Below are 141,498 nucleotides of genomic sequence, written 5' to 3'. Positions count from 1 at the left end.
ATGAACCCTTGCATGTTGACAAAAGTCCAAGACTAAAGAAATTTATGTTAAATGAAAGACATATATATCACTTATAGGATATAAACTACATCGAAGAATTTGATCATAGTGATGTGGCCATAAGTCCACCAATGGACTGATCGACAACCAGTGGTTAAGGTAAATTTATGATTTGTATAAGAATTGGATTTTACGTATGTTTTCGGAGGAAATGTCGAGGTAGTAACATGTCTTCAATGTAGTTTACCTACATACGTACAAGTTCATGCAAGGTTTTTTCTTTCATCAATGTGAGATTTATTCTCAATATGTCTCCTCGCGTGTGATGGATTTTCAAGTCAAACACTTAAACAACACAAATTGGATGAAGTGTAGTGTGTGTGCCTGTTGGACTTTATACACGAGATAGCTGACTTTGATAACATAAAAAGGTCGAGTTTTACCATAAAATCAATTGACTATATAAAGAGTAGCTCAACTATTTATACAAAGTTCATTTTTTCATCAAGGTCGGATTCATTTCTAACATGTAAAATGTGGGACCATGATAGGACACGTATATTCCTCATCCATGTACCAGATCCATTTTTATGCAGAAAATTGAGATTAGAGTGTTTTCATTCATCTTTCTAGTTCTTCTTCACACATTTGTTTGATTATCTTTGGGGTAGTGAATTGTGTTGCACTATTTGCTGGTATTTACAATATTTTCTGCTTTGGTTTTCTTTGTTCTTGATATTTTTTTATTTGTAAATCATGTTTTTTTTTTTTTTCAGTTTTAATACTATTAATTATATTTATCGTATTTTCTGTCATATCATAGTCGCACCAGTGGCTCTGACGAGAGAATTTGCCGCACATTGCATGTGAACAAGGGAGCACACCCCACTGGATGAGTCGGCAATGTCATAGAAACTGAATGGAGTGTATGTTGCAGAAACAATTAGGGCAAATACCAAATAACGATATAGTATTGAAACTAAATTCAACATGCAATTCTTAAGCAAACAAATAAACTGAAACAACGGATTTTTTAATGAAAGAATGAATCGCAAATTGGGTAGACGAGAGAGAGAGAGAGAGAGAGAGAGAGAGAGAGAGAGAGAGAGAGAGATAGACAGACAGAGACAGAGACAGAGACAGAGATGGGTTATGGCGTGAGATGCCATGGGTATGGATATGGGTGGTGGCTGGTTGGGTGAACTTACTAAAATAGAGGCAAATTAAGAAATATGATGACAAAAATTTTTAGTTGGGTAAACTTAATTAAGAGTGGGTGCCAAAAAAGGTATCATATTTGCCATTTATCGTATTCAGGTCTTACTTGTATTGGGAGCCTAGTCACTTATGAATATGGCACGCATCTAATATTGTATACAACGATATATAATTATTGGTGTGAGAAAAACACTAAAATATCATACATTAGAAACTAAAGAAATCTCATAAATTATGTCATATAACTTAATTCCATATCTGATTAATTTTGGACACCATTTTATTTAAAGTATGAAATAGAACTAATAAGTTGGCAATCGGATTTGGCCGATTTCTTTCTCATTATGGTTCGGTAGATTATATTGTTTGAACTATATATAATCTTAGACTTGGAAAAAACTAGTATCTTAGAATCAAGTTTTATAGCGCACTGCAAGTCCACAACGATCATAAATTTTCCCTTTAGCTATCAACAAATTTAATAGATATGGCGAAAGGTTCACTAAAGCTAGCATTTCTCATTGTGCTCTTGATCGTTGCATTTGCTGCTAAAATGTAAATCCTGAAAATTTAAACATATGAATTAGATATTCATAATTATGAATATTGGAGGAAATCGAAAATAAATCGATTTATGGTTATGAAAATAGAATTGGGAAGTTTGAAGTTCGGAAATTTATTATTTAAAATCCGTAGACTTTTTGAGGTCACAATTTATATTTTTGAATTGAGCTCAACCTCATGAACACGTAGGCGTAAACCGTTCGTGAAACAGAGTTATAACGAAGAAGTTATTAATGTTTGAAGTTAGGGATATTTTTGTAATTTTGGCTTTCAAGTCTAGAAGGCTCCAGTTTTTCTTGAGCAGGGATGGCTGTGATGGGAAAGCAAGGAGGAAAAGGAGAGAAAAGAAAAAGAAAAATAAAGGGGGGGGGGTGGAAACGGGAGTTCTTCCCAACCCGACCCGTGACAGCAATCCGGTGCTAAATTGCGGCGTTCCACGACGGAATTTCCGCCGTCCCTCATTTGGAAATACCTACCTAACCTCTCCTCTACCCTTTTCACCCAAAATTAGGAAAAAATTAGTTGAAATTTGGGGGAAAACCCACCATGGGTGCCGCGGGTATCCTTGGCCGAAATCCATCAATTGTGAAATGTTTTCCTCTAATTACCACAATTACTAGACTTCTCTTGAGGCCCAGAACAAAGCCCAAACAGCTGTAGGGGCGGCGGAGCACCGGAGGTGATGATTTGAGGCCACCCTTTTATAGGGTTTCCGGCGGGTTTGAGGCAAATTGGAGCATTTCAAAGCCAAATTGGACTTAGCCTAGTTATCAGCTAAAATTCAATTAACAACAATAATTTCAAAAGCAATCAGACCACTATAACACCCAATTTAAGCTCAAAAGAGCCGCTACTCGAGTTGCTAGCTGCTGGAATTTCATGTCTCCTCCTAATAAGCTGCTGTCACTCCGCTGTCTTGTATGAATATGAATACCAACAGAGACATTTATGGGCGAGGAGCCTGAAAAGAAAAAGTTTGAAATATGACACACTAGTACCGCTCCAAAACTATATGGGAAATGAAACAAGAAAAGAATTTAGAACATAATTTAGCTTACAATTGAAGTTTGCCCAACCCAACCGCTGACCAACTATATCATAAACGACAATCTTATCTTTTAGAAGAAGATCTGCATTCGAAGAGACATGAGAAGTCATATTAAATCATTTTACATGTTAACTAGTGTTTTGTAAATTCACTAAAGAATTGAACACCATATGCACAGGTTAAATTACCTCCGAGCATGTTGAGCCTTTTGTGAGCTTTAACGAAACCCATGCACCACGAAGGAAGGCCATTCTGTAACACTTCCATTACATCAGTCAATGAATATTATTTTAAACAAGAATTATTTTACAGAATGAGGTTGAGGATAAACTTACATAATAACCGCCATCAATAAGATACTCTCGTGGTTTCAACACCATCGAGATGCTGTTGGAGCAATATTAGAAAATATGAAAATAACAGAAGAATTCCAATGATAATAATCATAAAGAAAATAACAACATCGATAGTATATGAGATTAATATAAATAACTAGAGATATAAAGTTAGAAAAACTGACAAACTTGGAGATTGAGGCTTGCATAAATGCAATGTCCTAAAGATAGAATTTCGCCCCTACTCTTGTGCTTGTAGTTCGGTAGGCGTCCATCTCCCAGGATTCAACAATCTATAATCCGAAGTCAAAGCACTTCAATCTTCGGACTCTGGCGAACTTTATATATTCCGTACTCTCAAGACACGACTCGGAATTTGACACACGAAGCATCATGAGAAACAAAGTGGGGAAACCCTATTTCTCAAAAGTAAAAATTAACTCTAATTTTCTCTATATTTAATATCAATGGTTTCATGGGTTTAAATAGAATCCAATTTCTACTTATTAAAGAGATGTAACTTTTCATTTATAAGTATACATCACTTATCAAGGAATACACCTAAGCAACATAACCTTTCCAAGAAATTGGTTAACAATATTTTTCATTCAATTATTAAAATTATATATTACAATATATAATTTCCAACAGATGCCGCCAGCAAAATTCAGACTGACTGACGGAAATGCCTCAGCTAAACTGAAAAATAACGGACATAAATGTCATTCGGTTCTTTTGAAGACAGAGAGGGGGTTTTAATAGGAATGGTAGGAAATTTTATTTTTTAAGTTATTAACTTTTTAGCACACATATTCCACTTTATTTAGTGACACGTGATGTACCACTCCTTGTACCGATCACACTGAAAAATCTCTCCTTGGTTGGGACCCAATTTCCAGAAACACCTCATTCAGCTTTTGAGTTTCTTTTGCCCAATTACAAAAAGAAAACAGGCCTCATAATTATTTTTCAATGAGTAACATTTACTCCCTTTCCCTATCCGGTTAGAAGCTTACTTGCAGCCACCCCTCCCTTTCTACCATAGCGTGTGCTTGTTTGCTTGACGCTAGCTACCAGAAGCTGAAGGACAGTCGTGCTAGTTTGCATCAACAAAAACTCAGAAAATCCACAGAGATACGAAACAAATAAAAACACGATCTTATTATTTGATTGTTTTTTTATTCCCTCTTACGTTGCCTTCATTGTGTTGCAATTTGTTCTATTGGATTAGCACATTCCTGCCGTGCAATGCATTAGTTTGTAGGAATACTTTTTTCTTTTTTCAGGTTCTACTAGAGGCAATTGAAGCGTACGAGTCATCAACACGTGCATGCATGCGTTTAGGGTTCAGCAGAACCAAACTAGGGGTCCATGTACAAGTTAAAACAGAGGGCTATAAGTTAACACGTGTATTACAACAGAAACTTACACTAATTAAGATTCTTTCATGTTTTAAACTTATAATATATTCAAATTACTGATCTTTCAAAAAAAAAAAAAAATTATATATACAATTATGGAATATATTTCTGAAAATATTTATATGTATTACATACGCGCACGCACTAAGTCAAACCGAATTATGTCATATCCAATTGGCCATAATTTATATCTTAAATGAATTATGGGATTGAAATCTCAAATTCACATCCTATTAATTACACCAGAGTTGAAATAAGAGTATATTGGGACTCACATCACACTTTCGTACACTGGTAGAAAAATTATTAAGGGTACAAGTTAGAAATACAGTTAGAAATATAGTTAGTAAATTTGTTAGTATTTGGTTAGAGTTGTTAGACTTATTAGTATAAAAACAAAGTGTGTAATCTTCATTCTTTCAGTTAATACAAATCATATTTCTCTCTCTAAACTCTTTCTTTCTCTCTCTAATATCTCTGTGTTCATCCTTCTGTTCATCCTTTCTTCTTAATTTTCCCTTCAATTCCCAAATATTGCAATGTAGTTAACATAGTATCAGAGCCACCAAGCTCACGGCATAGATTATGGTGGTTCCATTTCTCATTATTGTTCATCTGTTTCTAGCTTAGTTTCTTTCCAAATTTCCATTAGATTTTCGGTGCTTCTGTGAGCTTGGGTTAATTTCTGCGATTGTTGGATTTGGAGATTTCACCACTGATGCCTTCACCACCTCTAAGAACTGAAGTCTCCGCTGCCATCCATTCAATGTGATGAAGAGGAGCTGCTATTGACTTGCAGGATCTCAAACACCTTTGAATTTGCAAAGCATCTTGGCAAGACCGACCTTCATTGAATATGAGTTATGCTTGTTTTTTTCCATCGGTAATTGCGCTGCTATTGTAGATTGTGATCGTGCCGTCCTCTACCGCCATCAAGGTCTTTGTGAAAATGCATGAACGAAACTAAATGCCGCGAGTAGATCGGAGACTTGGAGATTTGGTTCTTTCTTCTTGGTGGTCTGCTCAAATCACTTTCTGAATTCTTTGGTGGTGTTTGTTTGTTCAAGACTGCAAATTTTGGGAGCTCTTTAGGTTCTGATTCTGTGCTCTCTAACTGTTTGAAGAAATGTGTCACTAAATTCCTTGATCTGTACAATGTTCTTTGCTATGGAAGAAAGATTAGACCTATGTGTAGTTTAGATGTTTGCCGAAAAACCCAGCTCAGAATTTTTCATGTGAAGATCGGTGCAAAATTTGTTTCAAATCGGAGTTGGGTGTTGTCGGTGCTGGAGATTCTTTCTTCTTAGTTAGTTTCTTGGGGCTTTGGGATTTTTTTTTCAACATGGGTATTTGAAAATTTTGGTTCAGAGGCCTCATTTCTTTCCCCTAAGATGTTCTTTCTTGAAGCAGCAATGGCTATGCATTTGGAAGCTGCAGACAATCGTGAAATCATGTCATTTCTTTCAGTAAAATTGATCAGTTCTTGAGGTTAAAATTTGGGCACAAAGCCATATATGTTTTTTGCCTATGAAAATTGTTGATATGTGGAGTCATTCAATTGATATGGAGTCATTCATTTTCTAGGTTCTTCCAGTTATTTGTGATATTTTCTTTCAAGATTCTTCATTTCAAGATCAATGTTTGTGATATTTCGGATTCAAGAATATTGGTTATTGCTGGATTGTGCGATTTGTATGGTGGTGTCTAGTTCTTTCTCTACTTCACTGATATTCTGCAAATTTAATGGGTTTGATCTTTCTGCAACTCTTGATATATTTGGAGAAATGGGTGTGAATTCTTGTATTCTGGCATGTATAATTTTGTGGTTGTTCGGATTATGGTTTGTGCCAAAAAAAAGAGAGAAGTGTAATGTCTGAGAAGTGCTTATTGAGGAGTTTGTGCAATATGTTTTCCTATCACAACCTATAATGTCGAGTCTAACCAACTCAGTTGTTAGCATGAATTTACAGTAAGTTCAGTTATACGTTGAAGTTTGAAGAAGTTGTTAACGGTATATCCCACGAAGGGTAATTTCATGATGTGAATAGGTAAATCCCATGAAGGGTAGAAGAAGTTGTTAACGGTAAATCCCATGAAGGGTAATCTCTTGTTTTGAGTAGGTAAATCCCACGAAGAGTAATCCTACATAGATGTTGATTTTCAATTGTTGAAATTGTGAAGGTCGATGCCATTGTTCAACAAAGTTATTTTTTGGTAAAATTCACAAAAGGCGATCCCGTGGTGCCATAGTTAAGGCCGATGCCACACTATAATTTGTTAATTTTCTGTTTTTGTGAATATTAAAGGCCAAAGCCAATTTGAATGAGATTGTTGATGGTAAATACCACGAAGGGTAAACTCGCAAGAAATGTTATAATCGGCATGAGGGTGTGTTACAACTTTATAAAAGGTTATTCGTTGATTGAAGCTCCTGTTAAGGTTTTGTGTTCCCAGAAACTATAGAGAAGATATGTTGTTCATTCCGCTGTTTGTTTAAAAGATTTTGAAATTTGACAAAGTATCATCTGCAACGAGTGGATGCTCAGATTCTACTTCTGAATTTGATTTGGGTTCTTCTGATATTACATCATTCGATGGGAAACTTGAGGTATCATCCACAGCTGGCTGATTCTCAGATTCAACTTCTGCTTTTGAAATAAGTTCTGATATTGCATCATTGGTTGGGAAACAAGGCAGATTATCATCTACAATGGGCCTAATCTCCAATTCAATTTTTGTTTTGAATTGTGTTTTACCAAGTTGTTGCAGGACATGTTCTAGCTTTTCCATATCATTGCAGCTATAAAGATCAAGTAGATGTCTCAAATTGCAAGACTCAACAGTCTATTTTATACTCACATTACTGCAATTGTGTTCTGTTTTATGGTTTGTGGACATATAGGAAGAAAAACAGATGATCCATTGCAACATTGAATGTATGGTAGAGATTGAAGGACTTATGGTTGTAGTGTGGGTGCCTTAATAACTCTGCAGCTGTTGGTCTATGTTCTGGACTTTTCCTGAGCATGCTTTTGATGACTTGTTTCAATGTGGAAGAATACATAATTGAAAGAAGAGAAGTGATGGATCTGTTGATTTTTGTTGATTGGTTTAATGCCTAACTAAGAAGTGATTCCATCAAGAACAGCTTTTGAAGTTTCAAATGATTGCAAGATTGCAGATTGTTTAACTCTGTGTTTTGTTTTCTGGTTTCGTAGTAGTAATTGCAGATATGTTCTTCCAATCTCAAACTGGGTTTCCCTAGTTGAGATTGAGGGGGAATATTAAGGGTACAAGTTAGAAATACAGTTAGAAATATAGTTAGCAAGTTTGTTAGTATTTGGTTAGAGTTGTTAGGCTTACTAGTATAAAAACAAAGTGTGTAATCTTTATTCTTTCAATTAATACAAATCCTTTTTTTTTCTCTCTCTCTCTCTCTCTCTCTCTCTCTAATATCTATGTGTTCATCCTTTCTTCTTAATTTTCCCTTCAATTCCCAAATATTGCAATGTAGTTAACAAAAATTAGCATTACTTTAATGTTGAAAATTATGAATTCTTATTTAGCCACAAATCAATTAAAACAAATCTACTATTTAATCATTTATCAATGCCTTTATTTTATTTTATTTTTTGTGTTGGACCTAATCAATTATATATTTTTATTAATTAGGCACATGTCAATAATGAATGCAATATGATTTTAGGCAAGGTTATAAACCATCTAGGCGTTAGTCGGGTGGCAGGTTGGAGCCTAGCGCCTAGTCGGCTAGGCGGGGTAGGCGGATTTAAATAAAATTATTATATTGTATAAATAAGTGTCTATATTACTTAAAAAACACATAATTGTATTATGATACATAAATTGCAAACTAAAATGACATATAGATTATAAAGTATTAGAATATATTGAATACATGGGGAACAAGCAAAGAAGGAGTGTTTATCCAAGTATTCAACAAGTCTCTTATATTTTATTAAAAAAATCAAATGCATAATGAAAGTTATTGATTTTCTGTCTAAGTGAGAGTCGCGATCTAGGCAGGTGCCTATGCGAGTTTAGGTGGGTTGGGCGGACGCCTAAGCGGGTCTAACCGTACTTTCTTAACTTTCAAACGCCTAGGGACTAATTGGGGCGGTGGCCTGATGCCCAATGCTTAGGCAAGGCTTAGACGGCGCTAGGTGGGGTTTCTTAGAACAATGGTTTTAGGCTATTATAAATAGTTAGAACCTGAATCTTTTATCTTTCTCTCTCTTTCTCCACTTTGGAGGAATGAATGTGAGATTGTTGGGACCCTAGCAACGATGAGTTAATGGAAAAAGGGGGTTCAAGTTTAACTTACTGGTTTTGCTATCAATTTAGACATTGTATTGTAGTGTATGTTTGACTAGTCACATCTAATGTTGGAATTTTCATATACCGTTTGAATATTAGATTTCTCTAATGTGATTATAATAAATCAAAAACTGTAACACATAGTCTGAACTTTTAGATTTTGTGTAACATAAACTACAATGCAGTATCTGAATTCGTATTGACTTATTCTACAATATATAAAAAAAAAAAAAAAGAGAAAGTGAGTGAACTATAGTAGTAGATATTTGTAATTTTTGTTTATGTTAAATGCATATAAGTACTACAATACATGAATAACTTATTATAATTAACATAATATTGTTGATATGTTATTAATATTGTAACTTTTTATTGACCCAAATAGACCGGATTGTCCAAATATTGGTGCCTTGGCATATTTTGAATTTTGTCATTTACGCCTCTCAGTTCTACCTCTGTATATCAAGTATTGTTGATTATCAAATTACATATATTTTTCATCTATGTAGCACAACTGGGTGATGATTGATTGCGATGAAATTACTAGCTAGTCTTCAATTAGAATGTGATGTAAATGTGCTCATCTTGAACTGTTAATTGAGTTCGGCATACAAAGCATGTACGAACAATGTTCTTCAGTTTAATGGCCATGGCATTTGATTATCAGTAAGTAGTTCTCATTATCAATCTTGCATCAAAAGTTTCTTTACACTAACTCTTTATGACAAAGTTCAAACCCAGATAGAGAGCAGCTGTTATGTAAGCGAGTTGACAATATTCAACTTTAGTACTATAGAGAGGGACACCACGTTGTTTTTAGAACTCTAAGATGTTAAATTTTTGCCAAGACAAATAAAGTAATATCTAAGAAATAAAATACAGTAACCTATGGTGAAATGATGATTATCGAGAACGTTAACATAATCGGCATCTGCCTGGGCAGTGAGCTGAAGTGAGCTGAAGAGAGCTGTAACGATAAACAATATCATAATATGGAGTATCTTTGAGATACCACTAGTGCGATTAATGGCAAACAAATGTGTAGTCATTGTAGGCGTATGCATAACACTATGGTCTCCTAGATGATGAAATTCAAGAAAACTAAGATATAAAATTTAGAGTGATAGATTTTAATGTTTCTTCTTATTTGGACAACCTAAAGTATAAGAGCATCTTCAAAGGATATATCAAATATAGTACATCAAAATTTTATTTGATGGCTAATGTGGCAAATTGAATACAAGTGCTAAATTCTCTTCTTTTCCAATGGATGTGTCAAATATTTATTTTATTATTTTATTGGGCCTAGAGTTACATTAACTATTAAAAAATAATCAAAATTAGTTTTAGCTTTTATTCTATTGGCTGTTAATGGGACACATGCATTAAAAATTAAATTAAATATATTTGACTCCTTTGTTTGCTATAAAAAAAGGCAGCTAGAAAGTAAGGAGTCAAATGACACACATGCCACATCATATATGGTATATTCATTGGAGAACACTTAAATGTCTTTTAATCTTATTTGGCATCTTGGAGAACACTTAAATGTCTTTTAATCCTATTTGGCATATTTGACATCTCCTTTGGAGATGATCTAATGTGACTTACACACCTAATTAATATATCATTTAAAAACTTCAATCTTCAAATGAAGTGAGTGATATAGGAGTTGATAAATGTGTTAGTGATAGGGTTCATAAACGCACTCCCATTTTTCCTCTTCACTGATTCACTTGTAGATTTATCTTTTTGCAAGTAACCCTTTGATAACTTCCAAATTCAACCAGATTCATCGCACGTGTCACTCTCCATTGGTATATTTTAGAGAGAGAAAAAAAAGAAGATAAACTTGGGTACTCATTTTCTAATTTGGTTCAATAGAAAAATGTCACGTGTTCTTTGTTTTTTAAGTCCAAGAAACATTAAAAAACATGTCTATTATTTTTTAACACAATAAAATAAGTGTTGAAATATTATCAAATAAAAAAAAAAGTGAGTATTTGCTAGTGAGGATTCAAGTATTATGCAAAAAAAGTTCTACACATGTGAGAAGTGATTTGAGAAACTAGGTGAGTGAAAAAGTAGGCGGGGCGAAGAATCTAGGTCTGCATGAAGGGGACGAAAAGGAAGATGAGAGTTCATGGTAATATACATATTTGGATCGAGATTGCGGGACACTCGTATTTTGACAGACATTTTGAAACCTATTTTGTAGGGTTATCTTTGTAATGGATTTCAACACTTCATACTGTCTATCTTTTAGTTTTTCTCTCAAGTATCACGTAAATCATCCAAATCTGAAATTATATGACCATTAGATTAAATGATAGTCCATTTTTTAACTACAAATTAATGTCTTAATGATTTTAAATTTATGTAATTTTTTGTAGGATGATCTATTATTGATGAATTGATTTTAGATGATTTGGATTAATGAAATACATTACGAAATGAGTCCTACAAAATATGTGTCAATATATGTGCCAAAAAATGAATGTCTCCGAATCCTAAACCTATATCTTCTAGATCGTGACCAAATAAATTCCTTTATATATGGGCTTTCCAAGTACAAACATTCATATTTGAGCTAATATGCATTTAGTGCCTTAATATTTATGATAATTAACTTTAAAAGAGTTCAAATATTTTTTTAATACTAAAAGAGAACTTAAGTTTAGTGAGCCGAAGTTAGCCCATTTAGTGATCCGGCCTATGCACGACCCAAACATAAATGTGCTATGGTAGGCTTAATGGTTTATCTAATTGAGTTGGCTTGGCCTATTTTGCTTAATAAGTGAGCGGATTCAAGCACAACATGAGCCTGAGTGGGCCGAATTTAAACCCAATTTGATACCTCTAGTTATATATTGTGTGCTCTGGTATGATTAGATTAATTTTTTTTAAGGTAAATTACACAGAACTGCCTCAATTATTGGGTCATTAACAATTTCATACCTCGTCTTTAAAAAGTTTCCATGTCATACCTTGTTTACGAATTTGTTGCAATGTTCTACCTCCGTTACATTATTTGTCAAATCCTCCGCTATATGCTGACTTGGCTTATGTTGGGTCCCATCCTCTCCACATTATAGTGATGGATCCAGGATTTCAAGATCGAGGAGTCCCAAGATAAAAGTTCAAAAAAAATGTATATTAGACTAGTTTAGTTCCATAGCACTATTTTTTATTGAATTTGGTTAATTGAATAATCAAAATTAATCAACCACATTAAGTGGTCAAGTGGTAAGGATGCGGATTTTGGCTCTTAAAATACAAAAAACAGGGAGGTCCCGGGTTCGAGGCTCCAAGCTAGTGAGTCTACTTGACTGTGGCCAGGAGAAAGCTGAAATGCCTCTGTGAGTCTTCTAGGCCCCTAAAAGGGGTGGATAATCGTGACTTACCACTAGTTGTCCCGCTTTAAAATAATAATAATAATAATAATAATAATAATAATAATAATAATAATAATAATAATCAAGATTAATATTAAAGGTAATAAAACCAACAAATTCTCCTCAGCAACATAACGCATCAATTAATGACTTTACAAAGATGAAATTTGTTTATGTAACATATATATTACAATTGGGAGTTGAGACTAGAGTCTAGGATTCAAAAACTTAAATGAATTTGGAAGAAATAAAATTAGGCAGCTAGAGGTGGTGGAACGGCAAATGGTGCTCGGGGATGGGGTAACTTGAGTTTAAAGTTGGGAGGTTGCAACGATTTGGAGGATTAAAACAAAAATTAGAAACATTTTCTTCTTCTTTATAAGCACTATTGCATGCACATCCATGGAGGCAACTAGCCTCTCTGCAGCACCTGCCCAAATTGTTGGAGGGTCCCATAGGTCGATCACAAGTGTTTCTTCGGGCTTCCAGAGGGTCCCAGGACCTCCCGGGTCCCTATATGGATCCGTCCATGTCCACATATGAACTTCCATGTGGTTTGCCACGTAGATTTCCTGCCAAAATTAATTTCCATGTCAGTTTTGAATTATTTTTTCCAACTAAATTTTTTTCCCGCTAAAAAAAATATTTTAAAAAATTAAAATTTTAAAGGGTCCAATTTTGGAAGATAATACAACCTAAAAAACCAAATGGAAATTCTACATAAACACATGATGTAAGCTAGAGATGAACACAAATCCTACATAAACACATGATATAACCAAAAGATGAACACAAATTCCACTTCAAACATTTAATCCATCCAACATTTACAAAGATATCCATCCAACATTTACAAAGATATCCATTTGACATCCTTAAATATCCCAAAATGCACAGTGCACTGATTCAAAATACCTACTGTCAAATCCATCTAGCAAAACAATGCATTTTCAAGGTTCCAAATTAGTTCAAAAAACCAAAAGAATTTCAATGTTTGTGATGTCTAATTCCAGAACTCATGTACCATAATTTTAGTTCCTATTGCACATAAAACATGAACTAAAAAACAGTAATTTGTTACAATTTGTAGCATCTTTAGGTCTTGGTTTGCCTTGTCTTTCTCTACTTGGTGGGCCTCGGTGCATGAGCTTCATGATTTGTAGATGAACCATCCCCTGTTTGTAATGCCTAATATCAATGTTCATTACAAAAGGTCAGATGCAAAGCAAAGTTCTAAACTAAACTTGCTGTTGTAAACAAAGGAAAGGATTAAGTTTTTACCTTAGATTTCCTTGTCCTCTTTCTAGCTGCAGCTTCGGCTGATGATGATGCTCTCCCTTGTGCTAATGTGGATGCCTATAACAAAGTATAAAATCATTCGAGCACATGGATTAAGGGATTAAGGATTAAAGAAAGTACAAAATGTTACCTGTTTGTCCCTTGGAAGAAGATGTTGATAATGGGTCCTTGAATTATGTCATTCTTGCTTGCATATAGTACACTTCAAAGGACCTTGCCCTTTCCTTCCTAGCTTAAGTGGCTTAGGAGGACCTTTAGAATTATTTGGTGGGTTGGCGGGAGTTTGTTCACCATCTTTCTCCAATTCAGTAGCTTCTTTGTTTCTCTTCTTCCTTGATCTTCCAGGTTACCTTGTATATAATGGAGGCAAGATTGGTGGGTTTTCAGTATCCACCCACAATGACACACCATTCATTGGCATTATTAAGTGAGAATAAACTTCCAAGTACCATGCCTTTGAATAGTAAGCATCCACATAATCCTCAGGTTTTTCTCTCTTGAAATAGATGGCAGATATTGCATGGTTGCAAGGTATTCCCGTCAAGTCATACTTCCTACAAGAGCACGTCTTGTCAACCAAGTCCACCATATATTGTTCCCCACCTCCAGCATCCACTTGAAATTTGGCCTCCTGACCATTGTGCAATGCACCTGCCACTTAAGAGTTTGGCTTCCTCCAACTTCTTAATCTTAGCTTAGAGATCTCATACTCGCTTCATCATTATACCTCACCTTATTTGAATTTTCCTCATCAACATAGTGTGAATCATTTACAGCTTAGTTATAATAGGCTTTTGCCTTGGCACTAGTATGACTGCATTGAATGATTCACACAAATTATTCAGCAACATGTCACACTTTAGATAGGTATCAAAGTGGGACTTGCTCCATTGAGTTGTAGGCTTCTTCACTAACCATTTATAGGCCTCATCATCTAGCTTCTTAACCTCCTCCATTGCCTTTTTGAAGTGTGGAACCGTTGTTGTTTTGGCAATTGCCCATAGAGCATCCTTCAAAGTTTTCCCCCTGAAAAAATTCTTATAGTTTGTGTACAAATGCCTCACACAGAATCTGTGGTGGCATCTGGGAGAACCTTTTGAAATGCTGGAATTAGCCCATTTTGCTTGTCACTAATAAATGTCCATCCATTTTGGTTTTCTATACCCACATCATCAGCTAACAGTTGTAAGAACCAAATCCAAGCTGCCTTATTTTCCATTTCCACCACTACATAAGCAATAACCCATGCCTCATCGTTTGGATTAATGCTAACAACACATAACTGCCCTCCATGTAAAACCTTTAAGTGGCACCCATCTAAACCTATCAAAGGTTTACATTCTGCCTTAAAGCCTTCTTTGCATGCCCCTAAGCAAACATATATCCTTTAAAACCTTCCCCCATCCAACTTCAACTTCACAATGCTTCCAGGATTAGTCCTTCTTACTTCCTCAGCAAAATCCCACATTTTTGTATATTGCTCTACATGTTTCTCTTCAATAATCTTGAAAGCTTTATTCAATGCCCTATAAGCCTTCATCTTTGTACAGCCATGATTCCACTCAGATTCCACAACGGTACAAAGGATTCGACATGCCATGTGGAATTGAGCTTTATCCGATCCAAGTACAAATCTGTGAGTAAAGAAGTAGTCATATTCTTATTTTCCCAAGTCCTCCCACAAGTGTGGTCATCAAGGATTGTCTTGATTTGGATGCTGTTTAATCCATACATCTTGCCAGCATAACACATCCAAGGGCAGTCCTTTGCATATTTGGCAATAATCTTCAACTTCTCATTCTGATGAAAATGAATTTCCCCATATCCATTCACCAAGGAATACATCATCACGGCTCTCTTGAATTGCACATTGTCTTTGAAAATAAGCTCTAGAGTAAATTTTGGATTCTTCATGTCCGTTTTCTCATTAAACTCTGGATAATGCTCTATTTATTTGCCTCCTTTGTCATCTTTAGAATGTACACTTTCCAGATCATTAGAATTATAATATGGATCATGAACCAGATTCACCTCCCCATCTCCAGCTTATTCAACCTCTTGTTGTCCTTCCTCTTCTTGTTTCTCTCCTTCTTCTTCATTGACTTACTTTTCTTCTCCTTCATTGTTCTTCTCAGTTTGCCTTTTTTCCTTTTTTGAGATTGCCTTCGTGTTCTTTGCTCATATTGCACCTCATGTGCTTCCTGAATCACATCATACTTAGCAAAATTTGGGTTATCTTCATCATTCCCATAATCACTCTCTACAAAGTCACTGTCTTCTTCAGGATCTTCTTTATCACTTCCTTCTTGGTCTCCTTCAAAATCGAGAGGTACATCAAAGAAGGTATCACCTTGTTCCCCTTCACCTTATTCCCCAACTTGTACATCTTCATCCTCAACTTGTTCATCAACTTGTACACCTTGTCCTTCAACTTGTTCACCAACTTGTACAACTTGCTCACCAACTTGTTCAACAACTTGTACATCTTCAATCTTAGCTACACTTGTACCTGCCACCTCTTCTTGGTGAAAACCATCATCTGAGCACATAACCGTCACCTCTTCTTCAACAGACACCCCCTTGTTATCGGAGGGTCCTTCAATAGCTAGCAACCCTTTTCTTTTTCTTGGTTTACAAGTCCTTGCCATAACATCCCTTTCCTCATCACTTAAATCCTCAATAACCATTGTGCTTGGACTGGTGCACTCCATAGACTCCATAAAATGTTGTTCCTTAGTAAGGGCTTATTCTGTAGACAATTCTTCAATGTACATGTCTATTAGTCGAGCCCTTGGAACAAAGTTGCACATCTTCTATACATCGACATCACTCTGAATGGGCTTCAAACCATTACTAATGTCCATATTGGGAATCTTCTAGTAGTAGTTCATGAACATGTCACTATATCCTAGAGCTTTCATCGTATCATTTATCACAGGGAGTGACATTAAGTCCTTATCGCAATAATCAATATAATCAACTTACCCCCTATGGTAGTATTCATGATCGAGCTCCCCACTATGATGCAAACGAATTGAAAATAGTTCTGGATAACCTGAAATTCATAATAAAAAAGAAAAAAAAGAAGAAGTTAAAACCCTAAAAACATAGCCCGCCTGAAATGTAAACAAAGCAAAGTCCAAAGCACATCACTGAGAAAAGCCTTAAGCCCTAACCCCTGACCCCTGACCCCTGACCCCTAACCTTCAAGCCCTAAACCTTAAGCCTTGAGCCCTAAACCCTAAACCCTAAACCCTAAACCCCTAACCCCTAACCCCTAAGCCTTAAACCCTAACCCCTAACCCCTAACCCCTAAACCCTAAACCCTAAGCCCCAACCCCTAAGCCCTTCTAAGCCCAAACCCCTAAGCCCTAAGCCCTAACCCCTAACACCTAACCCTTAAGCCCTAAGCCCGAAACCCTAAACCCTAAAGCCCTAACCCCTAAGCCCAAACCCTTAACCCCTAAGCCCTCCTAAACCCTAAGCCCTAACCCTTAGGCCTTAAGCCCTAAACCCAAATAAAACACTACATCTTCTTCACCAACAAAAAAAAACACCAAAATGACCCTCGTTAATGTAGGCAACAAACCTTAGGACCACACCCACCCCAAATGCAAGCAATTGCAATTTAACATATTCAACAAACCTTAGGACCACACCTACCCTAAACCACAAGAGGACCCCATAATCCAACAAATCAGTAAGCATTTTGAATAAATTTGATTTTGAAAACAACCTACCCATCTCCAACAAACAAAACACCAAAAAGACCTTTCATTATTCCACTTGGCAGAATAAACAAAACAAAAGCATCCAAATTTGAACTTTTGTTTGTTAAACAATTATCCAAAGGACCCCCAGGACCACCAACACCCATACCTTTTCCCCGACAATAAAATACAAAGCACCTACCGGACCCCTGGACCACTAGCACCCAAACAACCTTTTTCTCAACAAGAATAAACAAAGCACCCACAAGACCCCCCTTCTACAACATATCAGTAAGCATTTCCAATAAACAATCAATGAAACCCACAGATTGCCAACGAAGATTTTGGAATCAACAAACCCAGAATAACGGCAATACAATAGTAGGTAGGCGTCGTTTGCTGGGGATCTTCGTGCACATTCCATCCCATTTCGATTCCTTCGAAATACTGTCAAATCCTTCGAAAACCAGAAGAACTTAGGGTTTTCAACAAAAACGAACAAAACGAAGGTAGGCGACGACAAGCCCTAAACAAAGGGATTTCGCTGAATGAACTAATGATCGCGATTTGGCTGGCAATTTGGGGCGAATGATATGAAATTAGGGTTAGGGTTCTTTGATTTGGGAATTGGAACGATGAAATGGAATGGAATTGCATGGTTGGGGTTTTAGGCTTCAACTCGAATTGCACGGTTCACGAGGCACATTTTTAATTTACACGTGTCTTTAATATACACATGTCATGCTATTAGACGATCCACGTGTATCAGGAACCAACGTGGAAGTTCATATGTAGAGAGGATGAGACCCAACATAAACCATGTCAACATATAACAGAGGAATTGACAGATAATGTAACAGAGGTAGAACATTGCAACAAATTCGTAAATAAGGTATGACATTGAAACTTTTTAAAGACGAGGTATGAAACTGTTCATTACCAATAGTTGAGGTAGTTCTGTGTAATTTACCCTTTGTTTTTAATACCTAAGCTTCTGATTACCTCTCAAGGCTATATTTCCTTCATTAACAATTAACCGAATACACAAAGTTGATATTCTCAGTTTTCTTCATTTTCTCTCTAGCTTGTTCTTTATTTCTCTACAAAAGAATTATGTTGGCTTAGAAGATTGTTATCAAAATAACTTTGTAGAAGATATATTATTCTCCTTTTGGGGGAAAAGAGAGAGCGCAAACCTGGTGTAAACTAGATAACACTATGTTCCTGATGATGAAAAGAGCAGACTTTTAAGCCAAAGTTATCCATATACACATAAAAATTCAAATTTTACTAAGGAGAAGATATTTCTGACTCAACAAATTAGCACTAACAACTGACATTTGAAAACAATGACATGTATTAGTATGACTAATGACAAAGTGGATTAATCAATAGGCAATTCACACAAATCAGCATCCTATCACAAAATATTCAATTACATAAAACAAGGGACAAAGACATACTTTGTCAAGACATTATAAACAATTCTTAGCTATAAAATTTGATCAAGAATGAGTATACCCCCGCCATTGCCATCTCCCTTCAAAAAATGGGAGAACATATTGGTAGTTGTCCCTCATGAGGACATCTGTGATATAACAGACATTCTCCCTCGGTTGATCTTAAATAAATTATTAACTAAAGTTGCAGTCCAACCAAAAGTCTGGACACTGAGGCACTACCCCTGTTTTTAACATGTATGATCATCAATGCAATCTTAATTAAACTTTTATGGAACAAGAAACCAACTAAAAAATCTCTACATCATTCTTCTTTTTTCTACTTACTTAATGTTGATTGTTAAAAAATTAAAATAGCACACCAGAAAACCACAAATGTTGAAGAGTCAATTTTAACATGAGATTACACTGGTATCATATCATATCACAATGCAATGCATTTGAGATTACACTGGTATCATATCATATCACAATGCAATGCATTTGATATGTAATAACATACTATCTATCTTCGTTTGCATATTCTAGATTCTAGCTCCATTGGTTACTCTGATGGGAGTATTCGGTTCCTAAACCAAGTTTTATTTTTTATTTTTTCTGAACAAGGCATCATCTGGGCAATTGATGAGTTGGTAGGATTGTATAAATTGAACGGAACATGTAAAACATGAACAGATGAATTGACATACTTAATCAAAGAACTTGAGTAGTAAATTGTAAAAGTGAAAGATAAAACTATATATCGTCCCAACTTTAGCTTGCTATGCTAGTGCTGGATCGGGCCAGCTCGATGTGTTGTAATTCAAAAGGTTCCCATGTCAATAACAGTTGCTCGGTCATGTAATGAACTAAATGTGGCTAAATCAATGGGAAAATCTTGCACATTGACAACAACGGTTTCAAGTTTAATTGGATAAAATGAGTGCTTGACAATACTAATTACCAACTAATTATTACATTAACTCAGGCTAGTTCAACATGTTGTACCTAATATGTAAATTTGTACCTCTTGAGGGGATTGTCGTCAAGTCTGCAATCTTGAGCTTAAATGAATTGGAATGGAGCTCTTTAAGCCCAGACGACAAAAAGTGAGGAAGAGATGTATTAAATTGAATTTAGCAATGAATAGATGCAACGGAAAGCTCGTCAATAGCAATTGAAATGCAATAACATGATATAGGGAGCTAACATTTCACGAGTGCATAGAGGCGTTAAGTAAACACTATGGTAGAAGACTAATAGTTATGAAAAAATGCTCTTAAAATTTTTTGGAATAGCTTTACAAAAACATATATAACATAGTGTTTCAAGGCCTAACTTCCTAAAACTGTGAATCCATGGTTCACTCCCTAAAACTTTCTAATACCAAAGCACCACATAGCAAAACCAATGTGATAAAAGAATACACTTATTTCATACATTTCCAACAATATTCATTCACTTTGAAAATATTTTACAAAATAAGCTAGAGCCTGGAGGTAAACATACTTGATGAAAGCCCTTATATAGAAGGTAGCCTTCCGGTTTCAAAAATATAAATGGACCAACAACAAAATTTAGACTCACCGGAGGAAATGCCTCGGCCACCTTGAAATATAAAAATATAGACAATGTCATTCACTCAAAGTTTTTAAGGAAGAGGGAGAGAGAAAGAATTGTCAATTGTCACATTTTAAAAAAGATGAAGTTATATGTCGTCCCAACTTTAATCCCATTGTGCTTGTGTTGGGTCGGGCCAATCCAACATATTGTACCTAAAATCTCTACTTATGTATTATATTATATAATAAAACCCATTAATTTCATTGAAAGAGGACATGTATTTGCCTTGTGTGCTGTCATAGACCTAAAAGTTTTGGGCTATAAAGACTTGTTTTTTAATTCTAATGGAGAAGGGAGGTGAGGCCATAATTTTGTATAATTGTTGTGGGGAAGTGTTATTGGCACTCCAAAAATCTCATTCTACACTCCTTACAAGTGTATTTTTTTTTCTTTCTAAATATAGAAAGTTTGGAGTGTAGAATGAGAATTTTGGAGTGCCAATAACAATTCCCTTGTTGTGTCGCATATGATACAATTACAATGTACACATAGATATATGAATATAAACATAACAAATAATTACTTCAAATAGATGTAAACTTCAATCTTAAGTACAATAGGTTAGGCTAGCCTAACCCAACACGAGCAAAGTTGGCCTAAAATTAGGATGTAATAGAACAACTTTATTTTTGGGGGCTGAGCCTAAACATGATCCAGCCTATACCTTAAAAGTTATATTAGTTTATTTATTTGTACTATACTTGACCAATCCCGAAACTACCGAGCACCAGTCAACGTCATACCTTCAAGGACCTATTGAGGGGTTCATGCTGAGACACCCTTGCCAAAGCACAAGAGTTTCCCTCCAACCATGAGCCCAATCACAGCACGACACATGTCAACATCAGAATAAGGCTTATAGAGTCCCTCATTGGTCGCGAGCAAAAGCTGGAGACTCTTCTCAACTATAAAAAAAAGACCATTCTCCTACAATGAGGGGCTAATGTCATTATTGTACTTAAACTAGTCATTAGAACCCACTAATGGTAATTGTGCTTAAACTTATGTATTTGTGTAAACCCTTCACTATTAATGAAAACTTCTCTACTTCGTGGACGTAGCCAGACTTAGGGCGAACGACGTACATCTTGTGTTTGCTTCCCTATCTCTACCTCTTTACACATCATCATCACTAGGTGACCGGAGCAACCGAGCGAAGGTCACAAACTTGACACTTTACGTTGTTCCAAAGTCTTCACCAATTTTGTGCATCAACATTATTAATTGTTCCTTCATAAACATAAACAACATGAAAGAGGAGTTACTAGTGGAGGACGTGCTTGGGGACAAGGGTGTATACACGATACTTGGCTAGTGCACTTTTTCACGTAAGCTCTAAGGTGTGCTGTAGTCTGTATGGAAAGGAAATTAAAAGAAGGAAAGAGTAGGTAATTACTCTTACAATTGTAGTTAGCCCATTCTAGTCTCTGATGGGATAAATCATATGCCACAATCTTATCATTTATAACAAGATCTGCAATCCAAGTTACAAAACAAGTGTTTTAAGTATAGTAATAGTAAAAACATTGAGCAAGTAAACTATAACATTTTGCTGAAAATATTAATGATAGTGTTGGAGGCCTAACCTCCTAACACTGTGAAGCCTCGGTTTGCTCCCTAAGCTTTCTTGAAACTCAAGCACCACATAGCAATACCGAGCTGTAACCAATAAAATAGACATACATAATGTTATTGAGTTTTTGTTCTAAAGCGAGTGACTATGTGTGTAAGAAAGAGATACTCGGTGTAAATTAGATAACATTGTGATTGTCTTGAAATGATGAGAGACACATAATTGGAAGTTGAAGTTATCTGCACAAACAAACAAACACAAAATCAGTTCCGAAGAGAAAGTAGACTTACAACACAATCACATACTCAAGAATGAGAGGAAATGATCATTTAAAAGCAGAAAAAGAACATGTTACAATGGCAAGGATAGGCTTTCTTTTCATCCCAATGCTATAGTCAAATGAATCAAACAAAATAAAACAAACATACCGCAGGAACAAGAGGTTCATATGCCTCTTCTACAAAGTATGCCAATGTGGTTCCTGTGTCGACAAAAGTAGCTTGGTCAACTGATGCTCTAAAAGCTATTGGATAAATGGATAAGATTTTCCCATTGACAGCAATGCTTTCAAAGTCGATTGCATAATAAGACTTCTAGAAAATAGTAATTAAAACTAGTTATATTGACTCAAAAGAAAAAATATTCATCAAGGAGTAATTGAAACCAGTGTATATACATAATTTTACAAACAAATGCTGAAAGATAGCATGGGATTACTGTAGAAATGTCCCTTTGGTAATGGACCCAGGCGTGAAGCTTCAAAAAACCAGGGTTGTCTGAGGTTTGTCCTAACTTTAGCCCGATGTGCTTGTGTTGGGTTGGGCCAGCCCAACGTGTTATACCTAAGATTTAATTTTGTACCATTTAAAGGATTCATATCTATTTCACTGCTATAGCATAAGCCATGGCAAGGTATGCATGGAGTGTTGCAAGACGGCAAAGGAGAGAAAATGACGGAACAAGAAAACATTTGCTTTCTTAAGGTTGTTTGTTGCTAAATGAAACTATAGCCACATGCTCCTATGATCCAATTAATTTTCGATAATCCGATCGGCACATACCTGTATTTTAAAATTTTAAATTCTCTTCTAACACTTTATTTGTGTGTGATTTGTTGTGGTTCGCATCAGCTGATAATAAAATCAGAATAATAGTTTGATGCTCTTAGTTAGTGCCAATCTCCTTACGGTATTCTCATGGTTTTTTTCTTGACAAATGATAAGATAATACTAAACTCACTTAAACCACGGGGGTGGAAATTCGAACACGAGACTTCATATGCAAGAGCATCTGCTCTTACCCAAACGAGCTACAAGCCAATTGCGTATACTTGGGATTATTCGAACTTCCTATCTCATTAGAACAACATAATCGAGCAAGAGAAGAATTTTGGGGTCCAATTTGGTGGATGTTATAATTTGTTTCTTATAATCGCTGTACACTTGTAGTGTGGTGCAAAACTTAATTTCTGAGTTACTAGTCTTCTCCAAATCCACTAGCATATATAGTTGAAACTAAGAATTGCTTTCAATAATCTCTAGGTCTTGACGAGGTTGGATGAAACTGAGAATGTTTTTTCATGCATGACTTTTGCAAGCAAATACAATTTGTCAAACATTAATAGTTAAATAAGTTAGCCAAATCAAATCCCAGACTATATTAGTTTTATTTTAATATAATAGCCAGGAAATTTCGAAGCACTGCCAAAACAAAGGAGAGTACATGGTAATTTATATACGACAATGTAACATCCGCTTTTACGTGGATCACCACCACTTGTTAAATTCATGATCGCACTACCAGTCGTTAAATATAACAATGTATACAATATATTGGCATACTCGAGAATTTTCGTAACAAGGGATGTCCTACACTTGGGGCTACGAGGACTAGAGAGTGACTCAATATCTGTTCTGGGGAAACAGTCCAAAATAATTTGAACACAATCCGATTGCAATTTGCAATGGTATCCTTGATTGATTGGATGGGAAGGTGAGCTGGATGCTTAAATCACTACATCACCCCTTTGAACCAATCAGGAAAAGGATCAAGATACACATCGATTCTGGATAGGATTCTGGATCTCACAGGACCACCCTATAAAAACAGAACCATCATATTCTGCACACTCAAACCATCCAACAATTTCATCAGCATCTTCTCTCTCTCTCTCTCTCTCTCTCTCTCTCTCTCTCTCTCATCCCCAATGGCAACTATGGCTCTCTCATCCCCATTCACTGGGAAGGCCATTCCTCTGAACACACAGACAGAGTTCTCAGCTGTCCAAGGAAATGGTAGGGTTTCTATGAGGAAGACGGGGAAAAAGCCTGCTGTCTCATCAGGGAGCCCCTGGTACGGCCCTGATCGTGTCAAGTACCTTGGCCCATTTTCCGGTGAGGCTCCATCTTACCTAACCGGAGAGTTCCCTGGTGACTACGGATGGGACACTGCTGGGCTATCAGCAGACCCCGAAACCTTTGCCAAGAACCGTGAACTTGAAGTCATTCACTCAAGATGGGCAATGCTTGGTGCTTTGGGCTGTGTTTTCCCGGAGCTCCTCTCCAGGAACGGAGTCAAGTTTGGAGAAGCAGTGTGGTTTAAGGCAGGAGCTCAAATCTTCAGCGAAGGTGGCCTTGATTACCTTGGAAACCCAAGCCTAGTTCATGCACAGAGCATTCTAGCAATCTGGGCAACCCAGGTGGTTCTCATGGGTGCTGTTGAGGGTTACCGCATTGCCGGAGGACCCCTTGGTGAGATCACCGACCCACTGTACCCAGGAGGCAGCTTTGATCCTTTGGGACTTGCAGATGACCCAGAGGCATTTGCAGAGCTTAAGGTCAAAGAACTCAAGAATGGAAGGCTTGCCATGTTCTCAATGTTCGGCTTCTTTGTGCAGGCCATTGTCACTGGAAAGGGCCCCATTGAGAACCTTGCTGATCATCTGGCTGATCCTGTTACCAACAACGCTTGGGCTTATGCCACCAACTTCGTGCCCGGGAAGTGAGGACACCTAATCAGTGTGCACAATAGATGATTTTTAAGCTACCTACTTGTATGTAAAATTAAGCTTCAAAAAATGCATCAATGGGGAATTTTAACTTGATCTTGAAAACTTGTACATCCATTGAAGCTAGATTATACAATTTACCGTCATATCTATTATTTTCTTATTACAGTTCACAACTCCAGATTTTTCATGCGAACCGCAAAACTGGATAACTCAGAGCTAAACATACTTTGTGTTTTGCATCAAGGACCCAAAAGAAAAATGAACGCTAAATATAAAGGATACCTATCACCATATCATAGTCCTCTAAGAGTTTACAATTCTTGTCGCAACCTAGCTGGTCTTCTACACATGCTATGCAATTCAGAGAACAAGAATTTGCAGATGGCAGACCAGAGTGAAAACTGTGAGACTCTTACTCATGATAGCAGGACCGCTGTTACTAAAACAGCCGTTAAAAACATGATTGCTGGAAAGAAAACGCCTCGCCATGTGAAACATTAAATCACCAAAATACCAACTTGACTCTTCTGCGTTCATCAACTGACATCAAAAGATTCAGAGAACTCAAGCATTTGCATTCCTCTCCCAGCTACTGCAATCTGATAATGGTTCCTAAATGAAACACAAAGAATATTTGGTAAAATGCCAAAGAAGTATGGTATCAGTTCATATCATGCTGATATACTAAATCATTCTGCTATGAAGGTAGTTGTCAATCTATGTTAGTACAAGGCACTTTACTCACCGGCCACACACTTTAGCATCCAGCGCTTCTGGCTCTGGCACACTTATGATGAAATAAGAACCCTCAATTAGTTTACCTTCATCCTCTAGACGCCAGCACCTGACACGTTGATCAAGACCAGTGGAAAAAACCCAAGATCCGTCTGTCCAAACACCTTCATAAATAAAACACAAATTGATTACACAGTAAATACAGTGAATTTCAGCAAGAAAAATTACTAACACTAGTCCTTCAAAAGTTCTAGGAAAGGAGACATAAAAAAAAAACAAAAAAAGAGTTTAAAGACAGAGTCTTTATTCTCAACATTGGGAATTACTCTACAATGGGATAGTAATCACGTTTCAAAGAATTTCCTTTACCCTTTACAGCAGAGCTGTGAGCTGAAGGGACTTTATCATGATTTAGGAATCTGATCCAATAGTTCTTGTCTTGACTAGAGTGAATAATTTTTCTTTTACTTCCAAGTTCAGTGACTGAATTTGTAATTTCCAGTGCCATATTCTCAGATCCAGTGTTTGATGCTGAAACTGACAATTCAAACGTAAGACAACTAAGCGCTTGATCATCACCCCCACTAATTAAATTGTACAGAAACCCAATTTCAGGACTTCGACAACCCTCTACATCTGAAACATGGAGAGAATTGACACCCGATTGATGAATGGTCTTGAAAACAACTAAAGGAGATATTTCACATATATCAGATGAGGAATCAGAAGCATTCACTTCGGAAGCAGTATCATCAGCTTGGGAAGAAACTGTTCTGCTCTCGTGATCATTTTGCATCGATGTCATTCCATCCATAATGTGATTAGGAAAATTGCGTTTAGTTTCCTCTCCAGCTTTTACAGTGGTGGAACCAGTGCCTAGTTTATTCTTTGACATGCTACTGCCTAAAGATCTCCACTGTCGTCCACCCTGACTTCCCCTCCCTGTCCGTGGCCTTTTCTGACAATCAATGAACTTTCCAACATCAAGTACTGATACAAGTTGCATGAAAGCTTGAATGCTTTTGGTGAGGTCCCAAAAGGCAATACTTCCGTCGGTAGCCCCACTAATGAGAATATACAAACTCCCCCTCTGAACATTATCTGCAAATCAAGTTATATTAGAGACAATACTTTGAAAATATAAATTCAAAACATCAAAACAATAAATTAGGACAAAAGTGAAATACAAATAATATTCACAACCCAGCAAGAACGTGCTTAGGCAGTATAAAAATCATGACAAGGGACAAAGCTCAGGTTACAAAGAGAAAAGTGACCGTCTAGATTTTCAAGATATGAGGCTCACAACTATCTCAAAAATATCAACCTGGAGCTCAGAGAAAGGTATTTTATGCATTATAAATTAATAGGGGTGTCGAGTTTAATTTAAAATATGAAAAACCATCTCTTATGTTCAACTAAAGGACTTTAGATGCATCAGTTGTGACAGTACCAGTAATCCAAGGAAAAAAAAGGGGAAAAACATCAGATCAGAGAAGGCTATGTGTACAGACTTTAATCAGTACAAGGTTCATCCCAAATTCAGAAGAGGGATTCAGAAATTTAAAATGGTGAAATTTCTAAAACCCATACACCCATTTCTCAAGCCCATATATGATCCATTCAATGACTGACCTTCAGAAGGGATGCATGTGGGAAGGATGACATGCTGCAATGCCAAAACTGGTGATGATAGCGGAACCAACACAGAAACATCAAACCTACAGTATCATAGAGGAATGTCATATATGAACTATGACGTGATGCGAAAATCATTAAAAATAGAAGATAGGGCTCCCTCATTAATACCATAGCCTATAGGGCAAAACTAGAGCCCGCAATGCAAGGGTGGCATCTGAACAAGCAACAACAATAAAACAAACGGTAATCCTGAAAGAAATCGAGAACTTAGAATTAGATCAAAAAGAGAAATTAGATAAGAATAGCAAACAATTAGTCATTTCCTATTACCTGGAACCAGCACATTTGACCAAAAACGCAGTGACAGCTAGGTATCTCCAGTCATCTTCATATTTATCCTTAACTGAAGATTTGAACTCCATATTTCCCTTTTTTGAAGACACTAATCTAGATCCTGCATCAGCTTCTTCAGTAGAAACATTCCCAGCTAGACCAATTTTTTTCCCTATATTGTCTGGAAATTTTGGATTACTAGAATACTTGACTGGCATATCTGTTGAAAGCCACTGGAATGACATTGAAGATGACTCTTGCAACAAAACTTTATTTCCATTTCCAGTGATGTTATGCTGCTGATCAGATAGTATTTCATCCTTTTTGTTCACCTTATTACTTCTTAGTAGCCAAGAAGTTAAGACCCGCTTTGCACCAACTGAAATCAATAAAACTGGAGTTTCTCTGTTCTCCGCTGCTGCATTTTTTTCATTTATGCTGGCCGCATCTGATGGAACAATGTATAACTTTGACACACAGCATATTGATCTCACAGCTGATCCACCAACATGCTCCCCAAGCAATTTTGATGCAGACCAATTTTCAATACCTGGCGTATACCTAAGTAAATCATTATACATTTAGCTGGTTTTGCATAACCCTCCGAAAAACCCCAGTTTCATAGCGGAGGTGCTCAACTACTTTCTCTCTTTTTTCAATTTTAGAAAGTAAATTGCTAATAATTGTAACCATACCTAGTCAACCTCACAGTTCCATCTTCACACCCACTAGCCATCCAACTAGATCCAGTGAATAGGCTGTACTTCTCATCTACTCCAGGTTGCAAATCTTCAGAGACAAAGCATACGGAATGCATCTCTCTCCCATGAAATTGCATATGCAAATTCCTGGAGAGCATCTTCCTTTCACCATCAAGAACCCATCGCCTATGGATATAAATGATCTCATCCTGAAATTCAAATAAATATTGTGCAGACTTTTAGTGCAGAATTTAAGATAAATACAACATTTTTATAAACTTGATGAAAACTTACTCTTTTCTATTTCAAAGTAAGCAAATGAAATGTATACGGAATGATCAAATGAAAAGATAGCGTAATGTGCCTAGCAGAAAAAGAACATTTAATGGCATAAATAAAACTAAAACAACTCATATCGTAGCCTGCTATGGATGTCTACTTTTTGGTCAATTACAAACCTTAACATATGCAAAACAGTTCTTTATTTCTGGTATATCACCAAGATAATAGGAATGTGGCCGCCTCCATCCACCACATGGAATTTGGACAACCTGGAACATATACGGATCCTCAGGCACCAAAATAAATAACACAAAAAACTTACAATCGTTTCAGGGGAAGAAGTTATAGGTACAGCCATACAGGAAGGGACAATACCTTGGTTTCAGTTATTAAATTCCAAATTATAAAATCCACTGATGCAAAACCAGCAGCACAATGACAGGTTGACAACTCATTAACAGAGCTATTATCAGAAACGGATTCAATAAGACTCAACTCTTTCACTTGTTTCATCCCTATAAATTGCAAACTCTTCATATCTCTTTCATACTCCAGATAGCATATACACCCATCTGCTCCTGTCTGAGAAACTGGGAAATTAAGAAAGCAGTCGTATTTTCTCTGGTAACTGCTATAAAGTGTTTCTAATAAAGAAAAGGGAAAAGGTAAAGTTTAAAAGGCATTACAATTTCTCACTACTCACTATACACAAAGACACACAAATAACTTTGGAAATAATGGAAAGTAAGTGTTATAATCAGTCATCACTCTTGCAGATTAAAAGTCAATTGTGACCATACCGAGCGTATTTCAATCTTTTCGGAGCTTAGTCTAGCAACAGCCAGACTTGAAACACTTGATATTCCATGAGCTCCTTTGAAGTAATTGGACGGAGATATTTTCATGTTAGGTTCTACCGTTCCATGCAAGACACTCTTCAACAGGGGGAACAAAACAAGATTCCCACGTATATCTCCACATACCAATACCTACAAAAATCGACCAGAAGAATATAAAAACAATTAAGTTTATCTGGACCATACCAAATAGTTTCTAAAGAAATTAAACTAATATCAGTTTTCTCTAGATTTAATTCAAGAACTGAAAAGTTAACGAAGCCACATCTTCTTTTCACATGATCAACAATTCATGTATAATCTTTTATAAATTTAGGCAAACAGTTAAATATTTCCTTAGACTTGTCCTTAAAGTCTTCATATCTCTCTGTACCTGAGCAGTAGTCATAGTCTCCCCTTATCTAATATACAAGAATATTCAATAACATGATTTCATTGTGTGTGTGTGTGTGTGTGTGAGAGAGAGAGAGAGAGAGAGAGAGAGAGAGAGATGAACAAACACTAACGTTGGGAAGGATAGGATATATGATATGTCGCTTAACACAACAGTGACCACCATGTGTTATATTTTGTCTTAATTTAAGCTGGCCAGTGTCAACCCACACTCCACGGGGTTTCCCTGGTATTTAAATATTCCATCGTAGTGATTCTGGACACTTCATGCCAATCACAGGACCACGTGCAAATTAAGAGGAAAAAGAAGACAATGGAAAACAGTTACCTCTTCCTCCAACAATGCATCCAAACACATTATTCGAGTTCCGAAAATTGATTTGAACTCTGCCATAAGAGAGACATTGCAGCTCCTTGCAGAATGGTCAGACAACCTCCAGAGCTTTAATGTTCCTCTGGGATCAGTGGTGAAGATATACCTACATGGTATGAACAGCAGAATTGGTGATTTAAATATTTTAAACTTCTGCATCTAAAATTTAAAGCAAGGCTTGGATGATGTCTATCATTGGAAATTTAAGTGGCACGGGTATACCATTCTAGAAAGTGGAACACTGGTATGTGTAGTCATTGTATGATATGGACCACCCTTGCCAATTATGGACAACATATATCTAGAATGAAGACCTTGATAACATAGTTGCAATGAAGAAATCAGGTATTGAAGAGAAAATTGATAATTATTTTTTAATAGAGCAAAGACTGATCATTACCCAGAACCTAGTGACTTGGACCAATGTGTTCCTAGGAGTTGCCTCTCTATCCCAGCTGACCAAGTAAGGGAGAAACCCACTTTAGGAGTACAAGCATCACGTATAACGCCAACTATTGTTACGTTTCCTTTTCCGTCTCCAACAGAAACCCAGTCCTCAATGCTGGAGCAAAGTTCAAGTGGTTCTGACAACAAATCCATACAAACAATCTGGACCTCCTGACTGAGGCGGACGAGTTCAGTGCATTCAACTTCTCCAGTGTCCAATAATCTAGCATGGTACAGATAGCCATGGTTTGTTGAAACATAAAGGGTATCCTCACATGCAAAGCTCAAGCAACGGACGTATTCGCTTTTGCTGGACCAACTCAGAAAAAGGAAACAGTATTTCTTAATACCAATGTAAAGTAAGATAACATTACTATATTCACTAGATTTCAGGAAGACAACATCTAAGAAACATAAACCAAAATAAGGAAAATGTGTGTGCATATATAAGTGATTATAAGGTTTTGCTTGGATTCTGAATATTGAAGAATCAATTTTTAGGCCTTAACTACCCTTCCACTGATCGTTCGCAACACATTAAAAATTCTATAAAACATCCTCAATAGAAACAAGATTTAAGAGGTTGGACTCTTACAGCCACAATACTTCTTGGCTGTGATGCCAATGAATCAAAACCCTAGCTGAGCAGGTGGAGGACCAAATTGTTATATAGCATTTTCTAATACAAAACAATATTTTTACCAAGACTACAAACTTAAGTTTTTATTTTCTTGGAGTTAAGAATTTGGGAAGGACCCCAAAACCTTCTTCAATAATCAAAGCATTACCTGTCCATAGGTCCAATATTCTCTGAAAAAGTAGGGATATGAACTGTGTATGTAATCGTTCTATTAAATTCTTTTGTATCTGCATGTCCCTCCAGGCTCCCAGAGGAAGTGTGCAGCTGATGCACTTTAATTGCAGAATCAAAACCAGCAGTAATGAGAAGTGAAGAGTTTGGATCATACAAACAACGCCATATGCCCCTTCCTCTGCACATAACAGGACCACAAAAAGGGAATGATCAAGGCTGTTACCAGAACGGCAATGTTTCTGGAATCACTACCAACAATTTTTTTTCTGTAAAATTTATTCTTGCTATTTCTACAACCATTTCATTTACAGATTCAGGTTAAATAAAAATGAATTCAAATCATTGACAGAAAAAGAACCACAAGGCACTTACGTGTGCTCCTTGATCATCTGAAGGTGTTTACCATCCAGTCCCCACACACGACATGTGCAATCCTCACCAGCAGTGACAATCAACTAAAACAAATAAATGGTTTTGGAATCAGCAATCCATACATTAGGAATTTTACAATCTAGTCTAAATCACCAGGACCATTTCCATCATGAGTTAATCACACGCGAGACAAACCCAGTGTGATTACGTAGAAAGTTCAAGTTGACTTGGATAATTGATTTTGGAAAGTTTATTCTTCTCACCATACATATTGACACAGTGATTAAATGGCATGCTTAGAGATAGATAGGATTGAAAACACAATCAAATGAAAAACTTTCCCCAGGATTTAACTGAAGCTAATAATCTGTTCTTATCTATATTGCTTTGACATGGTGAGTTGATTTTCCAATGATGTTATTTTGTTTGGACAGTAGAGAAACAAAAAAGAAAGGAGAAGAAGAAGACAATGACTGCTCAAAAGCTTTTGTAAAGCTTACTGAACCAAGAATACAGCAGTCCCAAACTCGGGCATTGTGACCAAACAGCACAAGGCCAATGGACTCTCCTGGATTCTCAGAATGCTTTGTTTCTGCACAAACTGCCCAGACACGAGCACTGTACCAAAGAAGAGACAAAGTTATTGAATGGAAACACTCTCAAGAGGAAAACACATGATAGTAGTTTTAGGATCATAGAATCAACAAATTCACCTACGATCGTCAGAGACAGAAACCAATTTGGTTCCATTAAAGGACCAGGCTATCCGAAAGATGGAACCTTCGTGTCCAACAAGTTTGCTTACATGAACAGCTTCATACTGGCAAGCATGAGGCTGAACAGAGTCTGAGAATGAATTTATCTGATCAATGCCGTCTTCTACTTGATTTGTTAAAGATGCAGCATTATACCGAGACACCACTTTCCATACAATGATCTGCGGAAACCCAATTCTTTAAAAGTTAAGAACTTAAGAAAAACAGAAAAATTAGTACATTAAGACTATTAATAGGGGCATAGGGGGAAGGCAGTGATTCATAGAATACGTAATGAATCAGATCCCTTTGAAAGATTTTTGTAATTATGAATCTATGATAGTTTTCTTTTCTTTTTTTCATTTCAAAACCTCGGTGAAACTTAGAAAAATAGAACAATTTAAACAAGCTTTGGGTGCATATAGTAATCATTTGGGTGGGTGGGGAGAATCATGGAAAGAAAAGACTAGGCACCTCATTATAGATAGTACCAGATGCAACACGGAGAGCTTGAAGAGTGTCTCCCCATAACCGCATTGAATAAAGAAGGGTCCTCTCTACAGTTCAAATTAAAATTTGAGTACTTGAACTTCAAATAAAAATTGGAAATCTAAAAAGAAAGCTCAAAACAAATTAGTTAATTCAGTTAGAACTAACTAACCAGGATGTTGAACTTCAAGAACCACAGCAGAAGCTAAGAGATCCCATAGATGGACAGAGTTGTCACTACACCCTATAGCAAGACAATCACCTTCCCCATTTGAGCCACTCACAGAGCCCTGCTACCAATCCACCAATCAAACAACAAAAACTAAATTCTCAACTCCACAACCCGAGTAAGCTAGCTGGAAACCCATTAGTTAATGAGAAAAAGCATTAGAATTTGAAGGTTTACCTTAACGAAGGAAACATCCAAGACCCAGTTTGAGAACTTTGGCAAGGATTGCAACAGAGTCAAACTGACATTGACTTGCTGCACCGTTTCAATCTGCAAACTAAACATCTTCACTCTCCTTTCGCCGAACACGGAAATTTTGAAAGCAACAGAAGACGCCAGTGTTCCCTCTGCGCGTTCAGTACTAGAACTAGAGCTACAACAGATTATCCCGTGCACTCGAATCCCTTGGAACACATCGAACGATCTCACCATTGTTCCCATTTCCAAATCATACACCATGATTTGCGAACCCGACCCTATTTTGTGCATTCAAATCAACATTACAATGAATTTGAAGCTGAAAGGGTTTAGAGAGAGAGAGAGAGAGAAGCGTACCTGCGAGTAGGTAAGGGAGAGCAGAGAGGGGAGAAGGAAGGTGGAGGAAGCAAAGGGCTGAGATTTCTCCGAGGGATTGGCCGCTCTGCAGACGCCATGAACCGCTCTTCTTCTCCACTGCCATAGCCATGCTTTTGCCTTTGCTTCGTGCTCAAACTCCTTTGCTTCGTTTATTGTCCGAGTTTCCGACTCAACCGTTTGAAACGTGAAGGATTTAAGCGTTTTGATGGGCCTCGCCGGGTTGGACCCAAATATTCGGCCCAAAAAAAATTCGTTAAAATGCAAAAGAAAAGATAAACCCAAGAAGTAGAGTCATCTCGTCTGCGGTTGCATCGCGTTTGCGGCACTCTTTTCTTCTTCTTCTTCTTCTTCTTCTTGTTCCTTCCTCCTATCTCATCAGAGAGTCAGAGTCGGAGAGACAGAGCGACAGACAGCGATGGGTCGAACAAAAACATTCAAGGACGAGTTTACATTTGGTGTGTTGGGATTCTACAAACAAAATCTTTGCTCCTTTTGTTTGTTATTGTTTTTGGAATCGGGCTGAGGCTGATATGTAAATCTTTTGAAATTGTTTTCTTTAGATCAAAGGATTGAAGAGTCACGGGACATGGTGGCCAAATACCCTGATCGAGTCCCCGTAAGTTGTTCTTCTGAATTTTGGGCCCCAACTCTGTTAATCTTCTGTATTATTAGTCTTAATCTTTGTTTTTTTTGGTAATTTGAAGTGAAAGAGTTTAAATCTTTGATATTCATATTTACTGTAGGTCATTGTGGAAAAGTATGCGAGGAGCAATCTTCCTCAGATGGAAAAGAAAAAGTAAGTTTATAGACCTCTTTTGTATGCAAAAGTAACTCACCAGAAACACCAAACCGAAATAGTAAGGAGACTAGGGTTATGTTTTTCATTTAGGTTAAAGGTTGTATTGGTCACTAGCATTCAAATATTTATATTAGTTTCCTTGATGCCAACTGCCAAGGACCCAATAGGATATACATGCATGATACATACAAATGAACTTGATTGTTAGCACCCCTATTATAATTAACATACATCTCTGATCGATTATCTCTTGGATGACAGATACCTCGTCCCTCGAGACATGTCCGTCGGCCAATTCATTTACGTTTTGAGCAGCAGACTTCACCTGGCCCCTGGAACAGCTCTCTTCGTTTTTGTGAAGGATACTTTGCCTCAAACAGGTATATTCAAGTCAAGTTACTTCCGTGTATCATCGGCATTAGCATTTCTTGTTTCCGTATTTTTGTCATGTATATATAATGCTAATATAGCAGCAGCGCTCTTCGTTGTCGGGAATGTGATTTGCAGCTAGTTTGATGGATTCTGTATATGAATCGTTCAAGGACGAGGATGGATTTCTGTACCTGTGTTATAGCACTGAGAAAACCTTTGGCTTTCATCATCAATGAAATGATGATGCCAATCTTCACACAAGATCTTGAACAATGATTTCCTCTACTTTCATACTTCTCTGTCTCGGTATCTCTATGAATCATATGCAGACTTTATTCTTCAATTTCCCAAAAAAAATGGAAGGCTTCAAATTTTAGTTGTTCAAACTTCATTTCAAACCTTGCTCTTTACAGACATTGTTTAACTTATAATTGGGCGAATGTGATCCGCGATTGACATTACCAATGTCGGAGTGGTGTATCTGATTCTTATCCACGCAATAACTTTTCGCATTCATAAATTCAGCTGATGCTACATTTTGTAGCAATCTTGTTACAAAGTTCCGCGTCCAAACGCACCAGTGACTCTCAGTGTATTTTTAAAATTTTGTCGCCACTTTATTGATTCAAATTAACACTCTAGATTGAAGCAAGAAAGTGGTAATGAACCCCTCTTTTTTTCTAAGTACAAATATATCGAAAACCCAACAAAAAAGGGGGAAAATTAACTAATTGAAAACCAGACCGAATATCGAATTGAAACTGCAAAAAAATCAAACCGAAAATTATTAGTTCAGTTTTGGTTATGATGGTTCGGAAAATAAACTGGCGTGAACCGAATTGAATGAGATATAGATTGATATTTTTATTTATTTATGTTTTGTATTCATCTTTAAAAGCTAATTCCGAGTCAATCTTTAGCCAAATTTCAATCTAAGGCTAGGCAAACCCAATTTAAGGCTCAAATATTTTGAACCTTATTCGCTATATATATTTTTTTTCATTTTCTCTTCTATTTCTACGAAAAAAAAATGAATAAAACTAAAGACCGAAAAAGGACCGAACCAAAAGAGATCTAACCATAATATTTCGGTTTCTCCTTTACAAATTGCAAAAATAGGATTGAATGGTAATTTCGAAATTTTGAACCAAATGAAACAAAACCCACCCCTAGTATCAAATGCATTGTGTTCAAACTTACTGTTTTCGAATTATGTTCTCCATCCACAATTATCCTGATTCCAAATCTCCGAATATGTAGAAATTTTCGAATTTGAAAATTGTAATTGTATCCGATTTGATTCTGAAATTTCGAAATGAAAATTAGAAACATTATTTCGGAAGGATAGTTTGAAATGAAAATTAGAAACGTTGTTTCAGATCCTATCCTTCGGAAAAAACACCCTTAGTACCAATTTAGGCTTCCTGTAATTTTAATGGAATTGGTTCAGATTGTAATTATTCAAGGAGCATATTGCTGCCACTAATCAATATGAATGAAAAGTCCGCTCTTGCATTTGACAGCCGAGACAGCAAGAATTTCCAAACTAAAAAAACAACTATGAATGCGGGTTCAATACAAGAAGAAAATTATATCTCAAGAATGGTTGGTGCATCTACCAATCAATAGATGGTTTTCAGGAGAAACGCTAGACGGAACGTATTTGACAAACTCTGCTTCTAATCCTCGTTCCTTCATCCACATTAACCTACCCATGTCTATAATCTGCTTGCACATAAAACCTAACACAGCCCTTTCAACTGCCTTCATATTTCGCACACAGTCTTCAACTCCATCGTCTATGCCACATTGCTTCCTTTCACTGTCACAACATAGTTTTTCCACTGATAAGCAACCGTTACAAAAGAGGACAGAAAAAGGGAAAGCTATCTCGTGGAAAGCGTAACCATAGTTCAGGCTATTCAAGTAAACACAAGTTCAAGATGATTACATGGATTCTAAATGCGGTCTGCAATCAGTAACATCGCGAAGATTAGCACCGTGATCAGCATCTACTGCCCAACTGGTAAACCATGTAATTGCATGGAATACCTCTTTGGTGATACCCAACTCTAATAAATATTTTTTATCTGTAGGGAAGCCAATTTATACAGCCCATTTAACGATGGAAAGATATATGCATATAGTTTAAATGACATATTACTTCAACAACTAATTTATGAATTTTATGGCGACAAAAATTGATTAGTGATTACTTATGTAGTGCTTCCACTGGCAAAGATGATGACAACATGTTGCTATAGCCAAACCTCTCAGGTTTGGGTTAACACTGAGCCGTTCGATATTGCTTTGCAAGTGTTCCCCAAGGCAACATCTCAGAGTTAAATCTGCACAAGAAACATACAAACAATATTAACATGAAATACAATGATTGCTATGAGACTCTAACTTCTTATCTATATGTGATGACTTCGGTGGCTTTAAGGTGAGTTTATCGTTGACTACCTGTTGCAGGCCCACAAAGATGTTTCCCAATAGCCAGGTACTGACCTCCCCGCAATGACTCAACAGCATTCAAGTTTAAATCCTCAACTGCAAAAGTTAAAATTTGAACTATAACAAAGTATCTGCCATCTTATATATAACAGAAAAAATCACATGCTATGATTTCTGCCCATGGAAACAAATGTAGTGTCTGGGACAGACAAATGGTGTTGTACATCCAAGTCCCAGATAACTAGCCACATGCACAGGGGCGAACCATGTGGGCTTGAAATTTTGTGAAACTGCATATAAGTATCTGCATGTTTATAACCAACATCTGCCTATACCTAAATGAGAGTTGTAAAAACTTAACTGTCAAGGAAAAAATAGCACTGCATTTATTTTTTTCCCTCAAAAATCCCATCGCACTTAAATTATCATATTCTGATTGAGATACTAAAACTACAAGAAAATTTTATAGTTTCTAGTAAACAAAATTTCAAGAAACCTTACTGTCAATTCTCAAACGCTGCAAAATCAATCTCTCCTTCTGACGCAGGGATCGATCAGCCTAGAATTAGCATTTTCATGACATAGAGAATAAATAAGTTATTAGACAATCAAGGTCTGCGAAGGTGACGAGCATATTCAAATTTCCCTATATGAAATACAAGCAATCAATCTAACCTTAGGAAAAGGATGCATTCAACCAAACTAACCTTTAACTTGTACGATTTCCTCTCAACCAGAAAAACCCTTTTGATCCCATAACAATCTGCCAGCATTTGTGTCAAGTATCCTCTCCCCGCCCCAAACTCAACCACCGCAGGAACACCATTGCCATCACCAGAGTCAGCCCTCTCTCCTCCTTCCGAATTCTTCAATACCCCAAAATCTTCCAAGTTCCCAAGAATTGACACCTGCTGCATAACATGTTTCTCTTGAAACGGAATTTTTCTGCAAACAACAACTTAATCTTACACAATCAAACAACCCCTACGATGAGAACAAACCAAACATTCCAGCTTCTACATACCTGTCTACCTCTCGTTTAATCCACATCCCACAAGCTTCTGTCACCTTATACGAGTCCCGAATATCCTTACACAAAGATTCATGAACAGACTCAATTTTTTCAACTAATTTGTAAAAATCAGGCACAGTCATACTATAAACAGCATTCCTCTTCATCTCCGAAACAATGTCCAAAGCCCCCAACAAGGGCTTATTAGACGATGCCAAATCTCCGGGCCCGTCGACTCCCAACGATTCTATTTCATCGTGGTCGTCTTCTTTGCCAGCATTGATACCCTTTTGGTAAAAGGGTTGGTTGGTCAAAGACTCCACTTGTTTGAGTAAAGGGCACCTCCTCACATGTCCTTCGAGATTTTCGCTAAGTACAGAGCTATTCAATCACATAAAACCAACACAACAAATAAACAGTTTCAATAACTCACTTGCGCACACACACAGAGACCATGTTTGCTAAAAGCAAGAAATATTCAAACTTCACATTTCATAGACTAATAAGAGAACGAAGGAACTTACTGAGAAGGGTCAATTGGGCATGGAACCCACTCGCCATCCAACCTCGCTGTGTGGTTCCCACAAAACCTACCATGATATGAACAATCACAAACCAACTCTAGAGAGAGAGTGTGAGAGAGAGAGAGAGTGAGCTTACAGAGAGTCGTTGAGGGGGACATTGGCACAAAATCTCTTCTTTTTCGGAAGCCAAAATTTGCATCGAGTCTCCATTTTTTGCTCCGTTTTTTTCACTCCTCACCGCCTCCAGGCCAGCGAAGTTGAAAATGCTTCTTCCATCTGGAGACGGTGCGGGAACGCCTTTTCGTATAAAATAAACGCCGCGTCGTATTATTAGGTTACTGCTGGGCCAAAGCCCATTTGCTGAAGCCCAGGGACAAAAACTCCCCTTGTCCTCAAAAACCCTAATCCCCTCTCCCTTCTACTAAGGGCATATTTGAGAGAGAGCCGAAAGTTGAAACCCTAGCCGAATCTACCTCTGCGTCTTCTGCGGACAGCAAAGATGCAGATCTTCGTGAAAACCCTAACGGGGAAGACGATAACCCTAGAGGTTGAGTCTTCCGACACCATCGACAATGTGAAGGCCAAGATCCAGGACAAGGAGGGCATCCCGCCGGACCAGCAGCGACTCATCTTCGCCGGCAAGCAGCTGGAGGACGGCCGGACCCTTGCCGACTACAACATCCAGAAGGAGTCGACTCTGCACCTGGTGCTCCGCCTGCGCGGTGGCGCCAAGAAGCGTAAGAAGAAGACTTACACCAAGCCCAAGAAGATCAAGCACAAGCACAAGAAGGTGAAGCTCGCTGTCCTCCAGTTCTACAAGGTCGACGATTCTGGAAAGGTCCAGAGGCTGAGAAAGGAGTGCCCCAACGCCGAGTGCGGCGCCGGGACTTTCATGGCCAACCATTTCGACAGGCACTACTGTGGTAAGTGTGGTCTCACCTATGTGTACCAGAAGGCTGGCGGCGACTGAGTCAAACGCACCGTTTTATATGGCTGTTGGGAGTATCGATATGGTAGGTTAAGTTGAAATAATTTTGATTTAGACTTGGAACCGTGGTTTTTGTTGTGGATTACGTTTTATGTATTTTGATATGGTATTTAGAATTTTAATTTCAAATTTTTGGAGTTAAATGGTTAGCTCTCATAATTTTGTTATATTATGTGTCCTCCCATTTTCTGTGCCTTAGTTTATTGAATGGATGCATGAACTCGGATTGTTGTGATTTTCTGCTGAGACAATTCCCGGATGGAATTCATTATGTTTGCAGTGCGTTCTTTTCTGATTGTTGCTTGGAAATTCATTATGTTTGATTACTATAAGACGTACAACTTAATAATGATTTATTTTAGGTTACTTTAAACACAGAGAGAGTGTTTGACTGCTTCTTCTGCTGAAGCACTTGTGCTTTTATTAAACTGCCGTTTTTCTGTCTCTCGCTCGGTCACAATTGCTTCTTCTAAGCCATTTGTTTAGTGATTTTGTAGTCCCTGGGTGGTTCATTTGTAGAGTGTCCTGGGCCTGGCTGTGTGATTGCCCAGTGTTGCTTCTGAGATGGCATTCCGTATTGTGTTCTTCATAACATCTTGCATAATGATGAGCATTTGGATTTCTAAATGGATTTTCAACGTCCTCCTGCAACACTCTCGTTAAGATCCAATTGCTGACACTCATTTGTTCATTGGGTGCCATATTGCATAATCTATATTTGAAATTCGAATTTTGAAGCAACTCATATTAATGTTGAACATGATATACCCAATCAATGGATTTTGAACATAATCTACGTTTGAAAAATTATCTAGGCCTTAACGGATGTGACATTTTTCATTGGTTAGGTACTTGTTTAGAATGTTTAAAAAGTTTGAGACCAATTTAGAATGACATTAAAATGTTGGAGGATTTAGGTACTTAATCCTGTTTTTTATATTCTTCACTTATTTTATGAATACAATCAAACTGACACCGTTTTGGGCATTATCTCTTCCCCTTGATGAACTAGGGCTATCTCTAAATTAATAGTTTTTAGTTATTAGGTCAATTTTGACTCTATCTAGGAGATTATATCCCTCTTCATGCCTGCACAATCTCAAACTCCATTCTTTTTGAAATGTTCTGGCACTTTCTTCCTGGTCTATGGAAGTACTTTCAATACCCACGTCAATGTTCTTTCTGCTTCTGCAAGTTGTCTTTCATCCTTATCTTCAGATTAACCCTACTAAATGTTAGAGTTAATGTAGAAATATAGAGAATAATCCGAATGATGACTTTGAGGTACGATTTGAATCATTTCCTTAACGTATTGTTTGTCCCCATTCGAATGAGTTTGCTAAAGGGTTCTTGGCAAATCACTTCCAGGATACAACAAAGTATGAAATGTTCAATTAGCAAAACCGAATTATATTTCCTTAGAAATAACTAGAAAGAAATTGTATGAATGTGATGGAGAGAGAAGAAAACAAAGAATGTAGAAACAAATATCTGAAATTGTGTGTGAAACATTATGCCACAATAGGTATTTATAGGCATTAAAGCACTGGTTCATCGAATCCCTTCATTTTAGTTGAAGATATACAAGCCCTTCTTAATAATGTTGATCCAAAAGACATGTCTTCTATTTAGAATTTTCAGAAAATAAATATTGACTAATTACATCTTTTAATTCTACTTATATAATTTAAGTAAACATCATATCTTTTAACCAAAAATTGCAACCATTCAATAAAATATACAACAGTAAAAAGTTGAATAAAACCCAACCCTTTACTAAAGGTTGTCGTCCGTACGCACATATGCTGCACAATGCAGCACCAAGTCATTCATATATATATATATATGTATATATATATATATATTATTGAAATCTCTAACAATCCTTCTCAATTTTAATAATATGATAAATAATATAATAACAATTCTCTCTTATATATGTATATATATATATATATTATTGAAATCTCTAACAATCCTTCTCAATTTTAATAATATGATAAATAATATAATAACAATTCTCTCTTTATTATTAACCACAAACATATTGATATAATCATGCATACAATAAAGGTGTCTTTCGAATTAAACCTTTCATTAGTGTAAGTAATTCAAAGTTATAACGAATGCAATGGTGACCTAAGTTTAAACCAACTATTCTTATGTTAAAACCAGAATCACTACACACATGACCATGTCTTTTTTTCTTAAAGAAATTTCTGAACCAATTAAGCATTATTATGGCCTTGTGCTTCACCCTGGTTTCATGAACATTTACAAGAGAAAACTCAACTCTTGGTAGAAGCGGCACCGCTTCTTATGTTCATATAGGTGAGACTCATTCCCATGTCCCTTCTACTACAGACGTAACTACAAATAACCTCATTAAGAGATAAAACTCATCCTCCTAAATGTAGCAGTTTTGCACTGATCATCCTAGAATGAGTTATATATTAATTTTCAGTGCTTTCACAACCACTTATCAGTAACTTATTATTACCCATTAAACTTTTAAACTAGTGATGTTCTAGACAAAGTCGGGTTACCATTATTGGTTGCTAATTTTCAGTAACGGCTTTTAGCCCCATCCCACTAGATGTACTAACTACCAAAGCTCTTGAAAGTGCTTTCGTTAACGGATCCGCCAAGTTGTTACTTGATTTAACATAAATAATATTAATAACTCCATCAGTTATTAATTGCTTGACATATTCATGTCTCAAGCTAATGTGTCTAGATTTTCCATTGTATACCTTATTGTATGCTCTAGACAAAGTAGCCTCACTATGACAGTATAAAGAAATTGATGGCATTGGTTGTGGCCACAACTCTATTTCCAATGACAAATTTCTAATCCATTACGCTTCTTTACCTAGTGCCGTTAATGATATAAATTCAGATTCCATAGTTGAATGTGCTATACATGTTTGCTTCTTCGAAACCCAAGAAATTGCTCCTTCGACAATTGTAAAAATCCACCCTGATGTAGACTTATTATCATTAGCACTTGTTATCCAACTTGCATTTGAATATCTTCCAAGTACTGCTGGAAACTCATAGTAAGTAAAACTCAGGTTAATAAGATAACCAAAAATTTTATTTATTACTTTCCAATGGGCAGTACCTGGAGAACTAGTGTATCTAGAAAGTTTGCTTACTACAAATGCAATATTTGGCCTAGTACAATGCATGGCATACATTAAACTTTCGATTGCACTAGCATACTCAAGTTGTCCAATGGACCTACCAGAATTATTAAGTAAAGTCTCACTAGGGTCATAAGGTGTATTTGCTTCTTTTATTTATAGATGCTTAAACTTAACAAGCAATTTTTCTATATAATGTGCCTGACACAAAGTGTAACCCCTATTATCCTTCTTTACTTTAATTCCCAAGATAGTATCTACTTCATTCAAGTCCTTCATTTTGAATTTTGAATTTAGATACTCTTTAGTTTCATATACACCTTTCATGTTCGTACCAAAAATTAGCAAGTTATTGACATATAAACATATAACAACACCATAATCATTTGTGAATTTAGAGTATATGCATTTATCAGCACTGTTATGTCTAAATCCATATGATAAAAATGACAATATCAAACTTTTAATGTCATTGTTTTGGTGCTTGCTTCAATCCATATAACGACTTGACTAATTTACAAACTTTTTTTTTCATTCCCAAAGAGAACAAACCCTTCTGGTTGTTCCATATAGACTTCTTCATCTAAATCACCATTTAAAAAAGCCGTTTTCACATCCATTTGATGCACATGCAAATTATATAAAGATGACAATACAAACAATATTCTAATTGATGTGAGCCTAGCTACTGTTGCATATGTATTGAAATAGTATATTCCATTTTTCTGCTTAAAACTCTTGGCAACCAGCCTGAATTTAAATATCTAAATAGACCCATCTATATTGTATTTTCTTCTAAACACCCCAACACCCCCTTCGACTAAAAATACAATAGATTGAGACGAAATAAAATCAGAGCCTATAGTCTTTTCTTTTCTTAACCTTTGGCTTTTCCTTGGTTCATTAACAATTTCAGACTGTTTTCTTTTTTCACCTTGAGAGTGACTAGTAGCCGAATTAGAGAATGGTGTTTGATCATTCTCTTTTACAAACATTGAGTAGTCTTTAAAAAATTTATTTTCTATAAAATCAACATCTCTAGACTCAACTATTGTGTTTGAGTCTAAATTAAGCAACCTATATGCCTTTGAATTATTTGCATATCCTACAAATATGCTTTTAATTCCTCTTGGACCCAACTTGGATCTCTTAGGATTGAGTGCCTTATGAAAAGCTACACAACCCCATACTCTCAAATATGACAAATTTGGTTTTCTTCCTTTCCAAATTTCATATGGTGACATGTGTGTTTTTGTAGAAGTAATTCTATTGTGTATATAGCATGCAGTAAACAATGCTTCACCCCATAAATATTTTGGAGTATTAGCATTAATCATCGTGGAATTAATCATTTCAGTGAGTGTTCTATTTTTTCTTTTTGCCAAACCATTTTGTTGTGGTGTATAGGGTGCAGTTCTTTGATGTAGAACATCATGCTCTTCACAAAAAATATCAAATTCATGTGAAAAATATTCACCACCTTTATCATTATGGAGGCATTTAATTTTCCTTCCTTTTCGGTTTTCAACTTCAGCTTTATAGCGCTTAAAATACTCAAAAGCTTCATCTTTATTAGACAATAAATAAACATAAGTGAACTTAGAACAATCATCTATAAATGTGATAAAATATTTTTTTCCTCCTCTTGTTAAAACACCATTAAATTCACATATGTCAAAATGTATTAAGTCAAATAAATTTGTATTTCTTTAGGCAGTTGGAAAATGTTTCTTAGTCATTTTTGCTTGAATACATGTTTCACATTTATCACTGTAATCATCATTGTAAGCAATTAAACCAAGTGTGCGCATGTATTTTAAAGATCTAAAATTTACATGAGCTAAACATAAATGCCATAAATGAGAGGAAGATTCAACAATATGAGAGGAAGATCTAAAATTATACAAAGTCTGTGGAGCTAGGATATGTGGTGCTAGGATCTTTGTTGCTAGGATCTATGTAGCTAGAACCCCCTTGACTTGTTTCTGCATATCTTGCACGCCTCCTTCGCATCACATCTCTTTTTGGAAGAACTACCTTTTTTCTTTGATGCCTTTTTACCTAGAGGCCTGAGGGACTGACGAGTCAGTTGGGTCTCCAGCACTTCTTCAGGCGTCCCTTCCGTCTCTTCAAATGTGTCGCCTTCTTGTTCGGCCGTGTCTGCTTCTGACGAACTGTGTAGACCCATGCCGTGCATGACAACTTCTAGACCAGTTGCCACAATTTTGTATTTGGAGCAATCTTTGACAATTTGCCAACATTCCCATTTGTTGAATGATTTGTTGTGGTTCTTCGCATTGTAGAATGCTTGTGCTTGTAGTGTCTATAAATGTGGGATAAAACAGTATTATAAAATGCGGACGTAACACAAATAAATAAATTAAAATATTGATGCGGGTGGAATACATATAAATAAATAAAAATATTGTCACCTGATCCGCTAAACTTGTCCCAATATGCATATTACCGGAAGCATGAGAGATGGTGTTTTTCCAACAAGTAAAGGATGCGTTGAGTTTTTTCCAACGACCTTGACTACTTCTGGCGTCTTTTCCATGTACATTGCAAAACGCTTTCGTAATTTTACTCCACATTTCTCACTTATCCATCTCATTACCCATAATCGGGTCATGAGTAGTGTGAACCCAACATTCACACAACGTAACATCTTCAATGAGCTTCCACGAAGTCATTTTTTTCTCTCAAAGTGTAGAAAATATTGAAATATGGTGTAAGGTGGAAGATGAGGGTTAGGTATTTATAGAAAAAAAATTAAAATTTTTCTATATTTTTTAACAATTTTTCATAACTTTTAATTAATTTTTTTTATAAATGTTAATTTAGTTAATTAATCTGGACCATTGGATTTGAAAAATATTAACGGTCATAATTTTGACCGTTGTGCCTTTTTTTTTTTAATTTTTGGGGGAAAAACGTGGATCGTTGATCTATGGATCAGACGGTCCAAATCAAAATTCAAATTCAAAATTTTTTTACCGTTGGAAATCCAATGGTCCACAAAACTAGCTGTTGGAAATCCAACGGCCTAGAAACGAACACCTGGCCTCCACCCGATTATCTTAGTGCGCCTGCGTTGGTGGGCCACCTGCACTTTTTGTTGTTGGGACGCACGGCCACGCTCGCGTGTATCGCACGCGCCTGGCGTAAAAAAAAAAATCAAATGCCCTCTGACGCCACGCTGGCTTCAAATGGGCCGATCTATGGCTCTGTCGATTCTGGGTTAGCTTGGAGACCAGCTTAAGCTGGGTGCTAACCTATCTGCTGGACTGGAGTGGATTGGCTGGGTGCCGGGCCAATAATTTGGTTGGGTGCCGGCCTAAAGAGTCCTTGGTGGAACTGCTTTAGAGGACTGGTGTGGGTTAGTTCCATGCCTTCCCTTATCTTTGTTACATCTAGTTATTATTTATTTATTTTTTTTGTCGAAAATAAAGCTTCATTAATGTTGAAATATTACAGCCCTACAAAAACAAAGAAGGCATAAAGCAAAATAAAAAGGCCCAAGTAATAGGAGAGCAACAACCCAAAACAAAAAAAGATGCTCATACTAACTTAGGTTCAGAGAAAGTAAAGACAACAAAGATCAACATGGAAAACTCTAAAAACCAAAACAAGTAGTAACCCGCCGTTGCCACAACAGCTAAGCCGGCAACCACCAAGGTCACCGCTAGGGAGGAGAAAACCCAAGCAAGAAGCTATTGAAAGCAACACAGCACTACAACAACCCAAAACAGAGAAAGCACCCGAGCCAAAGAGTAGATTTGAGAGTGTTGAGCCAAATCAAGATACCCACCTCACCATCGGCAACCACAACTATAAGAGAGGTCAGAACAAGTAGCAGGATGACGGGAAGGACCAAGGGGGTGTGTAAAACACCCTTCTTACCACGTGAGTCATACGACACTAGTTATGTTTCCATGTATTCGTGGCTTCCCTTGTTCTTTGGCTTCGTGGCAATGATATATTCCCAATTCAAAAAATAAAATAAAATAAAAAATAAAAAAAATCCTAAAGCAATTGCCAACACATAACTTGTAATGTAAGTGTGGAGGAACTCATTAATTTAATTTAAAAATGAAAATGAATAAGCATTTATATCCACACTCATCAATTCAAAAATGAAAATGGTTAAAGGTGAATCATATGCCCATGTATTTTATATTTTACCTAAGTAGAAATGTTACTTTCTTATACAAAGGGGGTTAAAATGGTTGCGAATCCATTAGTTCCGAGATTCAAACTTAAAACCTCACACTTATAAGCACTGTTTTAAAAATTCCCTTTAGTGCCGCATAGGTCCTACCTAGGCAATAGGCGGCTAGCCACCGTCCTGATTAATACCTAGGCATTTGAAAGTTAAGAAATGACACATAGACCTGCATAGGCACCCGCCTAGACTGCCTAGGTCGCGACTATGACTTAGATAAAAAATCGATAACTTTTTTTTTGCTTTTTTTTTTTCAATAAAATATAAGAGACTTGTTGAATATTTGGATGAACACTCATTATATGCTTGTTCCCCCATGTTTTCAATATATTCTTATACTTTATAACTATGTCATTTCATTTTGTAATTTATGTATTCCAATAAATTTATGTATTTTTTAAGTATAAATAGGCACTTATTTATACGACATATAGTAAACTTAAATATGCCTTGGCACTAGCCCCAGCTCGCCGCCAGAGTAGCGCCTAGCGTCTTTTAGAACCTTGCTTACAAGTGAAAATAAATATCAATAAACCGTAGTACTAAGTGGGAAGTAAAATGTCATTTTGGTCACCTGATAATTGACGAATGCATCGTCATTAACCATTAGATTTAATACTACGGGTGGAGAATAAGTGAATGCGCATTTGATGTTTTAATCTTATTATACTTCGATATCTAATCTAACGGTGAATGATCATAAGTTTCTAATCGCTAAGCAACCAAGAGAACGAGACTCATGGCCCAATTTGTTTGTTGCAAACCCATACATTGGTCTACAACCCGCCGTATGCCGTTGGAATCTCACTGGTGTGTTGAGATTCCAAATTTCTTATATGGACCACAAGGAGAGAAAATTAGAACATGATTCATAAAAACCAAAATACGAAACAGAAAAAATAATTTAATTTATATAACGAAAGTATTCTGTGTAAGCTTCAGTGTGCGAGAATAACAGAAAGAAAGAAGCTTCAGTGTGATTGGTCCAAGTTGCAACTAATCAACAAAAACAGTGTAAATTGTAAAACATGCAGAGGGGAGGGAGGGGGACGGATTGGATCAGCATTCTCCTGTCAACATACACAAGCAAAACAATGAAGATGAAAAACGACTCCCAAGTTCCAATTCTCTTTTAAATAAAACAGAATATTGGGCGAAATTTACTCCGAGTAATACGATGTAGGACGCGGAGCGTACACCCTCTCTGGAGGTGAGAGTTGTTACACTCTCGGAGCCAACCGCCCATTCCCCCTGAATGAAGAATAGCAGCTAATCTCTACTGGTATGGCCTCACAAAGGCGTGGGGAAACAATTTGGGCAGAAGTGAATACTTTGCTTTTATAATCACTGCAAAAATCCCATAGCAAGGGATGTGAGCCACAGCCCCGCAAAAATACCTGCAAATAATATGCTTTCATTACATTTTTGTTCTTACTAGAACTTGAAGTGAAGGCAAAATGGAGAATAGATAAGCTAGTGTACCATAATGGAGCCCATGGCGTATCGAGCTCAAGAAATGGATACGGCCACCTGGGAAGATACTCAAAATAATGTTACTAGCTCTTTCACCGCAAGTAAAGGATCATATTTGTGTAAAAGAGAAAAGATTTTAATTAATTATGCGTACCATGGGAAACCTAATGCATGAATGACCCACTGGAAGGCAATGTAGATACAGCTCCAGAGGACAAAATATGAAAGCCTGAACCATGGAAATGGCTGAAAAACAAGATGGAAATGACATCAGTAAACAGATGAGAAGAAATAAACGATAAAACCGGAGTACAAGAGCTTCCAGGCTGCCAACAAAATACTTACAAGGCTGTTGAGAATGGTATCCAGAAGAAGGAACGCTGCATTCAGCGTATGCATGCAACACATCAACTGCCAAGCACATGTACGAGTCAGTCACAGATCAATCTATTCAGGCATAATAGGAAGAATAGAATAAGATAGCAGCATTATTTGTCATAGATGAGGACATAGCTAAGGAAAAAGAACCTAGATTTAAAGGTTGCACTAGAATTTGAACATATTAAAAAAAAAAAAGCAGACTCTCACCATATTGAGGCCAAGGTGCGCATTTGATAAAAATGGGAGGATGATACACCAAAAGACGACATCTGTGAGGACAACAGCTCCTGCACAAGTCTGTTATGAAGACATATCAGCTTCTCACCATACTGCATACCTCAAACAAATTTGATCATCAAAATGTTTCTAAGCAAGCTAATATTCCCCAGCATCAGACAGAACGGGACTATTACTATTCTACATCATTGTATATTTCTAGTAGCCCTAATTTGATATGAGTTAGTTAATGCATGAGTAAATATATACAACCTCGCCCACCAACAAAAGTACAAAATCTGGTTCCTGATTAACTAACCTGGAATGCAATTTGCATAAGATATCCCCAATATCCTGCTCGTTTCTGAATCTCCTCCTGAGCATACTGGCTTTGCAATTTGATGGTACTCTTAATTCCGTTTCGCCTATAGGTATTCACAGTTCCATTATTCTCTTCCACATCCCTTCTCAAAGCTTCTGACCTTGTCCCATTTTCAGTGGGGGGCTTGTTTAAGGACAACCAACAACCATACCCAGACACTAGAGTTCCCAGCTATGCAGAGAAATTAGCAATGGGTAAAGGCAAAGCAGGACAGATTTGAAATAGATATCTTTTTGCTAATTCACTAGTTTAAATATCCAAACCCCAAATTGGCTTTATAATTTTCATGTTTGTTTCTCTATGTGAAAGTCTCCACCACAGACCGTATAGAGCATTAAGATATGGACAACTAACAGAACAAGCCAATAATAAAGGAAAACATGTGTTTTATTTTGAAGAAGAACGTGTGATGTATCGCATGACATACCGCAAAATAGATCATAACCAGTGTAAATGTCCACCTGCAGATTAACAAGATCGAAAAACTGTGAAGGAGATTGTTGACAACACCAAGACACATATTGTAATCAACTGAAAGTGACATACATATGGAGGATACCTATGCAGTGAATAACTTGCACTGCGATTCGACAATGGACATGGTTTGAAGGTATAAGTAGAATGAGAGAACTCAATCTTAAAAAAACATGAGGAATAACAGTAACAATTACTGAGGAACTAAGACAGTGAGATGCAAACAAATTTTAAACCCATGTTCTTCATCATGTCAACGATCACTGCAGTTTATGCACATGCTTATCCGAAGAGATATTCTATTGCAAGTGATGCTTCAATCTAGTTTCAACGCAAATAGGCCAAGTCCTTGTTAATCATCCACAAGCAATGCGCGCCAGACAGGATGTGGCTCATACACATGATGTGCACAAAGTTGGGAAAGCTCGATGTATCATCCTCTCACACAGTTAGCCAAACTGATCACCAGTCTCGCCCTTTTCATCAAATCACTACTACTGTTCTACTCGTAAACCAAATTTATTATAACAGGTGGAAGCTAATGTACTTTCCTAATGTGGGTTTGCACAAATTAAAAGCAATAAAAACATCATTATGATGGCCATAATTTGGTATTTATTTACAGGGTATGTAATTGATTATAGACCATGTTCATGAAAATTGAGTTGTTACTCAAATTTCACTACTCTAATTGATTACCCACAAAAGTAGTGGATGGACCGTGTGGTTAGAGCATTCCTCTCCAACCCATTGCGTTCGGGTTCAAACCCTCCCTCCTTAGTGTAGATTAATGTAGAATATCGCTCGTAATATAAAAGAATTGATTATCCACTATTTATATACCAAAAAAGCAACACATCAAGTTATGAAATTTAAAAAAAGCCACAAACTTGAAGTAAAATCCTACTTACTCGGTGTAGTAAATGAAAATGGAAGCATCCCATTCGACAAGATCCCAAGCCAAGAACCCAGCCAAAGTCAGAAACGAGACGAATCGAAAGGCGAAGAGCCAGCCGGGGTGGAGCCCTTTCCAGCAGCTAGTCCACAGCTGGGAGGTGCTGACGTGGCCCCTCGGCAGGGCGCTGACAAACACGTGGCTGTCAGGGCGGCTCACCAGAAGGCTCTCGTACATCGTGCTGTCTTCGAATCTCTCCGAAGCTCCTTCCTTCCTCCAGATCACCCACGACGCCGCCAGAAAAGAAACCCCAACAATGGCGAAGCAGACGAAGTCGTACCAGTAAACATGCAGCGCCATTGCCGGAGTCGAAGACATTCAGTGAGAACCCAGAATTTTTTGTTCCAAATTGAGAAGTGAAATCGTGATGAGATGGACCACCATTTGTGGTGGGTTCTGGAAGGTGTTTGTTTGTGTTGGGTTGGTCGTTTGACGGCCACGACTGGTAGTTATGACCGTCACGTTTTGCTAATTGCCAACATGGTGAATCGTGTTAAATACATTTGGACTATTGCTTTGTGGTGGATGCGTCGTACATTTTACAGGATAGTTTTTTTGGCACGCTCGACGCTTTCGGTGACAATTTATGCGTAAATTTTGCCCATTTTTCATATCTTTTGTGTTTATGAACTTGTTGACTCTAAAAATTACAAAACCTACGTGACGCGCAGGCCGAGTAACTAATAAGCTAACTACGTCATTCGGTTGAATGCAGGGCGTGCCAACTCGTCGGCCGAGCTCGGCCGAGGAGTAAAATTTGTTGATGTCGCGTTGAGCGCGTTGTTGACTTCTTTATCTCGCGACTGCAACCGAGGAAGGAACACTCTCGGTCTTTGGGTTCTAGAGCCTGAAGACAAGGCTACTAATTCTACGAAGTTCACAAATCGTCGACGCCCGATTCGGTAACTGTGATTATATTCGTACGAGTATAGGCACGTCGAATTGACACCAAACTATATGGACACAGGTACTCAAATGTGATGTATGTCTTGATGGTGAATGTAGTTCGGCCGTTGGAATGCCGAACTCTGAAACTCACTTGTGAGTATCCAATCATAAAATCACTTGACGTCCAGTACGCCGAATAACGCAATTCGTAACACCTTACTACGCCGAGAGGGCTAGCAAGGTGACCTCTACCAACAAGGGTTCGAAAACCCTTCTCGGCCGAGACTTAGATAGGTAATCAGTCGGCCTCGACACAGTGCTGTTTATCCAAACTGAAGGTTCTTCTCGGTCGGCTGATTCTGCGGCAACAGTGCTGTTTATCCAAACTGAAGGTGTTCACCGGGTGCCTCCACAGTGCTGTTTATCCAAACTGAAGGTATGTCGGCAGAAAAAGAAAAGGAAAAAATCTCAAGGTATTTGAGAGGCTTTGCGCAGGGCAATTGTATGCTGAATTGAAGCTCCTTTTTTGTTGCATGATTTCTTGTATTTATAGCATCCGTTCCTTGAAACCGAATCACGCCCTTATCTGGATTGGGAGTCCTTGTCCCGTTCCAACTTTACTTCGAACAAACCCACTCCCATTAGGATTTTGAACTTTCCCCTCTTCCGAGGCTTTATTCTTCGCTGACCGGGAATCCTGGTTGCACCAGGACTTCCTTGACCTTTTTGTTTATTTGAATTATTCCTTCTTAGGATAGGACTCGACCAACCCTGCTAACTGGCCTAGAATCTATCAAGCAACCCATAGTAGTTGACATAGCTTTGGGCCGAGCCCAACCGTATGCTCGGCCCAACAATATTATTTTGGGCCCAAACACTGCCCCCTCGCTTCTAAGGTCACCGACTATTGACCTTTGGTCGGGCTTCGACCTTGAAGAAGCGGAACCATCTTTTGTTTTTTAGACTTCGCTTTTCTTGATAACCATCATTGCATATTTATGAGATATGATTACACCATCCTTGTTACTCCCGCCGTGTAGCCACGTGTTGACTCTCTGCCAATCCGAACAATTTTCAATCATGGCCTCTGAAAACGTGCACCCATCGAATCGTCTCTTCCTCATTAATGCATTAAAATCGCCGCCGCACGCAATCGTGCGTCCTGGATCCTTGAAAATCTCGATCCTATCCTCGCAGGTTCCTAAAATATCCGAAATGATTGGGACCTTTTCCCGGTTAAATCTCCCCCCAATTCGAACTAGTGCTCTTCGAATACCAAACGTTTGATCTTCCTTCTGAAAAGCCTATAAATACCCAAATTTCCACCATTCGCATCCCACGCCTTCAGAAATTTTGAAATCTTCCATTTGCCATTCCTGCTTGCTTAAACAAAGCCCTCAAGTTCATCTCTCTGCAACCTTTTTTTTTAACCCACATTCTCTCTTCTTTACCAATGGCCTCCTTTATTTCAAAACTTTCCGACGAATGCAATAAATGCAAGGACTTCATCGATCGGAGCGCCATCAAGACGCTATGCTTCGAAAATGACCTGGCCACTACTCACTAGATTATGGGTCCACTATTCAAAGATGCAGTGCCGTCGTGCATCACTAACCTTCTTAAGGAGCAGTGCTTAACACCCCTGTTGCAGGGGTTCGATTGGTCGAAATGGTGCTTGGCGCGGCCCCAAGGGGCCTGGCCCTCAACTACTACAGCCTAGGCCGCCTGGGTCGACCGAATGAGCACATTCTTCGGCAAGGAGTGAAAAGTTCTTGGTATCTATGATGCCATCATGTTTTCGACCATGGAGATTACCATGGATAAGAAGCTGCTTATGGCGGCCCTGAGTTTATGGTGTTCGGCTACAAACACCATGATCCTTCATTTCGGCCCTCTCAGCCCCACAATCCTCGACATCTCGGCTATCCTTGGGACTTCTCCATCCGGTCTCCCAATCGATGCTGCCCTTTCTGGATGCCCCTCTCTTCTCGACCTAAAGGCGCTATTCGACGAACGGGCCGTCGAGACGCTCAGTCGGGGCGAGCGGGAGCCTTCAAAAGAAGAAGTTCAGAAGCTCCACAAGAACTTTTTCAACTACAACACTCTCATCCTCCACTTCGCCGACCGAGGCGAAGAAAGCCTTAGGAAGGGAGAACACGAAACCTTCCTCTTCTACTGGTACAACAAATTCATTTGTTGTACTAGGTCGAACAAATGCCTGGTCGAGAATATGCCGGTGGCCCAGGCCCTGGCTAGTGGTCGCTCCTTGGCGCTCAGCCCGGCTATCCTTGTCAATCTCTTCCGTTGCTTGGCCGATACGACCATCAACAAAATCGACTCGCACCAGAACGGAACCCTTTGGGTATTCCAACTCTGGCTGCAGGTTTACTTCTTCACTTTTCGGCCCGAGGTTCCTGCATTCCAGCGTTCGGCAGCCCTCGGCCCTCAACTGACCTCTCGACCAGCGCCTCCTCACCGGGCCGACGAGGTCCTCAAACACTTCTTCAGCCTCGACGTCCTCTCGGATGACGAGTTCTTGGTGTGCCGGTGCCAGGGGTACCCTGCCTCGATCAGGCTCCCAACGGCAGCGTGGGCCGAGACCGAAGATGCTGATCTTCGTCAACATTGGGGGTCATTCGTATTGGCCTGCGATCTCCCCCTTGGTTGCGATGCCCACCGAGCTAGCTAAGAGGTCTATCATCCCCACTTTGTCGCCCGGCAGCTTGGCTACCTCTAAGGTTGCCCTGTACCCCTGCTTGCCTCTCGTTCCCTCTTAAGTCGATGACGTCTTTCTGGTTCCTCCAAGAGGGAATGTCAGACGATGGAGAAGGAGTTTCAGGATCGGTGCAAAAATTTTCGGCTTCGGGCGACCGTTCCTGAATCCTTGGGTACCGACACCTTTGGAGAATAGTGGGATGAGTACACTTGTGACTTCTTCGGCACTTCGGTTGACGTGGTAAGCAAAGTCTTCGGCCCAACCCAAGGAGTCGGTTGCGGCCCAACCCAAGGAGTCGGTTGCGGCCCAACCCAAGGTATATTATCCTTTCGCTCTTTGTACTTCAATTACTTGCCCCCTGTTATTAATTACTTTGCTATTTCAGGGGGTCGTATGTCAAGGAAGACGGAAGCGGTCGCCGCGGTGGTGAGGGCGAAAAAATTGGTTCTCGCGAAGAGGACCATTGCCACCGGGTAGACAGTATCCGCCAAACGCCCCTATCGAGACACCGAGCCGGAGGATGACGCTCATGGCCATTCCAAACGCGTCAAGAAGTTGGCAAAGAAAGGCGACCGGGAGATTCATGTTGTTCCTAGTGACACCACAGGGACAACTGCACCTATCGGTTCTCCTTCTATCCCGGCTGCCCCGGCTTCGGCAAACCCCCTTCCTCTAGCCATCTCTCCGACTGAGGCTACGGCCGATCCGGCCGTCGTATCATCTCCAGCTTCAGAGCAGGCCATGACCCCTGCCGTGGGGAAGACCGCCGCACCTGTCGAGGCACCCTCCATCCAGCGACCGACGATCATTTTGGAAGAGGTATAATTCTACTGCCACCCTTTTGTTTATTTAGCCTTCTAGTCGTAACAAAGGTTTTTCTCAGGACGTCGAGAGCGAGAGTGACGACGTCCTGCTGGAGCGTCGCCCTCGACCAGCCAACTCGCCTCCCGTTCATCCTCTTCCGGTGGTCGAGGCAGCCGTTCAACCGTATCCCCTAATGGCGGATCGTGGAAAGAGGCTCCTGGCCGATCCTGAGGTGATGGCCGAAACGCCGCTCCATCCGCAGGATGAAGACCTTCTCATTCCTCCTCAAGAAGTCTCCTAGGCCTTTGTAAGTCTTATTTTCTTTGTGTTGATCTTATCATGACACATGTTCTTAAAGAACTATTAAATGTCAGGTGCCCAAACGTTCATTTCACCGACAATTTTATGCGCCAACAGGCGTTGTCTATATTTCCTGGCCACCGTCGTGGCCATCAAATGTAGATAACCTCTATCGGCCGCGTGAATTGAGAAGCGGTCTAAGGCACTGGGCTCGGCCATTAAGTTCCCTGGGTTCGAGCAATGACCCAGAGGGCATGGCCGAAGTCTCCTCCCGGCAGGTCTAAAAACAATCCCTTTGTTGTGTATTCCAATACCACGTCTTATTTTCCTTCACAAATTTTCCTCTATGTGCAGCCTTCGTGGGAAGTAGAGTTCGACGCTCTCCTTCAGAGTACGACTGGTGAGGCCGGCTCCTCTGCTGCTCCTGCCGAACCAGTGAGGACCGTGCCCGAGGCCCAAGCCTTCGTGAAGCTGCACGAGCTCCTGTCCCTCTCTGCATCCCAAGTTCTCCAATGCAAGGGTCTTGACTCCGTTGGGGAGTGCTTAAATGACCTTGCCAGCGGCGGTTACCTAAGCATGGAGAATATCTCCTTCCTCACTGACCTTCTGGAGCGGACTCGGCAACACTTCACCATTTTTGAACGAGCTCTTCGGGCCAAGGACGACTTGAAGGCGGCTAAGGTCGCACATGAGGTTGGCCGAGCGGAGGTGGAGGTGATCAAGGCCAAGAAAGCGCAGCTGACCGAGTTTGATCTTCAGATCTCCGACCTCCAGAGTCAAATTGCTGAGCTTCAACGGCAAAGGTTTGCTGCGGCTTCAGAGCTCGAGAGGGATTTTGAGGCCAATAAAGCTCGGCTTACGGCCTTTGCTGCCGGCGTGCGGCACATCTAGCAACTCCAGTTCAACAAGAAGATGAGGCAAGCTGAGAGAATTTTGAGCGAAGTGAAGTGGCTGGAGTTAAAAGCTGCCTTCGAGACTTTCCTCCCCTCGACCCCCTAGAAAATTATCTTTGTATCTGCTCACTTTTGTTATTAATACAATGGTCTTTTACTCTTGCATTTCCCATGTGATTGGATAGTACTTTTTAAAAAATTTTCCATTAATTGGCAATTTGTGAATTGAACCGGTCCGATCGCTGAGATGATATGCCCCATTGCCGAGAACTTTGTGAACAATGAATGGCCCTTCCCAATTCGGCGACCATTTACCAAACCTGGGGTCTTTAATCCCAACAGGCAACACCGTTTGCCACACTAATTCTCCTTCGCCGAACGTTTTCTGTCTTACGCGCTGGTTATACGCTCGCTCGGTAATTTTCTTTTGTGCTATTAATAAGTTACCCGCGTCGATCCGATCTTCTTCTAAGTCTTTTAATTCTTGTCGCATCGCTTGACTATATTCGACGCTGAACAAACTACTCTGCTCGATTACTCGTAATGAGTTTATACTCAACTCGACTGGTAACATAGCGTCGTGTCCATAAGTTAACGCGTAAGGAGTAGTTCCAGTGGCCGACCGGGATGAAGTTCGGTATGCCCATAATGCTTCATTTAACTTCAAATGCCACAGCCCAGGCCTTTCTCTTACCGTTTTTTTCGAGGATGTCGATCAACACTTTATTGCTTGCCTCAGCCTGCCCGTTTGCCTGAGGGTAGTACGGTGTAGATTGCTCAAGTCAGATATTCAGACTTGCCGCGCATTTCTTAAACCTATCGGCCGTGAATATGGTGCCATTGTCAGTTATGATCGTTTCTGGCACACCGAATCTGGTCACAATATTTTCCTCTACGAAATTGCATAACTCTTTGGCCGTTAATTCAGCGTATGATCTTGCCTCAACCCACTTAGTGAAATAGTTAGTCGCTACTATTATCCACGCATATTTTGCCGCCCCCTACGATGGCGTGATTTTGCCAATTACGTCCATTGCCCATCCCCTGAACGGCTATGGTTTAGTAACCGAATGGAGTAATTCGGCCGGGGCTTTCTGCATGGGTCCATGAATGTGGCATGGTACGCATCTCCGTGCATATTCGATGCAATCCTTTAAAATACTGGGCCAAAAGTAACCGTGTCGTCGAAGCAACCAGCGCATCTTTCGTCCTGATTGGTGAGCCCCACAAATTCCTTCATGTACCTCGGCCATTGCTTGGGCAGCTTCGTGTGGGCAGAGGCACAAAAGTAGTAACCCGTCCTCGCCCTTGCGGTATAATTCATTTTGGTATGACACATAATTGGTGGCGAGGACCTTCGTTCTTCGGTCGTGTTTCCCATCGGGGTTATCGAGGTATCGTAGCATCGTTTTTCTCCAATCGTCGGGTTGCACCTCGACGGCACATATTTCTACGGGGTCTCTTCGTTCTAGTAGGGATATGAGCGACATCACCCTTGTGCGTATTAGGTGCGTGCGCTGGAAGGTTTACCGATTGACCAAGGCTGGGTATGATCGCAGGCTTGTGGGTGTTACCCGACCTAGCTTGCCCCCCGTGAGTTGTGCTCCGGATGCGATCTGGGCGAGTTCGTCGGCGTCTGTGTTATGAATACGCGAAATATGTTCAAATGTGATCCGTTCAAACGACTTGGCCAGGTAGGTAGCGACTATGTGATAGGGCGCCAAAGTACAACTCATGCAACGAAACATGTCGTTGGGCTGGTTAATCACGAGTTCGGAATCATCGAGGACGAGAACGCCGGATGCCCATAAATCGTGTAAAACATGGAGGCCGATGATGAGGGCTTCATATTCGGCCTGATTATTTGTACAGCTGAAATCCAACTTGAGAGAAAAAGACCAGCGGTAGTGGTCGGGTGACTGAATGGCAATACCAACACCAGACGAGGTCGAAGTACTGGAACCATCGAAATGCATAGTCCAATGGTTATCACGTGTTGTGATTAAACCAATGTCGACGTCGCCCCCCCAAAACCATAAGGGGAAGGGTGTTGGGCCAAGAAATCGGCGAAAACTTGCCCCTTGACGGCCTTTTGGGGTACGTACTGAAGGCTGAACTCGGATAAGGCGAGCGTCTATTTCCTGATTCGGCCTTTGACGATGGGCCGAGTGAGCATGTAACGAATCACGTCTGTTTGGGCGATAACCTGCGTAACTGATGGGAGCATGTAGTGTCGAAACTTTGATGCGGCAAAAAAAAAAGCTAAGCAAAGTTTTTCGACAGGTGAATAATTGAGCTCCAGCGAATTCAGATTTCGGCTGAGATAAAAGATAGCTTGTTCACGCCCTACATTGTTATCTTGCGCAAAGAGACAACCAATGGATTCAGCGGTTGCCGAAATGTACAATTTAAGGGGTTTGCTGCGACAAGGTGGAATTAGCACGGGTGGTGTGGAAAGGGCCACCTTGATTTGCATAAATGCAGTTTGATGCTCTTCGCGCCATTCAAATTTGTCGGAATCCTTAAGTTTAAGGAACGTAGAAAATGCCTTCATCTTACCGGCCGAATTGGAGATGAAGCGGCAGAGGAAATTTATCTTCTCGAGTAATGACTGGAGCTGCTTCTTTGTTGTCGGAGGTGGGGCGCTAATGATTGCACAGGCTTTATTTTCATCGACTTCAATGCCGTGATGGTGCACCAAAAATCCCAAGAAATTACCGGTCGAAACACCAAAGGCACACTTGGCCGGGTTCATTTTGAGATTATTCTTGCGCATGCGAAGGAACGCTTGCCGCAGATCATCCAGGTGCGTTTGGCGGCGCTTAGACTTTACCACCACATCATCGATATAAACTTCGACGATTGTACCGATTAAGTCGTGGAATATCGTATTCATGGCTCGTTGGTATGTGGCGCCAGCATTCTTAAGGTCGAATGGCATGACTACCCATTCGTAAGTACCGAGTGCTCCAGGGCAGCGGAAAGCCGTCTTGTGGACGTCGGCTTCAGCGATAAAGATCTTGTTGTAACCAGCATGGCCGTCCATGAAAGATAGCAATTCATGATTAGCTGCAGCATCAATTAGCAAGTCTGAGATTGGCATTGTATATTCATCATTGGGAGTGGCCAGATTTAGATTACGAAACTCGATGCAAATGCGAAGGGCTCCACTTTTCTTTAATACCGGGACGATATTGGCCAACCATTCGACGTACCGAGCGGTCCTAATAAACCCGGCTTTTAGAAGCCGAACTAATTCGTCCTTGATGCCAAGTTGTACTTCGGTAAAAAATCGACATGGGGGTTGTCGAAAAGGCTTACACCCGTCCTTGATGCGTAGCTCATGCTCTACAAGGCTTCGATCGAGGCCCGACATTTCATAATAGTTCCCCGCGAAGCAATCTTTAAATTCCTGAAGTAATTTACGGAGTTCGGCCTTCATAGACGGTGGGAGTAACGTGCTGATAAACAATGTTCGAGGATCATCGGTCGTGCCCACATTGACTTCCTCCAATGAGTCCTTAACCTGGGGCCGATTGTCTTCAAGTTCGGTTGGCGCGGCCTGAACTTTATCGAAAGATAGAACCGGGCCGTTATCTGCTTCGGCCAAAAATTCGATTAAATTGATGCCGGGATTTGGTTGCTTGGCAATGGCGTACCAATGGGCCAGCAGACATTCCACTGTTGATGAAACCGCGGCCTGACGCCTTTCTTGCTTGGTTGTATCAATCATCGGCATTGGTAAGTAAATCTGCCAAGCCAAGTCTCGCCGAATCCTGTTGAACAGTCTCGGCGCCAACCTCGATAACTTTCTGTACCGAAATTCTCGTCGGCCGCCCATCCTCGTTGAAACCTTGGAGGGTGATATAGCCGACGTGATCATCGTAATAGCGAGCCTGAATCATGTTGGTTTCAAATGGCTAATTATCGGCTGAGTGTACTATGACTGATTTGCCATCCCAAAAGATGAGGACTTGGTATAGTGATGAAGGAATGCAACTGGTTTGGTGGATCCAATCGCGGCCAAGCAATGCGTTATAGTCAGTCTTGGAGTCAATTATAAAGAATGACGTCATGTGGTGATGACGGCAATGCTGACTTCCAACGGGAGCACTCATTTGGTCCGAGACTTGTCGCCGATGAAGCTGCTCATAGTTATACCTAACGGGATGAGCTCGTTATCAGAACGGCGTAAGGCCTTCATGACGGACATCGGCATAATGTTGACTGTGGCTTCACAGTCGAACAAACACTTTAGAAATGGGAAATCTTTCGATATGAGCCGTGACGTATAACGGCTTTAGATGTTGGAGATTAACCGAGGGGGAACGGGGAAATAATTAGGCCAAAGCTGCCTTAAGGTTGTCCCCGTTTCGGACTTCCCTATCGTCGTCGTTTGTGACGAAATCCACTTGTGTTGCTTCCTCAGCAATTACGTCCCCGTCCAAGAAATTTGACTGATAGGTACTTGGTTGGAACTCAGAGGTAGGACGTGGACCATACTGATCTCCATATGTTCGAGGATCGAGGGACCCATCGGATCGTGGTCGTCGTTTTCCGCCGAAGTAACCATAGTATCAGTCGGCGGAGCATCCTCAATCGAACTTTGGAGTGCCTTGGTGTGAACCAGCATCTGAGGCGTGTTAACCGAGTCTAGCTTATTTTGGCTATTTTCCTCGACCATGTTTACTGCCGAAGATTTATTTTGGTCCTGCGCTATACGAGCTCGTTCTTCATAGGCGATACGGGCGTTCCTCGTGTCTAGATATGCATCCAACCGCGTTACCTTTTTTTCCTCGTCGGCTGTGAGGCCGAAGAGAGATACAGCCGAGAAAACTTCAAAATGATATCGTAAATGCTGAAGGTCTTCGAAGAAAAAGGGTAATTCGACGGCGTCAATATCCGTGTAAGGATCGACCTCAAAACCAAGGACCCGAGCCTCCCGTATATGTTGGAATCTAGCTTTTATCGCTAGGTCGGAAGTTTTCTGGATAATTTGCTCGGCATCAGGGCAGGTTAGTGCTAGGTCGAGGGCTTCCTGACATGCCCTGGGTAGTTCGTACAAGTCATTGGCGGAATATTTCTTATGAAACTCTCGCATGTACTCCAATGAGTCACCGAGTAATGGAGGGTGTAGATTGCGTCGTATTTTGGCGAACGGCTCGCGCGGTGGTAACGCAGAAAGCTTCCTTTCGGCCTCTTGTCTAAAATGCTCGAGACAAGCTCTCGTCTCCCCAGGCCGGAGAAGAAGCTTGATACGTTTCTCGTACTCTTCAATAGTGGTCTCAAAGTCGGGAACCGCTACTTTTTTCCCTTCGAGTAACTCGGTCATGATAGTCGGGGTTGGCCGCTCACTAATGTTTTCCACGGCCTCTTTTGGTTGCCACCGGTTGGCAGGGTTAGCCTGCGCTTCTCGTCGTCGAGCCATGCAATCTATCTGTTGGCGACGGCGTTTTTGGGATTTAGGCAACGCCGTATATAGGCCAGTCGGAGAATTGTAACTGTACCAACGTTGATCCGATGTCCTGGGTGGTTTGAACGTTTTTCGATCGGCTGGTGAGCCCGACCTGTTGGCATTGCGCGAGTAATAATCCTCGTTATAGAAAGGTACGTCAAAGTTAAGACGCCGCCTGACCGGGGCCTGGTCTTTTGGTCGTACCTGTGGGCCGAGTCTCTCAAACACTTGGCGTCGTGGATCATTACCAAACCCTCTTGGTGATGTTGCAGAGGTCGTAGATGGTGGGCCTAAAGTTGGTGTCGAAGACGTCTTCTTCCTAGGTTCGACTGGTGTTTTACAATGGTCGCATAAAACCCTTGATTCATGGGTTTCCTCGGAACTCGACCCTATCATAGGCTCATCGATGGGTAACCCCGAGCGTTCCGTAGGTGGTGCATTTGAAAATAAATCAATCTTTAGTCTTGTTTGACCATTCCGTTTACGAATATGCTGCACCGGGACTTATTCGGCTTTCCCTTTTCCTTTGTCTTTAGGAAGATGAGCATCCACCATACCAATTGTTGTTGAAGGGAAGGGATTGACGTCGACCGCCATCTGCTTCTCCGGGAATTTCAACTTTCCTTTCTCGATCCAACCTTGAATTGTGTCTCGGAATACAACACAATTATTGGTTGCATGCTTATTAGAATTATGATACTTGCAATATATCTTGCCCTTCAATTCGTCGGCCTTAGGGATAGTGTGCCCCGGCCGAAGCTTGATGGTTTTTGCTGCCAATAATTGATCGAAAATTGCATCGGCTTTGGTGATATTGAAAGTGTATACTTTCGATGTTTTGCTCATTTCCTCAGCGGCCGAACGGGTCTTGGTGTCTTTGGAACTCACTTAAGCTAAAGCCTTGCAGACATAAGGTTTATCTATTACTCTCTCGGCTGCATCCATACTAGCATACTGAGGGTCCTCGCTTTCGGCCAATGCATAGCTAACCGTGGGATTCTTATACAACGTTCCCCGGGATGGTGACTTTGATATCTTTTCTTCTAGGAGCAAATAATCATACTGCTCAACGTGTTGAGCAAGTTCGTACATATCTCGAATATTTGCCCCCAGAAACTTCTTTTTGTATTCCACATCCAATCTGTTGAGGGCGATCCTGACGAATTCCACTTCGGGGAGAGGTACTCGACACCAATTCCTGACCGACTTAAACCTTGTTAGGTATTCCATTAGAGATTCGTCGGACGCTTGAGCCATCCTAGCCAACGATGATACGAACATTTCCATCCCGGCCGATAGAATTTTTCATGGAATTTCTCGACTAATTCTTCCCAACTCTGTACGGAGTTGGGTGGGAGATTAATGTACCAAGCGAAAGCTGAGCCTGTCAGTGAAAAATTAAACAGCCGTAATTTATAGAAGTCGCTATTGACGTCTCCACACTGCGCCATGAACCGAGCCACATGTTCTAATGAGGATAATGACGATTCCTCGGCGAAAAGACTGAAATCAGGGATCTTGAAACCTCGCGAGTATTCAAACCTTTCTACATAAGCCGGGTATGGATGGATGAATTTTGGAAACTTCGGTCCCTTCTTTAGGGTCGAGTCAATCATTCTCTGGACCTCAGTCATGTTTACGGAAGCGGCTTCTTCTCCCTGGCTTGGTCCATCGGATCTATTGCCCGGTCCACCTCTTTTATCTAAGGTCATTGGTTGTGGCCGGGCAGGCCCTTTCTCGGCTTGTACTGGAACATTCGTAGAAAGCTGCCGAGGCTGGCCGACCTGGCCATCTTCAAAGGCTTTACTAACCAACAGTTCAAGCATCCTAGTCTGGGTGTCGTTGTTACTTCGTATTGCATCCAGTAAATCATTCATCTTTTGACCAATCGACTGCTTGACCTGTCGATACTGTTCATCAAGTCGTCTCCGAAGAAACGACCTAGTTGGTGGATCAGAACCCTCCCCACCATCGTCGTCGCAATCTTCCACTATTCCTTCAACGAACATGCCTAATGTTTGGTTAGGGACTTCTGAGTTGCGAGGTTGTCTGCCGAGATAGATTTCATTCTCTCGGCGTGTCGCGCTTGTGGCCTCGGGCAGCGCAATAATGATCGAATTTTTTGTCGAGTGCAAATCCTGCCCAAGGCCTTGCAGTGGTAAGTCAGCTGTTGACTTTCCCATGATTGTTTTCTTCTTTACAGACCGTGTCTCAATGGTCATGAACTCCGAAGGTTTAGCACAATGGTCCCACCGGGTGTGCCAAAATGTTGACTTTAAAAATTACAAAACCCACGTGGCGCGCAGGCCGAGTAACTAATAAGCTAACTACGTCCTTCGATTGAATGCGGGGCGTGCCAACTCGTCGGCCGAGCTCGGCCGAGGAGTAAAATTTGTTGATGTCACGTTGAGCGCGTTGTTGACTTCTTTATCTCGCGACTGCGACCAAGGAAGGAACACTCTTGGTCTTTAGGGTCTAGAGCCTGAAGACAAGGCTACTAATTCTGCCAAGTTCACAAATCGTCAACGCCCGATTCAGTAACTGTGATTATATTCGTAAGAGTATAGGCACGTCGAATCGACACTAAACTATATGGACACAGGTACTCAAATGTGATGTATGTCTTGATGGTGAATGTAGTTCGGCCGTCGGAATGCCGAACTCTGAAACTCACTTGTGAGTATCTATACTTTACACTAAGCCACTAGCAATCGAACCAATAAGGTTAGTCACACCTTTGTTTGGGGATATAGTCATACTGTTACAACTACTAATGCAATTCGATCAACTAAACTTTGAATTTTTAGCAGCCTTTGAATCAATGCAATGGATTTGTTGTGTCCCATTTAACCAAGAACATCTCAAAAACATTGATCTTATGATAACTTTGAGCTTGTCTTAATAATAAAAAAAATTCAATTGAAGAGCATGCTTATTTAGCAAAGTTAGAGAAAACATACAATTTTCCGGTTTTAATTAGACCTAATATTTTAAAACATGTGAATCTAATTTCATCCAGGATCTTAACCATGCATTAGTTCCATATGTGCATGATAAGAAAAATAGTTTGCTATAGAATTGAAAAACTGAAAGCAACTCTAGCATGACTTTTGCAAAATATTAGGCAACCAAATATTGATATATATGAATGATTTTTCCAGTTTTAGTTAATCACATCAATTATTTTCGGTTTGACCATATATATTAAATTGAAAACGCTAACCAGTCCAAATAGAGGTTGAGCATGCAGTAGCATATCAACATCTTGTGAGAAAGGATACTAGTTTTTATAAAACAAAATCTGGGTAGCAGTGAGCTTGAAGACCAAACTAAAACCTAATATATGTCTTATTTCAGATATAAATTATGAGTTGAATATGATAAATTCCTTGATTTTGTAAGGTACCCTTTTAACATGCATTTAGTTGTATATTTCAACTAGCATGCTAATACAACAGTAATATATATTTATGAAACAAATGTGATTTAGACGCGTTATAGAGATGTACTTACATTAAAACTTATGATTTCACATGCTTTGCGACAATATTTGTCTCATACACTACTTCAAGTCTATCACATATGTGATATACACAATCTTGCAGGCTTCATGATTAGAAGTGTCCTCTAATGTCTTAATGAGGTTGTTCCCTCTTTTAGCCAATTTCAATAGCAATACATATCCATGGTATTTCACAATAGTTAATTAATCTTATAATACCAAAGCATGGGCCATAACACAAGCAATATGCATATATTCAACATCATGAAATATCATTAGTTAAAACTGAAAACTAAGCCATTGCACATACGTGGATATGAACTTTAAATTAAAATCCATTGAAATAGACATGGATTAAACATATGCATATCGCACCGAATGCATTATGAACTTATCATGCCTGAAAAGTAATGTATATCACTTAAGGCAAACATGAGATTTACATATGTGCATATGAATTGCAAGGCTGCAAGTACCACTGATAACATATAACATAAACTTAATGAATAAAAGGCAATCAAAATCACTTCAAATTACCACTTTCTTGCTATCAGATTTTTCGTATATTTATACACATATCAAGACTTACAATGTATGTGAAATAACCAAGAACCTGAAACACAATATACATTAGTAGTACCAAGAATCTCCAGAAAGTAATTTATCAAAAACTTGAATAAGGAAACCAAGTCAAAACTATATGTTAAAGCAAATTGTGGGTTGCCATATATATTCTTAATGCTTGTTAACATCCTTAAATTCTCCATGTTGCTAAAAAATTATGGAATAACATTGAATAATGATAAAACTAATAAGGCCGTGTACTTTTCCTTTTTCCGGGAATACAAGCATGACAAAATAAATGTTAGTCCATCATATTATGTAGTAATTATGTGACTATGCCATACACCATTCCCAAGAATTTTATCAACATTCAAACTAAGATCTGAAAGTCAAAAACCGAAACACACACACATATATATGCCTATTTACATTCCTGAAATTCTCTATGTCAACAAATTTTTAAAAAAAAAATTAATAGGTTAAGAACCATGTTTACCCCTTTTGCCGAAATGTGTATGTGGCAAAAAAGGGTTTGTCATCATGCTATATATACACATATGCCAACCTTAAGAAGTTCTAGTTCATGACAATTATATATACTTAATTTTAACATCCCAAATCATATATGCACAACCACATAGGAGACTTGATTAAGGTAGTTGTGATAAAGGTAATAAACATGTATAAACCCAACAGGATAATGAAATCGAAATAGGATGCAATATCAATTAATAGTCTGTAATATTTCTTCAAGTCAAGGGGCAAGTTTTAATATATAGCTATCTCAAATTTCAGTATGAAATTTTGGTTAAAACACAATTCACATAGAAAACCAATTTCTTTTTGCCGTGAAACATGAGTATGGAAATTGAGCAAAACTTAAAACATGTCATTGATTCAAGACATCTATTTTTAGGGTTTATCGAGTAGGTCTTTAGTTGTATTATGACCTGCTCTGATACCAACTATTAGACTTTATAAATTTCATAAACAACCCAAAACACTAACCTGAAAGAATCCATAAATTATGCTCAATTGATAAAGTACTCAAAGTCAACATGGCATGTAGGAAAGATGAACCATCTTTGATAGAACCATGCGGAATAGGCTCAACCATGGACTTCTCCTTCGGTGGAAATCATTGGAATCCTGCGGAATAATATGTTAGTTGACCAAAGTCTTCTGCACGCTCAACACCCTTTTAAACTTGAACTAGTGGGGCGTTCATATGAGTTTCTATGTGTTGTGAGTAAGGACCTTAGCCTTGTATTTATATGGACTTAACCCTAATGAATCTTCCCATAATAATGTCATTAGGATTCCTTGCAATCCAAGGATAATTGATACACCAAATCTCATTCCAAATAGGATAGAATTAGGAGCCCTTATTCCCCAAGGAAATCCGGAATATATTAACTTTACTTGGGGTACAAGCTATAGCTATTAACTAAATTCTAATTTATTTATATTCCAAACAATCCTTAAATTAACTGTTTAGACCAATTAAACCGTTGGATTATGGTCCAACGTCCAACACTAACATATGCTTCATGCTCAAAATCTTACATTGTATTGATACATGAGATTTAAACCGCCGTTTTTCTGTCTCTCGCTTAGTCACAATTTTGTTTTGAGGAGTAATTGGAATTACTATTATATAATCCGCCCGCATTTGAATCACGTTGGTAATGGTCTCCAACTGCTGTAGTGGGAAATGTTACCTGTTTTGTCTAGTGTCTTGTCTTAAGCAGCTCCGTTGTTTGTCCTCCACGGCTCTACTCAATGCTTGATGTTTTAATGAGGGACTTAAAAGTTGCATGGAAATTAGGTTAAACTTGTTAGGGGAATGCATTACAGAAAATAGATAAGAGGAACTTGAAAATAATTGGATAGAATACATTTGAGAGAAGTGTTCAAGTGACGCCTTTCAATGTGTCCCATGATAGCTTGTTTTAAAGATTAGAACAATCTGAACATATCTCTGAAAGGGGCTGAATCCAAAATAGGCCGTCTTGGACTCCAAAAATCTCAATCAAGCTCAAAACATTACTTTGACAATAATGTGCGCTGCTCCTTTATTTCATCGTGATAAATAAACCGCTTGGTAGAAAAATATGGAATTTCGACACAATCATCTTGAAAGACTCACAAACATTCTCCAGTTGGAATCACTCCAAAATCTATCCATTTGATCACTTTTTGCTCAAGAGGAAGTAGAATGTCTTACATTGGAAATATAAATCAAAGTATCAAAATTTCACCAAAATAACCAATAAATTAACTAAGATATAGATAAAATATATAGTATAATACTGACTCATCAACAAGGATTACATATAAAAAATGAAAGTTAATTACAAAATAAAGTATAATATACAAGGAAATGAATTGTTTTCCGCCCTCATGTTTTCTTCTCATGCACACTTTTGTTTTTCAAAAGATAATCACGAGTGCATAAGAAGAAAATAGTGTACATGAACCGTCTCTATATTGAATGATTTCACCACTACATACTTACACTAATGTCATTTTGTATAAATCTCACATCTATTAATATGTGCATGCGGTTAAGATAGAGATATGAGAATCGCATATATCCGACAGCCTTATTTATGAAATACGTCTCGCTAATAGAGTTTAGTATAATGCATAAGAAAGATTAGGAAGACCCCTAAAATCAATTAGGGTACACCAATGATGTCCATATATTTATATGATTATATTGTTGTTATATTGTTGTCGGAAAGATGCATACAACGGATTTAACGGTTCAATGCACCTTTAACTATTTGACTATAGCTTAGAGACTCGGACTTCTTTCCACTCCGTAAAAATTCTTAAATAAATAAAGCTTAAATTAGAGGGATTAGGGGTATAATTGGCGGAAGATAACATTGCAGTTGCAGGTGACAAGGAAAATGCACATGGCAATTACTGCTCACAAAGTTTGACTTTAAAACAGAGATTAATCTGTTTAATTCAGAAAATTAAACTAATCAAAATGCTAACCCTACATTAAAAAAGTTGGCTGAAAAGCTGTGATCAACCACCGTAAATCTGCCGTCGATAACCAAGTTGTGTCCACTGACATAGGCTGATTCATCGGCGGCAAGAAACAGAGCTGCCTCCGCCACGTGCCTAGCCTTCAACACAATGCCCTTCAGATTTCCTATGGCGGAGCTATTGGCCTCAACCTCATCTGCCTCCAAATTGTACGCTTTGCACGCAAGCGAGGTTGCGACTCCGAATGGCGAAATGCTGTTAACTCGAATCTCGTGAGCTCCGAGCTCACTACAAGCTCCTCTGACCAAACCCAAGAGAGCATGTTTCGAAGTGGTGTAAGAGTGCGGAGCTGTGCCTCCGAGAGACGCTGCAACACTCGTGGTACATATGATTGAACCACGCACAGAACATGCCACCATGGCTCGCACTGCGTGCTTGATCGTTGCAGCAACACCGCGGACGTTTGTGGCCATTGTGTTGTCAAAGCCTTGAATGTCAAGGTCTAAAATGCCAGTCATTGGACCCATGACACCTGCATTGCTGAACAAAATGTCGAGGCTGCCGTATTTTTCCAACGTGAACTTCACCATGTTTTCAACTTGGTTTTCGTCTCTGAAGTCACAACGGCAGTAGCTAACTCTGTCTGAGCCGATTGAGGCAACAACTTGATGACCTAAGTCGTCTTGGATATCAGCAACAACAACAGAGGCTCCATTTGCTGCAAATAGTCTCACTGCCTCCTCACCAATCCCACCTGCCCCACCAGTTATCAGGGCCACCTTGCCCGCCAACCTATAAATTTATATCTTAAGGTTAAATTATAATCTGTCGATAAACCTGTAAAATGAACTGTCGGTATATCCTTAAAAATCGATATTAAAATTAATCAAAGAAGTAGAAGGGTAGAGAAAAGAAGATTTGGCAAGTCTTTGTGACCTTGTCTTTGGCTTAGACATTGAGTGATGAGCTTATGTTGTCCACTGTTAAGAGTGTGCTCAAGCTTACAAATAAGTGTCTTGGACAACCATATTTATAATATTTTAGTAGGCTGCACAGCTCAAGGCATAGACATGCGGAAATATAATTGTATATTTTTAGCCCATTGGCATGTGTTGGAACTTAGAACAAGGCTGGTTGTTGTTTTCACTTTAGTCAATGGATCTTACTTACAAGTGTGATGGAGTTGATTTTCACCCACCTTTTTATCTTTTCACATACCTTTTGTTATTTTGGGTTTTTATCATGAATATGGTCCTTAAAATTTACCTTCATCATCAAAATAGTCATTGAAATTGAAAATCAATCAATTTAGTCCATGAAAATAGATGTCGCAAATCAATATGATCCTTTTGTCACAATTCTGTTAAAAATTCTGTTAAGTGCTAAAGTGGCACATAAATGGGCCCCACAATATTTACAGATTTTTATCACAAATGGTCCTTGAAATTAACTTATATCGTCAAGATAGTTCTTGAAATTGACCTACACCATCAAAATGGTCCCTAAAATTGAAAATCAATAAATGTAATCCTTGAAAATAGGTGTCAAAAATCAATATGATCATGCCGCTACAACTTTATAAAAAAAAAAAATTTGTTATGTGTTGATGTGAATTTAATAATTAATTTAAAAAGTTGTCTAGATACCTTTTTGCACAATATAATTTTTTTTCTTTTTCTTATAGACTTATAGTAGGACCTACTCCGAAAAAAGATCTCTTCCATAAATTCTCAAAGGCACATGGCTTAACCAAGGCCTAAGAGGGGTTTGGAAATAGTTTTCAACCAACAATAGACGCACCTCGGTTATAACCACTCATTATTTCAAGGCAGACCTCGCCGTTGTTTGAGTCATCAAACCACAAGGGAAGCACCGAACAAGCTTTCCAAGATTAAGGTTGTGAGGATGTTGATTGCGTAAATGTTAACGGTGATGTTCTAGAAGTCATCACCAACCAGCCAAGTAGTCACCAAAGGTGATCTCGATCCAGATTCAATTTGGTGAAGCGTGTTGAAGTGTGTAAAGATGGGTTCAATTTGATCCAGGTTCAATTTGATCCAGGTTCAATTCAACCCAGGTTCAATTTGATTTGGGACACTTATTTGCAGGATTACATTGACCGATTTTCATTTCAGGGACCATTTTGATGTCGCATGTCAATTTCAATGACCATTTGCGAGAGGAAAAAAAAAACACTTATGTGACCCATTTATGTGCCACATCAGCACTTAACAGAATTTTTAACAGAATTGTGACAGAATGACCACATTAATTTGCGACACCTATTTTCAAAGACTAAATTGATTAATTTTCAATTTCAAGAACCATCTTGATAGTGAAGTTCAATTTTAGGAACCATTTGTGATAAAAACCCTTTTATTTTTGTCCATCAGATTGAATAAATCAAACAAAAACAATGGTCGTGATTAAACAAGAGTGCATAGGAGGAGGACAAAAAGAGTGCATCATTTCTTTATGTGATGACACATTTAGCTTTGGCTTTGTTTTCTAAGTGAATGGTTACTTTGAGAAAGTCCTTGGAGTTGGCTCAATATAACAAGAAATAATACTTGCATTCAACAAGGCATCACACCAGTACCTAAGTATCATGCCAATTTCTGTTAATATGAACAAACACCAAAGCAAGACTTCAACGTCAGACTCATCTCCCACTCGTGGTCTCTAGGTCTCGATTCTTGTCTAGCACTAGATAACATGAAAGAATTTGCGATTGTAGTTTATATAACAATATTTCATAGCTTCAAATTATAAAAAAAATATATCAAAGTCTGGCATCCCTTCATCTCAAATTTAATGGAAAATAAAACACCACAAAATGAAACCTGCTGGTTTCAGAATTTAATCCATTCCAAAAATAAGGTTGCAGAAACTGGTATTCTAGTTGCAGATACACTATCACACCACTTGGTAATTCTCCGTGATCAACTGCGTTCTTTGAGAAAACTTGGGAGGGGCTGTACCTTGCAGAGGTATAATGTTCAAAACCTGCACAAAAAGGAATAAACGTCACCATCTTCAATTAAATTATTTCATATCCACTACCCTAAATGCTACTCAAAGTAAGTCCAACGCAGCTGATGGTAATGGCATAACATCAGGTTCGAAGCAATCGAAGGCTCATGCCTAAGTGTTAGTGGCGTGTGAAGCAGTGAGTTCTTGGCAGTGTGATGGAAGTTAGAGCATTATATAATACTTCACCGAGTCTAGAAGTAAAACATCCACAGAGGAATCAAGTAGTTATACTTATAGAATGAGGTTCTTTAAGTCCATCACACGGAGCAAAGTACAAGACAATGGAATCAACAAAGTATAAGCTGTTGTACCTTCAGGTCACTGAATGTCTCGGTGGCAGAGAAGCACACAGAAATGGGGAAAAATACAGATGGGTCGGCTGGGGGAACAACAAACTCCAATGACCCACTGCCAAGTATTCAAGAAGGATGACAATTGCATTAATATTAGTTCATAAAGATTATGTAACAGCCCAAAAGAATCAGTCCAGCATTTACAGACCTGCGGTTCGAGTTATCTACAAGAAGTATGGACCACTCCAACGTTGAATTCCTGGCATCATATCTGTAATACAATTGTGATATCAAATTTAAGCAATATAGATTCCAAAGAAGCATAGAATGTTCAAATCCTTGTGCTCCATGAGGAAAACCATCCTGTCATATGGAAGCAGGGACATTCGGCATTACTTCCGGCTCCATTCCATTTTAGTATCTGTGCCCAACATCTATACAAAAGGATTACGTATGCGAAACAATACAAATGTTCTTTCCAGTAGGCATCAGACCTACCTATTATTCCTGGGAACTTCCACCAAGAAGTTTATTAAAAAGTTTTCTTTCCTTCCTATTAATGCAACTAGGCCAGGCCATGTTTTTTTTATACTTCCTAGGATCATGATTGTTTAATGTAAGGAAGCAATCAGAAAATAACCCCTCCTCTACATTCACATAGGACAATAACCACATTCAGTTATGTGTAGCTGTAATTTTAGGTTCCAAAAGCAGAGTAAACAAGAAAAAATAAGATGAATTTTCTTACCTCCATTCACCTTCAATCTGGTTTACTCGTGGAGCCTCTCTCGCAGCTGGGAGAGGTACTGAGATAACAACATTTCTCAGATCAAACATCTCTGAAGCCTCATACTCAATGTTGACATAAGTTTCATTCCCAGAAACAGTGGGCCAACAGTTGACTGCAACGGAGATAGATTGATAAATGGTGGTCAGGGCACATGAGAAAAATCATACACCACAATGATAAGACAATTGAACTCACTTGTTAGGGGCACCATTGACTCATCTGAAGTCTGCATTCTCCATCTCAAAAGACCAACACCTCCTGCATCACCAGTTTGACCAGTAGGAAAAGGCCTAGACGTATCCTTTAGGCCTAGAATGTTATTATTGGAGAATAGCTCTTTGTTCATGTTAGGGTGTGTTTTGAAAAGGATGCCAGGATTTCCACCAGTTTCAATCTGACAAAAAAAAAAAAAAAAAAAAAAAAAAAAAAAAAAGGACAGTCACAAAACACATTTCAGTGACACAAAACATTGGACCTATCCTACAAGCTTATTAAGCGCAAACAAAAACAGATCACCACTCTAGATTTTCCATAAATCAGAATGAAAACAAATTTCAAAGGACAACATTCTAAATAGGCATATCTATAGAAGTCCCCAACAGCAAGGACATCAGTGTGAAGTTTCTATCAGATTCAAAGGAAACCTAGTCTTCAAATAAGGCAACTGCCAGATATGTGACTTAAACATATGACACATCATTATGAATGCTGCAACAATACTACCTAGATTGTGCGATTGTGCCCATGGTAATACATGATGGATAGTGATGAAATACCTGGACTTGGATATATGCATCTTCCTGGTTAAGAATTTGCAGAGATAATGTCCCCTGAACATCAAAGTTGCTCAATCCACCATCACGTTTAAGGGTTACGTTAAGTTTCTCTTCAACATTCAAAGTGACAGGATCAGTTAGAGGTGGGGCAGCTGATTTAGACTGGCCTGCTTTTGGCTGTACATCTTCAAGAATCACCTCTCCCTCTGCTTTCAAGGACTCCAAAAATTGGCTGGTCCTTTGTGATTTTCCCAGCTGCATACCCAAACCCTTTGGAGGAGCAGTAGCAGACGACGGTGGACGACCTGAGGATGGAAGTAAATGCAGAGAAATAATCAGAAAAGCCTTAGACCAGCGTCAAAAACTTAAAACACACCAAGAGCACAAGCTCTGGAATCCACCAGATTGAATAAAGAAACAAAGTAGAACTGGGCTTTATATAGCCTTCAACTCCTAATCCTTCTAAAGAAACTAAAAGCTCGGTCCTAATTAACTAACTTAAATCCTATTGCTAGTAGGATAAATAAATCAAGTTTGGTTGTCCTACGTTAGAAGTGTACATGGTGAAAATAGGTCTTAGTTATACAATATAACTGCTCAATCCACTGTAAAAGGTACAATGGTGGCCAAAAGCAACCTCGCACATTATGAACTTATAATGTTTTCTTAAACAGACTATATAATATGAGCTTTACCAAATGTAGCATTTCAACTATCATCAAGGAACTAGATCACAAGTTTATGCACATCATAATCAAACAGGAATTTCAAATTTTCAAATCACAAACTACACACCACCATCACCACAACTAATTGATTTCAGAATGGACTACACAATTCAGGCAGACAATAAACACAAACCTTTGGTCTTTGTGGAAAATGAGTCAATATCAGTACTCAATCCGAAACCAGAACCACCTCCAAAGCCACTTCCACTACTGGATATGCTCATCTCACTAAACGCACTCTCAATTCTCCCAGATCCCATTGACTGTAAGGACATATATCCGCCTTTATCAGCTCTGCCCCTATCAATCTGCAGTAAATATGACACAGTATTATGAAATCAGAGGCTTGCAAGACTAGATAACTATGCAAAGCACTAAACTAGTAAAGGAACAATCACAAGACCCTAAACAAATACCTTGCTTTTGTCAATCTCACTAGCCTTCCGCTTCATAACATCCTTGGTCTCATTTATCTTGCTCTGCATCACAAGCTTGTGCAGTTTCTCTTCATGACTCTCCATTTCACAGTACTGCTTCACCTGTGCAACAGTCACATTTTCCTTGTGCCCAAGAGAGATGACTTCATCAAAAGCAAAAATTAACTCAAAAGCTGTCCTGCATACACCCTCTTCATCTAGGGACAAAGAGTATTCAGGTGCCTAAAAACAATTAAGGAATCAACTCAGCAGTTCTTTCCAGCATTTAACACAAATATACAGAATAGGAAAAGGCATAGCTCAAAGACAACTCATGGCCGAAATTTGCCAATGCCATGCACCAGTTACAATTATTGCTTGGGTTGCTTGGGTATAACTTGAAGGAACATGCATGCATACATAAAAGCATAACCACTTGCGTACATAAAAGCATAAGCACTTGCATACAAGCACATAGATGGCTAAAAGATATCGTACATACTTTGGCCCTAGTTCGAGCTTTATACTTTTTAACATTTTAACTTTTTTTCTTCACACATCATGGCATGTCAAGAAACCAGTTTTGAAGAACAAGAATTCCAAGTAACATGAATTGAGATAAGAGACATAGATCATGGTTCCCGTGTGTAGTAGGAGAATATTAAAATGAAGGCATCAGCAAATGAATCAAAACAAAAAATGGGATCTAGATCCATGCAAACATTGTTTAACATTCATGATTATGGAAACAAACTAATAATTCTACAAAATCAGTAATGGTTCACGGGTCCAAGAAGTTAAGTCACCAATGGAAGATGAAAATATTCATATGCCAGAGAAAAAAGGATACAAGTTTAGAGAGTAGCCGCAAAGTCTCCAAATCTTCCAGTATATTGCTCTGCTTGTTTGTAACAAGTACCAAGAACAAAGCTTCTATTGGCTGGTAAACATAGCGCACATTTTCTGTCTCAACATATGTATGTTGTTTGCCAGTGCCAACCAACTTAGGGAAAGCCGCAAGAAGACCTTCAATTCTTATACGAGACATATCCACAAATTGTCTAGATACAAGCACTGCACAATAAAGATAAAAACCAATTATAGACAATAATTGTAACAACTCCAATAATATGCACTATTTCAACAAATTAGTTATTAGCAAGTCAGGTTAAAACGAAAGTAAGTAAATGGGTCACTGACAGCTTTTGATATAGATGGAACACATAAACACGTGAAAACTCTACTAAACATTCCGTAGTCTTTACTGTGTAGCTAAAGGATAAGAATGCATATGTTATAACAACTCATCCATAAGAAAAAGAAAGTGAATGGATCACGGCCAGCTCCTGCTACAGATGGAAACTGTCTGTGAAAACATCTTCTAAACTTTAAGTAGGATCTACTGAGTACATATTTAAATCAAGTAACAAGAATGCGCATGTTATATCAGCTCAGCCAAAAGTACAACAATTTTAAAACAGAACATAAACGCCTGAATATCTGCCATTCCTGCAGCTTCCCAACCTAGCTCCTCTAAGGAGAGATCCAAAGAAACCCACTGTCTCTATCCATCACCAAGATGATACAAAAGTCTTGAATCAAAATGAAACAAAAGACCACTGTTAACGTCTGGTTTAATCTTACTGCACTTGGACATGAGACACAACTCAAACCACTTTACGGGTTCATCAAATCCCTAATTCAATCAGACTCATTCTTATATTTAATCAATCCACAGTTCTTAAGAGTTCCTTGTGTGAACTAGGAATATACAAACAAAAAATGTGAAGAACTGTTCTTTTGAAGCACCAGCCATTCACAGAAGAATAAGAAAATATGCACAGAACTCACCTTTCCCAGACTTGCTTATAATGGAAGCAGCAAGCACAACCTGAATTACAAATGAAGGGGGGAATGAGAAGAGATATTCCAAGAAAGCAAAATTTATACATTTTAACAACGCAATGTATTACAAAGTTACTAACTTCATGCAGTTACACATAAATTAAACTCGTATATTTAGTTTCAGCATCTTCAGTTATGTTTGCATCCACAATACCTTTTCATATTGAGTGGTAAAATGCATGCACTGTACTAACACCAATTACCAAAGACATATTATCATTATCCCACTAAGATCATCACTCTAAAAAATTAAATGGAAAACTGAGAAGAAACGTTTGAATATATTACCATCTTGATTAACTCGAAGATTATCGACAGCCACCAACTCAAAGGCAGTAACAAAGATAGCAGGGGCACACCCTAAACATGAAAAATCTGACGAATGTCACAAAATTAAGAATAATAATCACAAACAAAACCAAAATGAACCACAAGTATGAAACAGAACGAAACAAAACAACGTGCTCTCCCACAATGTTTGCATCATTCCAAATCACATGTGCATGCGTGCAAACAGAACTCAACACCAAGTGAGACACCATATATGTGAACCTTCAAAATCAGTAGCTCAATTATACGAATCAAAAGGCTCGAATCCAAACTCGGTTGCATGGGATCTAGTCATTGCACCTCTAATTATTTATATACAACAGAATTGAGAGGCAATTTCACGCAACAAACTAAATATTTCCAAAATCTGACTAAACTAAGTTTGTTAATCCGATCCAACAAATTATACCTCCTCACAATTTGCAACCTTATCGCTACTCCTAAACATTGACGAATAAATGCAATACTATCAGATGGGGTAGCAAAATTAGAGAATTCTTGAAAGAAAAATCACAATTGAAACTGTATTTCATCAAATCACGCAATGTAAAAGAGGCAAGACAAAATCAAACAAAATGATCAACCTAAGATCTACACCGTAATCACCAGAATCTCAAGCGATGCAGTAGAACCCTAAACTTCCCACACCGATTTCCGCCGACAAAACGCAAGAAAAATGAAGCAGATCAAAAGCATTTGAAAACCACAGATTTGGAATGCAAAGCAATTACTCTACACAAAATTTACCAAAATACAAAATCAATCAAGGTCGTGAGATCAAACCTCTTACCGACGGAGAAGTAGAAGATGACGAGGAGGAGGAGGAGGAGGAGAAGGTGAGGAAGGTGATTGTGCAGCGCAGCCTGCAGCAGAGAAATGTAAGTTCGGATCTGTGGGGGTGCGTAATACGGCAATCAGATTAAAATCACCGTGGCAACTTGGCAACAAACGTTTGAAAGTACTTTTGTTTTTCTTGGGGTCAATAATGCCCAAGCCCAAAAAACGAACAGCCCAAAAGAAACATCACAACTAACGAATTTCTCCCGTGCACATGTTATACATTTTCTATCGTACCAGGTTCTTGTGTGAGGCTACGTGTCGTGGACTCAGAAGGTAGATGAAATCCTGGTTCTTTTAAAATTACGATTAAATCACGTCAATATCTTATATAGATTTTTTATAAAGACAAAAGATAAAAGATAAAGTGTGAAAGAAAGGAAGGAAATGGGATAGAAATAAGAAAGAGAATCTCACTCCTTGGCCCAGTTCGATCTGGGGGTTCTACCCTCGTATCTCTTTCTCATTTTTAGCTTTTCTAAAATAAGGAGTTCATCTTCTGGGCACCTCTCTTCCCCGAAAAGATAGTAGAAAGTTCTGCTTGGCCCAGTTCAGTGGCTAGGTTTTATGTTGAGGTTGTGCATGTTAGTGTTGAGGGTTGATTTCATCAAATGTGGTTGATTAAGGAGGACAAGTGATGTGTTGTTATTTGGTGTTTCAGAGATTAAGTGTTGGTTGTGAGGTGTCATGGTGCTCACTGGGTACAGGGAGGATATGTGAGCGGATTGTTAGTGTATAAGCATTGAGCTGATTTGAATTTAGTAAATAAGGCCTTGTATTTAGTTGTGTATCCACTTTCGTTAAAATTACCAAGTGTAGGGCTCATATTGTAATTTTGTCTAAGTGACATGTGGAATGATCCTTGAACTTAGCTAGATGTGTGGCTGAGATCATTTTATATTGTAATGGCGGGAATCCAGATGCATAACTAACCGTTATGCAGTGTAATGTGTGAGAGTGAGAATGAATAGAAAGAAGAACATTCCCTCTGCGATTTTGCAGAAAGAGAAGCATCCATATTCATCTCCATTTTATGTGATTTTCCTTTCTTTCTTCCATTAGCACTCACTGAATCAAACTCTAACATGGCCTCAAAACCAGGTTGGATCAATTGAGATATGGGCGTGAACTGTGAAGCTGACATTATCAACGTTGAAGCAATCAAGCTACATTCAAGCTCGTTCTGGTTCAAGTGAAGTCGCTGAAACTCCATAGAAACCGAATTCTAGTTGTTTTCGTACCATCTAAGCTAGAAAATGGCTGGATCTGGAAGTTCTGAAATGAGGACTCCGATCTTCGCCGATGAAAATTACGAGTTCTGGAGAATCAAAATGGTGACGATCTTCAAATCTCATGGGCTATGGAATTTGGTTGAGAAAATGGTCACGACCTTAGATTCAAAGAAGAAGAAGGTTGAAGGGAGTTCAGAAGAAAAAGACGATGAGAAAATTGTGGTTGTGTATATGCAAGATGCAAAAGCTCTGGGTATTATACAAAGTGCAGTTTCCGATCAAATATTTCCCCGGATTGCCAACGCAGATTTAGCAAAGATGGCATGGGATTTGTTATATGGAGAATATCATGATGGGTACAGTCTGTTAAACTCCAGATCTTCGACGTGAATTTGAGTATACTAGAATGCGTAATGATGAATCATTATCTGGGTACCTTACTCGCTTGAATGAACTTATTAATCAAATGAAGACGTTTGGTGAGGTATTATCGAATGAAAGACTTGTGCAAAAGGTTTTAATCAGTTTTAGCAAACCTTATGATCCCATTTGTCTTGTGATTGAAAACACAAAATATATAGAGACTATTGAATTACAGGAGGTTGTGGCAATTTTGAAAAGCCTGAAACAGCGTTTTGATATGCACACTGTGGATACCACCGAGAAGGCATTTTCCTCTTTGTTTGTGAGTTCAAAAGGGCAGCAGAATAGGGGTAATTCTCAATCTAGTGGATTTAAGTCTCAGAAAAACTAGAATGCAAAAGGTAAGAAGTGGGATTCAAAGCCTAAGTTTCGGCAAAAGCCATTTATGGGTCCTGCACAGAATGCAAATTCTTCATCCTCCATGAATCAAAAAGTGACAAAACCTTAGTGCAAAGTATGCTCAAAGTTTCATTTTGGTGAGTGCATATATAAGGGAAAATCCAGATGTCACAACTGTGATAAGTTTGGACATTGGGCTAGGGAGTGCACTATAGGTAAGGCTATTCAAAAGGCTAATTGTGCAAATCAAATGGAGTTATCTGATAACCTATTCTATGCTAATTGTGCAATTGTTGAAGCAAGGGTGAATGGAAATTGGTATATTGATAGTGGATGTAGCAACCACATGACAGGAAATGTCAATCTTCTTATTGATGTAAGAACCAATGTGGCAGGAAAAGTGCAAATGCCAACTGGTGATTTAGCCAATGTGGTAGGAATGGGATCTTTGGTGATTGATACAACTGAAGGGAGGAAATATATCAAAGAAGTGATGTACCTACTTGGGTTGAAAGAGAACTTGCTAAGTGTTGGTCAGATGGATAAGCATGGATATTACTTGCTATTTGGAGGAAAAGTGTGCAGTGTTTTTGATGGACCATCACTTGATAATCTGGTTATAAAAGTAAGAATGAAATAGAACAGATGCTACCCTCTATCTTTAATGTATAATGATTAGATGCATTAAAGACAAGTGTCACTCATTGTACATGGACTTGGCATAAGAGGCTAGGTCATCTCAATCTCAGGAGTCTCAAGTAGCTTAGAGAAAATGATATGGTGCATGGTCTTCCACATCTAGAAGATATTGATGGTGTATGTGAAGGATGTCAATTAGGAAAACAACACCGAGATTGGTTCCCAAAAGAGCAAGTGATCCACTGGAGCTAATACACACTGACTTGTGTGGTCCCATGCAAAATGAATCAATTGCTAGGAACAAATACTTTATGCTTCTTATTGATGATTGCACAAGGATGCCATGGGTTTATTTCCTAAAACACAAATCTGAGGCCTTAAATTGTTTCAAAAAGTTTAAAGCAATGGTGGAATTATAGTTTGGTTTCAAAGTGAAGTGCCTAAGGAGCGACATAGGGGGTGAGTTTGTGTCAACTGAATTCCACAGGTTCTTAGAGATTGAAGGAATTCAAGGGCAGCTATCTATGTCATATACTCCAAATCAAAATGGAGTAGTAGAGAGAAAAAATAAAACAATTGTAGATATGGCTAAGGCAATGCTTTATGATAAATGCATGCCATATTTCTTGTGGGCAGAAGCTGTGCATAAAATTGTTTACATTTTAAATAGGCCACCTACAAAAACTCTTGGCAATCTAACTCTATTTGAGGCCTATAGTGATAGAAAACCAGATATTGGTCATCAAAAAATGTTTGGATCACTCTATTATGTGCATGTACCAACTAAGATAAGACAAAAGCTCGATGCAAAGAGTGTCAAATGTGTGTTTGTGGGGTATGCAACATGTGAGAAGGGGTACAAGGTATTTTATCCATGCACTAAAAAGTTGATTTTGTCAAGAGATGTAGTTTTTTATTAAACCATGTCCTAGAATTGGAAGGAAAACTTAGAAAATTCTATTGTTGTGAGCTATATTCAAAATCAACCTAAGAATGTGATTGGTGAGAGTTCACATAGATTGAGTGAAGTTGAAGAAAGTCCTTCTAGTTCCAGTACTTTTTCAAACACTGAAGAACAAAATGTCACTCATGAGTCTTGATAGATTTCACAGCCTTATGATCATACCCTAGTGAAGTAGAGAAATATAAGTGATATTCTAGCTCAGTGCAATCTTTGCATTGTAGAGCCTGAGAAATATAAAGAAGTTGCACAAGATAAGTTCTGGATAAAGGCAATGTAAAAATAATTGTCAATGATTGAGAAGAATTCAAGTCATTGGAGTTAAATGGGTGTTCAAAACCAAGCTGAATTTGGATGGCTTAATGCAAAAGAGCAAGACAAGATTGGTTGCCAAGGGATATGTGCAGAAACCAAGAATCGATTCTAATGAAACAATTGTTCTAGTTGCTAGACTGGATACCATCAGAACCTTAATTGCTCTTGCTGCACAAAGAAGCTGGAAGTTGTACCAACTAGACGTTAAATCTGCATTTTTTAATGGAAAATTGCAGGAAGAGGTTTATGTTGACCAACCTGAGGGGTTTGTGATTAATGGCAAGGAAGACAAGGTCTATAGATTGCATAAGGCTCTTTATGGATTAAACAGGCACCTAGAGCCTAGTATGGAGAGATTGACAACTATTTTGCTAAGTGTGGGTTTGAGAAAAGCTTGAGTGGAGCAACTCTCTATACTAAGACAAGGGGAGAGAAAGATATACTAATTGTATCCATATATGTGGATGACATAGTATACACTGGAAGCAATTAAGAGATGCTAGATGAATTCAAAGAAGGCATGAAGGTGAAATATGAAATGATAGATTTGGGACTTCTCCATCATTTCCTGGGAATATGAGTGATTCAAACAGATTCGAGCATTTTCATGCATCAAAGGAAGTATGCTTCTTCCTTGTTGAATAAATTTGGCTTAAGTGAGTGCAAATCTGTCTCTACCCCTCTTGTTGCTACTGAAAAACTAAGCAAAGATGATGGAAGTGGTGCAGCAAATGAAGAGCAATATAGGAAGATTGTGGGAAGTTTGTTATATCTCACTGCTACAAGGTCATATGTGATGTATGCAGCTAGCTTACTAGCTAGATATATGCATTGCCTTACAAATAAGCACGATGGGACAGCCAAGAGAATGCTCAGATATGTTAAAGGAACATTAGATTATGATTTGGAGTATGTGAAAGGCAAGAAGGCAGTCTTAGTTGGATTTTGTGATAGAGATTGAGGAGGATCAATTGAAGACAGCAAGAGCACCTTAGGCTATACTTTTTCTATTGGAAGTGGAGTGTTCTCGTGTTGCTCTTTCCACTGCAGAGGCTGAGTACATAAGTGCTTTGGAAGCCATAGCTCAGGCCATATGGTTTAGGTTTGTTCTGGAGGATTTTGGGGAGCTACAAACAGAAGCAACTCCTTTGCAGTGTGACAATACATCTGCAATTTCAATAACTAAGAATCCAATGTTCCATTAGCGGACAAAACACATTGATAGAAGGTACCAAAGAGTAAGTGGCATACATTTTTACCAAAGCTTTACCAAAGGAAAGGTTCAACTACCTCAGAGATAAGCTTGGAGTCATATCAGCTCAAAGGGAGTGTTAGTGTATAGGTATTGAGTTGATTTGAATTTAGTAAATAAGGCCTTGTATTTAGTTGTGTCTCAATTTTGGTTAAAATTACCGAGTGTAGGGCTCATATTGTAATTTTGTCTAAGTGACATGTGGAATGATCCTTGAACTTAGCTAGATGTGGAGCTAAGATCATTTTCTGTTATAATGGTGGGAATCTAGATGCATAACTAACCGTTATGCAGTGTAATGTGTGAGAATGAGAAGGAATAGAAAGAAGAACATTCCCTCTGCGATTTTGCAGAGAGAGAACCATCCATATTCATCTCTATTTTCTGTTATTTTCCTTTCTCTCTTCAATTAGCACTCACTGAATCAAACTCTAACACGGATGGCCCTCATAGTTCAAGTTTGTGACAGATGGGTTCCTTTTCCGACTTCTAGTGAGAGAATTTCTTTTCAAATCTTTCTAGTGATCAATGGTGGTATGTAATATTTTGAGTTTTATTGTTTGATCTTGCATGCATGCATGCATGTGTATAATTTACCGACTACAACTCCCTCCTACGTATGAGTATGAGGTGCTCGTAATTTGTTCGCAAACCCTTGAAAAAAAGAATCCAAGCTTCAGATGAAAATTCAAGAGGATTGACGAGTGACGATTTCGGCCACACATGACACGTCTTAGCATTTCATTTCATGGCACTTATGACATGGCAAACCTACTTTACAATATCAACCACAAACTTGATTGTTAGAATGTTTTTTATTTTTCCAACGTGATGAAGTTTTTTTTTATTTTAACAAACGATATTATATAAGGTAAAGGGGAGGAGGTGGTCTTAGCCTTATAATAGACTATCAATAATTTGGTTCAAATTCTTTTTTGACGAGAATCGAACCTAAAACCTTTCATTTCTAAATGAAGAGAAATCACTAAACCATAGCATAGGGATCCCATGCCAAAACTTTTAGAACCTTTTGGAATAGGGATCCCATGCCAGAACTTTCAAGTTGCACCCAGTAACCGTAGGATCCCTCCAGATGGACACGTGTGCGGCATCAGCCTCATAACCGCCCCTAAAGATTTGACGAGTTTTCCACAAATTTCGCTCAGACAAATTTATTTCTTTGATTCCCACCCTTATTTAAACCCTCCTCCACCCCTTCCACCCCCTTCATCCCCTCAACCAACAACACCACCAAACGACGACATCCCAATCTCTGCCTTCTCTCTCTCTCTCTCATCGGGCTCAGCTAGTTTCTCTCTCTATCTTCCCAAGGGTCAAGGCCTTCCTCTGTAAACAGTAATTCCCTTCTCCCTTGGACACCGTCATCACTCATGGCTCCCCAACTCGTCCCCACCAGCGTCCCCAAATCGGGTTTCACTAAACCCGCCACCCTGCCGAGTCGGGCGTACGTGACTTTCTTGGCTGGCAACGGGGACTACGTGAAGGGCGTCGTCGGGTTGGCCAAGGGATTGAGGAAGGTCAATGCAGCGTACCCATTGGTCGTTGCAGTCTTGCCCGACGTCCCGGAGGATCACCGCCGCATTCTTCAATCGCAGGGTTGCATCATCCGTGAGATCGAACCCGTTTACCCACCCGAGAACCAGACCCAGTTCGCCATGGCCTATTACGTCATCAACTACTCGAAGTTGCGGATTTGGGAGGTACGTTCTTTTCAGTTTGCTTACGTGGCTTCGAACGTTTATGCGTTCTTTTTGTTACACGTAGAATTTGGGTTGTTCTGGGTCTTACACGTGGCAGCCTTGTCTTGGAACCGAAGAAAACTTTTGTCTCATGTTATTCCATAAAAAAAACATGTGTAACAAATTTCAGTTGTACATAATGTGTACGAATTCATCTAAATTACGATGAGGGTGAATCGAATTCGACACTTCTGAATTTTTTTTTTTATTTCATTAATATTGTAGTTTGTGGAGTACGAGAAGATGATATACTTGGACGGGGACATTCAGGTGTACGATAACATAGACCACCTCTTTGACTTGCCAAATGGACATTTCTACGCCGTGATGGATTGTTTCTGTGAGAAAACGTGGAGTCACACGCCGCAATACCAAATCGGGTACTGCCAGCAGTGCCCGGAGAAGGTCCAGTGGCCCACATCGGAGCTTGGCCCACCGCCGTCGCTCTACTTCAACGCGGGCATGTTCGTGTACGAGCCCGGCCTCGAGACCTACCATGACCTTCTAAGGACTCTCAGAGGGACCCCTCCGACCCCGTTTGCAGAACAGGACTTGTTAAACATGTATTTCCGAATAATATACAAGCCAATTCCTTTGGTTTACAATTTGGTCCTGGCCATGCTGTGGCGTCACCCGGAGAATGTGGAGCTAGAGAATGTGGAGCTAGACAAAGTTAAAGTCGTTCATTATTGTGCAGCAGTAAGTATTACTTAGTTTTAATTTAACATATATACGAGGTGTCACATTTTCTGTAGGGTTTGATTAATATACGTACGTAAATTGTTACAGGGATCGAAGCCGTGGAGGTATACGGGGAAGCAGGAGAACATGCAGAGGGAGGACATTAAGATGGTGGTGAAGAAATGGTGGGATAATACAACGACGAGTCGTTGGACTACAAGAAGGCAGCTGGAGGAGCAGGGGCAGGAGGAGTTGTGGGTCCAGCAGCAGCTTCAGGTGGTGAAGGGGTGAACATGCAGCCTTTCATGGAGGCTCTGTCGGAAGCAGCTGCGGTCCAGTGCGTGACAGCCCCCTCAGCGGCTTAGTCGATCAAGACCGTTCATCCATTTACGGGGTAGACGAGAGAGTGGAATTATTTAGATGAATTCCTTCCCTTTTTTTTCCCGATTAATTGGTGATTAATTGGAATTTGGGTCCAATACATGTTGGGGTCGATCGATCGGGGGAATGAGGAATGAATAATGTAAGCAGCTTTTGGTTTTGGTTTTGGTATTTTATTTTTGGGTTTGTTAAATGAACCTGCTCAGGTTTGAGGTGTGTTGATAATCTTGTATGAAGGAGAGAGAAAACGCCATTTATGTAATCCATCATCCTTTTATGGAGGAGCAAATGGTTAATTAATGAAGTATATGTTTATTAGTAGGACAAATCAATTTGTTCACTCTATATTCTTCTCTTTAGCAAACGCTTCGTTAAACCCTATGTATTGGGTTTATGTGTGCTACTTGCTTTTCTCTTCTTCTTTTTTTTTTTTTTTTTTTTTTTTTTTGCACAAATCGATATTATCTACATAAAAGAATGAACGGGCTTAAACCTTATAATAAGCTAGCAAGAACGTGGTTCAAATTTACCTTTGCCGAGAATCTAACTTTATAAACCTCTTTCTTGAAAGAGTATGTTCTTAACCAACTGCACCGAACTTTCAAATTAAGGTTTGTAAAACACTTTTTCGGTGTCCCTAATCTCACACTATCGACAGTGGATGGCCTAGTCCGAGACATTTAAGATATTTGAATTCCAAAAATTCTCAACTGAATAATGCTAAGAACACCAAATTTGTGCATTAAATTTGGGGCATCTAGCATCACCCTTCTCCTTATCCCGTCGATAAGCAACGTATTCAAGTATATACCAGTCTGCTTACCATGATTTGATGCGTCGGATGTCTTTGTGAAGACAAACCTGACCGGAGGCATGATCCTATACGTGTAACACCCAAATGATCACGATCTTTTTTATTACAAGCGATATTACTCTTGAGGCTACACTAATTAAGATGGGGAAATTAGTTTTAGAATTATGACAAGTTTATGTTTCAATCACTCGACCCTTTCTAATATAAAGAATAAACATTTGGGCAACGCCCCTGCATGCATTAATATAGTAAGGGCTTTGTGATTTGTTATAACTTCAAATCAGATGATAATTTCAGAGGCCAAACAATACTTCCCAAATCCATTTGATTTGAATTTGGATGAAGCGAGAGAAAATATAAACAGATAGATAACAGCTATTTCATTTCACAAAACAATTGGGGGAAACAAAGCTATTATGCTAATACCGGGCGTAAAATTGAGAATTTATGAATTATTCTTAACTACATGTCGAAGAAAAGGAACTGTTTGCAAAAGTAAACACAAAAATGGTAAAAACAGGTACTTAAGAGCAGAGAAATGCAGAATACCAAGGACCGATCAATGTCAACTTCATATTACAGCAGAATCGGCACTACATAAAATTCAAGTCAAGCCATCTATGCCTGCAAAATGTAACATCGGAAAACCAAAATCAGAACCAAAATCAGAAACGGAAACCATAATGAACAATCGAGTTACTTAAAATGTATGAGAGCATGAGTCCACCTTGTTTGCAATATTGTTTGAGAGCCAGTCAAGACCCTCGTACAGTCCTTCACCAGAAGTGGCGCACGTGCTCTGGATATACCTGCAAAGGGTAGTTTACAAAGTTAGTTTCAAGGAGGGGTGTGTGTGTGAGCGAGTTTGAGAGAAAGGCTACATTCGGTTTTACCAGTGGCGTTGACGGAGGGAGTGAAGACCAAGCTTATCAGTTATTTCAGCAGCATTCATGGCATTTGGAAGATCTTGCTTGTTTGCAAATACAAGAAGCACAGCCTCCCTCAACTCATCCTGCCAAATACAAGCAATGGTTAATGATCAAAATGAAAAGGAGAAAGAAAAGAAGAGAAATGAATATGTAGCAATTAAAGTGGCACAAGTTTTCATTGTGCTATATATTTCATCCCGCTCTTTAGAATTAGAATAAGAAGTTGCATACCTCATTCAACATTCTGTGAAGCTCATCTCTGGCTTCAACCACACGGTCACGATCGTTGCTATCAACCACAAAGATAAGTCCTTGTGTGTTCTGGAAGTAATGCCTCCACAATGGTCGGATCTGGAAAGACAATACAAAATATCAACACACAATAGAGTGAAAATTCAGCAGCTATAATAACACCTAACTGATAATGAGAAATGACCTAAACCGCAGAAGTAATACAGTATGTGACTTGTAAGCCACATATTGGATAATTTCTCCGCTAAACTCATCAAAAAAACAATCCTCAGGAACAAGTAATTTAGTTGGGCATTATTCTGAAAGAGAAAAATCATGGAGAACATGTATGCCCAAAAAAGATAAAACAGTCCAAAGGGGAAACAATCCCAAAAAATAATAGCATGTCCTGACCCCATCGATGTTTAACTGATGAGCTTGTACGATTGAAGACAAATGGTATGAGCTGAGTGGGCTCGTTAACTAGTCGATTATAAAGGAAGGTTAGGATTGAGAACCAATTGACCTCCAAGATTCTATCAATAGTTAAAACAATAATTCACACAAAACAATCACGGAGATGATAAATTTCACGTTGGCCATGGCACCAAACTTGCTGAGTTGCTATAGTTTTACACAATTTAGTTTTTCATCAGGCAAACTCAACTATGTAAATCAGATGCAGGATTCAACTTTCACCAAAATTTACCAGAACTCAATTGCAACTGAAAGAAGTAACATTTTTGGAAAATTAAATAAGTTAAAAAGAAAAAGAGTCCATACCTTGTCCTGACCCCCGACATCCCACACAGTAAAGCTGATGTTCTTGTATTCCACAGTCTCCACATTGAATCCTAATCACATAATTCACCATGATTCAAAGCAATTAACAACTAATACCACGGAAAACGATAAATAACAACCGATATCGAGTGATGAATCAAGATCAAGGAGGAGATCGGTTGTGCAAGTGATTGACATACCAATGGTGGGAATGGTGGTGACGATCTCGCCGAGCTTGAGCTTGTAGAGAATGGTGGTCTTACCAGCCGCATCGAGACCCACCATCAGAATGCGCATCTCCTTCTTCGCAAACAGACGGCTGAACAGCTTCGTGAATGACAGCCCCATTTTCGAACCTTCAAAATTTGATAAAAAAATCCAACCCAAAATTTCAAATATCTATATATCAATCAGCATTCACATTCATAATGAGGGTCTAAATCTTGTAAATTTCATCACAATTTCGGGCAAAATTCGAGATCGGAACACAAAAAGTCAGAAAATTGGAGATCGGATCAAATGGCGAAAATTCGTGCAAGTGGGCACATAAAAAACGAAAATGTAAAAATCAGTAGAGGGTACAGATCCGACGAGAACAAGAAGAAGGCAGGGTAAAGTTGGAGTTACCTGAGGAAGATGGAGAATTTGAAGAGAGAGAGAGAGAGAGTAGATCTGCGGTGGTTTCTCTCTCTAAGGCGTATGAGCGTCTCTAAGAAGAAGGGGAAGGGCTGTCCTTCGCAGCAATACCGATACCCACGCTATATTTCACGCTGTACGTGGAACGAAGGATCTGTCTCTGCATTTATATATGATGGACCGGAAGGACGAGATTTTTTAGTATGACCGTCACAGGAAATAATACATTATTTGTCCTTATTTAAATTGTGTGATATATGTGTTAAAATGTTAATAACTTAAAATTTTAAATTTTAAATTTTTCACTATTTATATAAAAACACATGGTATACCATCCGTATTTCCGTCACAACTAAAAATTTTTCCAAAGAAGGAGAGAGACGTCACCAACCGCACCAAATTTTTATTTTTATTTATTTACGTTTTAATATTTGAAAATTTGATTAGAGGAAGAATACAATTTTCAAAGAAGTTGGTTGTTGTCGTTTGATTCGTTGATAGCCTTCAAACAATTCTAGGCCTTATCTTAATGACCTCCATCATTTATCAATGGGGGAGGAAGGAAGGATATCAAATCAGTATAAATACTTTTATTAGATAGTGGTAGACATGTTCTAGATTGGATCGACCGGGTTTAGTTATGAACGGTTTGATTCGATTTGGTTCGGTTTAGTTTAGTTTATCTTTTGTATTTGTTCAACTTTGTTAGTCCAACAACGACAATAAAACTTTGTAGCTTTCAACTTGTTTTTTATTTTGTAGCCCAATAAACCATCCTAAATATAAACTGCCGTAGCTAAACCACTAGCTGATTTTCTTTATACCTTGTTGAACATTGCAACACTCATCTTCCAATTTTTGTGTATTGTATAACACAGATCACAGATAATAATTTGAAGAATTTTTTCTTATTTCTCTCATCATCTCTCACTCAATTCGTCTCCATATTTGTGCATTGAATGGCTAAGCTAAACCCCTTTAGCAGCTCAACCACAAGCTAGCTTCTGACATTGCTGTTGCTGGAATCCTTGAGCAGACTCTTACCTTACTGCTGGGCGTTTACGAGCAGATTGCACGGCTAAGTAAGCGTGTCGATTTCATTAGTTATCAGGCTTGATATATTCAAAAGAAGATCGGCATTCGGCCTCCTCCGGTCGTAGATTTGTGTTTGTTAGCTTCCTTCCAGAAGCGCATTTGCATAATTAATTGACTGACAAGTAAAACAAGCTGACATAGACTATATAGCATTCATCTTCCAAAGACAGAGACAAAGTTACCCACATATTTTTGTTAAGAAATTCTTCTTCATCGGTAAATAAGTTCACTACTTTATTTAATAAATAAGAGGGGAAACAACTGCCGGGTTATTTTCTACCTTCTGATAAAAGATAGAAGTTACATGACTGGTATTACACCTTATTCTACTCTTCCATCACTGCATACACTCCAAAAAATGAAGCACTAATCTTCTAAGATCTAACGGACAAGGGGGGGAGATTGGATGGGGGGTTGAATAGAGTGGTACTCATCAAGTTTCGTCAAATCTCACTCAAGCAGAGGAGGACACGTCAGACCGCCCTCCTGTCATCTTCTCCGCCTTCTCTCCACGCTCCCCTGAAAATGACGTATGCAAGAAGAAGAAAAATTTAGGTGAACTCTAGAGAGCAATCATCAATCCAAAGAGACACGCAAACAACTGGATACATCATCTTAAACTTAAATCATTTGGCAAGTAAAATGTTACCAGTGCGAACTCTGATTACATCTGAGACTGGCACCACTGCAGAAAATACAAAACCTCATTAGAAAGTTTGATGAAAACTCACTGGAGAGGCCAGAAAATGATATATTCCTTGAGTTTTAAGTTTTACATGTAACTAGCATAGTCATTGCATAAATACGGAGTATAAAGATTTCTGGCAAATGATCAGTCTTGTCCAAAATAGCTACTTGTCCTACCAACCTGACCTTAAAGTACAACTTCACTACAACTCTTATGTGACCTTAGTATCTGACATCACAAACATGATATATAGTGGAAACTAATGACCCTCCCTAATTCTGGAAGGGTAGTGTATCTCTTAGAACATCTATAGGTGACAAAATGGAAAGGTGCGAATCCATCAAACAATTCTGTATACCGACATAATTGTCTGAAAATAAGCTAACTTATATAGGTGTCAAAGTATAGTTTGAATTCAGTGTACATCATTTTCAACACAAATTAATAATTATATATGTCAAAGAAATAATTATTAATTAAAATTTTATTTTAACCTGCTTAGGTGCTAACTGTAGACTGTATCTTTGTAGTTTCAAAATGAACAAGTTTAGAGACAAACCAAAAATCTTGCCATCGCCGATTTCTCCAGTCCTGGCTGCCTCAATTATTGTGTCAACCACAGCCTCAACCTATGAAGTGATGAGAGCAGGATTCAATTGGGGATTTTCAACCCCTTTTCCCTGAGCATCAATATCTAAAAAAGAATGCATTATAGAACTAAAATTATCAATCAGACTCTTCATACCTGGTCTTTGCTCACTACAATCTCCATTTTAATCTTAGCAACAAAATTGTCTTCAGAAAATTCAGAGCCTAACAAAGTAATAAAAAAGGAAGAAATTATGAAGGATAATATAAGAAAAGAGTAGGATGATATGATAAATAAGTACCAGTAGATATAATGGGTAGGGAGTGTTTCCAAAACATCTGCTAGATTTAATTAAAATGAAGAGAAAATATCCATGCCAAAGCAAGAACATACCACCCTGCCTCTCTGTTGAACCACCTTGAGCACCAAAGCCTCGAACATCAGATACAGTAACACCACGAATTCCAATTTTCAGCAGAGCCTTCGATTTCGCAAAGGATGGGGACAAAAAATTAGTGCTCATGCTATTATCTCAAGGACCTCTAGAAAAATGACAGAGGAAAAGATTGTAACTCCAGAAACCCAAAGTAATGCTTATGCTATTATCTCAAGGAGCTAACAACAATTCTGTACATTAGTAAACATGTGAAAACGTGCAACCTAAAAGAAAGGATAAAAGCAGGTACAATTCTGACCCTACTATGGACTATAACCCTATTTTCTTCTTACGATAAGTTCATGAAATATGAACCACATGAAACATCTTAATTCTTCAATTTCTAGTGGTCAATTTGCTTTTACATTTCTTTTAGTAAGTAAATGACGTTACTTAGTGCACCACGGACAATTCCACAGGCATAGCATCCCAGTCCCCAACGGAGGCCTCATGGTCCATGGATGTAATGAATTGACAGGAAAGGAGTGGCAAAAATTCCGAGAATAGCATGAGTATTATTAAAAGACAGAAGCTATCTTGCCTTGACTATGATCAAGGCAATGCATACAGAGAGCAGTCAGAAACTTGGCCAAAAAGTTACTGATAGGTACTAAGTGAGGCAGTCACAAATAATTTTCATTAAATTCCAGAAATGAATTGTATAGCGGTACAACTAACAACTACTAATTGATCTTTTGACATGTCACTACAGGCCAAACCGCAATCAAAATTTAGGTCCAGTGACATCAATGGCACTCTAGATTAGAATTTCATTAACCTTCAATGTTTATCGTGTTTGAGCTCCAATCCAAATCAGTCGTGACTATGTGTTCGATATATGCAAATGGACTTGAGTGTGTAAAAAGGATTAAAGGCAACTGCAGAAGAAGATGGGATGGTGCTTAGATAACTACACAGGCTTCGAAACACAGAGCTATTCTTCCTACTATCCAATAAAAAAAAATTGAAAAATCAATCCGTTGCTTTCCTAATTTTATTATGACAATGCCAAATGCAATGCCAATTAATATGCAGTAAGCTGTGTTTAAGGTTCAACAGTTCTTACCGAAGAAACGTGCGACACTCGCCAGGGCCTAGCTCGTCCCATAATCATAGCAAAGATTAAGAAATAATTAGATGTAATTAAAACCCATAACCTCATGTATTCCACACACAAAAGTAAATGAAGAAAAAAGTACAGCAGACATGCAGAGCTATAAACAATCAACCAAAACAAAATTAAGAACCAACAACAATGTATATACAAACAGATGAGTGAATTGTTTCCGCACCTCAGAATCGCTTCGACTTTGTAAAATTTGGAGTCTGGGACATAACCTACGAGCAACCAACAATATGGAGTCAGAAGCCATGCCAAAATTTAAAATTTAAAATTTAAAATCCGTGACACCCAAATCATAATTTGAATGGAATATGCAATAACATTCAAAACCCATGAACCATTCTTCCACAAAATGGGAAGAAGACGAACCAGAAGAACTCTGCGCTCGTACGACCGGAACAATGGACGCATTTCTTGCGTGCTTTAGAGCGATAATGGGCTGACAGAACCGAAATTCTGCGAGCTTGGTGCTGATGGAGCTCGAACCCAAAAGCGGAAGCTCGTTGAGGTGGCAATGGAGGGGGCTAAGCAAGCCTGCACTCGCCATTGTAGCCATGTTGGTCAACTGTTAGGTAAAAAGCAGACCAAAAGCTTCGGTGATACTGAACCCAGTTTGGGTACCGAGTCTACTCACTGCCGAGGCAGTGAAATAGCTTTGAAAACGACGCGTGGAAGATTCCTCATGCAATTGCAGCTTGGGCTTGGACTCTTGGTGTTGGAAAAGAAAATGGGGTTACTCTCGCCTCAAAAGCCCGTCAAAGCCCAACTGGGTCCAGTTATATTAGATATGCAGATGGTGGAAGACTTTCGATCTCCAGAGCAATGGCTGCAGGTGGAGGTGGAGGTGGAAGACTTTCGATCTCCAGTGGAATGGCTGCAGGTGGAGGTGGAGGTGGAGGTGAAGGGAAGGGAGAAATGTGTACATAATAAATTCTGGGTTCTCTCTCTATCTCTCTTCAAATACATGTATATATATGTATATGTGTATGTATATGTATACCACCCAGTTGCCAATTTGATTATAATTACCCTTTGCATCGATTAAAGCTTAGACACGGTCCAACTGAAAGAAATTCTGGGTGGCAAATGAGTTGCCCTGGTGGACAGGGCTTAACTCAGTGCGTCGCGGTTCAAACTCTCCACCTTTCTTTTAGTCTAACTTAAATTAGAAATATCGCTTGTAATAAAAGTAAAACAAAGTTATGGGTGATTAATTGCGTTCATTGATTTATTGATGCCATAAAATGGTTCAATTTTTTTCAGGTAAAGTCGACATTGCAGAATTTTTTTCGTGAATACTAAGGTAGATCTTTACTTGCTTCAAATTGACACTAATAAGGCACGTAGATATGAACATCCATTTAGGTTTTACTCTATCTTCAAATTCTATGGTTATTTTGGATGAGGGAGTTTAAAATTTTATGCAACTTTGGCTAAATTTGATAGGCATGCACTACAATAATTGGATACGGGGAAAACTTCCAAATAACACCTTGAAAATCGTTCGTCTAGTGTCTTTTTAGTGCATTTGTGTTTTTTAGTGGTAGCTTCGTACTAGTTTAGTGGTAGCCTTCTTGTGGTGCATTTTTAATAATCGAGTCTAAAGTTCCATGTAACTTTAAAACCACTCGTCCAAATGCACTACTAAAGATCAAAATGAGCTATATATTTGTTGAGAAAAAACTATTTTCAAACAACTCAGGAGCTAGGATCTCGTCGGAACATGCTAATCCCATTCGTCTCCAGGCCAGCTGAGCATATGCTTTAAGAATCTGTTCATAGAATAAAACGTTGGCAACTGAATTTCACAATTCAAAGCTTAGATGACTGCACAACATTCAGAAGACTTTGATTGACATAAGTAATTGACTAATTGGTTTACTGCACATTGAAGTTAACTAATATATTACAATACTTTCTATATGTTATACGGAGACCTAATATTGCAACTGCACCTGCCCCATGATTCTGCCTACTTCTGAAATGAAAAGTTAAAAACATATACCAAAAGAGAGGAAGCGTATGAAGCGTATGAAGGTAAATATGCACTACTGAATTAAGGGAATCGAAAGAAGCATGGATTTCAGATACTAACTTCTTCAGAGTTGCGTGGAGGCGTTGTTGATTAGAACAGACTTTTTTATACTATGTTTAGTTTACATAGAGGAACAAGACATGGTAAATTTACGCTGAAACATTTTGAAACAAATATCATTAAGCCAAAAGGTAGCTGGTGATGAATCTATAAGATTTTCCTTCCTGCACTTACGCCTTGGAATGATCTCTCAGTCTGTCTTGCTCATGAGCTCCTTGCACTAGCAAGGTGGGATTCTGGCGACTTTTGTTAACCATGTTTTGCTAGCTTCCGAAAATCCACCTTCCGAATCTACCTTCCGAAAATCCATGTTTTGCTAGCTGAGCTTGTGGCACATATAGCTCCCTAAAGTATAACAAAGACTAAACGAATAGAAAGTTAGAAACCTAGACTGAATGAGAAACCCCTCAATCTTTCCCCATCCTACAGTCCTATTTATTACTGAATGACCTCCACCACCCACATTTTCTTAGTTTCTTATTGAACAGCCATGTGTATTGAGCCATTCTTTCCATTTGTTTGTACATTTATCAGCATGAAGATCACACTCAAAGTTTGTTGGCATTGTTTTCTTTTTTGTCTTCATACCTTGTGATCTCAGTATTTAGATAATTTCTCTAATTGTGTTATCGCAGCTTGGTGAAGGGTTAGTATATGAAGTTGTTGACGGTTCCAATAGCTTCCCTCATTTCTATGGTCCATCTCGAAGTTTCATTCCTCTTCCTCTTGATGCCGTTACAAAAGCAGAGAAGCTGCATCGGTCAGGTGGCCAATTCAGTTGCAGTATGCTGGAACGAGCCGCTTAAGCTTTGATTTGGTATTCTTTCATCTCAGCTTTACATTGTTGGGATAGGAGATATTAACGTCTTCCAACTCCCAACTGCTGTAGTTGTTATGTTCTTATCAGTACACTATTTGAAAGGCCTTCCGTTGTTGATACTAATGAATTATGGCGGCAGTTTCATTTCAGAGTTGTGCGTTTGATAGAATGACTGGGAATGCGATTACCCTTTTTCGAAAAGTCTCATTCATTGGGCTTATTGTGTTTTCATGCTACCCTCACCCTTCAATCAATTTTCAACATGCGCATGCATTGGATGGAAACTAATAATATATATGTATTTGTACACAACACAATCTAGCATTATAATTTCTTTTTTGCGTATAAGGTCAACCGGAAAGTTTATTATTTAGGTTTTAATATCAAAATAGTTTGTTACTTAGGACTACGGTCTATGTAGTCCTCTTTACTTATAAGTGAGAGATCTTAGGTTTGATTATCGCCAAAAGACGAATTTGAACTACATTATTATGGCTGGCTCATTGTAAGGCTTAGCACACTACCCTTACCCCCTTAGTGTAGATAATATCGTTTGTTTATATATATATATATATATATATATATATATATATATATCAAAATGGTTCATGTGTTCTAGTCATTTGGTCAATTTAGTCCTTGTGTTTTCAATTTAGCCAATTGGGTCATCGTTTCGTGATTACTAATTAAGAACATTTCATTCAAACTCTATTACTAAAATTATAAATTATTATAAACTTATTGATAAAATTATCTACTTGATTTAAAATATTTAAAATCAAATAAAATTAAAGATAAAATTACTTTCCTGCCAACTCCCTAACCTCCTCCCTAACGTTCTGTCGTCTACCAAATTTCATGCACCCCTCCCCTCTTTTCTATGTTACAACCTTAATAATTTTTCATACCGGAAGTTTTATCTCTTGTATCTTTATTTCTCATTTAATTTGCATTATTATGTAAATTTTAATTTAAATAAAGAAAACGATAATATATGACTCTCTCAATTGTGGTCTGTTTCTCGATTACACAATCGAAGGCGAGGTGATCAGGGTTAATTTTTTTGGGACCACAATTATGGAACTTGCGTGGTGACATGTGGGGTCAAGGTGGATCTAGAGACGCATTTGTCGAGTTACTTGCATATGTGGCTAGGTTGAGGCTTGGGTCAAGGACAAGTGAATGGTATGGTGGGTTTGTTTAATTTTGTTTTCATTTTGAAATTTACTTTTCTTTTTATATAATTGAAAATATTTTTCTATAATAGGTTATAAATCTTTTGACAAAGATTGGATAAAATGTTCTTAATTGGTTAACGGAGATAAATACGAAGACTAATTTGGCCAAATAACCATAACACAAGGACCATTTTGACATTTAAGCATTTTTAATATATTTTGGAAACAACTTAAAAAATAGGATAACTCACATGTCGTTAAAAAAATTTGAATTATTTTTCTATGCAAGGATTAAAAAATATCGAATTTTGGTTCTCTGTCTCAATAGGCAATTGACATTAACAAAGTTAAACCACTAACGAGCAAACAAGCAGCAAAGATCTTCCTCTTTCCACAGGCCTTATGCACTTCTATATGGGGAGTATTGTGTATGAGAGTGGAGACCTAAGCCGTATATTTAGGATCTTTTGATATGGGTCCAAAATAACTAAAAATTGGACCTATTTCAAAAGTCAAAACCCACTAAAAATTTGACCTATTTCAAAAGGTGGCCTATAAAATTGGACCTATTTCAAAATTTCCCTTATTTGTTTGCTACCCCACTCCCTAAGCCTTGTAATTATAAGAGAGTATTAGATTTCCTCCCCACATAGAAAACCCTAGTACATATGTTCCGCAGGAATGAGGATCCTCTCCGGATCATCTTTGTGAGGATCCTGGGGATCCTCAAATCATGTTTGTTCATCATACATCGTGCTGTCAGAAATCATTTTAAATATTTTTATTTAAAATTAAATATGAATAGTATCTGACGAAAACTGACCGCCTAATGTACGATGAACATACACGATTTGAGAATCTCCAGGATCCTCATTCGTTTCGCACCTCAAGATCCATGACATAGTAGGATAAATATTCCTGTAAATTAATACTTTACCTCACCTAATAGAAAACTCTTGTACATATCTTACACGTATTTGATCTCTTAATTTAACTATTGTGTCACTAAGTATTATCATATTCATTAACAAGTCACACAAGTTTTTGTCATCGACGACACGACAAACTTTCATTAGTTATTAGTTAAAGATGATTAATTATATATTAAACCCACTTTATTTGTCATGATACGGCCTGTCACAATTCATGACCGTTAGAGATCAAAATATAATAATATCTTGAAGATCATCTTCCACTTTACAACCAATTCCAAAAGAGAGAAAGAAAACGTCTTATACTTTACAGGTTGAGCCAATATGCTGGCTTCTATGTTGCTAGTTTTGGTTTTTTTTTAATATAAGATTAATAAGAGCAACTCCAGCGTTGGAGCCCTCCCCCCTGGCAATACACTATTCAATCCACCTAATGAACAGTAACTGCCCTTAATGAACAGTAAGTAGCCCTGGCAATAGAATTTGCATCTCCACCGTTACACTTCAATAGCCCTAGCAATAGGCAATAAAATATTAGTATTTTTTTTATTATAAAATAATACAAAATAATTTTAATTGTAATATCGGATAAGATTTTTAATCGTTCTCGGTGCGCCACGTGTCATTATCCGAAGTATTATTAAATAATACAATTATTGGTGATGGATTTCTGATAAGATTATTAACCAATCACGTCGCGCCACGTGTCATAATCGGTTCACAATCTTTGAGGATAGATTTCCATCAGATTTTTAACGAATGACGACATGCCACGTGTCATAATCCGTTCACAATCTTTGAGGATAGATTTCCATCAGATTTGTAACGAATGACGGCATGCCACGTGGCATTATGCAGAACCTAATCATTTCTGAATCCTCTATATAATCCACCATCCATCCTCACAAATCTCACACCAAAATTCTCAAGATCTCTATCGTTATTCATAGTTTCTGCTTCCTTATTCACAAAAATTTGTATCATTATTCATAGTTTCTGTTTCTTTCTTTCAATGTCGTCTTCTTCTTCCTCAAGGATGATGTGGGAATACAATCAGGAAGAGGAATAATTGTTTAACGAATCTGAAGCAATCTTCAATCACCAGAGGGTAAGAAATGAGAGGGAAGAGGATGAGGAGCGTCAAATGAGAAATGACGAAGTAAGAAGGGGCAGAGCCTCACATTCCCGTCGAGTCATCCAAGCTGCGGCTCAGATCTGCAGGCCCAGCCGTTCCGGAAACCTTGATAGAAGCAGGCAACGACGAGGTATGGAACTCTTGGATGATTATTTTGTTCCTAATAGTGCATTCCCTGATACGTACTTTAGACGTCGTTTTAGAATGGAACGACATTTGTTCAACAAAATCATGATTGCTGTTTGCAACCATGATTCTTATTTTGTGCAAAAAAAAGATGCTTTTGGTGCTATGGGTCTACTGCCTGAGCAAAAAATTACTGCTGCCTTGCGGATGCTTGCATATGGAGCATCTGCAGACCAAGTGGATGAGATAACGAGGATGGGGCAATCAACCATTCTTGAGTCCCTGATGAGGTTTTGCGGAGCAATCGAATCTATCTACACCGCTGAGTACCTCCGCAAACCTACACACATGGACTTGGAGCGGCTGTTGAAGAAGGCGGAGATGCGTGGCTTTCCGGGGATGATTGGAAGCATTGATTGTATGCACTGGACGTGGAAAAACTGTCCAAGTGCATGGCAAGGCGCTTACGGGGACAGAAAATGAGCAAAAAGTATCATTCTGGAGGCGGTGGCATCTTTTGATACATGGATTTGGCACGCCTTTTTCGGGGTCCCGGGAGCTCAAAATGACATCAACGTCCTTGCCCAATCCCCAGTGTTCAACGATGTCTTGCAAGGAAATGCACCAAAAGTTACGTATGAGGTCAACGGACGTATGTACGACGGGCCATACTACCTAGCTGACGGCATCTACCCGCGCTGGTCAACCTTTGTCAAAACAGTGCCACGTCCACGGAGTGCAAAGGAAAAACACTTTGCAAGCTGTCAAGAGGGGTGCAGGAAGGATGTAGAGCGTTGTTTCGGTATCCTCCAAGCTCGATGGGCGATCGTCAGGGGTGCTGCCAGATTGTTTGATGTAGAGTCGCTTCGATCCATCATGATGACGTGCATCATTCTTCATAACATGATTGTGGAAGATGAGTACGATTATGAAGCCGTTGATGAATATGAGCCAGACCCGATGAACAATTCAAGAACACGTATATATTGTGCTCATGACGCCACCGATGATCCCGTGCAACATGAGCCATTACAAAGGGATGGACGTTACAATGAAAGGCTCATTCAACGATATACTGCATTTCAAATGCCAGACATGCACAATGCCCGACAAATTGACTTGATAGAGCACCAGTGGGCATTGAAACAAGCTGAAGATAATTAAGTTCATTTAGTGTGTTTTTTTTTAATTTGGTATGTTTATGTTATTTTATTTGGTGTGTTTTTTATGTTTATGTTTATGTAATTCTTAGTATATGTAATTCTTAGTATGTTTATGTTTATGTTTATGTTTATGTAATTTTGTTATGTTTATGTTTATGTAATTCTTAGTATGTTTTATGTTTATGTTTATGTTTATGTAATTTTGTTATGTTTATGTTTATGTAATTCTTAGTATGTTTATGTTTATGTTTATGTAAAGGACTTTTAATTAGAACGATGGACTTTTAATTATTTTATACAAGGACTTTTAATTTGAACAATGGACTTTTAATAAATAACTTACCAAATTAATTTGAATAAATATTCAAGAAATTGGAAACAACATAAATAATACAAACAATAAATAATAAATTACAACCCAAAGTGATTGGAAAATTATGGGCTCCGATTACAAAAAGTACTTTATTCATCATCACTTAACCAATTTGTGGTGCTAGGATGATCTTCTGTTGCGGTGCTAGAACCACCTTGGCTTGCTATTGCTTCTCTTGCACGCCTCCTTTGCACAACGTCCGCTTTCTCTGATTTCCAAAAAAATTTAGAATTTGGAGACTTCCCTTCTAAAGACATGTTCATAATCTCACGATCTTGTTGAGCCCGTCTTTCTTCTCTAACATGTTCCCTTTCTTGCCTAAGTAGCTCTCTTTCTCTCTCATTAGCATAAAATTCTCTCTCAACAGCTGCTTGTTTTGATGCCTCTCTAGCCTTTTCAGCCTCATCTTTCGCCAGGTCCCTTGCCAAAGTCAATTCACCTTGGCGAGTAAGTTCTTCCATGAACTTTGCATAATCGTTCTTGGAAGCACTACCTTTTCTCTTTGAAGCCTTCTTACCTTGAGGCCTAATTGGAAAACGGGTCGAACCCGACGCGCGTTCAGGGAGGGGCATTTCGGGCACTTCTTCTGCATCATCTTCATGAACATGATCGGGTGTAGAGTGTAGAGGGGTGTTGTTCATGTGCACTTCTGGACCGACTGACACAACTCTAAATTTAGGACAATCTTTGACAATATTCCAACATTCCCACCGGTTGAATAATTTATTTTTGCTTTTGGTTTTGGCAGCGTACCAAGCTTGTGCTTGAAGTTCCTACACAATAAAAATAAGTAACAAATAAATAAGTAACTAGAAAATACATACATATATATATATAAGTAACAAATAAATAATTTTAATGAAAATAAGTAACTAGCAAATATATACATATATATATAAGTAACAAATAAATAATTATAATGAAAATAAGTAACTAGCAAATATATACATACATATATATATATATATAAGTAACAAATATAATGAAAATAAGTAAGAAGGCTTCAAGTTTAGTAAATAATGAAAATAAGTAACAAATAAATAATTATAATGAAAATAACTAACTAGCAAATATATACATATATATATAAGTAACAAATATAATGAAAATAAGTAAGAAGGCTTCAAGTTTAGTAAATAATGAAAATAAGTAACAAATAAATAATTATAATGAAAATAACTAACTAGCAAATATATACATATATATATAAGTAACAAATATAATGAAAATAAGTAAGAAGGCTTCAAGTTTAGTAAATAATGAAAATAAGTAACAAATAAATAATTATAATGAAAATAACTAACTAGCAAATATATACATATATATATAAGTAACAAATATAATGAAAATAAGTAAGAAGGCTTCAAGTTTAGTAAATAATGAAAATAAGTAACAAATAAATAATTATAATGAAAATAACTAACTAGCAAATATATACATATATATATAAGTAACAAATATAATGAAAATAAGTAAGAAGGCTTCAAGTTTAGTAAATAATGAAAATAAGTAACAAATAAATAATTATAATGAAAATAACTAACTAGCAAATATATACATATATATATATAAGTAACAAATATAATGAAAATAAATAAGAAGGCTTCAAGTTTAGTAAATAATGAAAATAAGTAACAAATAAATAATTATAATGAAAATAACTAACTAGCAAATATATACATATATATATAAGTAACAAATATATATATATATATATTTATATGTCATTTTAATCATAACATGGGGCTAGAGTTCCAAGTTTAGTAAATAAATAATACAAACAAACAAATAAATAAATAATACAAACAACATAATTATAATGTAACAAATAAGTAACAATAAATAATAAATTGTTACCTGATCCGAGTAATTTTCCCCACTTCGAATATTATTACTAGTTTGTGCCAAAGCGTCTCTCCACGTACTAAACGATTGGCTAAGTAATTTCCAACGACTGGACATCGATTCTTTGGTTCTTTTCCCACCAATTTTCTCAAGAAAACTGGTATGAATAAGACTCCACATTTCTCGCAACTGCATCTCATTACCCGTAAGCGAACTATGAGTAACTTCAACCCAGCTAGTACACAACGCAACATCTTCAATAAGCGACCAATTCGTACCTGCACCAGTGGTCATTTTGTTGAAAAAAAATGGATTCAAACTTTGAGACAAAGAAAGGAATGTGATTGAAAGTAGTTGAGAAAATATGAAATTGTTGTGTAAGGTAGATGATAATGAGAAGGTATTTATAGAAAAGTAAAAACAATTTTTTTTACAATTTTTTTCAGATTTTTCAGATATTTTTTTGAATTTTTTTGAATTTTTTTGAATTTTTTACATTTTTTTAAAAATTTTTATTCAATTAATTAATCTCTGCCGTTGGATATAAAAAAATTTGAATTCCAACGCTCCAGATTGTGCCACGTGTCACAACGGTAACTTTTCAGATTTTTTAAACTATTTTTTCATTTATTTTTTAATTTATAAAGCATTTTAATATCCACCGTTGATCTCAGATCGAACGGTGGATATTAAATCTGACATTTTTTTTTTTTTTTACCGTTGAGATCTAACGGTCCACATTAAGTGACCGTTATGATCTAACGTACCGTGGGCAGCCACGTGGCTTCCCAACGGTAACTTACAAAAGCTTTTTTTTTCTGATTATTGTGTCGGGACGCGCCCCCACGCGCGGGTGGGGTGCACGCGCCTGACACAAAAAAAATTAAATAATACGCTGACGCCACCCTGGCGTCAGCATGGCGTCATCCTCAGCTCGGGCTCAAGGCCTGGCAATCCCTCACGGGCCTGGCCCTCGGGCCTCCCCCATCCCCCGGCCTGCCTCACGCTGGAGGCCATCCACCGGCCCTCGGGCCTTTGTTCTGGAGACTGTCCCCCGAGCAATTTGCTACGGTGGGAATGCTAAAGGGCCAATGATGTGGGCAGAGTGCGAATACCTAATACATCAGATTTGTGTTTTTAATGTTTTATTGCAGAAAAAAAAAAAAAAAAAAAAAAACTAATGAAAAATATTTGAAAATTTTGTGTTTCAACGATAAGGACAAAATAAAAAGTAAAATAAATAGTACCAGATTTAACTTTTTAGTATAAAAATATAATTTTTCGTTAAATTAAACAGTACCAGACTTTTTGTTAAAACTCAAAAAAAAAAACGCGATTTAACGTAATTTATTTTCTTGAGAATAATAAAGTTGTATTATTATTATTATTTTAAGGGAGCCGTACGCATTACTTTATTTAGAAATGTTAGAGCAAGCCCAGCGTTGTTGGTTGCTCGGGGGATAGGCCAGAGAAAAGGGGCCCGAGGCCCTGTGGACCAGCTCCAGCGTTGGAAATCCCGAGTGGAGGTGGAGGCCCGAGCTCCGGGCCCGTGGAGAATTGTCAGCCCGAGAGCCCGAGTGGATGTGACGCCAGCACTGACGTCAGCCTGGCGTCAGGCCTTTTTTAATTTTTTTTTCTGTCAGGCGCGTGCACCCCACTCGCGTGTGGGGGCGCGTCGCCGACACAAAATCAGAAGAAAAAAAAAACAGTGCTTTTTCAGTTATCGTTGGGAAGCCACGTGGCTTCCCACGGTCCGTTCGATCTCAACGGATCTTTAATTTGGACCGTTCGATCTTATCGGTAAAAAAAAAAAAAGGTCTTATTTAATATCCACCGTTCGATCTGAGATCAACGATGAATATTAATATGCTTTATAAATAAAAAAATAAGAGAAAAAATAGTTTTAAAATTAAGAAAAGTTACCATTGTGACACGTGACATAATCTGGAGTGTTGGAATTCAAATTTTTTTATATCCAACGGTAGAGATTAATTAGTTGAATAAAAAATTTTAAAAAATTGTAAAAAAATTGTAAAAAATTGTAAAAAATTCAAAAAAAAAATCTGAAATTTAAAAAAAAAAAAATTGTTTTTACTTTTCTATAAATACCTTCTCATTATCATCTACCTTACACAACAATTTCATATTTTCTCAACTACTTTCAATCACATTCCTTTCTTTCTCTCAAAGTTTCAATCTATTTTTTTTTTTTAACAAAATGACTACTGATGCAGGTACGAATTGGTCGCTTCTTGAAGATGTTGCGTTGTATACTAGCTGGGTTGAAGTTACTCATAGTTCGCTTACGAGTAATGAGATGCAGTTGCGAGAAATGTGGAGTCTTATTCATACCAATTATCTTGAGAAATGTGAAGTTACTCATAGATTCGATTGCTCCGCAAAACCTCATCAGGGACTCAAGAATGGTTGATTTCCCCATCCTCGTTATCTCATCCACTTGGTCTGTAGATGCTCCATATGCAAGCATCCGTAAGGCAGTAGTAATTTTTTGCTGAGGAAGGAGACCCATAGCACCAAAAGCATCATTCTTTTGCACAAAGTAAGAATCATGGTTGCAAACATCAATCATGATTTTGTTGAACAAATGTCGTTCCATTCTAAAACGACGTCTAAAGTACGTATCAGGGAATGCACTATTAGGGACAAAATAATCATCCAAGAGTTTCATATCTCGTCGTTGCCTGCTTCTATCAAGGTTTCCGAAACGGCTAGGCCTGCAGATCTGAGCCACAGCTTGGATGACTCGACGGGAATGTGAGGCTCTGCCCATTCTTACTTCGTCATCTCTCCTTCTACGATCCTCATCCTCTTCCCTCTCATTTTTTGCCCCTGGTGATTGAACATTCCTTCTGATTGGTTAAACAATTCTTCCTCTTCCTGATCGAGTTCCCACATCATCCTTGAGGAAGAAGAAGACATTGTAAGAAAGATGCAGAAACTATGAATAATGATACAGATTTTTGTGAAGAAGGAAGCAAAAACTATGAATAATGATAGAGATCTTGAGAAAATTGGTGTGAGATTTGTGAGGATGGATGATGGATTATATGGAGGATTCAGAAAGGATTAGGTTGTACATAATGCCACGTGGCATGCCGTCATTCGTTAAAAATCTAATGGAAATCTATCCTCAAAGATTGTAAACAGATTACGACACGTGGCGCGACGTGATTGGTTAATAATCTTATCAGAAATCCATCACCAATAATTGTATTTTTGAATAATGACACGTGGCATAACGAGTACGATTAAAAAATTTATCGGAAATCCATCCCCAATAATTGTCTTTTCGGATTTTATGACAAGTGCGCAACGACAACGATTAAAAATCTTATCCGAAATTACAAATAAAATTATTTTGTATTATTTACTAATACTTCGGATAATGACACGTGGTGTAACGAGAACGATTAAAAATCTTATCCGAAATTACAATTAAAATTATTTTGTATTATTTTATAAATAAAAAAAATACTAATATTTTATTACCTATTGCCAGGGCTATTGAAGTGTAACGGTGGAGATGCAAATGCTATTGTCAGGGCTATTACTGTTCATTAAGGGCAGTTACTGTTCATAAGGTGGATTGAATAGTGCATAGCCTGAAGGGAGGGCTCCAACGTTGGAGTTGCTCTTATAGAAAATCAATGAGTGATTGTGGCGGAAGCAATGGCTCCTTGTATTTTGTCAGGTTTATGAGTATTCCTTGACGGAAAGGGATCAACTTCGGATTCCTTCCATCTAATCATTCTCATCAAATAATCCGAGTTTTTAAAATTTGATCAAATGGCTAAAGTTATTATAACTTTTAAAGTGGGCCCGTGTTTTCAGCTGTTGGATTAAATTTCAAGGGTCCAGATTGTTTGATGAGGAGAATTAGGTGGAAAGGATCCGGAGGATCCCTAGTTGTAAAGGAAGAACACTTTGCATATTATGCATCACAAATTTATTTTATTAAATTAGGGAAAAGGATCCTCGCCGGATCCTCTTTGTGGGGATCTGAGGGATCAAGCAATCACGACCGTTCATCGTATATCGTGCGATTAATTTTCGTTAGATACTATTTATATTCAATTTTAAATTTTGAATTTAAAATGATTTCTGACTGCATGATATAAGATGAATGGCCGTGATTGTTTGATCCCTCTGATCCCCACAAAGAGGATCCGACAAGGATCTTGTTCCTTAAATTAATATTCTTGTTTCATTTGTACTAGAGAGAGATTTTAGATTTGATTGTCACTAAAGATGTATTTGAATCAAATTACTATTGTTATCCCATTGTGTGGTTTAGTCCACTCCTGCCTCTTATTATAGATAATATCATAGATATCTGATATTTTTTTCAGTAACATATGTGATATTATTTCTTTACTTGTTAGGTAATATTATTCTTTACGGAATGTTATTTTCAACTCCCATGTATCATCAGTTTGATACAAATTTGTTATGATTGACCTATTGGTTTCAACTCTCATCTCTTAGTGTAAATAAATCATTTGCATAATAAAATCTTCTTAATATATCATTTGTATAAGAAACTTTACAGCAGTGTCAGAAAGCAATTATGTCTTTAAATTTTTGGAGGGGTTTGATCTCACTAATACCTCTCTTCCCCTAACAACTAACTATGTAACCCATTAACGTTATCAATCTACTCAAAAACTAAAAAAATAAATAGTCACACCAATATTTCAAAAAAATTATGTATGCATAGAAAATATTTCATTTTCATTTTCATTTGGCATTAAAACATCACAATTATTAAAGTAGACAATGTATTGTTATTAACACTCCATAATAATCACTCTCCTCTCATACATTTTTATTTTTTATTAGGAATATGTCCATGGTGACTATTTTGCAGTGTTACTATAGTAGCATATCTATCTACTTGAGGTCCTGCATTTGATTCCCTTTTTCTAGTATTGAAATTTGCTTGTATAAAAAAAATATATATATAATAATAATAAAACAAAAAAACAAAAACCCATAAAACAAAAAAAAAACAATGCACTGTATTTTCTACCCTCATTGGTAGGATGGACATATTTCACTCCTTGAAGATCATCTCTCCAACAGACAATTTTGAATTAGAGATCATTCGTTGGTAATCACATTGTCGATTTGTTTCATATATATAAATTATAAAATGAAAATGTGATGGTAATGAACATGTTACTTGGTACTCGCACCGTCAATCGGAGGTCATTCTTGTCTTTGGAGCATCACCATGAATATGCTATTTACTTATACCGTCAATTTGTTCCAAACATTTAAATGACTAAACGATCTCATATTCAAATGATTAATGTAAGAATAATCTTTAAATGAAGATTTACACTGCTTCAATTACAAAATTTATACAATGAAAATACATTATTAGCAAGAATAAGATGTGCATTCCTGGTGATTCGAGGAATCTCCCTTTTATTAATAACACTGGGGAGTTGATTAGAGTTGGGTACCATGAAATGTGTTTGAAAAATATTCTTAACATAACATGTAGGATTGTTTTGGGAGGAAGAATGAAGTACATTATTAGTAAAAGTAGGTTAGGTCCTCCCAGGCCAAAGACAACGTGGTGGCGATGAGGAGAGGTGACATAAACAAAAACAAGAGGGAGGGGAGGGAGGGAGGGGAGGGGCCACACAATACAAGTAGAGAAGCGTGAAAGATGATGGGAGACTGTCTCTATAATTGTTTAGCGTAATCTCCCCCTCTCCTACGCAATGACAGTGAGATTCACCTCCATTATTCCCTTCGGACCCGCAAATTCTGTCTCCCCTCATCACCTCCTTTTTCTTTTCTAATTTTTTCCAATACAAGCCATACCTTTAAATTATTTTATAAAGAGGTTCATATGATTTCAACGATGCCTCATGAATTGAAGAAAACTAACTAAAAGAAATTAATCAACGATATGTGAAAATTGAAAATAAGTGTGTTGATAGCACTACTCTTAAAAAAAAATGTCATAACGACGTGCCATTTTTCAATTTTTTTTAATCGGATTAATAATATTAACACTCCCTGAAGTTTATTGAGTTTTCACTAAATTTCCTCACGTTTGATATATTACACTAACACTCCTAAGGTTTTAATTTCATTCCATATAACCCCTTGAGTAAAAAAATCTGCTTACAAATTTACTAATTTACCTTTATAATTAAAGAAAAACTCTAATTTTTGTTGAAGAAGAATTTTTTTATTATATAAATACTGGCATATGCTGTCACATCCTAGACCGGCTCCGTCGTAGCACGATATTGTTCGCTTTGGGCTTACCATTCCCTCACAGTTTTGTTTCTGGGAACTCACGAGCAACTTCCCAGTGAATTACCTATCATGGGATTGCACTCGCCCAAACCCGCTTAATTTCGAAGTTCCGATGGACTCCGAAGCCAGTGAGTTCCCAAAATGTCTCATGCTATAGGGAGGGGAGCATGTACATATAAGACACATCACCCCTATCTATTGATCGATGTAGGATCTTACAATCTAGCCAATGAGTTTCCAAAATGCCTCGTGCTATGGGAAGGGCAATATATACATATAAGGCACATTACCCTCTTTCCGTTGATCGATGTGGGATCTTACAATCCACCCCACTTAAAGGGAACCCAGCGTCCTCGCTGGCACATCCGTATAGAACGGTTGAATAGCTCTAACACCAAATTATCACATCCCAGTCTCGACTTCGCCGTAGCACGATATTGTCCGTTTTGGGCCTCGGCCACGCCCTCACGGTTTTGTTTCTGGGAGCTCACATGAGAACTTCCCATTGGGTCGCCCATCCTAGGAATGCTCTAACCCGAACTCGCTTAACTTTGAAGTTCCGATGGAACCCGAAGTCAGTGAATCCCCAAAAGGCCTCGTGCTATATGGAGGGGAGCATATACATGTAAGACATATCACCCCCTCTCCGTTAGTCGATGTGGGATCTTACATATGCCCCACACTTTGTGTGTGAAAATAATTTTTATTTTTATTTTAAAATGGGAAGGAGAAAGGGAGAAAAAAGGAATGTGGATTAGAGAAAGAAGTTTTCTTTTTTATATTTAGTTTTCAAAGTTAGAGGATGTTAGGACCACCCTTAAATGAGGCTTTGGAAAAAAACACTGTAAAATTTAGTTTGTGTAAATTTACTTTATTGCCCATAATTTGGTTTTGTTTTAGAAGACAAAATTGTTTTTTTTATCCTTTTTTGGTTGACAAAGAAAATTTTATTAATGTAATTTAGATATAGAAAAAGAATATCAAATTAAAACATTAATAGTAAAAAAAACAAAAATTAAAAATCAAAACGTCATCAGGAGAGATGGTATAGTCGTTGATCTCACCAAGCCCATAAATTTTATTATATAAATTATAAAGCTTTTGTTTATTAGTTTTAAGTAATTAATAATGGTAAAAAAAAAAACGTAATTAATAAGGGTCAAGTTGTCTATTTATTATTAGGCTTTTTACTCAAGGTGTTATTTGAAAGTAAATTAAAATCTAAAGAGTGTCAGCGTAATATCTCAAACGTGAGGAAATTTTATGAAAACTCGAGAAACCTAAGCGGTGAGTGTAGTTAACCTTTTTCAACCTTATATATTTAGACATCCCAGACCACTTCTCTTATCTCAAGATTCTGAACTTAATTCTCTTTCTCTTCCAAATTACCACCACCATTGACTCTGCTTTGCTAGCTCCTTCTAATTTCCCCATTTGGTCCACCCTCCTTGCTTTCTCTCCACACTGCATTGGTTGAATCTGGTAAAAAATCCCAGACCATGTAACTTAGGTGGTTACTTTGATAGCCAGTTCAAGTTATGGCAATCTCTTGCACTCTGCTTACTGCAAACTGTTAGCAATTTTTCAGTGGAGGGAGGCTATCTCTATTTTACTTAAAGAAATCAGTAATACCGATCAGACACCAGAGACAGAAGCATGGAAGAGACATTTGTGCCTTTGCAGGGAATCAAGAATGATCTCAGAGGAAGATTGAAGTGCTACAAGGAAGACTGGACTGGGGGCCTTAAAGCTGGATACAGGTATATACTACATATAATTACTTTATTCTACATTCATTTGCTCAAATATAAAAGTAAAAAATAAAGTGAGGTGTGCAATGAAAGAACATAATGAACATGCGGAAATCACTTCCCATCAACTCGACAGATTTTTTACTGTTTCAAAAATATAGTTCGTTACACAAAAAATTTCTCCGCCAACTCATGCAATATCGTTTTTTTACCTTTATGTTGAATCAAATGCAAACTTTTGTTGATATTGGGTTTTTTTCAGGATTTTGGCTCCTACAACCTACATATTTTTTGCTTCTGCAATCCCAGTCATTTCATTTGGTGAACAATTGGATCGAAGTACTGGTATGTTTTGCGACTCATCAACTGCTCCAACTCCAAGTCTTGAATTTATTTATTTATTTTTACTTGTTTATGTACAACCTTATTCAGAGTGACGATTTACTTAACTCACATAATAAATTAGTCATAATTTAATATTCTCGTCATGATAGTTGAATTTGAAACTTTTTGCTAATAATTGCAATATTAGATTTCCAATTCACAACAATAGTAATTCCTTTTTAACTTGAAGGGCACAATGGTATAATATTTATTGTTGTTCTCTAAAGGTCTCACATTTCAAGATAGTTTACTTGCACCTTGAGCTAGCCTTTTCGATCACTATATTAACAACTTGTTAGTTGGTATGGAAAACAAAAAGTAGGAAAGGATTCAAAGGAGAATGACAGACAAAAATAATATAGTGCGTGAATATTAAGCTGTTTTTTTTCTTTCTTCTATAATATTTATTGGCTGGCATGTGAACTAATTAGTTAGGGTGATATTCGGGAGAACTTCCTTTTAGATTATATGTGTAGACAATATGATGTAACAGTTGATAGATAGATTCTTTCTTTGATATCATTAAAACTGAAAATCAATTATCAACTACCACATTACTAGATTTACAATCTCAAAAGATGATCTCCTTGGCATTTCCAGTTAGTTAATTAATTAATGAATCAAATTACTGTTTGCAGATGGAGTTTTGACAGCAGTGCAAACCTTAGTATCGACGGCAGTTTGTGGGATCATACACTCCATCGTCGGAGGTCAACCCTTGCTGATATTGGGTGTGGCCGAGCCTACTGTTATCATGTACACCTTCATGTTCAATTTTGCCAAAGAACGTACAGGCTTGGGTCCAAAGCTCTTTCTAGCATGGTCCGCATGGTAAGCCTTTACATTCCTAATTTTTTTGAAGGTCTCGACTCTCGAGTTCTCCTCTCATCTCATGTGTACTTTTGGTCGAATTCCATGAATTTGCCTTAATTGTTTGTTTGAAGTTGTTTGACTAACCCTGATATTGTGGGGAATATTGAATTTTGTAGGGTATGTGTATGGACAGCTGGTTTACTGTTCTTATTGGCAATCTTAGGCGCTTGTTCCATAATAAATAGGTTTACAAGAGTGGCTGGGGAGTTGTTTGGTCTACTTATTGCTATGCTCTTCATGCAGCAAGCCATTAAAGTACGATTTCTTCTTACCTAATTATTATTATTATTTATTTTTTTATTTTTCTATTCAATAATGTTCTGGTCACATGATGAAACTTAGAATATTAGAAAATGTCACTCCATAGATTGGTTGACGAAAGAAATAGTAAATAAACAAATGGATATAATTTTTTAGGTTCTACTTCTCCCCCACCTCAGTGACCTCCCCATCTTTGACTCTTTCCACCGCCACTTCTTATTTTAATTTACGTATGGGTGTTCTGAGTCTTGTATTAAAAAAATTGTGGGGTTTATTTGATGATAATTTTGTTTTTTATTTTGTTTTCACTAGTTATAAAGAGAAAATTGATGGAAGGATAGACGAATCAAGAAGGTAGAGGGGTGTGGTGGAAGGGAGGAAGGAGAAATACACATGAAATGATATATAAAATGGACACTAGAAATTAGATAAAAAGAACACCTACTTGCAAGCAGTGAATTGCCCCGGGAACTAGGGAATTTTTCTTCAACCCACTACGTCCTAGATTCAAACTCTTCCATCTTTCTTTAGTTTAGATTAGAATAGAATATTGCTTGTCATTTGAGAAAAAGAACACCTACTTAAAATTCTCTCTATTTTTGGATTTTTGTTTTCATGTTGGATTCCATTCCATCTACACTTCGTTCTTCACTCCTTATTCATCCCCTCCCTTCTTCCTTGTATTCTCTCTTTATTTCCAACTAAAAACTACAAACAGAATGGTTATCAAATAGGTCTACCGGCTACCACTCATTTCTCATTCTCACAAATGTTAAAAGACAAAAATTGGAGTCTAGGATGAATATTTTGAGCTAATAACATTAATGTCCTTAGGAAAACAAGAAAAATGAAAACTTGAACTGGGGCATTTTTTTGGTGGTCTGATTTTGTAGGGACTTGTGGATGAGTTTCGCTTACCAGAAAGAGAAGATGCTAGTTTACTACAATTTATACCTTCATGGAGGTTTGCAAATGGAATGTTTGCTTTGGTGTTGTCATTTGGCCTTCTTCTCACTGCATTAAAAAGCAGGAAAGCAAGGTCATGGCGCTATGGCACTGGTAAGACTAACATCATGTGCCACTAATTGCCATCTCCTGTGCTAATTAAGAAAGCAAGCATGTATAGAATGTAGTTTGATTTTATGTAATGCAATGCTTTTTGGTGTTGCAGGTTGGCTAAGAAGCTTTGTAGCAGACTATGGTGTGCCACTTATGGTTCTGGTGTGGACTGGTGTGTCTTACATTCCAACTAGTAGTGTTCCACATGGCATCCCAAGGCGCCTTTTTAGCCCAAATCCATGGTCACCTGGTGCATATGACAATTGGACTGTCATTAAGGCATGTCTTCCGAATTCAATTATGTAATTAGTTTCAGTAAATTAAGAAGATAAATTAAGCTGACGTTGGTTTATAAGTGGAATCATATCACAGGACATGCTCAATGTTCCAGTCCTCTATATCATTGGAGCTTTCATTCCAGCAACGATGATCGCGGTGCTTTACTATTTTGATCACAGTGTAGCATCCCAACTATCTCAGCAGAAAGAGTTCAACTTAAGAAAGCCATCTTCTTACCATTATGACTTGCTTCTTTTGGGGTTTCTGGTATGCAAAGCAAATTGATCCTTCCTCACATTCAACTTTTCCTTTTCCGAAAGCAGTCTTGTATAACTTTCTCGCTTTCTCATGGCAGACTTTAATGTGTGGTCTGCTTGGAATTCCTCCATCAAATGGAGTCATCCCACAGTCTCCAATGCATACAAAGAGTTTAGCTACTCTTAAACACCAGGTAATCACACAAAACCTTTTCTTTACCTAACTTTTTTCCTTCCATTGTATCCTTTTGTTATGTTTCTGTAATCGTCAGTTTTTCTGTTTTCTGATCATAATGATGTATACTTTTGCAGTTGCTTCGTAATCGTCTTGTAGCAACAGCACGCAGAAGTATGAGAAAGAATGCTAGCTTGGGACAACTATATGGAAATATGCAAGATGCCTATCAACAAATGCAGACGCCTTTGGTTTACCAGGAGGCCTCATCTCGAGTATGACAAGAATACATATTTTGATTTTCAAGTCTTTTGATATATTAAACCTGTGGCTTTGACTTGCAATGGAAACAAGGCCGCAGTTTAGAACATTTCAATGACATTAATTACCAGGTGATCATCGTGCTATAATTGAAACACTTTTGTATTGCAGGGACTGAATGAATTAAAAGAATCAACTATCCAGGCAGCTTCAAGTATGGGAAATTATATTGATGCACCAGTTGATGAGACAATATTTGATATTGAGAAAGAGATTGATGATCTATTGCCGGTTGAGGTGAAAGAGCAGCGTCTCAGTAACCTGCTTCAAGCGGTATTGGTGGGGGGATGTGTTGCAGCCATGCCTATCCTCAAAAGAATCCCAACTTCAGTCCTTTGGGGATACTTTGCCTTCATGGCCATTGAAAGCTTACCCGGCAACCAATTTTGGGAAAGGATTTTATTTCTCTTTACAGCTCCAAGTAGAAGATTCAAGTAAACCTTCAAATCAAATCTTTTCTCACTCATTTCATACATGTTTAACTGTACTTCCTCCTCATATATGGCATTTCATCATCCTGCAGAGTCCTCGAGGATAATCACGCTACTTTTATAGAAACTGTGCCTTTCAAGTCAATCGCGATGTTCACGGTTTTCCAAACTCTGTACTTGCTTGTATGTTTTGGCCTTACTTGGGTTCCAATTGCTGGGGTTATGTTTCCAATGATGATCATGCTCTTGGTTCCTGTGAGACAATACGTACTCCCCAAGTTTTTCAAAGGAGCACACCTTCAGGACTTGGATGCAGCAGAGTATGAAGAGGCTCCGGCTTTAACATATAACCTTGCAACGGTAAAACTCACATTCCCTTTAGCATATAAACGTATGGCGACATAACATGACAGGCTGTGTGACAAAAAGAAAACTTCACCATCTTATTTATAGCTAATGAATTTTAGTACATTAGTCAAATGTGAACCAATATTAATGTTGTGTTCGATGTATTTGGAAGAAAACAGGAGATAGAGTTGGGAGCTGGAGCTTCCTGCGCAGGGGATGCAGAAATATTGGACGAAGTTATGACCAGAAGCCGAGGTGAGTTTAGGCATGTCAGCAGTCCAAAGATCACAAGCTCTACTTCAACACCAGCAAATGCCCCTGAAATCCTTGGGAGTCCACACCCGACCTTCAGTCCTCGCGTAAGTGAGTTAAGAGGAGAGCGAAGTCCTCTTTCTGGTGGAAGAGGGTCGCACAGTCCGAGGACCCCTGGCTCTTCTTCTACTCTTGGGAAGAGTCCTAGTAACAGCTAACGACTAAAGCATCATGTTCGTTGTGTATTTTTCTTCGCCTTCAGTTAAGAACATGTAGACGGCTTTCACCGTTTTTAGTTCCACGTTTTCGCTTTGTTTTGTTTTGCTTTGCTTCTTTGTAAAAATACATTTTCCTTCCTTTGTCTTCCACAAGTGTTCCTTTGTAATCATTGCACATTAGCATTGTGCTTATTTTTGGTAAACATTATTTTGTTATGAATTAGTCACTTAGCTTATAAACTTAGTGACTATCTTAATTGCTGTTTAGTTTTAAGAATTAATAGCTTAATTAGTCTATTAAGTAAGTGATTGTAATTACCATCTGGCAATTTAGTGGTTGCAAAAGTTGTATAAAACCCAAGGCAATTATCTGTGGGGGGGTCATTGAATGAATTAAGAAAATATTCTCCAAAAGAAAAAAATATTCGCTCTCTCTCTCTCTGCTTCTCCTTCCTTCATCTCCATACCATTGTTGCTACAACCTCTCTTTCCTGGTGTCCCTCTTGTATGCCCCGCCAATCCAACAACTCTCGCCAAGCCGCCATGGATGCTCGCTTAGCCACAGTGGAGTCTTCTCTGGAATCTCTTTCTCTGATGTTCCATTCCTCCATTTCCACTGTTTTCCAAGCTCATTCCCAAGACAAGGACACTAAACTCACGGTCGGCTTTGAGCAATTCTGCCGTGAGCTTCATTTTCTACAAGTCGGTGGTGTCTCGTCGTCCGATCCGAGTATTCCAGTCCCAGATTCGAGCGTTCCTTCTCTGATTATGACTAAGGATGTGGAGTTTCGCAGTATGACCAACCCCCGAAACCCTCGTCGCGATCAGTTTGATGGCGGTGGCTTCACGCTCGGCCCTCCTTGGTAGCATCGCCTCGATTTCCCTAAATTTACCGACGATGATGATCCTCTTGCTTGGATCTATAAATCTGAGCAGTATTTCAACCTTTACAATGTTCATGACGCTCATAAAGTCCTGGTTACTAGAGTCCTTTGTGTATTTGATTATATCTACTTCTGGTTACTGGTGTATGAAATGAAACTGCTCTATTTTTCTTTTGTTTGCTTACTTTAGAAATTACTTTTAAGGAAAATACATGGCTCCTAGAGTAGGAAATCATTCTTCATTACAAAGAACAATAATCGAACCTGGCAACCTGAGAATTGGAGGAGTTATTTTGTAATCGGGATAAATTGGTCATTTCGAGTCAGGCTAAGGGTTACAAGAAACTGTGGTTGCTCTACCCGCCTTTGGGTAGCCCTATGCTATTAAACAAATGCTGCAGATATGATGTCGCCCTTGCGCTCTGCTTTCTCTGCTTGCTCTGCCCTCATTTCTTAAACGATTTGCTAGATTGCTCCTCCTTCTTGTCACCTCTGTTGTGCTAAATTTCAATGCTGCTGGGCAGCTTTGTTATATTCCGTGTCCAATCAGCATACATAGGCTGACAATTTTATTGTGGTTCCCTTTACCCCAAAAGCTGGTTGCGGCTTAATAGATCCATAGCAGAACTGTAGTGCCTCTTGCTTGTCCCAAGGTATTTCATCGCCGAATACATCATTTTTCCTTGCTCTATTTGTATCCTGATGATAAATGTTTTACTGCATTAATGGAGCAGCTCAATGCCCATCTCCATCATCATTGTCCTTTTCATCTGTACCTGATTTCTTCCATTTAAGAGTTGGTGGTAAAAACAGACATCTTGGCCATCATGCTATGATAGACTGAGTACAATGATTTCTTCCACCGGTTATTTAGTTGTTCTAACTTTTAATGTATCCAAGCGAGCTCATATGTCGGGGTATCCAATTCTTTTTTAAGTGAACTAATGCTGCCAATTAGTATTCCGATCTAATAGTATTCTTTTTCACAACTTTTCACTTGTAATTGAAAAGTCCTAGCTTTGAATCTCGTAAATGCTAAATGACGAATTCGATACCAATTTATTTCTCAAATATATCGTTCTATAAATTCGGAATTATGATATATCTAAAGATTCATCCACCCGTGTCATCTGCAATTGTTTTACACTTAAAACAATGTTCTTTCATTTCTACTCGTCCCATGTGCAATTTGGTTACACTAAAAACAATGTTTTTAATGTCACAAAAACGTTAGTTTGACTTTCCATGTTTCTTTTGTGAATAAAAGAGTTTCAAACTCTTCCCTCACCTCTTGATAGTAATATTAAAAAAAAAAGAATAATGCTAGGAAAATTAAATTTGTAGATGAACTTTGCAAACTAAATGATATGTCACAAACATAGGCGAAGATATATGGGGACAAGAAGGGGCAGTCGCTTCTTCGGTCACTGGAAATCAGCTTTGAGAGTGAGGATCTCGCCCATCTGGTCCTCTGCACTGATATAGAAATATGTTGCGCTACTTCGCTGCTTCTATGTTTTATGCTTTGCTACTTCTTCTGCGTTTTATTTTTTTAAATACCTAGGTCAAAATGATGTCGTTTTGGTCCTGGGATAAAAAAACACAGAACGACGTCGTTAATGAGGACTACGATAAGACAGTCATTATTCAAGAGTCAGTTAAGTTGTTTGATAGTATGAAGGAATTGGGTAAGTAGAAAAGTTTCAAGTCTTATGAGGCTCCATTTAAGGTCATTATGCACCACAACTGTATATGATGACCAAGAGGTATCTTCATACAATGTTGATTGAGGGAAAAGAACCCAATGAGCATACTTATATGAGTCCCTTGGTCATGCCTGCAAGGTGTTTGACAAAATAAACTACTTAACTGCCTCTCTCTTGAATTCCATGCTCAAGAGTTACTCTAGAGAGAATCGTTGGGAAGATGCCTTGTATCTCTTCCATAACATGAAATCTAAGTAAAGATGCAATGAGGTAAAGCCTGATAATTTCACCATTCTCATTGCTCTGAAGGCGACTGCGAGATCAAAGCACTCACATATGAGAAAATCATACATGGGTTTGTTAAGATACAAGACAAGGTTGCACTCAATATGTATTGCATTTATTCCAAATGAGGAGAAATGAGTGAGGTTGTGAAAGTGTTTGACGAGTTTTCGCAACCGAATGTATTTTTATGGAGAGTGACAAAAAGAAAGGTAGAAGCTTCTACTCTTTCATATTTCTCCCCTCCTCCCGACAATTCCTGACCTCACCACTAGTTATATATAATAATAAACACGTTTATCAAAGCTTAAGTAATAATCCAATTATCAACTTTAGTTTACAAAATTTAGTCTACAAATTTACCCTAAAAAATAACCTCAAAGGATGTTAGTGTAATTTTAACATGAGGAGTTTTTGTGAAAACATGAAAAATCTTAAGGAATGTTGGTGTAATTAATCCCATGATATTTAGGCTTGCAATCCCTACAAATAACAAAGTTTGTATCATTCGCAAGACCACCTTTTGCATAACCCTAATACTCATCGTTGCATCTAAGAGCAAAAGAAGAGGTTTAGCATATGTTACGTTTTGTTTTGAGAGCAACTTAATAAAAGTTTTTGAAACCTAACCTTCATTCATACGTTATCATATGTCGTGAGGAAGTTGTGTGCGATCTTTGCTTGTGAGGAAGTCTACCAACGTTCAACGGTGTTCATCTAAATAACACTTAAGTAAGGACGGCTAGCAATACAAAAGTTCAACGTAGGTTTGTTAGTGTATGTCTTGTTGAGTTTTGTACTTTTCAGAATATTTTATTGTTCATTTCTGTTGCGTGGTACGACTGAAATCATGTTTCTCCTACATTCTATTTGATCTACCTAAGTAAAAATTGCAATCATGTACTTTTACATAACTTTTTGGTTCAATCATAAAAGAAGAAAAACTGTTATATGACATGTAAACCACATCTCTGAAAAGTGTGACCTCAATTACAATTTTGAGAAATTTTGATAGATTTGTTATCTTCATAAAATTTCATTGATTTATAGAACTTTTGTGTAAATTTTGAGTGAAATTTATTGCAATCTTGTATTTATTCACGAGATGCAATACAAGTAAATGATAAAATTATATTTTATTGTATAATTACGTATACTAGTATCTAGAAAACCATAATTTCCTTCTTTTTTTTTTCTTTTTTTTTTCTTTTCTTTCTTTCTTTCTTTCTTTCTGCGTTCCCCAAATTCACTTTATACAAGTATTTTCTCTGAATACATGAATCGCATGTACAATTCCACTTCCTAAAAACACACATTATACTACAAGTAGATGTAGATGGTAACATCATATAAGAGTAGTTCCACCGAGGAACTGATAGGTCGGCACCCAGCCAAAAAAATGGCGGCCCGGCACCCAGGCTTTGCACTCTAGCCCAGCGGATAGGCTGGCACCCAACCCAAGCCAGGCAAGAGACTGGCCCAAAATTGACAGACCCATGGGACAGCCTACATGACTCAGGCTGATGTTAGTCACTTTTTTTTTCCTTTTTTTGCACCTGAAAGTGATGGCCTGAGTTCGTTGGAAAATCTGAAGAAAAAAAAAAATTGCACCGACAACATGTTTGCATCAACGCAAAGGTTTCCAACACGATTTATAAGTTAGAAACCATAAGAATAGGATTGAGAACTTACCCAGGTGAAACGCAGGAGATTTCACCGATAATTGGACCTTGAACTCGTCGGAGTTTGTCTGTTTTCCTTTGTCAGAATCACATGCAGGGAATTAAGCCCTTGAATTAACCAATACAGTGATAGAAACATCACCTGGGGTTAGAAATTGAGAGCTCAAGCTCTTAGCTTCAATGGTAGGACCTCGCACCATGCACCGATGCCGCATACAAGGCCATGGTTGGGTTCCTTGAGCTCCAGGGATTACAAAAATAATATTTTGTGTTTGATTTGTTGAAGGGTTTGAAGAGGAAGGAGAAGGAGAGCAGTGAGCTGGAAAAGAGAGAGAGGGAGAGAGAGGGGGAGAGAGAGAGAGAGAGAGAACTGGTGGGAAAAATGGCAAAAGTGATGGGGGTGTTTGATGGATTGGGTAACGAAATAGGTTTTTAAAACCTATTAAAATCATAATTTTAAAGGTCCAATTGGAGATGTATTTTATTTAATCATATTTTAATAAAATGCATTAGGTTATTTTTTTCATTGGGATCTATCATTGTTCACTGAGTAAAAAAATACGCTGATTTCTAGCGCATCTTTATTAAGGGTGGAACTGCTCTAAAGGGCATTTGGGATCCTTGTTGAGCAAATATGTAGTTCTGTATTGGTTGGGTTTCTCCGAATTGGAAAAGAAAACCTCCTTGATACTCCCACGACTGAGAAATATATACTCCCGACGACTAAAATTTTGCCTGGTTCGCTCTTTTCTCTGTTGGGACAATGGATGTTTTGGTTGGGCTAACGCCGTTTGTGACCCTTTATTATTATTTCTTTCTTTCTTTCTTTTTCCCTGTCGACTTTCTTTTTCTTTCTTTGGTCTATTATTTTTCTTTTTCTGTAACAATTAAAAAGAAAAGTAGTCACAAACTTACGGTTGCCGGTTGTCATGCAGCATGATTCATTCATAAAACAAACATTTCTTGCGCCAACAGCATAAAATGGCCCCCCAATTTATTCCCACCTAAAATCATTTTGCTGTTTTCTTAAGCAAGTGAGAGTGTGTTTAAAAGTATTTTAAACTGATTGAAATGTTTTTGATATTAGTGTTTTTTGGAATCAATCATTGGTAAAGATGCAAGTAAATTCTGAAAATGAATTTAAGTACTTTTTGCAAGAAGCACATAATTAGTGTTTCTTCCAAACAAAAACGTTTTTACCAAAAGCACTTTTAGTTGTTTAAAATCACTTCTAAACGAGTTATGGGTCGGAATTCTTCTACTTCCCTCTAGAACCCATTCATCTATCTTGGATTAATATTACAAGGGAGAGTAATTAATGATTTGAATTTTAACATTCAAATTACACAGCATCAAGAACTGAGAACACTAAATTTTAACACAAGAAATTTTAATGAGTTAATTACAGATTAATTTAAGATGTACTTGGAAATCACACACACTAGCTACAAGCCTACAGTCTACAGGGTGAGTTTCAAGTCCAGAGACTCGTTGTTTCCATCATCTTGTTTTTTATCAGCAGTAGTAGCAGTATCATTACAAGAATAGAGAGAATGGAACAGTAAAGGCGAAGGTCCTCGAAACTCCACCTCTTTGGCAAAATCCCCCACCTCAAAACTTGGCACCCAATTACCTCCTCCTGCTGAATCATCATCATCCTCGCTCATTGTTTTTCTCCTCTTTTTGCTGTTTTCCGACAATACTTCATGACCATCACTGTGATCTTGTTGCGGCGGTGGCGGTGTTGCGTTTCTAAATCTTAGACGGTTACGAGCGTCGTGGTAGTTCCGAATCAACGAATAAAACTTCTCAATCTCCATCTCCTCGCTCTCTTCATCCACCTGATCATCCTGATGTTTCCAGACCTTAATATCCACCTGATCATCGGCTCCAATCTTCTTCTTATTTTCCATGGTTGGCAACTTTTGTTGAGTCTTCTGCTTTCTAATCTTAGACTTCTTCTTATGCAGACATACATGCATATATATATATACATATATATATATATATATAGACAACAAAAATCATATACTGATGACGTAATCACGTTAGGGTCACCAAAAATCATCATCCTTATACGTGTAACGTTGTAATACGATGAATTAACAACGAGCCCCGCTGTCCGATTAGGTATAGACAACAAGGACAGAAAGACGAAATAACCCCCACCGGCCGTGACAAAACTACCCTTATTTGATGGAGATAATAGTCAAATCAGGTTGCGAGGAACAAAATGACGTCACCGGGGAAGGGACGTGGCTGTGTTATATTCTCGTACTGGTTTTTTATTCGGTGGGTGGATGAACAGCATGTCGGCTGACGATCCAGAAGCCCGGCCTTGCGTTTCATGTTTGAAACATTGTATATTTTCTTAATACTAATTGCTGGCCCCTTATTTTTGATTGTCGGCCTTAAGATTTTGACCGCCGCAATTTGCAACTGGGAAGGTATCATTAACTTTTGTTATTGCTACACCCACGCAATTAACGTTTGTTATTGTCAGCCATCAATTCTGAAGCTTGACGATGATTGTAGAAAAGATAAAAAAAGAATAGAAGGTAGGGAGAAAAAGGAGAGAGATGAAATAAAAATAAAATGCATGGTATAAAAGATACAAGGAATAACAATAAGCTAACTCATCGTGAACAACTTACTACATCTTTACAGTGTACGGTTTTGATGAAATGAAGACACGTTTATGAGAATTTATTGAAAAATTATAGTATTTTAGATATTTTAAGTATTAGATTATATGTTCTCATTTTCTTGTATCTTTTTAGAGGAGTACGGTTTATGTCCCGTTCTTTTTCATGTTTTTTTCCTTTTATTATGAGGAGTAAGGTTTTTGTTCCTTTCCTGATTAGGTATAACTTTTTTTTCGTTATTAATAAAATTTCTTCTCATACTGCCAAGGTTTCTTTTAAAAATAGTGTTAGGTTATCTAGAGATTCAGTAATTTTAAATAGTTTGTAATTCAATACGAAAAAAAAAAAGTTAATCTACATGTAATCTTCAGATGTATCGACAATCTTATTTATTTTTTCGTTAGTGAAATAATATATGTACGTAGTTTCATATTTCATGCAAGGACTCACATGTAAACCTGATAAACAAAAAAAAAGTCTCACAGATATTCGAATTGAAATTCCTCTCACTGGCTTCTTTTTTGTGCATATAAAACCTCAACTGGATTGGATTTTCCTCAAGATGAACACAATACCCACCATCACCAACAAAACCCCAACAATCTCCCAACGGATTCTCTCTGAGCAGCAACCCATCGCCATCAATTATTCCTCCTTCACATCACCACCAATTCTAAGCAACACTTATTTTTCAACTCACTCAAACCGTTTCTCTCTTAAGATATACTAGTATAGAGCATATACTTTTTGTGTGTGAACAATTTCTCTTAATAAGTGCATTTTTTTTTAATATTACATAATTACTGTTTTGTTCTCCTTATATAAATATTGTGTATCAAAAGTGAAGGTAAAATTGGAAAAATATGATTGTCATTATCTAAAAAAAAAAAAAAGGTAAAATAGGAAAAATAGTGATATGATTGCCATTTTGTCAAAAGGTAGAAAATTATTACTTTGCCCTCTTTTTGTCAATAGTGTGTATCAAAAGTGTGTATCAAAAGTGAGAGAAAAATAAGAAAAAAAAGGGAAAAAGGTTGACAATGAGAATTTTTCTTAATAATAGTATAGATTAGTATATATAAAATGTCGCTTGTATTAATAAATGTGAGAAAATATTATTAAAGGGAGAAACTTCTTATACTTTATTGTGAATGAAGCTTAACGACTAGTTATAAAAGTACGTAAATTATGAATTCTACTTTATTGTACTTTAAAAATCATGGATCTGATGTTTTGCCAAATTATGTTTTTAAATAATTTTGCTACATTTTCGAGGGACTTTTGGCTCAAATGAAGCAAAAAAGTGTTTTTGCTACATTTTTGAAACTTTGAAAATGTGATGGGCTTTGTACCAATGAAAAATGCGATGGGCTAGACTCTGTACCCAACTAGGAAATAAATACAACGAACCACACTTCAAGCCCAATTCCTATAAACAGATAAAAAATTAAAGCGCCAACCAAAAAAAAGCAAAAGAGAAGCAGTCAGGCGTAGAAAAAAATGAAGAGACTTTGAATGGGTCGAAATCAAAATTTAACCTGTATTTTCTGCTTCAACCGTAAAGTTGTTGTGGACAACTTGATTTGATTACAAGAAAAGAGGGAGGAGGAGGAGGAGGAGATTTAGAGAACTTCAAAATTGTGAATTTTTGAGATTGGCAAATTTCTTAATTCGCTTTTATGGTCTTCCGAATTGGAATTGGAATTTGGAACATGAAGTTTCTCCAATTTCTCTTCTCGTCTGTCCTCCTTCTAACACGAAGGAGCAGCCTCCTTTTTCCGAAGTCAAAATTTATTTTTATACATATACTAAGGAGCAATAATAATAAGTGGGAAGACAAGTAGGTTCTTTTACCGCCGAAAGAACACATGCATTATCCTAATTTTGTTTGGGCTAAGAGTCATCGCGTGTGGTTTGAAAACTTCTTTGTGCTCACCTATCTGACTTAATGATGCTCTCAATTTGTTTTTATTTTATTTTCTTCTCACCTTCTTCATTATATGTTTGTTATGTTGATTTCTTTTAAATCAAATAATATTTTTATGAGAACTTTAACGAAAAGATCCATGTACTATTCATTTTAATGAAAAATTACATTTTTACACTAAAAAGTCAATCCTGATACTATTCACTTTACCCTTTATTTTGTTCTTATCGTTAAAACTCAAAGTTTTCAATTCATTTTCATTAGTCTTCCTTATTTTTATTTCATTCAAATTAATTTGTGCAATGTGGAGGGACTTTGCATTACCTCTAATATTATTTCTTTTCGGGGAAAACTTCATAATCTTGTGCGTTGTATTGTACTACCATAAAAAAAAACATTGAATCTTATGGATGCTATTGTAAGATTTTCGAGCATATAATTGAGATTAATTTAATTCGAATAATTAAATTCGCAACAAAAATAATTAAATATACATTCCGGTTGATTGTAAATTGAGATTGCAACAAACAAAGCCAAATGAGATTTATTTACAAGATTCCTTAGCCATGTGCATGAGTACTGCCTTGTGAGATCATCCTTGTTCTTGTGTCTTTCATTTTCATGATTTGTTTTACGTTGACCTCCCTAAATGTTGAGCCTGTAGGAGTGTCATACTGATACCAACAACAGGTGATGGATTCTTTTGTTTTGTTCTTTAATTTTCTTACCGTTATCTCTCAATATATCCAAGGATGGCAAATGACTTTGTTTCTTTACATGTCATTTTTAGGCAATTGCTAGTACACGATATATTAATATCTATGTTTGTGGTGGTAGATGAGAGATGATTTTAGTAGGCTAACTAGATTCCTTTCTTTTCTTGGGTGAACTTTAGGCAGCCTGTCATGCCTGCATGCGACAGTCCAGCATTCCTATGGCAGTATATGTGATGTGCTTCAAATCTCTTTACTTTTGGAGCTTCTAGCACAAGCACTTTCGTCCTCGGCCCTTATTTACTTCCAACTTTCCAAATAAGTTTCAATTTCTCTGTAGCATTATGACACTCTGCTATCATAATGTTGGATCATATGTGATGTTTTTCCTTGTGCACATCATCTGTCTTTGTGATGTTACTTGCTCCTCACCATTCTCAAGTGGAGTGGCTTTATGTGTGATCGTGACTGCAATGAGTGGTTAACATTTGGACCTTAATTTTGAAGAGTGCAAAAAATGAATAGGAGAAACTTTAGTTTCAATGGGTTTTCAGATTAATATGTATGTACTGTATGTGTTGTGGAAAAATCATTGTTCTAAAAATTCTCGCCTAGGCACTAGGCAGCTGACAACCATCTCGATTAATGCCTAGGCGTTTGAAAATTAAGAAAAGGCACCCTAGACTTGCTGAGGCGCCTTCCTATACCTACTAAGGCGCCCGTCTAGCCCGCCTAGCCCGCCCAGATCCACCTAGGCACCTGCGTAGGTTGCGACTCGCTTAAACAGAAAACAAATAACTTTCAATTTGCATTTTATTTTTTCAATAAATTGTAAGAGACTTATTGAATACTTAAATGAACACACATTATATGCTTGTTCCCCATAGTTTCATTATGTTCCAATACTTCATAATATATATGTCATTCTATATTGTATAGTTTATGATGCAATTATATATATTTTAAGTATAAACAAACACTTATTTACACAAAATATAATAGATTTACTTAAATCTGCCTAATCCGTCTAGGTGCCTACCTAGCCGCCTAGGTGCTAAATCCCAACCTGCCGCCCAACTAGCGCCTATCGTCTTTTAGAACTTCGAAAAATTTTATAACTTTTTGGGAATATCTCAGCAATGTATCATGCATATGAAATGCACTATGTCCATTGATCCCTCACAGTAAACCCCACCCTGAGAAATAAGTGGAGAGCATGGACTTAAGGGTTCGAAACCAAAACTCTAATACCATGTTAACTAGACAAATATTGGACCCCGTATCAACCCCAAAACATGTAAGTTGTATTCATATTTTGATTTTTTTTTGAAATGGCTGGATGAAGAAACTACTTAAGATTCTGAGAAGAAAATGTCATGGGCCAAAAGCCGAAGAGCTTAATATGTAGAACATAGAAAAAGGCAAGGGACCTTTAGTTACATGGGAATTTCTTTTATATATCCCAGCTTCAGAGTTCTCAGAAATTCTTGTCGGTGCTGAGAATTTTGTACAAGACAACAAGTGCCAGGCCCGGCCCAAGCCCAGCGTAGGCAAGGCGACCGGTTAAGGTTCAAAAAAATATGGGGCACCAAAATTATTAGGGTGATATATTTATATATGTTTTTAAAAGAATATAAATTTATAAAATTTGGTTTAGTGACAAAGAAATTTAACTAGAACTGGTGGTTTTAAATTAATGAGGAGGTCTTAAGTTCAAAACACCATGTGTGCTTTTAATTTTTACAAATTTCTTTTCATAACAGTATAAATTTATAAAATTTGGCTAAATGATCAAGAAGTTTAATTAGAAGCAATGATATTTGTTGTTTAAAATTAACGAGGTCCTAAGTTCGAAATGATATGGGCATGTTTATTTTTTTTCAATTTTTACAAATTTTTGTTTGGTTGTTAATTGATTTACTAGCTAGTAGCTATGTGTGTTGCTATTTTTAAATATCCGTTCCAATTCAAGTCTAATATTCAACAAAGAGTAACGCGTAGACTAAATTTTTAGATCAAATTTACAAATAATATTACGTGTCATCAAAATGTTTAATTTAGTGTTCATCGATTACTTATACATATCCTTAAAGACTCGAAAACATTATTATTTTTTAGTCTTATATTGACGAGGTTAGTAAATAAGAAAAAATACCTCACCTCACGATTTATACAAAAACACTTTAAAAGTTCAAATGGAAAACAAAACTCATAATCTATCTACTTGTAAGCCCAAAGGTTTTTGGTTTCCTTCCCTCGATACAAAATAAATTAGTTATTATGTGTTTCTAAATTATTGTGTTTGAATTGTTTTTCTAAATATAATTTTATCGATATCTTACGTGTGAAAACAAATAATTTTTTTATATGAAATGATGGCACATTTTTTAGCATCGTTTCGGACCTTAAAAATCTCTAAACCAACCCTGACAAGTGACAAGTGCCCCATCACTGAATGTAAACTAATACACAAATGAGATACTATGAAAGTACTTGATGAATGCTGAGGCCCTTGAGATGTTTAATTTATTAACTATGGAGAGAGGGAGGGAGAGGGAGAGAGAGAGAGAGAGATTGCAAAGGCAAGTTTGGTGGGTGGCCATTGGACATTAGCCCATGCACCTACCTACAATTTGTCAGAGCATACATATATATACAGTCTATACAAACCCGAATGGATCCTCATATATATCAACTCAACTCCACAGAAACCATTGATTCTTGAAGCGTCATGTATATACGTATGATAACACACACACACACACACACACACACACATATATATATATATGTATATATGCATGTATGTATGTATGATTGTATTAGTGTGTGTTGCCACTGCGCGTGCAAGAAAAGAAAGCTAAAGAAGATTGCCTTTTGTCCCTCCCTCCACTTCATTCTCAATTAAAGTTAGTGCTTCTGACTGCAGCTTGGGGTCGACAATCCTCTCGTAACTTCACTTGCTCCCATAAGAGTAAGAATAATGTTAAGTAGATCAAACTTGTAAATTATAAGATGTGTTACCAATAGAATATAAACACGCTAATCAATATTTAAGTAATAATTAAATTATCAACAACCACATTTTATAATTTACAAAACTCAATATAAACAAATAGTCTCTCTATTATTACACCTGTTACAATAATATATATTCTCATTTACACATTTCTGGGCATTATTCTCTAATATCTTCTTTTCTTTCTCATCCTGTCCTTGCAAAGAATATTATATTTTATGCTTTTAATTATTTTGAACCCCATTTTTTATATAATAATTGTCTCAATATAACATACACAAACAAATTTGGCATGCAGAAAATTGGAATCTTCTACTTTTTGTAGGGTTGATCAGGTAAAAGTAAAGGGTCTTATCATTCTGTCATCACGTTGCCAAATCATCATTAAATAAATAGTTCTTTCTAGTTAGCTATGTCACAATTACGTCTATAATTTAATAGTAGAAAGTTATAGCAGCCACAACGTTTAGACTTTAAAATGGTGGGAGTTTGTTGTTGCGGCTGAGAGGGATGAAACTAAAATATTCAAGCTTATTATACATCAATATGTCTCAAACAGGATTAAGTTTTTAATCAGTACTCGTTTTTTAAACACTGCCTAGAGTTAATTGGTGGAGTTTTTCTAGTTTACTGATTGTTTAGGAAGTGAAACCATGCCTAATATAAGGTTAGTATTTGCATTTGAATTTGTATCTGAAGCAGAATAAACAATTGAAAAAATTATGAGACAATGGTCGTATTTGCATTTTGACCTATAATATATTAAAATGAAGATAGGAAAGTGTAGAATAAGATTATACCTATTTCAAAGCCCAATGGTTGTCGGAGATGGCCGGAAAATAGCCTCAAAGTTGACTGGTCTTTGGGGAAAACTGGAAAAGTCGTTCGAAACTGGGTAAATTTTAAACGTTCATAACTTCTTCAATACTCAATGAAATCGAGTGATTCAAAAATGAAAATCATACTTCTCGATGAGACAAAGAGAATGGCACCTTCTCGACGGCTAATTCATGTGGTTTGGCAAAAAAACGGCTCGAAAGTGGCTAACTATTTTTCGAGTTAGCCATTTTCGAGCCGTTTTTCGACCACAATACAGTGAATTAGTTGTCAAAAAAGGTACCATTCTCTTCATCTCATCGAGAAGTATGATTTTTATTTGGAATCACTTGATTTTGTTGATTATTGAAGAAGTTAAGAACGTTTAAAGTTTACCCAGTTTCCGGCGAGTTTTCCAGTTTTTCCGCGGACCAGTCAACTTTGAGGCTATTGTCTGGCTATCTTCGGCAACCATTGGGCTTCCAAATAGGTATAATCTTGTTCTACACTTTCCTATCTTCATTTTGATATATTATGGGTCGAATTTGGTTAAGAAACGATTGAGTTACGATGCTTTGAAAATTGCCTAAACTTCCAGCCAAGAGCTCCAGAACACTTAACGGAGTTTTTAACCGAATGACCAAAATGATGGATGGTGGACAATCTCAGGGACCATTTATATTGATTTTCAATCTCAATAATTAAAGTAATGTGTTATGCAAATTTCAGAGGCTATTTTAACTATTTAGCCATTCTAGAAATAATGCTAGAGCGTATGTATTTTTAAGTTGCAATATTGCATGACACTTCTAAACTGGTGGCCGCCCCTTGTCTGCATGGTCTGTCGCGATTTTTCAATTTTATATGCATTTTCACATACTTGTGTTTGTGCACTTAATGAGAGGAAAGAAAACATTTTTTATTAGTCTCGTCATCTGTAAATGGTATTCATGGCCGCTGACCTTTAATTTACACTTTCTTTTCTACCTGCATTCGGCACTTTCTTTTTTGTTTTTGGATTAAATAAGTTAATAGAAAATTAAAGAATTTTTTTTTTTTAAAAATAAAATGAGTGTGGAAATCACTTTTCGTGATTTTATGTACGGGTTGTAGGTTTATTTCTACTAGCAAGGTCTCTTGTATATTTCCCAACAAATACTTGCAGAGTGTAAGGTTACTGATGGATTGTGGTGGAATAGTCCGGACCTAATTTCATTAGCTTTTTCAATTAGAAGAAAAGAAAATTCATATATAGACATCAACATGAGGAAGAAAAAACAGAACATACTTCATATTTATGTATATATGTAGGGAGCACATAAAACAACAGTCGTCCTCTATAATCACATAAGGAGGTTTACCGGATGGACGGATTCATAATCCCTCAACTAATTTTGCCCAGACGTGGATTACTTTACAAATGAGACCAGTTAATCAGCAACGCTCAATTTCATGGCCCAGTAGGGATCGAGGAACACCATCCAACAAGCAAGAGACGGGTGGAATTGTTGGTGTCTGCAGCTCTCCATAAGCATTCCAACAATACGGATCAGATACCTTATATCCTACTGCAGGAAGGAGCTCAACTTCTGAGAGTGTCAAGTTAGTGCATGGGAGAGCATCACTACAGGCAAAATGCATTGGTGAACTCCGAACGTCATAAGTCCCCTTTATGTTCGAATAGAGTATGTCCGATACAAACACTGCTGAAGTTTGGTTGGTGCACCGTTTGGTAAGGCAGTAGTATTGGTCAATCATAATAGGGTTCCTAACATTATCCATGTGAATGTTACTAAATGTTACTCCAGACACCGATCCAGACCCGCCCTGCCATGTCTTGATCCTAACTCCATTATCCGTCCCTTTCATTATCGAGTCCCTAACAGTAATGTTAGAGACGCATGCTCGTGAGTTGTGATTTCCGAGACTCCCAATGCTGATTCCATGACCAGGTCCACAAGTAAGGTTCCTTATGTTTACATCATAACAGCCTGATCCAATCGATACACAATCATCACCTGCAGAACAGAAGAGAGCTGGGTCTTTTAACATACAGGTAGATGATGTAACGAATTTTTCATGAGAAAATTAACGAGGAAAAATTGAAGATATTGGAAGTAGTTTAAGGCTAACCATTAGCAATGACTGAGTTATAAATTTGGACATCATATGTTTTCTCTATATGAATCCCATCTGTATTCGGACTGTTAGCAGGTGATGATATAGAAATGGATTCTATATGCACATTCCTGCAACTATCAAATCTGAAGTGGAATTGGGGGCTATTCTTAATTCTAAGTCCTTGAACTGTCAAATTGGAGCTCATAAAGAACCTAATAGCCTGCATTATTCAAATTTATGTCATTAGAGCTCATTACTAAACATATATAGCTGATATATATATATATATATGTATGTATATATACACACTTATATATATGATAAACATATATGCAATGTTTTCAACTCACAATTGGGCTATCACATGGTCCTGGCAATGTGGTTCCATTTATGCCCTGTGCCATCGAATTTTCATGGAATCAGAAATTGCTTGAATCACCCCAAAAAAAAGTATCAGACAGAATATGAACAAATTTATATTTTAAAAAAAAATACCCTATGGGGTTTGCAGGGAAGATTCCACCATTTCTCTCCTTTCCCGTCAATTACACCACCGCCTTGCAGCAACATCTCGTTGATTCGGTAAAAGACCAGCCATTGGTGCCTGCTGATGTGCTTTGGCCAGGATCCTGGTCCATCAGGTGGCACTAGAGTTCCATCAACCTTCTCATTACCAAATATACACAATACCAACAAACAAAAAAAATAGTACTCCATCAACTGATTGGCCCAAAGTAAGGTAAAGGTTAATCCAAATCAAAGGCCTAAAATTAGTACATTACCTGTAACACCAGGCCCCCAAGGCAGGGACCAGTGAATATTGTAGATTGTATCATGAATGAGAAACCTTGGGGAACAAGAATCCTTGCAGCAGATTCATCACTTTGGCAGGCTGTGTCCCATGCCATCTTAAACGCCGTGGTGTCATCAGTTTGGCCATCTCCAACAGCACCAAATGATCTTACATCAAAAATACCGGAGGAATGATACGGCTTGGTAGGCGGCTCTTCGGGAGGAGTAGTGGGATCAGGCGGAGAGCAAGGAGGTGGTGAAATGTGGGATTGCTTGTGAGAGTACGTCTGTTTTGTATGGTTATGCCATCTGCAGGCTTGGTTGGACACTAATAAGAAGCAAAAGAATGAAATGCAGAAAACAAGCAGTGAAAACTTGCAATTCTTCATGTTGGGTTGCTCAGTATAAATTAATTCTATAAATAACAAAGAAAAGTTCTACTTTTCACTTGAAATATATGGATGAATTTCAGGAATTTTATGGGGTTAATTTGTCACTGTCAATGTCATGACACAAATGTGAGAACAAATTGAACCCTATATTTTGGGAAGTAGAAACCAGTGGACGCTGTATGCAGAAATAAATATGCAGAAAGGCTGATGAGCCTTTAATTATGCAGAATATAAACTACTACTAATTATATATTTTGGTAAGTTGCACAAGGTGAGAAGTTGAATTTTTGGGTTTTAGAATTCATGCAGAATATAAAGATGCATAAAGGCTGATAAGCCTCTATATATAATAGTTTCTAGGGTTAGTGGAAGGTCTTTCTTTCTCTCTTCCTCTTGTTTAATTTAATACTTTCATGTCGCGGGAAAAGGAAACCAACCAATACCATTGGGGCATTGGCTTCTCTTTTTTATTTTTTTTAACTTTTATTATTTTTTATTTTTTTATTTTTTACAATAAGAGATAGAGTGACATTTCATAAAACATTACAAACAGGTACATAGGTGTCATTTTGGTACAAAGTTCTAGTGATCAAGAAATTGATTTGGAGTGAATATGCTCAAACAAACAACTTGAGTAAATCCCTAAACAACTATTACAAGTACAAAAAAACTACAATCGTCACCAACACAAATATGTCACAAAGACAATAGACGCAAACATATTCGTGTTGGTGACTACAGCCGGTCATCGCCGAATAGCGAGGTCACACATCAAGACACATAAAGTCATCACTCAAACGCAAAGACAACATCCAACCAATGCTATAACGCGACCACAACACTCGTTAAGGGAGACAACAAACTACCCTACGCCGAAAAGAAACCCACCAACCGACATTCAGGCCACGGTTACCTGCAACCTCGCCGTTCTAGTGGAGGAATAACAAGATTCATTGAAATGGGTGGGTTAGGTGGGTAAATCCATAAGCCCCGCCCCTCCACCCCACACCCCAAAATGTCCCTCGCATGACTGTCACTTTCTTTGGTCCGAAATGTAGTTATTGCAAAAGTGGCAGGATCCGACCCTAGTTTCCCTCTTCCGGTTTTTTTACTATTGAAAATTAATTGACCAAAAACCAATTCGATTTGATTGACTAACAACAGAATTATTACAGAGACGGATTACTAAAACGAATAAAATGACTGTCTCATCCCTTGTTGTTAGGCTTTTGTCTTTCATATTATTCCATCATAATTTTTGAGGTTTTGTCATGCTTTAAAGTTGTTGCTTGATTTCCCGTCCTTGTTGTTGCATTGCATCAGAAAAAACCTAGTTATATTACGAGGTCGATGTATTACAGATTCTTTACTGGAAATGGTTAAGATAAGTGAAATATTACATTAAGAGTGAGTACCTTTCCCTAATGGTTTGTTTCTTCATCATTTGTGGCAATCTAGGGTTACAAGTTTGGTTCGCAATATATATGCTCCATGGTTGCAGTCCATTTGTTGGAGAATCATGAAAATCATTAGGAAATTTTGGCTATTTTTCTTCCAACATAATATAGTTTGGTATTGAAGTATATATATTAAACTAAACAACAAACTACAAATATGTATGCATATGATGCAGTCCCCTTCGGTTTTCCAAGTGCAATTGGAAATGAAGTGACTCTGGCCGAAAAGGATTTCAGAGTTATCTTTAACTCTATGTGGGGCCGTGGATTTAACACTAGGCTATCCAAAACCGTCGCGCAAATGCCAAAACCATCGTCAGAGCGGCGAAGAGAGCATTGCGCAAAGCTCGTGATGTAAGGCATTGCGCGACGAAGGAATGCTCTTCGTTGCACGAAATAAAGGTTGCGGGATAGAGTTGATGGTCGTTGCGCGTGACCGAGCGACGAAACTGGGGTTTGACCCCTAAACTCTTGCGCGATGAACATAGATGTTCGACCTACAAACTCTTGGGCGATGGATATAGAGTTCATCGCAGTAAGATTTTAAAATTAGTTTTCTTTTAAATAATTTATTATTTATTCAGTATTTATTTAATTTTTTTTTCCTTTTAAATGTTGCTAATATTGGTTTATATGTAAAAATTAATTTAATGAAATTAAAAATAGAAAATGTAAAGAAGAATATTGAATTAAAACATTATTGAAAATGTACATCTAATGGAAAAATGCATTTTTAAATTTGAAAACAATGTAAAACAAAACTAAATAAGAAGTCCTCAACGTCACAATCGCCGGCTATTGGTATTGATGCTGCATCGAGGGGCTAAGAGGTCGTAGTTGCTGTAGCGGGGGGCTCGGAGGTTGTTTCTGGAGGTGGTTCAACGTCGGGGAAGTGAATATCAGAGATTTGAAGTGCACGACAAATTTGGTTCATCAAATTGTTTTGGGTCGTAATCCGCTCCTTCAAGTCTGCCACTTCAAATGTTAGCGTTTCGACCTCCTTTGTCCTTTGCCTGGAGGATAAGGCAGACGAGTCCCGAAGGTAGGCTTTTCCAAGTCCCCGTGAACATTCCCATGCGTACGACCGAAAGTTTGATCGAGTGTGTCTGTCATGATCTGAAAGCCAGCATCCCCAGGGGAAACACCTCCTCGATCGGGATCTTTACGGAAAGCTGGGAAGCCACCTCCTCTAGATTGGTCTAGCCCTTCTCCACCATGGTGGACTAGAAAAATGAAATAAACAAATTAATTTTAATATACATGTAATTAATATTAATACTAACTGAATATTAAAAAAATTGAAATAACTTACATGAAGCTGCTCTTTCAGCTCATCCCCAGGCTGAACGTGTGACATCCCACATCGCCCAGGGGAGTGATCCTTAAATATATATTCCCATCCCTACCTAGCACGAGGCCTTTTGGGAGCTCACTGGCTTCGGGTTTCGTAGGAACTCCGAAGTTAAGCGAGAAGGGGGCTAGAGCAATCCCATGATGGGTGACCCACTGGGAAGTTGCTCGTGAGTTCCCAAAAACAAAACCGTGAGGGCATGGTCGGGGCCCAAAGCGGACAATATCGTGCTACGGTGGTGGAGTGGGCCTGGGAAGTGGTCTGCCCCGGGCCGGGATGTGACAGAACGTACACCTCCTTGAACATGTCAATTTCAGGAAACTTTTACTCCCCTGAAAAAATTTAAAAAGTGTTAACATAGATTACCAATTGTTTAATAAAGAGTACAAGGATTGAAAACTTAAAATAAATATACGATTACCTTACGTCGCTTCTCCAACCTATAAGAGAAGTATCGTGAACCGGCTCGGTGAAGAAGTTTCTTCTTCGATCAATTGATTGAGTTTGCCCTCACTTTTTTCTGTTGAATTTAAAAAATTAAAAATAAATTAAAAATAAAATAAAATAAAATAAAACGTATAAGTGTAGATATTTATAACAAATGAACGAAAAAATGGAAATTTTATTTAAAATTGTAAAATTTCTGATTAATATATTATTGAAATATATATTATACGTATGAGGTATTTCTTGTCTTGAAAATGGCCGCAGAGCCACTCTTATTCATCCCGACGATCCACCAACTCTATAGGGCACCCAACTGCTAGAGCGACCTTCGGGCCGTAATATAGTTCATAATGCTTGTGGAGGTCGCTCTTCCATTGAGTGAACCTACCGGAGTAAAGGATAATTGATGTACTACATTTGATTGGTATCGAGGTTGGAGGGCTCATAGTGATGCTGCAAAACTCAACAAATAAATAGTAGTTAAAATTTAAAATATTTGTATACTTTTATAAAAATTTAGTATTTGAGGTTGAAAATACTTACTGATAATTCTTGAAGAATGGCTTGACTTCATGTGGGACGGCTTTCCATGACTTCCACATGAGGGGGCAATGGTTCCTGATAACCAAGACAATGTCGGTGGCCAATGCACTGTGCTGCTCCTTTGTGGCAGCTGCACGATGTTGAGGATCCCACATAATGGTGATCTTCTCGATCGTGGTGCGAATGGACATCTATGACATCTTAAGTAATTTGCAAGGGCCCTTTTTTTTTTATTTTTATTTTTTTTATGAAAAACCAAATCTATTTTCTACCGAAAATTAGGTAGAACCTCCCCTAAAACTATAACATTTCCTAAAACTTGCATACAATATAACAACAAAAACAACACATCCACCCAACAATTCAAATAGTTTATACCACTTGGGGACGGTAAAACAAAATTTACAACTTGTTGATATGACTTCACACTGCGAGTCTGCAACAAGTTTTTGCTTACAAGGTTAGGTATACTAACTTAAATCGTTTATAGTAGTGGATCTACTAATATAGAGAGACGATTTAGATTAAGGAGTAATTATGCAAATAATTAGACAAAACCCGTGAATTGAGTAAGGTCAGACTGCTTATAGCCTTATTGCTAAGATGAATTAGGTTGAATGTTCATTATCTTAGAGAAGGAAAACATAATTAAAGCTGGTCAAGTTTCATTGTGCTTTAGTGCCAACTAAAGTGCGTGCATGCTGATGTGAAATATTCTAACACGCAAATTAAAATCCTATGATTGTAGTATATGAAAGTATGGATAGTTTTAGGCCGGGGATTAGAAGGGATGCTAATCTACTCTAAACTGACTTAAAAACACAAAACTAAACTTAAAAAACACTTAACTAGACTTATATGACTCAAAACAAACTAAAAAGACTCAAAATAGCACAAAACAATCAAATAGACTCAAACTAGACTCTAAAGGGTGATTTGGACCAATTCTAACTTAACTTTGACTCAAAACACTTAAAAAAACATAAATTTGGATAGATTCTAACTAAAAGACACAACCAAGTAAAGGGGGATTGGATTTTGGACGAAATTAAGGTAAAAACAGGCAGATTGTAATCATGGTTTCAAAGTCTCCTCTAGCTAAAACAAGTTTAGCTCCTCATGTTTGCAAAACAAAGATAATTAAACTTAAACATTAAAAACAAAGATAGAATACACCTAGAAACACTCCAGGTGACTCCTCCTTCCTTCCTTGCTGCGCACAATGGGGATTTGTGTGAATTTAGGCTTTTAAGGTGTGGTGGATGGTGTGGTGTGAATTTGGAGTAGAGGGTGGTGTTTTTTGAGTGTTGTGGCATCATGTATTTATAGGGTAAGGGGAGGCACGAAATTGGGCTGAAAAGGAGAGGAATTAGGACTCCAAATCACCAAAAAACAAGGACACTTTCAATCAGATTCCAAGAAGGACATGGAATGGTCCTTGTGGTAGATTCTAGAACTTCTAGAAGGGTTACATGTAGCATAAACTTAGGGCACGAAAATAGGGCTTCTAGAACATGATATTCAGGTGATTTAATGTGAAAATGAGTCCTCTTTGAAGTTGGAATTAAGGTAGGAAAAGATTAGGATATGATAAGATAAGATAAGGTTGGATAATGTTTGGATAAGATAAGGTAATTTGGATAATATTACTTCTTTGTAACTGATTCCTTATCTTCCAAGTCTTCAATTTAATTCTTTTAGATGTTAATCACATTCCTAGCCTCTCTTGATCTTCAAATTCATCCATCCACCTTACTCCATATGCAAGCTATCCATAATAAGCCCAAAACTGCTCTAAAAGGCTCAAAATTGTCTTTTCTTGCCAACTTTGTCATTAGGACCTACAAACACACGAAAATAGCTTAAAACACTATAATAAATAGTAATTAGCTAACTAAATGCAAGGAAACAACATAACTAAGTAGCATAAATATGCTCCTATCACATGCATCAGCGAGCTATCTAGTCACCTCACTGAGTCTAGAGAAAGCGACTCTCTATGAATTCTATGCTATCTCACAATATAATTTTAATTTCTATGTTAATATTATAAAATATTGTGCAAAAGATATAAGATGGTAGAGTTCTTAGTAAGTTCGTTCTAATTAACGGGAATGTGATAGTTTAGAAGGTTCAAGCATGCCTACAGACTGTTGCTTTGACCATCATAAAACCAGAAGCAAGCTTATCAATGGACATTCTTTGTCGCGCAAACTGTTTAACTACGAACGTGATCGATTGTAATTATGAAGTTTACGTAATAACTGAAAATTTGTTTGTAATTATGAAGTTTACGTAAACATAGATATCTATGTTTATGTAAACTTCATAATTACAAACAAATTTTCAGTTATAATATTTATTCTAAAAATAATTGAAACCTTAAATAAAATGATATTATATTCCATTCAATTATTTAAAAAACCAAATAGGATTTAAAGCCTAATTAAGTCCAAATACATAACAAATAAAAAAAAAAACCTTAAATTTAAAACTACTATTTCAATGGTCCTCCATTCCGCTCGACGTCATAACGCCACTGCTTGTAACCTCCCTTCAACGCCACCTCCATCAACTTCATCAACTATTCATTTGTATCATCATCAAGAGTACACTTGCACTGTTACACATATATGCAAATAATTAATTCCAACGTATAACAAAAAATTTCACAAAATTAATTATTGATCCATCAACAATATACTTACTAATAATTCATCCATCACCGTCTTCTTCAAATTCTCGGGCACATATTTCCAAGAAGAGTAAACTATAGCAATGGTCCCTTAACTTTAATCAAATTGGAGCAATGGTCCCTCAACTAAAAATCCATTACCATTAGTCCCTCAACTCATCAAACTGTGTAGCTATGGTCCTTTTTGTGAACTTCGTCAAAATTTTGTCAAAATGAGTTATGTTGGAAGGACCATTGCTACAATTGGGATCCCTCAACTCATCAAAACGTGTAGCTATGATCATTTTCGTTGACTTCGTCAAAATTTTGTCAAAATGAGTTATGTTGAAAGGGTCATTATTACAATTAAGTTAAAGTTGAGGAACCATTGCTCTAATTGAGTTAAAGTTGAGGGATAAATGGTAATGGATTTTTAGTTGAGGGACCATAGTTCCACGTTTTGATGAGTTGAGGGACCAGTGGTAATGAATTTTTAGTTAAGGGATCATTGCTCTAATTGAGTTAAAGTTAAAGGACCATTACTCCAATTGAGTTAAAGTTAAGAGACCATTCCTACAATTTATTCTTCTAAGAGCACCACTCAGCAGTAAGATGATTATGCCGCATGGCTACACCAATCGCATGCACGAACTCCACATGTTTCCTCAAATCTTACGGGTTGGCGGCATGCATGCTCTGATCCTTGTTTCTATCCTCCATCCCAACACGAACCGAATTGTGAAGAATAAGGACAGCAGAAGCGCATATTTATAGGAAGGTTAGGGCCTTTGCACAACGAAGGATTTGTCGCGCAAAGACGTGCACTAACTACCGTGTAGATTCCTTTAATTCACATGCACTGAACGCTCTGACTCAAAACTGACTGTAACTTGCACGACAAAGCCTTTGTTGTGCAAGTGTTCCTCTGATTCCCATGCGTTGAACACTCTACCCCAAAAACCGAACGAGCTTTGCGCGACGAAGACTTTGTTGCGCAAAGGTTCCGCAATAAAATCTTTGTTGCACATTTATTTTCCCGCCAAAAAAAAAATCACCCGCGGTTTTCTTACTAGCTTTGCGTGACAAACATCTGCTTTTCATCGTGCAAAGGCTATAGCGCGACGAAGTTGTCCGTCGCACAAAGTTCACCAACGTTGCGCGATGAAGATATTTTTTTTCCTTGCACGACAGATTTTGCTTTGTCTTGCAAAATTTTGTCACGCAAATAGTTTTTCCTACTAGTGTTTATATGGACACTAAATCTTGATGAAGTACATCTTGGTGTGTGAAAAGGTGAAGGCCTAATCAAAGTTGATTATATTGAGTATCCTAACTTATTTTTATAAGCTCATCATGCAAAGTCCCTACCCCAATCAATGTGAGATTTATTCTCGACACGCAAGGACACTCGTGTAGACGTTTGTTAGGCCATTTGGCTTTACACATGCTCTAATACTATGAAGAAAGTTAAGGTTCTACCATAAACCAATTAACAATATAAGGATCAACCTAACTGATTTATAAGCCCATACAAGGTTCTTCCTCCTATCAATGTGAGAT

General features: G+C 37.8%; 14 protein-coding genes and 2 pseudogenes across 20 annotated transcripts; 7 read left to right on the top strand and 9 right to left on the bottom strand.

Moving 5' to 3' along the window:
• Positions 1-24,108: 24,108 nt before the first annotated feature.
• LOC137739129 (chlorophyll a-b binding protein of LHCII type I, chloroplastic-like) lies at positions 24,109-25,135 on the top strand. Its single transcript, XM_068478625.1, has one exon. The coding sequence runs from the start codon at positions 24,167-24,169 to the stop codon at positions 24,962-24,964; it is 798 nt and encodes a 265-aa protein (XP_068334726.1). The 5' UTR covers positions 24,109-24,166; the 3' UTR covers positions 24,965-25,135.
• On the bottom strand, positions 25,060-34,116 carry LOC137739127 (uncharacterized). 2 transcript variants are annotated; one of them, XM_068478623.1, is made up of 20 exons: positions 33,947-34,116; positions 33,569-33,867; positions 33,335-33,455; positions 33,148-33,230; positions 32,632-32,855; positions 32,419-32,536; positions 31,919-32,001; positions 31,521-31,724; positions 30,686-31,042; positions 30,241-30,391; positions 29,463-29,651; positions 29,038-29,244; positions 28,839-28,931; positions 28,375-28,589; positions 27,677-28,240; positions 27,515-27,595; positions 27,341-27,426; positions 26,075-26,806; positions 25,716-25,869; positions 25,060-25,582 (listed from the first exon to the last, which is right to left on the bottom strand). In XM_068478623.1, the coding sequence occupies exons 1-20, from the start codon at positions 34,074-34,076 to the stop codon at positions 25,507-25,509; spliced, it is 4,167 nt and encodes a 1,388-aa protein (XP_068334724.1). In that variant the 5' UTR covers positions 34,077-34,116; the 3' UTR covers positions 25,060-25,506. The 2 variants fall into 2 exon arrangements, with proteins under 2 accessions (XP_068334724.1, XP_068334725.1); XM_068478624.1 differs by having other exon boundaries at positions 33,335-33,452.
• A 152-nt stretch (positions 34,117-34,268) lies between these two features.
• On the top strand, positions 34,269-35,431 carry LOC137740832 (autophagy-related protein 8i-like). Its single transcript, XM_068480638.1, has 5 exons — positions 34,269-34,422; positions 34,528-34,583; positions 34,711-34,763; positions 35,028-35,146; positions 35,274-35,431. Exons 1-5 carry the CDS (start codon positions 34,383-34,385, stop codon positions 35,372-35,374), a joined length of 369 nt encoding a protein of 122 aa, XP_068336739.1. The 5' UTR covers positions 34,269-34,382; the 3' UTR covers positions 35,375-35,431.
• A 1,122-nt stretch (positions 35,432-36,553) lies between these two features.
• On the bottom strand, positions 36,554-39,409 carry LOC137739194 (uncharacterized). Its single transcript, XM_068478742.1, has 9 exons — positions 39,268-39,409; positions 39,132-39,197; positions 38,620-38,988; positions 38,303-38,540; positions 38,097-38,154; positions 37,605-37,691; positions 37,355-37,486; positions 37,090-37,228; positions 36,554-36,960 (listed from the first exon to the last, which is right to left on the bottom strand). The coding sequence occupies exons 1-9, from the start codon at positions 39,339-39,341 to the stop codon at positions 36,735-36,737; spliced, it is 1,389 nt and encodes a 462-aa protein (XP_068334843.1). The 5' UTR covers positions 39,342-39,409; the 3' UTR covers positions 36,554-36,734.
• Positions 39,410-39,543: 134 nt separating this feature from the next.
• Positions 39,544-40,286, top strand: LOC137739195 (ubiquitin-ribosomal protein eS31 fusion protein). The gene has a single exon (XM_068478743.1). It carries the CDS (start codon positions 39,631-39,633, stop codon positions 40,099-40,101), a length of 471 nt encoding a protein of 156 aa, XP_068334844.1. The 5' UTR covers positions 39,544-39,630; the 3' UTR covers positions 40,102-40,286.
• An 8,092-nt stretch (positions 40,287-48,378) lies between these two features.
• On the bottom strand, positions 48,379-51,833 carry LOC137739624 (uncharacterized). 2 transcript variants are annotated; one of them, XR_011069099.1, is made up of 9 exons: positions 51,328-51,833; positions 50,370-50,403; positions 49,880-50,113; positions 49,552-49,641; positions 49,309-49,374; positions 49,118-49,209; positions 48,973-49,020; positions 48,655-48,887; positions 48,379-48,560 (listed from the first exon to the last, which is right to left on the bottom strand). XR_011069099.1 is itself a non-coding variant. In XM_068479259.1 (8 exons), the coding sequence occupies exons 1-8, from the start codon at positions 51,687-51,689 to the stop codon at positions 48,767-48,769; spliced, it is 1,047 nt and encodes a 348-aa protein (XP_068335360.1). In that variant the 5' UTR covers positions 51,690-51,833; the 3' UTR covers positions 48,379-48,766. The 2 variants fall into 2 exon arrangements, 1 of the variants encoding a protein (XP_068335360.1); XM_068479259.1 differs by having other exon boundaries at positions 48,379-48,887.
• A 17,656-nt stretch (positions 51,834-69,489) lies between these two features.
• LOC137740788 (short-chain dehydrogenase reductase 3b-like) lies at positions 69,490-70,452 on the bottom strand. The gene is made up of 2 exons (XM_068480591.1): positions 70,433-70,452; positions 69,490-70,288 (listed from the first exon to the last, which is right to left on the bottom strand). Exons 1-2 carry the CDS (start codon positions 70,450-70,452, stop codon positions 69,490-69,492), a joined length of 819 nt encoding a protein of 272 aa, XP_068336692.1.
• A 1,781-nt stretch (positions 70,453-72,233) lies between these two features.
• Positions 72,234-78,705, bottom strand: LOC137739559 (coatomer subunit delta-like). Of its 3 annotated transcripts, XM_068479169.1 has the most exons (13): positions 78,551-78,670; positions 77,990-78,067; positions 77,726-77,797; positions 77,384-77,423; positions 76,383-76,606; positions 75,533-75,775; positions 75,250-75,424; positions 74,389-74,693; positions 73,808-74,006; positions 73,571-73,724; positions 73,031-73,093; positions 72,841-72,937; positions 72,234-72,502 (listed from the first exon to the last, which is right to left on the bottom strand). In XM_068479169.1, exons 2-13 carry the CDS (start codon positions 78,047-78,049, stop codon positions 72,413-72,415), a joined length of 1,722 nt encoding a protein of 573 aa, XP_068335270.1. In that variant the 5' UTR covers positions 78,050-78,067; positions 78,551-78,670; the 3' UTR covers positions 72,234-72,412. The 3 variants fall into 3 exon arrangements, with proteins under 3 accessions (XP_068335270.1, XP_068335271.1, XP_068335272.1); XM_068479170.1 differs by lacking the exon at positions 77,990-78,067 and having other exon boundaries at positions 78,551-78,705; XM_068479171.1 differs by lacking the exon at positions 77,990-78,067 and having other exon boundaries at positions 78,558-78,693.
• Positions 78,706-79,860: 1,155 nt separating this feature from the next.
• Positions 79,861-83,718, top strand: LOC137740787 (uncharacterized). Its single transcript, XM_068480590.1, has 6 exons — positions 79,861-80,089; positions 80,214-80,350; positions 80,468-80,549; positions 80,898-81,214; positions 82,750-82,858; positions 83,564-83,718. Exons 1-6 carry the CDS (start codon positions 79,861-79,863, stop codon positions 83,716-83,718), a joined length of 1,029 nt encoding a protein of 342 aa, XP_068336691.1.
• Positions 83,719-85,156: 1,438 nt separating this feature from the next.
• On the top strand, positions 85,157-86,571 carry LOC137738642 (galactinol synthase 1-like; annotated as a pseudogene).
• Positions 86,572-87,764: 1,193 nt separating this feature from the next.
• On the bottom strand, positions 87,765-90,109 carry LOC137739803 (ADP-ribosylation factor 2-like). 2 transcript variants are annotated; one of them, XM_068479518.1, is made up of 7 exons: positions 89,972-90,109; positions 89,545-89,700; positions 89,345-89,415; positions 88,562-88,681; positions 88,295-88,413; positions 88,129-88,210; positions 87,765-88,025 (listed from the first exon to the last, which is right to left on the bottom strand). In XM_068479518.1, the coding sequence occupies exons 2-7, from the start codon at positions 89,690-89,692 to the stop codon at positions 88,020-88,022; spliced, it is 546 nt and encodes a 181-aa protein (XP_068335619.1). In that variant the 5' UTR covers positions 89,693-89,700; positions 89,972-90,109; the 3' UTR covers positions 87,765-88,019. The 2 variants fall into 2 exon arrangements, with proteins under 2 accessions (XP_068335619.1, XP_068335618.1); XM_068479517.1 differs by lacking the exon at positions 87,765-88,025 and having other exon boundaries at positions 88,102-88,210.
• A 1,178-nt stretch (positions 90,110-91,287) lies between these two features.
• Positions 91,288-94,544, bottom strand: LOC137739646 (nitrogen regulatory protein P-II homolog). Its single transcript, XM_068479291.1, has 8 exons — positions 94,281-94,544; positions 94,081-94,126; positions 93,855-93,882; positions 92,746-92,833; positions 92,509-92,576; positions 92,323-92,392; positions 91,725-91,760; positions 91,288-91,594 (listed from the first exon to the last, which is right to left on the bottom strand). The coding sequence occupies exons 1-8, from the start codon at positions 94,465-94,467 to the stop codon at positions 91,530-91,532; spliced, it is 588 nt and encodes a 195-aa protein (XP_068335392.1). The 5' UTR covers positions 94,468-94,544; the 3' UTR covers positions 91,288-91,529.
• A 5,530-nt stretch (positions 94,545-100,074) lies between these two features.
• LOC137740786 (protein ALP1-like) lies at positions 100,075-104,673 on the top strand (annotated as a pseudogene).
• A 6,604-nt stretch (positions 104,674-111,277) lies between these two features.
• On the top strand, positions 111,278-116,542 carry LOC137740640 (probable boron transporter 2). Of its 2 annotated transcripts, XM_068480475.1 has the most exons (13): positions 111,278-111,638; positions 111,892-112,039; positions 112,124-112,148; positions 112,643-112,844; positions 113,003-113,141; positions 114,041-114,206; positions 114,319-114,485; positions 114,579-114,752; positions 114,841-114,936; positions 115,055-115,192; positions 115,350-115,672; positions 115,762-116,029; positions 116,197-116,542. In XM_068480475.1, exons 1-13 carry the CDS (start codon positions 111,535-111,537, stop codon positions 116,485-116,487), a joined length of 2,241 nt encoding a protein of 746 aa, XP_068336576.1. In that variant the 5' UTR covers positions 111,278-111,534; the 3' UTR covers positions 116,488-116,542. The 2 variants fall into 2 exon arrangements, with proteins under 2 accessions (XP_068336576.1, XP_068336577.1); XM_068480476.1 differs by lacking the exon at positions 112,124-112,148 and having other exon boundaries at positions 111,892-111,974; positions 112,652-112,844.
• Positions 116,543-122,501: 5,959 nt separating this feature from the next.
• LOC137740785 (protein NIM1-INTERACTING 1-like) lies at positions 122,502-122,954 on the bottom strand. The gene has a single exon (XM_068480589.1). The coding sequence runs from the start codon at positions 122,952-122,954 to the stop codon at positions 122,502-122,504; it is 453 nt and encodes a 150-aa protein (XP_068336690.1).
• Positions 122,955-131,595: 8,641 nt separating this feature from the next.
• On the bottom strand, positions 131,596-133,463 carry LOC137738783 (polygalacturonase At1g48100-like). The gene is made up of 5 exons (XM_068478257.1): positions 133,065-133,463; positions 132,778-132,945; positions 132,633-132,677; positions 132,295-132,502; positions 131,596-132,179 (listed from the first exon to the last, which is right to left on the bottom strand). The coding sequence occupies exons 1-5, from the start codon at positions 133,461-133,463 to the stop codon at positions 131,596-131,598; spliced, it is 1,404 nt and encodes a 467-aa protein (XP_068334358.1).
• Positions 133,464-141,498: the final 8,035 nt, after the last annotated feature.

The sequence above is a fragment of the Pyrus communis genome, chromosome 7, assembly GCF_963583255.1.
Source record: "Pyrus communis chromosome 7, drPyrComm1.1, whole genome shotgun sequence".
NCBI classification, from domain to species: Eukaryota; Viridiplantae; Streptophyta; class Magnoliopsida; order Rosales; family Rosaceae; genus Pyrus; species Pyrus communis.
Note: the sequence above shows the minus strand (reverse complement) of the source record. Positions and strands in the feature narration are given on the sequence as shown.

Excerpts from the sequence above, each read along its gene's own strand:
- LOC137739129 (XM_068478625.1), top strand. The coding sequence starts at position 24,167 with ATGGCAACTATGGCTCTCTCATCCCCATTCACTGGGAAGGCCATTCCT.
- LOC137739127 (XM_068478623.1), bottom strand. The coding sequence starts at position 34,076 with ATGGCTATGGCAGTGGAGAAGAAGAGCGGTTCATGGCGTCTGCAGAGC. Across the intron at positions 33,868-33,946 it reads TCTCCCTTACCTACTCGCAG|GGTCGGGTTCGCAAATCATG; the intron begins GTACGCTTCTCT and ends TGCACAAAATAG. Across the intron at positions 31,725-31,918 it reads CAGATGATCAAGGAGCACAC|AGGAAGGGGCATATGGCGTT; the intron begins GTAAGTGCCTTG and ends TGTTATGTGCAG.
- LOC137740832 (XM_068480638.1), top strand. The coding sequence starts at position 34,383 with ATGGGTCGAACAAAAACATTCAAGGACGAGTTTACATTTG. Across the intron at positions 34,423-34,527 it reads CAAGGACGAGTTTACATTTG|ATCAAAGGATTGAAGAGTCA; the intron begins GTGTGTTGGGAT and ends TGTTTTCTTTAG. Across the intron at positions 34,584-34,710 it reads AATACCCTGATCGAGTCCCC|GTCATTGTGGAAAAGTATGC; the intron begins GTAAGTTGTTCT and ends TATTTACTGTAG.
- LOC137739194 (XM_068478742.1), bottom strand. The coding sequence starts at position 39,341 with ATGGAGACTCGATGCAAATTTTGGCTTCCGAAAAAGAAGAGATTTTGT. Across the intron at positions 37,229-37,354 it reads CCAGTGGAAGCACTACATAA|ATAAAAAATATTTATTAGAG; the intron begins GTAATCACTAAT and ends GCTTCCCTACAG. Across the intron at positions 36,961-37,089 it reads AGACCGCATTTAGAATCCAT|TGAAAGGAAGCAATGTGGCA; the intron begins GTAATCATCTTG and ends ATGTTGTGACAG.
- LOC137739195 (XM_068478743.1), top strand. The coding sequence starts at position 39,631 with ATGCAGATCTTCGTGAAAACCCTAACGGGGAAGACGATAACCCTAGAG.
- LOC137739624 (XM_068479259.1), bottom strand. The coding sequence starts at position 51,689 with ATGTCTTCGACTCCGGCAATGGCGCTGCATGTTTACTGGTACGACTTC. Across the intron at positions 50,404-51,327 it reads ATTTTCATTTACTACACCGA|GTGGACATTTACACTGGTTA; the intron begins GTAAGTAGGATT and ends GTTAATCTGCAG. Across the intron at positions 48,888-48,972 it reads ACGCCATGGGCTCCATTATG|GTATTTTTGCGGGGCTGTGG; the intron begins GTACACTAGCTT and ends TATTATTTGCAG.
- LOC137740788 (XM_068480591.1), bottom strand. The coding sequence starts at position 70,452 with ATGTCTAAGCCAAAGACAAG. Across the intron at positions 70,289-70,432 it reads ATGTCTAAGCCAAAGACAAG|GTTGGCGGGCAAGGTGGCCC; the intron begins GTCACAAAGACT and ends ATAAATTTATAG.
- LOC137739559 (XM_068479169.1), bottom strand. The coding sequence starts at position 78,049 with ATGCAACCGAGTTTGGATTCGAGCCTTTTGATTCGTATAATTGAGCTA. Across the intron at positions 75,425-75,532 it reads GTGAGATTGACAAAAGCAAG|ATTGATAGGGGCAGAGCTGA; the intron begins GTATTTGTTTAG and ends TATTTACTGCAG. Across the intron at positions 72,938-73,030 it reads GTAGATAACTCGAACCGCAG|TGGGTCATTGGAGTTTGTTG; the intron begins GTCTGTAAATGC and ends AATACTTGGCAG.
- LOC137740787 (XM_068480590.1), top strand. The coding sequence starts at position 79,861 with ATGGCTGGATCTGGAAGTTCTGAAATGAGGACTCCGATCTTCGCCGAT. Across the intron at positions 80,550-80,897 it reads AAAAGGGCAGCAGAATAGGG|CAAGGGTGAATGGAAATTGG; the intron begins GTAATTCTCAAT and ends CAATTGTTGAAG. Across the intron at positions 82,859-83,563 it reads AAACAGGCACCTAGAGCCTA|AGGCTGAGTACATAAGTGCT; the intron begins GTATGGAGAGAT and ends TTTCCACTGCAG.
- LOC137739803 (XM_068479517.1), bottom strand. The coding sequence starts at position 89,692 with ATGGGGCTGTCATTCACGAAGCTGTTCAGCCGTCTGTTTGCGAAGAAG. Across the intron at positions 89,416-89,544 it reads CACCACCATTCCCACCATTG|GATTCAATGTGGAGACTGTG; the intron begins GTATGTCAATCA and ends TTATGTGATTAG. Across the intron at positions 88,414-88,561 it reads TTCACAGAATGTTGAATGAG|GATGAGTTGAGGGAGGCTGT; the intron begins GTATGCAACTTC and ends TGTATTTGGCAG.
- LOC137739646 (XM_068479291.1), bottom strand. The coding sequence starts at position 94,467 with ATGGCTACAATGGCGAGTGCAGGCTTGCTTAGCCCCCTCCATTGCCAC. Across the intron at positions 94,127-94,280 it reads ACGAGCGCAGAGTTCTTCTG|GTTATGTCCCAGACTCCAAA; the intron begins GTTCGTCTTCTT and ends GGTTGCTCGTAG. Across the intron at positions 91,595-91,724 it reads TGTAATCAGAGTTCGCACTG|GGGAGCGTGGAGAGAAGGCG; the intron begins GTAACATTTTAC and ends CGTCATTTTCAG.
- LOC137740640 (XM_068480475.1), top strand. The coding sequence starts at position 111,535 with ATGGAAGAGACATTTGTGCCTTTGCAGGGAATCAAGAATGATCTCAGA. Across the intron at positions 112,845-113,002 it reads TTTCTAGCATGGTCCGCATG|GGTATGTGTATGGACAGCTG; the intron begins GTAAGCCTTTAC and ends TGAATTTTGTAG. Across the intron at positions 115,673-115,761 it reads GCTCCAAGTAGAAGATTCAA|AGTCCTCGAGGATAATCACG; the intron begins GTAAACCTTCAA and ends ATCATCCTGCAG.
- LOC137740785 (XM_068480589.1), bottom strand. The coding sequence starts at position 122,954 with ATGGAAAATAAGAAGAAGATTGGAGCCGATGATCAGGTGGATATTAAG.
- LOC137738783 (XM_068478257.1), bottom strand. The coding sequence starts at position 133,463 with ATGAAGAATTGCAAGTTTTCACTGCTTGTTTTCTGCATTTCATTCTTT. Across the intron at positions 132,946-133,064 it reads TTGGGGGCCTGGTGTTACAG|GTTGATGGAACTCTAGTGCC; the intron begins GTAATGTACTAA and ends GGTAATGAGAAG. Across the intron at positions 132,678-132,777 it reads TTCCCTGCAAACCCCATAGG|GGCATAAATGGAACCACATT; the intron begins GTATTTTTTTTT and ends TCGATGGCACAG.